Here is a 139,479-nt window from a genome sequence, read left to right as displayed (position 1 = left end):
GAACAATCACAATCACGGTCAACTGATTCTCAACAAGATGCCACAACTATGTAGTGAGGGAAAAAACAGTGTCTTTAACAAACTGTGCTGGTAGAAGTGGATATTACTATGCAAAAGAATATAGCTGGATCCCCCACCTCACATCATATGCAAAAACTAACTCAAAATGGATCAAAGACTTAAAAGTGAGAGCTAAAATTATAAACCTCTTAGAATAAAGCATAGGTATAAATCTTTGTGACCTTGGATCAGCCAGTGGTTTCTGGAATATGACACCAAAAGCACCAGGAACAAAAGAAAAAATTAGACAAACTGGATATCACCAGAATGAATAACATTTGTGCTTTCAAGGATGCCTTTAATAAGTAAAATGACAACCCACAGAATGAGAGAAAGTACTTGCAAATAATATTCTGATAAGGGACATATTCAAAGACAAATAACCCAAAGAAATGAGCAAAGGACTTAAATAGACATTTCTCAAAAAAAAAAACAAAAACAAAAAAAACCAAAACTATACAAAGAGCCAATAACACATGAAAAGACGCCCAGCATTGTTAACTACCAGGGAAAGGCAAATAAAAAAACACAGCCAGACACCACGTGTCGTCCGTGGGATGGCTATAATGAAAGAGACAGGTGCTCACCAGTGCTGATGAGAACTGGACCCTTCATACTTTGCTCATGGGATGTGAATCAGCACAGCCGCTCTGAAGCAGAGATTTGCTATACGCACCAGCAATTCCGCCTCAGGCGTGTGTCTGTACATGTCCAGGAAAACGGATGCATGTCCATGCAAAAACTTGCATGTGAATGCTCACAGCAGCATTACGCGGCATTATTCACAATAGCCAGAAAGTGAAACCAACACCAAGGCCCATGAAGTGAGGATAAATCAAAACGAACAAGCTATTATTTGGCAATAATAAGAAAGGAAGTACTGCCCGGTGCTACAATGGGAGTAAACTTTGAAAACAGGATACCACATGAACGGAGCCAGGTACAAAGAGTGCACGACTCCTCTGGCGTGAGGTGTCCAAGCAGACAAACCCATGGGGTGGAGCACAGATTAGTGATGGATGCAGGTAGGGGTGCTGGTAATGGGCAGTGGGTTTCCTTAGGGTAAGGAAAAATGCTCTCACATTGATTGTGGCGTTGGAGGTACAACTCTGTGAGTACATGAAGAGCCTTTGATGTGCACCCTTTAAAAGAGTGAACTGTATGGTAGTGAACTGGAGAGGGAGCCGGGGGGCTGCTGAGCCTGGATGCCGTCTGGGTGTGGGGAGAAGGCAGAAGTGCAAGGCTGGGCACGGGAGTGGGCACAGGCCAAGAAAGGCCAGCAGCCTCCCTGGACGCCCCAGCTCGGCCCCCCTAGGAGGAGAAAGACTGGTCCCTGAGGCAGTAGCAGAGCCCCCACCTCCTGCTCACCTCCCTGGGAGGTGTTCCCAACAGGGAAAAAGTGCCGGATTCAGGCGGCGGCATGCTAGACCAAGCAGGAGGTGGGTTTGGGCGTGTGCAGCTTTCATGCCTAAGGCTTGCTGCTGGCAAGTTTCCCGCCTGTGGTGTCAGGGGATGATGTTTAGGGACTGCTGGATGCAGAGGTGGGAGGACACCTGCAGATGGCCCCTCTTGGCTCTCTGTCCCTTCTTCAGAAATAGTGGGGCCTCCAGGAAAAGGAAGTCCAGGCTGGAGTTGGAGCCTTCCCAGTCCAGCAGTATCTCTACTGAGGCAGGACACCCCACCCCAAGGGGAAAGGGGGCCAGGTGAGAGCTGAGTGAGAGCCATGTGACTTGATGGCCTTCACAATAACTTTTGAACTTCACAATAACAAGGAAAGTGCCAACAGGCCCTGGTGGCCAAATGGACACGGTGCCTCCTGCCCATGTTAGCCTGTAAAGAGGGGACACTTCTGAAATAATACTGAAGTTTTGGATGGTGTCTGTGGCTCAGTGAGTAGGGCGCTGTCCCCATATACAGAGGGTGGCGGGTTCAAACTCGGCCCAGCCAAACTGCAACAACAACAACAAAAATAGCTAGGTGTTGTGGTGGGCGCCTGTAGTCTCAGCTACTCAGGAGGCTGAGGCAAGAGAATCACCTAAGCCCAAGAACTGGAAGTCGCTGTGAGCTGTGATGCCACAGCACTCTACCAAGGGTGACAAAGTGAGACTCCGTCTAAAAAGAAAATAATACTGGGGCAGTGCCTGTGCCTCAAAGGGGTAGGGTGCTGGCCCCATATGCTGGAGGTGGTGGGTTCAAACCCAGCCCCAGCCAAAAACTGGGAAAAAAAAAATAAAGAAAGAAAGAAAGAAAAAAGAAAGTAATACTGAAGCTTTGTATAAAATGAAAATTTTCTAGAAAAATGAAAATTACCAAACATTAAGTAGAAATAGAAAACCGAACTTTTCATATAGTTATTGAAGAAATCGAATGAGTATCCACAATTTTTGCACCAAGAAAACTCTAGGTCCATATGGGATTACCAGTGAGTTCTATTAAACATTCAAGAAATAATTCCAGAGGTATGTAGACAGTTCTAAATAGAATAATTCATTCTATAAGGCTAGCAAAACCTTGATTCTAATTTTGTTTTTGAGACAGAATCTGACTCTGGCTAGAGTACCATGGTGTCAGCCTAGCTCACAGCAACCTCAAACTCCTGGGTTCAAGTGATCCTCCTCCTGCCTCAGACTCCCGATTAGCTGGGATCACAGGTGCCCACCACAACACCCGGGTATTTTTAGAGACAAGGTCTTGCTCTTGCTGAGGCTGGTCTCAAACTTCTGAGCTTAAGTGATCCTCTCACCTCAGCTTCCCAGGGTGCTGGGATTACAGGAGTGAGCTACCACGCTTGGTCCTTGATAGTAAAATTTAACAGAGACAGTACATGAATGGACAACTAGTGGCCATCCTCACTTATTTAAAGTTGCTAAAACCTTAAATAAATTATTAGAAAACTGAATTCAGTGATGTATAAACAGGCTAAATAATTTATTATCATTACCAAGTTGGGCTTTTGTTAGGAATACAAGCTATGATTTACATTAGAAAACTGATCAATTTAATTTGGCATTAAATTAATTGTATTAATTCAAGTGGCCCATTTTAACAGATTAAAGGAGAAAATCATATAATCATTTAGTATAGAGGCAGCATTTAATAAAAGTCGACATCCATTTGTGATGAAAATTCTCAGAATACTGGGAATAGAAGGGAACATTCTTAATCTGAGAAAGGTTGTCTTCAAAACAGGAATAAGCACTGTATTCCATGGTGAAACGAGGAGCACTTTCTTCCTGAGGTTAGGAGCAAGTCAGGGGTTCTGCTGACTCCATTTGCATGAGACAGCATATTGGAGGTCTCAGCCAATGCAGTGCAGCAAGAAAATGAGTCAAAAAAGTAAAATTATTAGAAAGGGAGAATGGCAACCCGCTGAGCACATACGGATGTGGATGCAGAAATCCAAAAGAATCTGCAGACAGGGAATTTGTTAAAATAAACGAGAGATTTTGTTAGTTTGTTACACATACCATCAGAAAATGCAAAAAAATCAACTCTAATTCTGTGTCCCACCAATAAATGGAAAATGCAATTAAAGAAAAGACTTCTTTATAGTAGTATAAAAAACCAAGTATCTAAGACTAAATCTATCAAAAGATATGCAAGATCTCTGCAATAAACCCTAAATCATGATTGGAAATGTTATGGCCAGACTAAAGCAAACAGAAATGCAGTGTGCTCCCCCACCGTGTGGCTCAGCATTGTAAAGATACCTTTGTCCTCACATGACCTGTATATTCAATGCAACTGCGATAAACATCCCAATAGGGTTATGTGTGTGTGTCACCGATAAGCCATGTTTGAATTTTTACATGAAAATTTAAAGCCTAGAATAACCATGATTGTTTTGAGACAAACAAGGAGATGAGACTTGCTCTAACAGTCACCAAGTTTTCTCCTGGGCCATGCAACCTGGTCAGTGGTGGCAGTGTGGAGCGGCGGCCTTTCCAGCGGGGGGCTGGTGCAGTTTTACTATCCTTCAAGTGGGGGACACATGGCTCTGACCTTGCGCCACACTTGGAGACCAGCTCCCGGTATACTGGGGACTTACACGAGGACAATGGAACAGCCACAAAACTGCTGGAAAGTAGTATGGAGATGGAACACGTGGCTTTTGAGTGGCATTTGAAAAAGAAGGCACAAAAACCATAAAATGAAGACAGATATATTTCACTACAGCAAAATTAAGGACTTCTATTAACCCCAAGATGCCACTGAAGAGAATGAGGCAAGGCTCAGAAGGAGAGATGGTGTAACACAGCTGGAGTTTATGAAGAACCCCCACAAATCAACAAGAAAAAAGATGTCTCAGTAGGAAAAGGGAAAGACCTGAGCAGTCACTTCATGAAAGAGGAAATCCAGTGGTGAACAAGACTTGCTCAGCCTTGTTAATATCATAGAAAAGAAACGAAACCACGCTGCCATCCCACCATGTAGCTGCTGTATGTGTTGGCTGGGCGGCAGCCCTGTGGGAGTGTCCACGCATTGGCACAAGGGTCCTCAAATTATGGCCCATGGGCAACATGCGGCCAGCCAAGGACATTTATCTGGCCCGCTGGGTGTTTTTGCCGCCGCTGCCTGTCCTGTTTAGCAGCCGACTCGTCCCAGGCCCACAGTGCGCATGTGTGGAATGTGAGCCGAACTCTCCGACTCCCCTGCATTTATATTCTGATTGCTATTCAGTTGTGTATGATGTTATATGTTGTGTGCTGTGTAAGCCCCAGTTCACACTGTTGCCATCTCTGAGCAGTGCGAGTTCAGCCATATGCTTGTATGGCTGAACTTGTGTTAGATTCGGAAGAAAGAAGGCATATGTGTCTTCTTACTTCCTGCAGTGGAATCTGATCGCATGGGTCTTCTCACCCATGCGATCAGATTCCTGTGCGAGTTCACAGATCGCAGTGTGGCTTGCAGGGTAGTGTGAACTGGAAAGGTGGTGGAGGAACCGGCTCTGTAATTGTGCAGGTTCCCGCACCGCACCAGTGTGAGCCTGAGGTAAAGCAGACTTCCACCAATATGGGCACTGGTGAGGCTGAAATGATGTGGACTGGCAAGGCTGCATTGATGGGCACTGATCAGACTGCATTGATGGACACTGATCAGACTGCATTGATGGGCAGTGTAGTCTATTTTTCTCTGTGTGGGCAAAGTTATTGCTGGTATATTGTTTTTGTAGCGCTGTATATATATGTATTTTATGTATATATGTACATATGTATATATGTATTTTACTTATTTATTATTCTTTTTTTTTTGTAGAGACAGAGTCTCACTTTACCGCCTTCGGTAGAGTGCCATGATGTCACAGGACTCACAGCAACCTCTAGCTCTTTTTTTTTTTTCCTTGAGACAGAGCCTCAAGCTGTCGCCCTGGGTAGAGTGCTATAGCATCACAGCTCACAGCAACCTCCAACTCCTGGGCTCAAGCGAGTCTCCTGTCTCCAGCAACCTCTAGCTCTTGGGCTTCCGCAATTCTCCTGCCTCAGCCTCCTGAGCAGCTGGGACTACAGGCGCCCGCCACTACGCCCGGCTATTTTTTGGTTGCAGTTCAGCCGGGGCTGGGTTTGAACCCACCACCCACCGTATATGGGGCCCGGTGCCCTACTCACTGAGCCACAGGTGCCACCCCTATATATTGGTATTTTACTAATAGCAGTTTGGAATCCCTAGGAAACAATGATATCAAGAAAGAGAAAAATTGAGTCAGAGTGTAGGATATTAAAAAAACAGTGGACTTATGATTACTTTTTCATGCAGTACAAGGAAAGAGCTGTGTGTTTGATACGCCAGAATACAGTGAATATAGTTCAAAGAATACAATTTGCGTCGACACTATCAAACTCAACATAAAGATAAATATGATTGGTTGGAGAAGTGAGAAAAGATAAAATATTAAAACTGAAAAATACATTGACAACTCAGCAAAATACTTTTGTGAAGCAGAAGCAGCTAAATATTTCATCACCGCGAGCAAGTTTTCAAGTTGCCAAGCTAATAGCGTGCACTGGCAGACCATTCGTGGAGGGAGAATTTGTTAAAGAATGCCTTCTTTCTGTTGCCAAAGAGATGTGTCCAGAGAAGGCCAATTTATTTAGTACAGTGAGTCTTTCAGTACCCCCAATTACACGAAGGATTGAAGACATGGGAGACAATTTGCATCAGCATTTGCAAAACTCCACAAAAAAACTTTCCTATTTTTCCTTGGCACTCGACGAAAGTAATGATGTTCCTGATTCTGAACAACTTCTAATTTTTATTCGTGGGACGAATGACTATTTCAAAGTCACAGAAGAGCTTGCTGCACTGCAAAGCATCAAAGGAACAACTACAGGAGAGGATATCTATGAAAAGGTTTGCCAAACTGTGAATGGTTTGGAGCTGGACTGGGCTAAACTAGCCAGTGTGACAACTGATGGTGCTCCTAGCATGATGGGGTCTAAGAAAGGAGTAATTGCTCGCATTAACCAAGAGATGGACAAACATAACCATTCTCATCCAATAGCCATACACTGCCTCATCCACCAACAAGTGCTGTGTAGTAAATCACTGAAGTGGGACTCTGTTATGAAAACTGTGGTATCTTGTGTTAACTTCATTAGAGCTAATGCCCTAAACCACAGACAATTTCAGGAATTTCTGTCTGAGCTAAATGTTGCCTGTGAAGATGTTCCATAACACACAGAAGTCCGTTGGCTGAGTCAAGGGAGAGTTTTGAAACATTTCTATGACTTACTTCCACAGATTACAGCTTTCCTGCTTTCAAAAAACGAAGTACCAGAGCTCAATGATGTAGAATGGAAATGGTGCCTTGCCTTTCTGACAGAGGTAACAGAGCTACTCAACAGTTTCAATGTGCAACTTCAAGGAAAGGGGAAGCTCATCTGTGATATGCAATCACATGTGAAATCATTTGAAGTAAAATTAGGCCTCCTCATCAAACAAGTGAAGGAGGAAAATTTCTGCCGTCTCTTCACAACTCAAAATCTGTTAGTGGAAAAACCATTGGTTGCATTCCCAAATAAAACATGTATAGATTCACTGGAAAAGCTGCAAAACGAATTCCAATTTAAATTTAAAGAGCTTCATCTCCATGAACAGGACATACAGCTTTTCCATAACCCATTTTCTATTGACATTGAAAATGTGGATATGATTTACCAAATGGCTGAACTGCAGAATTGTGACTCTCTGAAAGACACATTCAAGTTAAGCAGCCTTCCTAATTTCTACGCATCTCTCCCCTCTGAGACAGATCCTAATCTCAGTAACCATGCCCTCAAAATGGCAACCATCTTTGGCAGCACTTATGTCTGTGAATAGACTTTTTCCAGAATGAAACATCTGAAATCTCCAACCAGATCTAGACTAACTGATGCACACACTTGCATACTTGTTACGACTAGCAGTGACAAATATGGAACCGGACATTGACTGTCTCATTAGCCAAAAGCAGGACAATAGTTCCCATTGAAATACTGGTAAGTTTGTTGATTTAACTTTACTTGTTCTTCATTTTAAATATTGCATTTGTTCCCATTTTATTTTTTTTCCTTCAAAATAAGATATGTGCAGTGTGCATAGGAATTTGTTCATAGTTTTTTTTTTTTTTAAGCTATAGTCCAGCCCTCCAACAGTCTAAGAGACAGTGAACTGGCCCCCTGTTTAAAAAGTTTGAGGACCCCGGAGGCGGAGCAAGATGGCAGCTGAGTAACAGCTTTCTTGCATCTGGGCAATGTGAGTCTGGGGAGATAGAACTCCAGGCATCTCTGGCTGGTGGGATCTGCCTATCATCACCCCTGTGCGGATACAGGGAGTCAGTGAGAGACTTCTGGACCCCAAGAGGAGGACTAAAACAGTGGAAAACCGGCAAGTGGTCGCGTGTGTTCAATGGGTCTAAACCCGCCCGCAACTGTAAGTTCAGTAGCAGCGAGACTGCAAACCAGAAAGGCCTTACCTGTGAACTGTTTTGGTATCTTTGGACTTGGCACTCAGTTGAACTGCCTTGGGGAGAGCCTGAGCGGGAGTGCGGAGAACTTTGGCTGTTGTCTAGGGCCCCAGTCTGAGCCACTGAGCCAGACGGAGCTAATGGTGTTTGGCGGTGGGTCACAGGGAGCCATTGTGAGTGATCTGCCCCAGCAAGCTCCGCCCTCAGGGTCGCAGAGCTAGAATTGGGTGGGAGCTGGTAACCCAGCGACCAAGTAGCCTAAGGGCGGGGTCCGAGCCGCCTTGCAGCCCTAACCCTCAGGGGCAGAGTGAGACCAGTTTTGGCACACTGGGTAAGTGGATAGCCACTTCAGCAGTGATTCCAGCGACAAGCACTTTCCTGGGAAAGCTTCTGCTCAGCAAGTGAACAAGTTCAAAGTGCCTTTTAAGTGGGCTGAAGAGAGATTTAGGGTGTTTACCTGCTGGGGTTTGAGAAATCAGCACCCTCCAGTCGTATCAGAACTGTGATTAACATCTCATACCCCAGAAGACCACGTGTTGCCCAGACAATATTCAATAACATATACATACTGCTTTGTTTTTGGTTGTGGTTTTTTTTTTTTTTTGGGGGGGGGGTTTGGTTGTGTTTTTTTTTTTTGTTTATTTTGATATTGTTGATGTTGTTTTGTTTTATAAGTTCAACCTTTTCCATACAGATCCTTTTTCTTTCTCAATTTTTCTAGTTTAATTATAATTTCCCATTGCTGTCTTTTTCAATAATTAGAACTTCATTTTTGCTAGTGTTTATACTGCTATTATTTGGTTTTTCACCCAATTTTATCCCATAAAGTTTTCTGTTTGCTTGTTTTGGTTTGATTTATAGCATTTTTGTCTTTCCTCTCTACTGGGTGGAGGTGGGGTACTGTGTCTGATCAGGTTAGCAAAGAGCTGCTGACCTCAAGGGAACCACCCAACTGGGCACCCCCAGAAGGTGGGTTTTTTTAAAGGTCATGTCAAAGTACCCTACTGTACACCTATATTGTTCTGTCTCCCTCTTTCTGTGCCTCTCTTCTTTTTGTCAATATTCCTTTTACCCACCCCCCTCTCCTTTCTCTATTTTTCTTTTTTTTCTTATCACTCGGTCCTCCTTTCTTTCATCCCTTTTTTGCTCTTCAACCTTCTCACCCCTCTGGTCCTGTAACCCTTAGTCCACAGGCATGAGAACTTAAAGAGCAAGAGGAAGTGAAAGGAAAATTAGAGCAAGGAAACAGATAAAAGAAACCACTCATGAGGAAGAATCAGCAGAAAACTCCAGGCAACATGAAGAACCAGTCCAGAACAACCCCGCCAAGGGACCATGAGGTAGCTACTGCAGATGATTCCACCTATGAAGAAATGTTAGGAATGACAGAAAGGGAATTTAGAATACACATGTTGAAAACGATGAAAGAAATGATGGAAACAATGAAGGAAACTGCTAATAAAGTGGAAAATAACCAAAAGGAAATCCAAAAACAGAATCAAATAAGAGATGAACGATATGAAGACTATAAAAAGGATATAGCAGAGCTGAAGGAACTGAAACAGTCAATTAGGGAACTTAAAGATGCAATGGAAAGTATCAGCAACAGGTTAGACCATGCAGAAGAAAGAATTTCAGAGGTAGAAGACAAAGTTTTTGAGATAACTCAGATAGTAAAAGAGGCAGAAAAGAAGAGAGAGAAAGCAGAACGTTCACTGTCAGAATTATGGGACTTTATGAAGCGTTCCAACATACGAGTTATAGGAATTCCAGAAGGGGAAGAAGAATGCCCCAGAGGAATGGAAGTCATACTAGAGAATATTATAAAAGAAAATTTCCCAAATATCACCAAAGATTCTGACACACTGCTTTCAGAGGGATATCGGACCCCAGGTCGCCTCAACTCTAACCGAGCTTCTCCAAGACACATTGTGATGAACCTGTCCAAAGTCAAGACAAAAGAAAAGATTCTGCAAGCTGTCAGGAGTAAGTGCCAGTTGACCTACAGGGGCAAATCCATCAGAGTGACCGCAGACTTCTCTAATGAAACTTTCTAAGCAAGAAGACAATGGTCATCTACCTTTAATCTACTTAAACAGAACAATTTCCAGCCCAGAATTCTGTACCTTGCTAAGCTAAGCTTAAAAATTGACAGAGAAATCAAATCATTTACGGATATACAAGCATTGAGGAAATTCGCCACAAGACCAGCTCTACAGGAAATACTTCAACCTGTTCTGCACACTGACCACCACAATGGATCAGCAGCAAAGTAAGAACTCAGAAATTAAAGGACAGAACCTAACCTCCACACTGATGCAAAAGATAAAACTAAGCAATGGACTCTCACCAAATAAGACGAATAGAATACTACCACACTTATCAATTATCTCAATAAATGTTAATGGCTTGAATTCCCCACTGAAGAGACATAGATTGGTTGACTGGATTAAAAAACACAAGTCATCTATTTGCTGTCTACAAGAAACACACCTGGCTTCAAAAGACAAATTAAAGCTCCAAGTCAAGGGTTGGAAGACAATTTTTCAGGCAAATGGAATTCAGAAGAAAAGAGGAGTTGCAATCTTATTTTCAGATACGTGTGGATTTAAAGCAACTAAAGTCAAAAACGACAAAGATGGTCACTTTATATTGGTCAAGGGAAAAATACAACAAGAAGACATTTCAATTCTAAATATCTATGCACCCAATTTAAATGCTCCCAGATTCTTGAAACAGACCTTACACAGTCTGAGCAATATGATATCTGATAATACCATAATAACAGGGGACTTTAACACTCCTCTTACAGAGCTGGACAGATCCTCTAAACAGAAATTAAACAAAGATATAAGAGATTTAAATGAGACCCTAGAACAACTGTGCTTGAGAGACACATATAGAACACTCCACCCCAAAGATAAAGAATATACATTCTTATCATCACCCCATGGAACATTCTCCAAAATTGGTCATATCCTGGGACACAAAACAAATATCAACAGAATCAAAAGAATTGAAATTTTACCTTGTATCTTCTCAGACCATAAGGCACTAAAGGTGGAACTCAACTCTAACAAAAATGCTCGACCCCACCCAAAGGCATGGAAATTAAACAATCTTCTGTTGAATAACAGATGGGTGAAGGAAGAAATAAAACAGGAAATCATTAACTTTCTTGACCATAACAACAGTGAAGACACAAGCTACCAAAACCTGTGGGATACTGCAAAAGCAGTTTTGAGAGGAAAATTCATCGCTTTAGATGCCTACATTTGAAAAACAGAAAGAGAGCACATCAACAATCTCACAAGAGATCTTATGGAATTGGAAAAAGAAGAACAATCTAAGCCTAAACTCAGTAGAAGAAAAGAAATATCCAAAATCAAATCAGAGATCAATGAAATTGAAAACAAAAGAATCATTCAGAAAATTAATGAAACAAGGAGTTGGTTTTTTGAAAAAATAAATAAAATAGATAAACCATTGGCCAGACTAACGAGGAATAGAAAAGTAAAATCTCTAGTAACCTCAATCAGAAATGATAAAGGGGAAATAACAACTGATCCCACAGAGATACAAGAGATCATCTCTGAATACTACCAGAAACTCTATGCCCAGAAATTTGACAATGTGAAGGAAATGGATCAATATTTGGAATCACACCCTCTCCCTAGACTTAGCCAGGAAGAAATAGAGCTCCTGAACAGACCAATTTCAAGCACCGAGATCAAAGAAACAATAAAAAATCTTCCAACCAAAAAATGCCCTGGTCTAGATGGCTTCACACCAGAATTCTATCAAACCTTCAAGGAAGAGCTTATTCCTGTACTGCAGAAATTATTCCAAAAAACTGAGGAAGAAGGAATCTTCCCCAACACATTCTATGAAGCAAACATCACCCTGATACCAAAACCAGGAAAAGACCCAAACAAAAAGGAGAATTTCAGACCAATCTCACTCATGAATATAGATGCAAAAATTCTCAACAAAATCCTAGCCAATAGATTACAGCTTATCATCAAAAAAGTCATTCATCATGATCAAGTAGGCTTCATCCCAGGGATGCAAGGCTGGTTTAACATACACAAGTCCATAAACGTTATCCACCATATTAACAGAGGCAAAAATAAAGATCACATGATCCTCTCAATAGATGCAGAAAAAGCATTTGATAAAATCCAGCATCCTTTTCTAATTAGAACACTGAAGAGTATAGGCATAGGTGGCACATTTCTAAAACTGATTGAAGCTATCTATGACAAACCCACAGCCAATATTTTACTGAATGGAGTAAAACTGAAAGTTTTTCCTCTTAGAACTGGAACCAGACAAGGTTGTCCTCTGTCACCTTTACTATTCAACATAGTGCTGGAAGTTCTAGCCAATACAATTAGGCAAGACAAGGAATAAAGGGAATCCAAATGGGAGCAGAAGAGGTCAATCTCTCCCTCTTTGCTGACGACATGATCTTATACTTAGAGAACCCCAAAGACTCAACCACAAGACTCCTAGAAGTCATCAAAAAATACAGTAATGTTTCAGGATATAAAATCGATGTCCACAAGTCAGTAGCCTTTGTATACACCAATAACAGTCAAGATGAGAAGCTAATTAAGGACACAACTCCCTTCACCATAGTCTCAAAGAAAATGAAATACCTAGGAATATACCTAACGAAGGAGGTGAAGGACCTCTATAAAGAAAACTATGAAACCCTCAGAAAGGAAATAGCAGGGGATATTAACAAATGGAAGAACATACCATGCTCATGAATGGGAAGAATCAACATTGTTAAAATGTCTATACTTCCGAAAGCAATCTACCTATTCAATGCCATTCCTATCAAAATACCAACATCGTACTTTCAAGATTTGGAAAAAATGATTCTGCGTTTTGTATGGAACCGGAAAAAACCCCGTATAGCTAAGGCAGTTCTTAGTAACAAAAATAAAGCTGGGGGGCATCAGCATACCAGATTTTAGTCTGTACTACAAAGCCATAGTGCTCAAGACAGCATGGTACTGGCACAAAAACAGAGACATAGACACTTGGAATCGAATTGAAAACCAAGAAATGAAACTAACATCTTACAACCACCTCATCTTCAATAAACCAAACAAGAACATACCTTGGGGGAAAGACTCCCTATTCAATAAATGGTGTTGGGAGAACTGGATGTCTACATGTAAAAGACTGAAACTGGACCCACACCTTTCCCCACTCACAAAAATTGATTCAAGATGGATAAAGGACTTACATTTAAGGCATGAAACAATAAAAATCCTCAAAGAAAGCATAGGAAAAACACTGGAAGATATTGGCCTGGGGAAAGACTTCATGAAGAAGACTGCCATGGCAATTGCAATAACAACAAAAATAAACAAATGGGACTTCATTAAACTGAAAAGCTTCTGTACAGCTAAGGAGACAATAACCAAAGCAAAGAGACAACCTACACAATGGGAAAGGATATTTGCATATTTTCAATCAGACAAAAGCTTGATAACTAGGATCTATAGAGAACTCAAATTAATCCACATGAAAAAAGCCAACAATCCCATAGATCAATGGGCAAGAGACATGAATAGAACTTTCTCTAAAGATGACAGACGAATGGCTAACAAACACATGAAAAAATGTTCATCATCTCTATATATTAGAGAAATGCAAATCAAAACAACCCTGAGATATCATCTAACCCCAGTGAGAATGGCCCACATCACAAAATCTCAAAACTGCAGATGCTGGCGTGGATGTGGAGAGAAGGGAACACTTTTACACTGCTGGTGGGACTGCAAACTAGTACAACCTTTCTGGAAGGAAGTATGGAGAAACCTCAAAGCACTCAAGCTAGACCTCCCATTTGATCCTGCAATCCCATTACTGGGCATCTACCCAGAAGGAAAAAAATCCTTTTATCATAAGGACACTTGTACTAGACTGTTTATTGCAGCTCAATTTACAATCACCAAAATGTGGAAACAGCCTAAATGCCCACCAACCCAGGAATGGATTAACAAGCTGTGGTATATGTATACCATGGAATACTATTCAGCCATTAAAAAAAATGGAGACTTTACATCCTTCGTATTAACCTGGATGGAAGTGGAAGACATTTTTCTTAGTAAAGCATCACAAGAATGGAGAAGCATGAATCCTATGTACTCAATTTTGATATGAGGACAATTAATGACAATTAAGGTTATGGGGGGGGAAGCAGAAAGAGGGACGGAGGGAGGGGGGTGGGGCCTTGGTGTGTGTCACACTTTATGGGGGCAAGACATGATTGCAAGAGGGACTTTACCTAACAATTGCAATCAGTGTAACCTGGCTTATTGTACCCTCAATGAATCCCCAACAATAAAAAAAAAAAAAAAAAAGTTTGAGGACCCCTGCACTGGCAGGTCCAACAAAGCCAAAGATGGGCGTGTCCACCGCCCAGATGTCCCACTGCTGGTGTAGACACCACACAAACATGTGCTCGTGTGCCCTGGGACAGGCCTTCAAGAATCTGGTAAGAGAAATCTAAAACTAAGAACAGCCCTACATCAAAAAATTAAAAATAGAATACACGACCCAGCAATCCTCTTCTGGGTATATGCCCAATGAGAATGAATCAGTTCCTCCTTGAAATCTGCACTGGCCAAGGCCCACATGGACCTAAGTGTCCTCTGACAGAGGGATGGACAGTCAGGTTGGCCTGTGGTGTGTGTGTGTGTACAGCAGGGTACTGCTCAGGTGCCACAAAGTGGGAGATGCTGCCATCTGCAACAACATGGATGAACCTGGAGGATGCTGTGCTCAGAGAAATAAGTCATCACAGAAAGGCGAAACTGTGTGGCCTCGCTCATGTGTGGGGTGTGAACACGCTGAACTCACAGAAGCAGAGAGTAGAAGGGTGACTCCAGGGTGGGGGAGAGGAGGGTGCTGCTCATCAGACAACTCCCAGGTGAGTTCTGAGGGTGCAGTGCACAGGGTGGGGACTACGGTCACCGCCACAGCACTGTTTACTTGCAAGCTGCTGAGAGAGATCATAGGTGTCATCACTGCCCCACACTCGGAGGCTCTGGCTGGTGCTGGGTGTGCTGATTAATCTGTGGCGATCATTTCAGTGTAGAGGTGTATCTAACTGTTACGCCATGGATATTAAATATATTCAAGTTTATGAATTATACTTTGATAAAGCTGGGAAAAGTTCTTCCAAATTTCTACCACCACCAAACAAACTGCCTGTGGTCTCGTTGTATGATTATGCTGCAATGATAATGGACAAATGCCACAGAAATGTGAATGAACCACCTTAAAAACAATTTTGAGGGAACAGTGGTGGGAGCGAGCAGGTGCTTTCACTGAGGCCAGGAGACCACGTGGTCTCATCAGGGATGGGCTGCCTGGGGGGTGGCAGCCTGGGCCTCACATGGCGGTGACCCCTGGGGTGGCCTTACATCTGCTCATCTTCACGCGCTGAGCACCTTCTCTGCATGTTAAGGTTTCGAAGCCACAGAGGGAAAAGGTGCCTCTGTGTGATGGGGACAGCGTTGGGGGGCAGAAGTCCCTGGGGCAGGGCTACCTGCCAGGGGTAGGGTGGGGCTCAAGTACTGGCTCTCCCCACACTTCCTGCTGTGGCGTTTTCCCTCCTGCCTTGGAGGCGTCAGCCCAGTGGGCAGGTGTGTGCGAGGCCCGGGCCTGCCCACCACCTGCCTGTGCCTAGCTCCCCTTCTGCCCCACCCCAGCATGCTGCTGCCCTCCCCCTGGGACAATTGGGTCCCAGACTAGGGTCCAGGAAGGAGGCAGAACAAGCCGGCCGTTTCGCATGTGAAGATGGGCAGCACGAGAGCTGTAGAGGAGCAGGCTGCCAGCCACACCTCACCTGGTAGCCCCCCTTGCACCTCCTTCTCCAGAGGAGACATCTGTGGGGAGGGCAAGGCCCAGGCCGGAGGGCTGGGGAGAGATTCCTCCCCTTCAGGGCTGGAAAAACACTTCTGGAACACTGACAATTTCTTTGTTTTGTAGTACCTTGTAAAACAGGTAGCACAGACATGGAAACAAGGAGAAAGAACTAGCCTGTCTCCCTACTGGGCGCTCTTCAGCAGCTGGGGGCAGGTGCCAGGCACTCCTAGAATGATGTGGGTTCAGTCCCTAGTTCTGACTCATGGGGGTGGGGCTGCCAGACATTGGCTTCTTAGAAACCTGGTAATGGGCCAGTGTTTGCGGTGGTCCTGGGCTGAACCAGCTGGCCATGAGGGCCTGCCTCCAGCCAGGTAGACCTCCCAATGCCAGTGGGACACTCGCAGAAACGCATCTGCTCTGAGTGCGGAGAGGTCCAAGAGACCTGCCACCTCTAGGCAGGGAGAGAGGGTGGTGGAGATGCTGCCCACAGGGCCCTGCCCGCCTCCCAGTCCCCCTTTCCCATGGTTCTCCTTGAGGCTGTGAGTCTCAAGGCCTGCTGCCCACCTCTGCTTGCTGCCCAGAGCCCAGGCCTCCAGGCCAGTTCTGGTGTCACTCTCCGACCAAGCCCCTACTGCTAAGACAGAGAAGGCTGCTACCTGCAAACACACGCCTGGTGGGCGGCATGGCCCTGGGGATGCTGCGCATGGGTACCCAGTGGTCTGGGCTGCACAGTGTGCCCAGCCATGCCCCTTATGCCCTCACACCTCCTCAACTCTGAGCAGGCCGATTTCTTTGGGGGGGGGCTGTTACTGGGCGGCTGCCTGGGCTGGTCCCCCGGGAAGGCCTGAGGCCACAGGTAACAGGAACCTCAGCCCATCTGCAAACCCAGAGGTTGCCTTGGGGTGGGACTCGGGCACCGTCCTCTGGCCAGTGACACCCAGGCCTCTCCCGCAGGGCAGTGCTGGCCCCTGCTGGGTTGGGGGAAGCACAGAGGCTGCTCTGGTGGCTTTTCTGACTTGGATGGAGCCAGGAAGGAGTGGATACACCTTGGGGTCCTCTGGGAGCAATGTCTGACTGAAAGTGTTATGACAGGCATGCACCTGCCGGGTCCCCTGAGTCTGGAGTGAGGGGCTGCTCTCTCCTGGGAGGGGTCAGCACTAGCGGCTCCCCAAACATCAGACCCAAAGGGCAACGTCCACTCTCTGCTTCTGCCAAAAATAAAATAATAAGGCCCCGGAGGCATTTTACAGCTTGTTTTGAAAAGTGCAGGCATGTCTTTATTCCCAGCAGCTTTCTGGGTCATCAGGATTTCCCCCGTGGGCACGGCTGGGGCTGGCATTCTGGGCAGGCCTGGGCAGGTCCCTGGTGGAGCCATGGCCTGAAAAGAGGGCAGGCTGGTCCCAGGCAGAGTACCCCTGTGCAGTGCTATGCGGCAGAAGGGACGTGGCAGTCACTGTCCTCCAAGGGAGTGTCCCATCCCCCTGGGTCAGCTAGGGCACTGCTCTGATCCCAAGATAGCCAAGGTGACTTCTTGGAGGAGGGGGTATCTGAGCTGCATCCAGCTTCTAGATGGGAGGCAGGGAAACCAGGGCAGGGTGGAGGCTAGTCCCCCTGTCCCTGTGTGGCATTCCTTCTCTGACACTGGCCACTTCTGGAGCTCCCAAGCACCTGCTGTGCCCCACATTGCGCTCCCTCCTGCCTCTTCCAAGTGTAGATGGCAGCCCCAGCCACCCCTTACTGGCAGAACAGCTTCTCTGCCCAGGGGCCCCCAACAAGTCTGTCCTGTGGGCAGTAGGTGTCCATATCCAGCCTGGGCTGCTGCCTCTTGGCCCCTCTTGAGACCTTGCTGTCCATAGCCTGTCCACATATCCTCAGATGGAGGGGCCTCCTCTCAGCCTCCCTCCACGTCTGCACCGTCACCTGGAGCCACCACAGCCAGAGACATAATCTCTAGGCACAATCCTGGGGTGTTCCCACCTCCCCCCAACCTGAGGACCTCATCCTGCCAGACTTACTCAGAGGGACAGTGGTCACTCCTCCAGAACCCAGCCCTGTCCCCACACACATCTCCAAAGCTGCCTGAGCCTGCTCCTCTTCCCCACCCCCACCCACTGTCCAGAGCAGAAGCAGGAAATGTTGTGAAGGGTGGGATAAAGCTTCAGAGGCTGTGCCTGACTCTGGACAAGTCCTGGACAAGCTCATAGGACAGTGTGGTCCTGGACTGCCCCACTGTGTGGAGGGCTTGGCGTCAGATGCCTGGACCTGGGCCCCATCCATCCCCACTCCTATGCCCCACATCACCCTGCAGAGCCCACAGGCAGCTTCTGCATGGGCTGAGTCCAAGGGCCAGGGCAGTGCACAGCAAGTCTGTAACCACTGAGACCTGGCTGGCTGTGTGAATGGCTTGTCCTACTCTGGAAAGGAAGAGTTTATGGGTGTGGAGGTTCCAAGGCTGGGCCTGTGGATGAGGAAGGGATGAAGCCAGGTTGGGGGCTGCCAGCTGCTTGTTTGCAGACATGCAGTGGCAGTGCCTGGGCTGGGCTGTCCCAGCCTGCTCTGTCCTCAGATCTGCCCACTGCCTGCACCCTCATCACCACTCTCTCCACAAAGAAACCCTGTCTGGCCTGGAAGCCCGGGAGGGAGAAGAATGCTCACAGCTGGGCTTTGTGGGAGCTGCTCATTGTGGCCACCCCTTTTCTACAAATGGGGACAGATGAGACTGGAGACTCAGAGTAGGCGAGGAGGGCCCAGGGTCACCCCGTGAGCAGGGGGCAGGCAAGCGCATGCCCTCCGGAGCAGCAGCACTTCTCAGGACGGGGGTCAGCCCCTCTGTGTGGTCTGCATTGGGGGTGCACATAGTCCTGGAGGCTGTGCTCAGCTGGGTGGAGGCTGCGTCCACTCAGGAGAGGGTTCTATCGAAGTCTTCAGGGCAGCAGAGAACAGAATAGAAGTACCCTGGGCAGCTATGCCTTGGACACAGTGAGCCCACTTGGAGAAATCTACTTCAAGGGAAGGAGGGCACACACAGGGCAGACAGACACCATAAACTCGGGAGATGCTGAGACCGCCCACACCGTCAGCAGCTAGCTGTAGGATGGAATATTACATTGTCATTGAGAAGCATATTTTTTTACTCCTTTTTTTTTTTTTTTTGGCAGTTTTTGGCTGGGGCTGGGTTTGAACCCACCACCTCCAGCACATGGGGTCAGCGCCCTACTCCTTTGAGCCACAGGTGCCGCACTGAGAAGCATATTTTCACAGCAAAGTTTAGGCACAAGTAAACACTCATGGTTTAACATAGAAAGAAATATGCAAAAGAGAAAGCCGTGTGAGATGGAAGCTCAAGTTTGTTTTGTAAAACTCTAAATGTGCTTGAAAACAGATAAGGAAGAAATTCACCAAAATGTGAAAAGTGCTTATATTTGGATGGTGGAATTATGGATGTGTCATTCCAATGATCAGAAGATAAACAACAAATACCTGCTACTGAGAAGCTTCTAGGAGCAAGCACTATCCAACAAAATAGACAAAAATTATTTTAATATGAAAAATAAAACACACTGCTGTTACTGAATGTTTACGCCATGACTCAGAGCAAGTGCTCAGTTAGGTTTTAGAATGAAAACTTGAATGAATGCACCGGTTTCCATGGTGAGTTGTCTGGAAAGCTGGTTACTTCCAAGCCAGGAAATTCTAGATTCACATTATCACCAGTAGCTGGACAGATGTCCCTGACTTTATCATCCCAGCAGGCCAGGTACGTGTGTGGGGTGCTCTGGGCAGCACAGACATAGGGTGTCCCCACCGGAAGGTATTCACTAGGGCCCTTCATTTTGGTGACTTCCTGTTATAATGTCAACCAGGAAAAACTGCAAGAAGCTCCCTTACACACTTAAGTTCACCAATTGCTAGCATTTTTGTCCCATTTGCTTTATCATTCTCTCCCAGTATAAACTTTTCCTGAACCATTTCAGAATAAGTTGCAGATACCACAGTCCTTTACCCCTGAACATCCTTGTGTGTTGTTTCCCACAAACAAGGATACAGTTGTCTCACGCAAACACATGCAAAAAATTTAACACTGGTACAATGCTATCAATACTGTTTCTCGGGCGGCGCCTGTGGCTCAGTGAGTAGGGCGCCGGATCCATATACCGAGGGTGGCGGGTTCAAACCCGGCCCCGGCCAAACTGCAACAACAAAAAAAATAGCCGGGTGTTGTGGCGGGCACCTGTAGTCCCAGCTGCTCGGGAGGCTGAGGCAAGAGAATCGCGTAAGCCCAAGAGTTAGAGGTTGCTGTGAGCCATGTGATGCCACGGCACTCTACCCGAGGGCGGTACAGTGAGACTCTGTCTCTACAAAAAAAAAAAAAAATACTGTTTCTCACCCATTTACAATGTCTATGTCTAATTGTTTATTTACTCACATCAGTGTGAACCCACAGATCCTTCCTTTATTTAATGGACTAAAATCCATTACTATCATTTTTTTTTTTGATGCCCAGTTATCCCAGACATGGCCCCTAGAAGCCCCTTCCAGGTGACCTCTGTGTCCTCCTGACACTTCTCTGTCCTTCTCTGAGCTCTTCCTCACTTTATGGCACAAGATGTTCCAGGCTTATACTTCTCCTGCCACAACCCTACTATCTGCAAGAAGCCCTGGTTCTATTTAGAGGAGGCAGGTTTTTAGCAAGTAAGATCTGAGGACCAGAAGAGCTCTTTGCTATTGGGCTACTATTGCTTTCATTTCTGTCAGTGGGAAGAGCCAGGAAATGTGTGTGCATGCAGTTACATACATACATACCTCTGTCTACATGCACCTCTCATAATATATATACACACCCAGAAACAGGTACCGTGAGTTTATACTGATATGTTCAATTCCAACCCAACATGAAACCATAAATTTCATTTGTGCTTTCTCCTTTCCATATCTGCAATTTCTGTCCTCAACAGCAAGCCTTACATTATTCTCAATATATTTACTCATTTGCATGATAGTTTTAAAATTGCTGACCTATACTGCTCTGAAAAACAAAGCTAGTCTTGGAGTTTATTATTTGTTTACTGTTATTTTTAATATGGTTTGAAGGCGTAAAGTATTATATTAAAATTATATGCTAAATTAATATATAATGTTAAAGAAAATATCGTAAAGAATAAACATATAAAAGAAAACATCGGGCAGCGCCTGTGGCTCAGTGAGTAGGGCGCCGGCCCCATATGCTGAGGGTGGCGGGTTCAAACCCAGCCCCGGCCAAACTGCAACCAAAAAATAGCCGGGCGTTGTGGTGGGCGCCTGTAGTCCCAGCTGCTCGGGAGGCTGAGGCAAGAGAATCGCGTAAGCCCAAGAGTTAGAGGTTGCTGTGAGCCGTGTGACACCACGGCACTCTACCCGAGGGCAGTACAGTGAGACTCTGTCTCTACAAAAAAAAAAAAGAAAACATCAACATAACGATGAGAAAAAGGAAAGATGCAGAAAAGACCCAAATAGAACTTTTTTTTTTTTGAGACAGAGTCTTATGATGTCGCCCTCGGTAGAGTGATATGGTATCACAGCTCACAGCAATCTCAAACTCCTGAGCTCAAGTGATTCTCTTGCCTCAGTCTTCCAAGTAGCTGGGACTACAGGCACCCCCCACAACACCCGGCTATTTTTTGTTGCAGTTGTCATTGTTGGTTAGCTGGCTGGGGCTGAGTTTGAACCCACCACCTTCAGTGTATGTGGCTGGTGCCACAACCTCTGTGCCACGGGTGCTGAGCCCCAAATAGAACTTATGCAAGTAAAAAATAAAATAGCTGAAATGAAAATACACTGAATGGGATTAATAATTAGACATTATAGAAAAAAATCATTGAATTTGAGGGCATAACAATAGAAATATCCAAAATGAAGGAAAGAGAGAGAAAAGATTTAAAAAATAACAAAGCCTCAATGAGTTCTGGGACAATAATAAGCAACTTAATATACATATAACTTGAGTCTTCAAATGAGAGGTGAGGAAGAATGGGAGAAAAATTATTTGAAGACAGCTGAGACTTTTTTTGAGATCTCATAACTACTATATACCTATAAATCATGTCTCAAGAGCTTCAAGCAGAAGAAATATTTTTTAAAAATCCTGCAATCCTAGCCAGGTGTTGTGGCGGGTGCCTGTAGTCCCAGCTGCTCAGGAGGCTGAGGCAAGAGAATCACATAAGCCCAAGAGCTGGAGGTTGCTGTGAGCCGTGTGACGCCACAGCACTCTACCAAGGGCAGTAAGTGAGACTCTGTCTCTACAAAAAAAAAAAAAAAAAAAAAAAAAAATCCTGCAATCCTCCTATCAGACAGAAAGCACTAGCCCCCAACACCAAGGCCAGTGACTGTTTGTTCCTTGCTCCTCTTGGCACCATAGCCTTGAAAGGAAGTGATCCGTCTTCATCTTTTGAAAGTAGATTAATTTCCAGAAGAGCTTTGCCTCACCTGAAGCTAAATTCAAATGAATAAAACACATTTTAATATAGCTGATAAAAAAATCCTACAATCCCATATCTAATACTTAAACTTCTTAATAGTAACGATAAAAAGAAAATCTTAAAAGCAACCAGAGAAAGACAACACAGAGGACCAAAACTGAGAATGACTGTAGACCTCTCATTAGGAACTATGCCAGTCAGAAGACAATGGAGTAGCATCTTCACAAAAACTAGGTGGGCAGATGTAGAGGTAGACCTAAACAAACAAAAACCCAAAGTTAGCCTAGAATTCTATACCCACCCAGAAGAAATATTTTTCAAATCTGAAATTAAATTAAAAAAATTTTCAGATTAAAAAAAAAAACTGACATAATTGATGCCTAGCAGGTTTGCACTACAAGAAAGCAGAAGGTAAATGACATAAAATGAAAATCTGGATCTAGACAAAGGAATGAAGACTGGAAATGTTAAATATGTGGATAAATATAGAAGACTTTCCAATTTATAATCTCTTTAAATGATAACTGTTCAAAGCAAAAACTTAACATTGTATTATTGGGTTTATAAGTTATGCAAAGTAAAATGTATGACAATAATAGCATGAAGGCCAGAGGGGGAAAATGGATATGCATGATTATAAGGTTACTGCATACCTACTGCATTGTACTTGATGTATGTTAGATGAAGGTAGAATAGTTAAGTTATATATTTTAGACCTGAAATAATCACTAAAAAATAATAAACAAAAAGGTTTAAACAAATGAGCCAATAGTGGAGATAATATGAAATCATTAATAAAATCCCAAAGAAGGAAACATACAGAACAGATTTAACAAATAGCAAGGTGATAGGTTAAAACTCAGCCATATTGACAATTACACTAAATGTAAATGGTCTAACACGCCAATTAAAAAAAAGAAATGTGTCAGACTGGATGAAAAAAGATCAATATTACTGTTTTCTCTTTTTTTTTTCTTTTTGTGTTTACCAGAAGGAAAATCAAGGCCATTCAAGAAGATAGTGAAAGTTTTGCTGAAGATCTAACAGGGTTTCCAAACAAGAAGCCAGAACAACTGCTCAGGCTGCAGTTTTATCAGTGCTGCACCCACTCCCTACACACATCACCTTTCTCCTGGGCCTCCCTGGGGGGAGGGAGTGAGGGGACTGTTTACCTTGTGTTTTTACCTGAGGCAGAGGCCAGTCTTACCCCTAAGCTCATCCTCACTCCAGGATCTTACTCTGCATACATGCCTTAGCCTTTCTCCTTCCTCAGACAGGGCAGCCTAGCCCTGTTCAGCCCAGGGGCTTCCAGCCCTACTCCACCTCACTCAGCCAAGAAAAATGGTGCACCAGAAACCAGAGACCTTAGAAGGCAGAGCACAGTATAAATGACAATGATTTTTGTTACCTTTACTGTTACTCCTGTGCATGGTCTTATAGCCTCTTGTGTCCTCTCTTCCTTATACACACAAGTGTCAGGGACAGTGCTCGCTTCGGCAGCACATATACTAAAAAAAGTGTCAGGGACACTTCTTAATGTCACTATCATACAACTAACCTATCTTCTTTGTTAGCCTCCTTTATAAGCAGGTCCACCTGTAGGGGTAGGGCTATGCAGACAGAGAGTGTCCTTATAGGGCCCACCACAAAGCCAAGACCCTTGCCATACTACCATGGTCCAACAGTCTAACACTACCATGCCAATGCCATGTCTCAGGCCAGTTCTGGGAGGGAGCGGGCCAGGCCTCAGGTGGAAACACGCAGGCCCTGTGACTCTGTGTGGAAGGGCTGACCCCAGCCCAAGACTCACTCTGTTGGGGGATGTGGAAAAAACAGGTACAGTGTGCTGGTGGCCGCCAACATGAGCCAACCATATGCATGTGACATGACGACATACTGGCTGTAAATGGCTTATGCATTTTGTTGCCTACATTCTCTGGCCTCAGTGGGGTGACAGAGAGAGTCTTGGACCTGGGCACCCCTGCTGCTATAGCCAATCAGGCTTTCATTTCACCAGGGTTTATGAGGCCTACTCTAAGCCCACTACCAGAATGGTGGCGCAAGGACAGACATGGTGGCTGCCCTTGAGGGCACAGACCAAGTAAGAAAATAAATGAGCAACCGAGGTGAAATCAGCACTGACAGGATACCCTGCAGCAGGCACAGAGGTAGGGCTGGGAATGTCTCAGCAGACAGGTTTCCACAAGGAGAGATGGTAGCACACTGGTGTCTGGTACAGCTTCCTCTGCATAAGGAGCATGGACCAGAGGGGAAGGCTGGGCAATGGAGGCCAGCAAGGAGGAACTGAAGGTTTCTGGGGTATTTCATGGAGCCTGTGCCAGGGAGGTGGCTGGTGAGAAAAGGCAGAGTTGCCAACAACACGAGGTGTGAGGGGGAGGGAGGGGCTCTCAGGGGTTTATTCACCATGACTGGCCAGGGCCAGGGAGGAAGCAGGACTTCCACCTGGGTCACACTGCATTTGGAGTGCACAGTAAGGAGGGAGCTGGACATAGAAGTCTGCAGGTCCCTACATGCATCTGAGCCTCAGTTTCCCCATGTGCAAAGGGGATGATAACCCAGAGGTCCAGGTAGCAGGTGCTAGGCCCTCTCACTCCAGTACCTCCTCAGCTCTAGCCTAAAGCCGCTTACTCCTCTGGGAGCCCCCAAGCACCAGCAGGAGGGTCTTGAGGAGGGGCTGACCCACCTTGGCCAAGCCCACAGTAGGGGGCAAAGCCCCAGAGCCATGGTGGGCAGGCCCAGATGAGCAGCCAGGACTGTGCTCCTAGCAATGGGCCCTACATTTTCTGGGGTGTTTCAAGAAGTCTGAAGGGAACAGAGTAGTCAATGATTTTTTCCCATGTGTCCAGGTTGACATCTACGTAGGCCTTGGTCTCAGTGGGGTTGTCTTTGTGGATCAGGGAGGATTTTTCAGATGACTGTGATAGTGATGGTGAGACACATGTCACAGGCATAACTGGATAGGAGAGCTCCACCCCAAAGTGGGGAAACTGAGGTTCATGGAGGAAATGATGAGACAAAGGTCACTGGCTGCCCACTGAGCTCAGAGGGCTGGGACTGTGCCTCCGGACAGGAATGTAGGTCTGGGTGGCAGACCTTGCACCAGGGTGGAGATGCTGGCCAGCTGGAGTCAAGGGCAGCCTGACCTCTGACATTCCCACTCCAATAAGGGCTCTGCCAGCCCACCCCCAACTGTCTCCCACTCAGGAACCCCAAGTTTTCCAAAATACAAGGAGGGTAAAGAATTTCTAAGACTAAGAGATCAGGGGATGTCACAGCACTGAGAGGCCAGTGGGGGCCGGAGGAGACTCTGGAGGGAGTGGGGATAAGACCCTTGACGGGGCCACCCTGTCTCCCCCAAGCTTAGACTTGGAGACACCTCTGGCAGACCTGTGCTCAGTCCATCCACTGTACCTCCGTAACAGACCCATGGGCCTTATAGCGTCCAGCACCTGCATGGACACTGTCCATCTGGCCGCCCCTTTCCCTGACAATGGAGGAACAGAAGCTGGGAGGAGATGTGCCACCAAGGCCACTTTGGGGATTCTGATGCCAGATTAATCAAGACCATACCCTGGGTGGGGCTGGGACAGTGGCTTCAGCTTCTAGGGGGAAACAGGGACTCATTCTCACTCTGTGCTTGCTCCAGGAGACCACTCTACCTCCACAGGTCCCATGGCCTCTGCATGTTCCATCTTTACCAGAAGCTGGCTGTAAAATCCCCACCCAACAGGGAGGCTGCAGCACCCCACCCCCATGGGCAGCAATATCTTTGTTTGTGTTTAGAGCCTCAGCAATAAAGTGAACTCTCAACACTTCTTGGAGCCTCATACCTTACCACATACAGCTACCACCGCGTGATAAAGCAGCACCCTCATGGGTGCCTTCTAAGAGGAGGGTCACCCCATGCGTGGCAGAGCTTTCTTGCTAGGGCTGTGACTATGTGCTGTTTCTGATGAACACTGAAGAAGCACTGATCTCACATAGGGGCACTTCTAATTTCCACTGTGACTTGTGGCAGTGTCACAAGCCTACTCTTGGCCAACAATGGGCTGGGCCAGAAGGAAGCAGAAGCTACAGCAGGAGGGGCTGCCCCTGAAGGATCCTCCTAGGGTCTGGCCTCAGGGCCCCTGTGGACTATGTGTAGCAGACCTGGGCCAGAGCTGGGGCATCCACAGAAGTGTCCTCTCATCCTGGGTGGGCACTTGCTTCAGAATAAATGCCTCCTTTCTTTCCATTTAGCTCCAATGCCAACCGGCCGCCATGCACCACTTCCTTTTCCCTCCCCAACCACAGGGCCCTCTTAGTTATTCCAGGCAAGTGTCCTGGGCACCACTCCCCCAAGAATTTCATTTTCTTTTCTCCTGAGCAAACAGAAAGGTGAAGTGCACTGCCTGCACTGTGTCCACACCAGCAAGTATTATTCAAATAATGTCTATGTTTCAGGAAAACGCTCTTATGGAGATACATGTTTTGTTAGCAGCCAGAAGTTTCATTTCTGATAAAACCATTTGTTTTCCTAGCAGATCTTAACACTTTAGAACATTTCTTCCAGTTGATTTGGCAAGAGTAGCTGTTGTGAGTGAGCCTGATAATATTTTCACCTGTGATTTAGGGTGGGAAAGTTGACTCTGGCCTGCATGCTTAGGGAACATTTTGACAGAGTTCTGTTAGGATGGTGCCAATCAGTTTTTCCATCCCTAAAGATGTAGGCTCCTCTGGCTCCAGCAGACCCAGAGTGGGCTCTATCCTGCCCACATCATACTCTGGACATCAGTCCTGCCCCTCTGCCCAAGTGCTGGCCCAGACAGACTTTCAGTGGGGTGGCTTCTACAGAGATGCCCCTTCCACCCTGTCACATTACCCAGTGCTGCCACCAAGGTGGGGAGCCTTCCTGAAGGCTTGGAGAAATGGGCCACCAGGTTATGGAGTGGTTATTGTGACGGACAGTGTGAGTGATGATGGTGTTGTGGGAGGAGCCTGAAGGTTGAGTTGGTGGTGAAGGTGGCAGGCCAGGGACAATATGGGTATGGAGGATGACACTTGAGCAAAGAACATGGTTGGCAACAGAGGGGATGTGGAAGATGATGGGAATGAAGAGTAGAGCTGATGGTAGAGTTGGCTGGACAGCAGTGCTGCTGTCACTGCTGACCGTGGAGCTGATGATGGAAGTGGTGGAGATAATGATGTGGCTGGTGGCCGAATTGATGGTAAAGGTGGCGGTGATGGTACTGGAGTAACTGCATATTGGAGTGGCCCAGCCGTTTTCTAGACATGATTTGGGGAGTTCAGGGAAGTGCTGGAAAGCGGCATGGTGCAGGTGGTCCACTTGCAGGATACACTCCATGAAGTTACCAGGTGCAACATTTCATCCCCTGGGCAAGGGCCTGCAGTGACTGGCCCAGAATCACACCCTGAGAGCCAGGGAGCCATGTCGTTTAGCCCACGGCTTTCTTGTACTCATGAGCTGGGGAAGCTGAGGCCCCAGGAAGCATGTGTGTGCCACATGCTGATGTCAGCTAAGGACCACTGCAGAAGCTCCCTCTGGGAGTGGGTTGGAGGGTGTAAGCCTGAGTGGCCATAAGCTCCCTCTGGGAGTGGGTTGGAGGGTGTAAGCCCGAGTGGCCAGAAGCTCCCTCTGGGAGTGGGTTGGAGGGTATAAGCCCGAGTGGCCATAAGCTCCCTCTGGGAGTGGGTTGGAGGGTGTAAGCCCGAGTGGCCAGAAGCTCCCTCTGGGAGTGGGTTGGAGGGTCTAAGCCTGAGTGGCCAGAAGCTCTCTCTGGGAGTGGTCTGGAGGGTCTAAGCCTTAGTGGCCAGCCCCCATACTCATGGAGGAGGGAGAGAAAGGCTCAGGGGAGGATAAGCCTGTTGAGCCTACACTACTCCTAGCTGCCAACACTGCCCAGTACAAGGGGTGCCTGTGATAACAGCCTCTAGGCACTGGGCCTCTGGTGTAAACGGGGACGGTCCTAGGAAGGACTGAGACACCCCGCTGGGGAGGCTGAGGCCCCAGGAAGCACGTGTGTGCCGCCGCGCTGTTGTCAGCGAGGGCACGGGGCAGGACCGGCGACCCCCGCTCCGCGCTGGGAACGGATCGCAGCTTCGCAGCTCCGCAGCCCCGGGGCAGTCTGGCCAGGGCAAGGGCGCGCCACGCTCCACGCGCCTTCGCCAAGGTGCCCGGCTGCTGCTCGCCCCCGCCCCGCCCGCGCGCGCGCCTCTCCCGCGGGCCGCTGTCCGGCCTTGGCCGCCGGAGGGAGGAAGCGCTGTCCTCATTCCACCTCTGGCCGCCGCGGTGCCAAGTTGCTGGCGGCGGCGGCGGGAGTCCCGGCCCGGCGGGCAGCAGCCGGGGCGCGGCGCCCTCCCTGGCGCCCCCAGCGAGCTCGGGTTTACTCACGTAGAGTCCGGAGTGTTCGACGCCGAAGAACGGAAAGGACACCGAGAGTGGCTGCAGCCCCGAGCCGCCGTCGTCCTGTTTTGGGGTGACGGCGTCGCCATGCTCCTCGCCGAAGGGGTAGAAGTCTGAGACGGCCACCGCGCCACGCACCCCGCGCGCCCCAAGCCCCAGGGCCACGGCCACCAGCAGCGCCCAGGCGGCACCCGGCTGCATCGCCGGGGGTCTGAGGGCAGCACGGGCCGGGGACGGAGCGGCCGCCGCCGGGCGCTGGGTCCCAGCGCGGGAGGACAAGGCCAGGGGGTGTGTGCCACGCGCGGACACGCGCGCCTAGGGGCCCGGGGCCGCGCCGTCGGAGCGGTGGGCTCAGCGTCCAGCTCCGCCCGGCCGCGCTCGCTCAGCTACTCCGCGGAGGAAGGCGCCGGGCGGGACCGCGCTCGGGGCCGGCCCCGCCCCTGGGGCCGCGATTTAAATAGCCAGCCGGGCGGCCACTCGGCCGGGGCGGTGCCGGGGTGGGGCGATGCTAATCAGGCGGCTCTTAAAGAGCCAGGGCCCGCGGGTGGGAGCAGGTGTGCGGGGAGGCCCGGCAGCCCCCGGGCCAGGGCGCGGGCGAGGTGAGCGCTTCGCGGGCGCGCCCAGCACGGGGCCGTACTCCTCCTGCCCAGGTCCCCAACCGTCTGCCCGACGAGGCGCCGCGTCGTGCAGACCTTTTTTCTAAGACCTGCGGGAGATGTCGGGCCACTGTTAGGCCAGGGAGCCGATCACAGCCCTGACGGAATGTGGTCAGTGCTTGGATAAACCTCTTTCCAAGTGGCCAGAGGCCAGTCCCATGCTACCCCCATTCCAGCCCTGAGCAGGGGTTCTGGCCAGGGTTTATGCTTCAAGGCATTAAACTGAAATGTTTTCACCCTGCATGGCCAAATCAGGGGACATTCCCAGGTAGGTTCAGGGGCCCGACGGAGCATCAAGCAAGAAAATACTTGGGCAGAACCCTGGGCAGGGCAGGCCCTCCCTGGGGAAGACTGGTCTGCTCAGGCCCCAGGGAGTGGACAGATGGAGCTGGGCCAGGCAAGTGGGGCTGGGATTCAGTGTCCCCAGCTGGTGGCTTTCCCAGTCCTTCTCCATACCTCTTGGGTATTGCTAAGTGTCCTTCTCGGGAGGCCCATTCTGCTCACCTCTGCAGGGCCTGACTCCTGGGGCTCCATCGTCCCACCCTCTGTTGTGTGAGGTGTGAGGAGTGCAGCCCCCAAAGAGAAGCAGAAAAGGTTGGGAGGGTAACAGCAGCCACCGCCGTTGCTGCTGAGGTTCTGGGTGTTTTCATGTTCAGTTTTGTGATTTTCTCCATTTTCTAAAATGACTTCGACGACGAGCTCCCATAGGTTTGAAGTTAGAGCGAAGCAGTGAGAGAGACGGACATTACATGTTATCTGAGGGGGGTTCTCCAAGCGAGTGAGACTGTGGGGGTTACTGGTTTACACAGGCTCAGTGCTTGGCATCTTCCCTTTGATGTTCACAGCCCTGTGGCCAAGAATTTGGAGAGGTGCCCACTGACCCGGGGACACAGTCCTTGCAGTTTGTGCCAGGTACCCACATACCTGGGAGCCCTGACCCACGGGGTCCTGGACAGCTCAGTATGGCCAGAAAGCCTGGAAAAGCCAAGGCAGCTGGCCAGGCTGGAAGGGCTGCACGTCTGCACCCACGTGCAACTCACACTCCCTACTTGCCACACACTCACTCACACCCCCACTAGTTTACACTCTAACTTGCATACTCACATTCATACACAGTCACATCCACACACTTACACTCAACACACTAGCACACTCATTTAAGCACACACTCCCACTCACACCTTGCTCACACTCAGCCACACATGTTAACTTGTGCACTTACATTGGCACACATACATGCATACTTTCAAACTCACTTGCTCACAGTCACAAACATGCTAATGTGCACACTCACACTTGTACACTCACTCATACATTCACTCACACTCTTGTATGGCCCTCGAATTGCTTTAACCCCTTCCTCATCACAGCTGTGCTGCCCCTCTTTGGGCAGGCAGGCGGCTCCCTGCGCCTTACTGGCAAAGGCCTAGTGGAGTCAGGACAAGACCCTCCAACCTGGCCCAGCCTGAAAGCAGAGCTGCAGGGAGGCCTGGACTCCAGGCCTCATAGCAGGCACCTCCTCAGCACAGCTAACGTTCCGAGCATGTGCCTTGGGGCCCTAGTCAGGACCTTTCTGGTATGGGTTTGGGTCTACCTGGGGCTTGCAGAAGCCAGAGCACCCCAGGGCCCAGCCCACCTCTGAACACAGGGGTACTCCATAGGTGCAGGGTGGCGGGCTTCTTCTCCAGGCATGCTGGAGTGGGCACAGACAGGGCTCCTGACTGGCTGCATAAAGGAGCTTTCTGGCTGTGGCACTAGGCAGGTGTCCTCAAACTTTTTAAACAGGGGGCCAGTTCACTGTCCCTCAGACCCTTGGAGGGCCGGACTATAGTTAAAAAAAAAAAACAAAAACTATGAACAAATTCCTATGCACACTGCACATATCTTATTTGGAAGTAAAAAAACAAAACGGGAATAAATACAATCACACCGCCTCATGTGGCCTGTGGGCCATAGTTTGAGGACCCCTGCATGTCTGTGCTGCCCACAGGCCTGTGTCCTGTGCAGGTTTTCAGCTGGGCCTGGGCAGCTGGGGGTTAACACAAGGCCCCACTGCTGCGGGGCATTGCCTGTTACAAAAAAAAAAAAAAAACCACACACAAGTCCCCAGGCAAAAAAGAGAAAAAAATGTTTTTTTTCAGGTGCTAAATATATTATCAGGAAATACTTTTCAGCAATGTGCTGTTTTAGGCTCCCCTCTGGACTCAAGGGCGCCTTTGTCTCTGCCACAGAAAATCCACATTTATCAAAACCAAAATTGTTTTATCAAGCAGGCTCATGTTCCGTGGCCAGGAAACCCGAGCCTCCCCAACAGGCCTGTGACATTTTAATTTAGGGCCTGAGTGTGTGTGCAATTTAGATGGGAGAGCCCCAGGAGCTGCCCTCAGGATGCCCCAGGACATGGGGCTCCATGTGGTCCAAGGTGGGGAGAGTCTTACCCCCCACCCCCAAGGTGGAGCTGGTCCTGCTCAGCTGGTCCTCGCAGGGCAAGGCTAGGGGCTCCAGGCGGGGGCTGCACCCAACTCTGTGACTTTCTCCTTTCCTTCCCAGAAGTGACTGGTGGAGCTCAGGCTCCTCTAGAGCAGCCGATCCTAACGTGGGCACAATCAGAAGCCCCAGCCCCAGGTAAACCTCCAGCCCCTCCAGGATGAGGTTGGAGAGGTCATAGGATCCAAAGGGCAGGAGGACCAGACTCCTGCGGAGGCAACCCACCTGTCGCTGCAGGCCTGGGTGAGGCCTTGGTGCAGCTGGCCCACCAAGGCAGGTGGGGGTCTGTTCAGCCCATCCTATGCCTCCTCCCTATACACACGGAGCCTGCATGCACGGGGACACTGTGATGCACCTCTGCTATTGATTTCAGGGGGAGGGTCTGGGTTTCACCACTGCTTTATTTAGGGAAAACAGGGAGGAACTGGAAAAGCTGTTGCAGGTGGGCTCAGGCATGAGCTCTCAGCATTCGGTGTGACCTGAGATCCCACCTTCTGCAGGCAGTCTTGTCCATCTCCCCAAGTTTCCAGGACAGAGCCCATTTTCTGTGTACCCCATGGCAGCCAGGGACACTCCAGAGACCAGATGTTCTTGTGTGACCAGAGCTTCACAGGCATTTTTAATGCTATAGAAAAGCCTAGCAGTATTATGGCAAGTAAAAGTCTTAAAAAGTTGTTAGGCTCTTCCAGTAGCATATGTGCTGTGGCACCAGCCGTCCTGAGCACACGTGCTGGAAGAAGGAGATGCTGGATTCACCTTGTCTGCACATTGCAGATTAGGGTGGTGGCTACCTTCTTTATGTGCTTCTCTGATAAACATATTTTGCAATCATTTGAAACATATTAATGTTTTGGAAGCCCAAATAAGCAGTGTGCCTGATTCCAGCAGGCCCATTGCCTGCCCCAGGTATGGCCAATGTGGATCCTGTGCCCCCCATTGAGCAGGAGGTGCTCCTGTGTTGCCAGGGGTGCCCCGCAGCGCTTTCTGGGGACCTTCCTCTTCTGTCTGCCCACTCCCCTCTGTGGCTTGCAGGCTGTCCTTGAACAGCTAGGAAGGTTGGTGCCTTCCTGCTCAAAGGCTGAATGGGACCCTCCAGCACTCCCAGCATGTCTGAAATTCCTCAATCTCAAGAGTCTGCAGGGTGGCAGGAATCTAAAGATATTTGGTGTTCTGTCTCAGACAGGAGCTGGGCCCCACCTGCTTCCCAGCCTTGTGCATGTGTGCATGTGTGCACATGTGTGAGTGCATGTGTGCCGAGTGCATGTGTGCTGTGTACACACGCACGTGTATGTGTGTGCATATGCACGAGCATGGGCATGCACAGGGGACAGTGTATCTCCTGGGATTCAGAAGTCCCAGGTGGATTTGTCCCCTCTACCCACTGGGGTGGTGGGGAGAGGCAGGGGTCAGTTTGTGGCATCCTCTGCCTGAGAAGCCATACAAGGGCTTAGGATCTCCTGACACAGATGCCTGTGTGACCTCATGCTCTGTGAGGTGGCTTTGGGTGTCCATCCCCTGCAGGGACCAGGCCTAAGGGCCACCATCGGGTTCTCATTGATATCCAGACTCCTTGTGGTTCTAGAAAGAGACCCCAAGCCTCATCCTCTCCCTGGAAGAGCCCCAGATCAGTGCTGCCCCCACCATGCCTCCCTGAGCACCCTGGGCCTCCTGGGCTGGGAATGAGGCTGCTCTGCAGGTCAGGGGATGGTAGTACGGGGACAAATGTGGCTATGTGGAAGCCTCAGCAGCTAGTGGGTAATAGGGCCGCCCATTTGCTGGGTGCTTTTGGCCTCTGGTCATGGAGAGGACACTCTGGGGCTGGGGTGACCCTGATTTATAGATGAGGAAACTAAAGCCCAGAGTGCATGTCCAGGACCTTGGGGCTGGGGAAGGGCAGAGCTGGGACCCACTGGGCCTCTCCTGGGCAGGGTCTCCCTGTGTGTGTTGAGGGGAAGAAGCAGCCACGCCTCCTGCTGAGCTCTGGCAGGAAGGACGGCTGGCAGGAAGGAAGACCAGCAGGAAATGGTCACTGTAGACCACCCAGGGGCCTTCACCTTCCAACTCTGGGGAGGGTGCAGGGTGGAGTCAGGCCCCCTTGCTTGGCTCTCTCAGCCCCCCAGGCCACTCCAGCTCTCTCCTCCCTTGGCTATCCTTCTATGGTGGTGGTGGTGGTAGGGGTCCAGCACTCCTGTGCCCACATGCTCCAGTTGGTAGGACCCTGTGCCTCCTGCCTCAATGGGGCTGGGCCCAGCCTAGCTGAGCAGCACTGATCTGGAAGCAAGGCTGTCCCTCACCTGCAGACCAGGTGCCCAAAAGGCTGCTGTGAGAACAAAGGGAGAGTCTTCCAAGCCCAGCCCATAGTCCTCAGTAATTGTTAGATTCTAAACCCAGTGACCACACACTGCTGGAAATGTTCAAGAAAATGCTAATTTATTTCCATTAGAGAAATCCTCTTTTCCTAAATACATCATTTTTTGCTGAATAAGCAAAACCACTATCTTCTATGCTGATTTACCTACTTGTTAAAAATACAAAAATCTCAGACAGCCCGTGGGCCGTTGGAAGATTCCCCATGAGCCACCAGGTGAGCAAGCTGGTTGTGCTGCATGAGGCCCTTGTCTTAATGCTAAAGCACCTGCACCCTCACAGCCGAAAGGGCGGTTGCCACTCATCTGCATGCTGCCAGGTGCTTCCTCTGTGCTGGGAGCTCCAGCTCCAGTGGATTCTGCAGGGATTTGGAGAGGGAGGCATGGCCACAGCAGCCTGAGGACACACTGGGGCTCCCCTACCAGGAACTTCTAACTTGGGGTCCCTTCCTTCCACCCCCACCCCTGAGGCCCCACAGGGAAACTGCAGTTTGGGGTAGGAGGATTGAAGGGTCCTGAGTGCCACACACTGCTCCTTGGGGGCCCCCTGCCCATCTGGCAGAACACTCTGCATCAGTGGTGCAAGCCTGCCTGCTACCCCCCACCAGTGCACTGTTTGCCTTTGATGGGCCACTGCAAGGGTGCTGTCATGGCACCTGTGTCCCCTAGGCCCCTCCTTCACTGGTGGGTCACTGTGTTCTTCCCCTCAGAGCCTGACTGAGCTGCAGAGCCCTCCTCGACACAGCTGCCAGGCCAAGTTACAGAGTGAAGCCTGTTGGCCCATCTCTTTCTGCCTGCTAGCTTCACAGGATTTAGGACGTACAGCGGCCCCATCAAGGGATCATAATCGATCTCATAAGATGATCTATCTAGTCTAAGTCCCCCAGTGTGATCTTGAAATAGACAATGGCTGTCACACAGCTGTAGTGATTGGACAGGGTGTGTTACCTGAGCTGGTGGTCCTTCCAGCACTGGCCAGTGTCCTTGGCTGGGAAGGAGGCTGAGAGGCAGCCAGTGCCTTGTGGCACACATGGGAATTCCCCAGATGACTGTGCCCCACAGACACTGTAAATGTACTACTCACAGAGAAAAAAAGGCCATTTGGAGAGAACAGCAGATCGCTCTGGCCAGTGTTAATGGGAGCAAAGAGTAAAAATGCTGACAGGTGACCCTTGGGCAGGCCCAAGATGGCCGCCTCAGTCTCCATGGCAACCAGGGTGGTTCCCACAGGGACTGCCCAGCGTCCCCAGGCTGGAAAGCAGGGGGCCCACAACAACATTAAATGTTATGCTCCACTGCCTCTCGCAGCCAGATAGTCACGGGAACTGGAATCTGAGTTATTTCCAGCCACCTGCCACTGAGATGGGCCGCGGTTCCTGGACACGGAGGTTCTACAGCCTCTGGCCGTGGGGCTGTGGTGGCTGTGCCTGCAGGACATTATGTTTTTGGCTCCAGTTGGTGGAAATGTCTCCCACGTGTTTTCCCATGTTTACAGAGCTGAGGGCACGGCATGCAGCTGAGGAGGCCGCCCTGACGGGGCCTGGTTGCAGGAGTCACACTAGATCAGCACATCCAATGCGGAAATGGAACACCAGGCCCAGGTGGGCTTTGGGGGGCTGAGCCCTGCTCCCCACAGCAGGAGTCATCAGAGATGAGTGGCTGCAGCACAGGCCAGTGCCAGCTGGAGGCTGAGTCTCCAGGTGGACAGCTCTGCAGTCAGTGGAATCAGTATACCCTGGGATGGGGACTGAGTGGTGGCTCTGGGAGGGCTACCTGCTCCCTGCACTCTCTGCCAGCCTCGCACCTGCCACATCTAAGCTCAACCTCTCTCGTGTGGAGAACAGGCCCAGCTTCCCCAGCAGCAGCTTGCTCTTCCGTGGCCTGGCCAGTCATGGCTGCTGGCAGTGAGTCCACCGGGGACGACTGCAGCAGGGCTCACTGCCTGGCCTGGGAGGCCTGGCCCAGGTGCACCGCTTGCTGCTGCTGCACTTCCTGGTCCAGCTGCTCCTTCAGGCTGGCCACCTGGGGACAGGGCAGGCGCTCAGGTTGAGGAGCAGGCCGCGTGGCCATGGCTCCCAAGACAAGGAGGTGTGGAAAGTTCCTGGCAGAGGTGGTGGGAGTAGGAGAGAGTCCTTAGGCAGGTGGGCAGACTGGCTAGTGGTCAGCGAGGGGTCATAGTCCGGCTCTTGTGAACACCTGCCTCTTGTGTTCAGACAGAGGGGGGTCCTAGGGACAGCAACTGCTCACATGTGGCCAATGGTCCCCTTCCATTCAGGCCACGAAAGCGCTCAGAATAAGGAAATAAATGTTTGTTTGCTTTTAAGTTTAGCAAACATGGTTTGATGGATCAGGGATACTGACTTGGGGACACCACTGGGCTGTCACTTTGCCTCTCTGGGCCTTGTTTTCCTCGTCTGTAAAACAAGGGTGTTGACCAGAGAGCACCAAGGCCCTGACAGCCCTGAGTGCCCGGACTCAGGGGTCCAGCCCCAGCAGGTGTGCTGTGAATGCATGTGTGTGTGCAGTGCAAGTACACACCCGTGTCCCAGCCATGCATCCTGGCCATGTGTCCTTACTTAACTGTGCCCACATGTGCCACTGTTCTCCCTTTGTGACTCTGAGGGCAGGTGCACAGCTATGCGTGCTGTCTCAGCACCTCACACAGCAACTCTGGCAGGACTGTCCTCACCACTGCTTTCTAGTCAGGGTGCAGAGGCACAGAGAATCCACGGACCACCTCCAAGTGAGGTGTGAGACAGACCACAGCCCTGTGCCCTTGAGGGGGCGTGTAGGGTGCCCAGAGCTGCCTGGGCCCATAGGCTCCATCACAGAGCACCTCATTACTGGAGACTCACACAGAGGCCAGGAGGTCCGCCTAGGCTGCTGCTGCAGAGATGCCAGTCCTCCCTCCCCTCTCTCTGCCCCCACCAGGGGTTGGCGGCCTGGACCTACCTGTCCCTCCAGCACCTTCACTCGCTGCTGGTGGACTTGCTTGTGGGACTCCAAGGCTGGTGTAGCCTGCAGCTGGGCCCTGTGCAGATGCTCTGCCTCTGTGGCCAGGTCCTGCTTGGGCTGGACAGTCAGCTCCTGGAGCTGCTGGGTCCAGGCCTGCTCCAGCCTTGCCGTTTGGGTCTGCAAAGGGAACAGATACTTCATTGTTGTTTGCTCACCAGAGGACCACACAGAGTTCTGGGATGGGAATGCCATGGGTGCCCCACCCCACCCTCAGGCCACTGTCCTTTGGTTGACTTCACTGCCCTCTGCTGGGTCCCTGGCCCAGGACTGGCCAGCAGACCTGGTGTTTAGACCCATGGGCCGTGGTGCCAGCTGCATGCTAGAGTTAGAGCCCAAGTCACGGCCTCCAGGTCGGAGGGACCCTAACCCTGACCTAACCCTGATGGCACCTGATTCCTTTTGGCCAAGCTGGGTGCCTGAGGGCACCAAAGTAGATGCCTGCCCATCACGCCCCTTGCAGTCTCCTTGTCTGGGGATGGGGATGTGCCCAGCAGTGGATGGAGAGACTGAGACCTCTATGGCCCTTTCTATGGGTATCAGGCCCTGGTTCTCAGGGGACCCCCCATACGGGTCTTTGACATCTCACCACTCCTACAGGGACTTCAATGTCTCAGGAAAGGCAGGGGCCCTGGAGAAAACACTGTGGGGACCCAGGGACCTCCAGGTCTGAGGTCCAGCTCTGCCTGGGTTCTCGGTGTGACTTGGGCGGGGAGTGGGGACCTTACTGCTGTCTAGGCTTTGTTTCTGCATCTGTCACATGCAGGAGCTGGTCCCAGACCAGCTACTGTGTGTGCATGTATGTCCACCCCTCTGGGACCTCCACACTTCGGAGTCCACCCCCTGTCTACCACAAAGCTAGGGTGCCACAGAGCTCCACCAGCCTAGCTGACCAGCAGCTGGTGGTTCTGCCTCAGGACTTGGTCCTCCTCCTGGTTTAGGCTACCCAGACACTGGTCCAGCTGCTCCTTCTCAGCCCCCAGCCTCACCATGTCTGGCATCTTCTGCTCTGTCTGCAGAGCCCAGGGTATGAGGTCAGGCAAGCCCTCCCTCCAGGGAGCACAGAAGTGTCTCTGAGAAAGGCTCTGAGCCCCCTTGAGAGCTGTGGGGGTCAGAAGGGCACTGCCCTGTGCCAGGACACCTGGACACACAGGTTTGTCCTTCCTCCCCTCTCACAGCGGAGGCATCTTCAGCCAGACTGTCAGCTTAAGGAGGAGCATGGGACCAAGTCCCCATCCTGCCTCATACCTGCCAGCAGAGGTCCCCATGGACACACACAGCAAGGGACTCTCTATTTCCTGGTGGAATGGCAGGCTACCGTGAGCCCGGGTCCAGTCCCCTCTGGCGCCTGCCTCTGCAGCCTGGACTCAGTGTCTGCTGAGCTCGTACAGGCACAGACACTTGCTGACTCAGCCTGACAGCCTGTGGCTTTGCCACCATTGTCCTCCTCATAGCTGCAAGTGGCTCCCCGAGAGTCCTCTTCTTTGTCACCCACCCACCCCCATCCTGGTTGGCACAGGGCAGCAGGAATGGGTCTTGTGTCAAGTATCAGGGAAGGTCACCCAGGAAACGAGCACTTTCTGTGACGTTGGCAGGGCTCCTCTCATCACCATGTGGATGGTCCCTCTGGGAGAAGGAATTGGGTCTAAGGATTTTCTCCCTGAGATAGCATTAGAGAAGGAACATCAGCTGGAGAGCCTACTTCTGGTGAGCCCAGACCTCTCCAGAGCATGTCTCTCAGGTGGGATCCCATGACCTCCCAGGCTGCTGTGGCCCAGGCCCTGCCCTCCAGTCAGGCTGCCTCCACCACCCCTGCCTGCCCCCTCCTGAGTCTTGTCTGCTGGGGCTGTGTACACAGGGGCAGTGGCCTTGGTCTGGAGTCCTTGGTTTGGTGCCAGACAAACCTGCCTCTGGCCTTGGGGCTGGAGCCGGCCGGGTCTCTTAGGGGCCCTGAGATACAATGGATCATTTGCCTGGGTAAAGTTATGGAATTAGTGGTCAGAACCTCATGAAAATAAGGATTTCATTCTTTCTCAGGACTGAGAAAAACAAAGAGTCCCCTTCCACTGAAAAAAGGAAGTCCTGTTTCTTTAAAAATCCAGTTATAGTCCTGGAAGTGCATATTATAAAGAGAAGAGAAAAGTGAAATCCAAAATAAATAAACGGCCACATCCGGGTTTCCCCTCCTGAGACACCAATAAAGGGTTTATGGATTTGTGGGCCCCTCACAGCTGACCTCCTGGAACTCATTAGCTGTTCCTTCCCTCCCCTACCCAGCCTCCAGGGACCCATAGTGGGCACTGTGCCCACAGCTGGCTTCCCTGCCCCCAGGCAGTGCCATTGTGGCCTGGAGTCCTGCCTCCAGCACCCCTGGGCAGTGTCCATGGAAGGCTGAAATGCCCCAACCCCACAGCTCAGCAAGCTCCTCATAGCAAGAACAGCAGCAGGGCCTAGAGACTGGCTCTGCCCTGCTGGCCAACCCTCCTTTGTGAGGGCAGGTGGCCCTTTGTGGATAGGCTGGCTAGCAGCTTTTGTGGTTGTCCTGGCCTGCTGGCCTCTGTCCCTTCTTGGGGTCGTGGGAAGGGCTACCCAGCTTTGGGGTCCAGCCCCAAAGACTTGGGTCTTTCCTGCCCTTCCCCTGCCCCAACGTCCCAGGGAGAACAAACCCCAGGACCCTGGGTGCTGAGAGGGGAATGGAGGCTTGTGCATGAATCTCCTCCACCCCTGCATGGTGCTGGCTGGACACCTGGCTTGGCTTTTCAGGCTAAGCCCTCCAGCTGGTTAACCACTCTCTTCTGGCTTCTCCTGGCTTTGGCAGCCAGTACATGGCTGTGTGGGGAGGTGTGGAAGACCTGGGAGGAGGTGGGTGTGGGACCATGAAGAAGATTGGACAGTGGCTGGAAGGCCCAGGGAGGCAGAGCTGGGGGCAGCCCCTCCAGAAAGGGGTCTGATCCAGAGGGGATCCTGGCTGGGATCATCTTGCACCTTGGACCCACAGGGTGAGGCCTGGCCCCTGGGAGATGCCGGCCCCTCCCACGCATCCCAATCTGTGGACCACACACTGTCACCTCTCAGAACCCTCACTCTAGAAAGACCAGTGGCCAGTCATGCCAGCCCTGGTTGGCCATCATCTCAGAGAAGCGCAACTGTGCAGATGGTGTGGAGGGTGCACAGAAAGCAGGTAGGGCTGGGGCCCTCACCACCATTTGGGGCTACCTGCATGTACCCACCCCTTGCCAAGGGGGAGTGAGGCCCCAGTGTGAGCGACTGGTGTAGGTGCGCACACAGGACAGGGTGCCTCTCAGACAGCAGGCAGATGGGTGGTCCTGTTCATAGCAGAGCCAGGGCCCTAGAGAGTTCCGCCTGGTTCTTAGCATGCCCTTACTTCTCTTTGGGCCCTGGTTTCCCCATCAGTCAGCCTGATGAACTCCCACTCCTGATTTCAACACAAATGACTCTGTTCCATCTGGTTTTATACTTGGGGACCAGGTCCACTAATACCTGGGGACAGAGTTCAGCCACCAGAATCACTGGTCAGCAGTACCTCAGGACAGCTCCCCCATCTGCTCTGTGCCTGCCTGGGCACATCCACTGTCCTGCCCACCCCTGGTGCAGTGGTCTATGTCCAGCTTCTGAGTTGGGGACACTGTATTATACCCAACTTCTGTTGGAAGGTCAGTGGGGTGTGTGTCAGCAATGGGCCGTGATGGCCACTTAGGACTTCACCTCTTGAGTGCATGAATTGCTCCTACCCTCTTGTATGGGCCAATCTGGTCCTCCCAGACCCTACCTGAATCCCTCAGCTTTGAGAGGGAAGTGGGCCAAGACACGAGGTGTGCCAGACACCCAAGTGGGCTGGTCCCATGCTCTCCACCTATTGCCTTGTTCTCAGGGTGGTTCCTGTGGCGGTGTCAGCACATGATGAGCAGGGAAGGGGCTCTGATGACGTGTGTGTCAGGCCATATAATGTGGGTAAAACGGGCTCAGACGCTGGTGACAAAGTGGGGATTGGCCATGACCCATCGTGCCTCCCTAAAGGCCAAGGCAGGAACACTGTGACACCTGGGGAGACTATGGCCATCACAGGACCTCTGCTCACTTCAGGACTAACCAGTGCTTGAGGCCACCCTCATGGACAGGTGGCTCACCCCGCAGCACTGGTCTGGACCCTGCAGACCCTGCCCCCCCCTGCTGCCACACCATCTGTGCCTGAGCCTGAGGGCAGCACCACGGGGTGCCCCCCCAATAAGGTCCTAGTCGGTGGGCTGGAGGGGGCAGAAGAGGCAGAGTGTGGTGTGGAACTTGGAATAGACTGGAGGGGCCAGTGTAGTATCGGGGAGCAGGTGACACCCTAAGAGCTCCCAGGCTTGGGCCGCTGGGTGGTGACAGAGATGAGGTGGGGTGGGGAGCGCATGTGGGGGGAAGGCTCAGAGGTCAGTCCTAAGGGGCTGCTCTGGAAGCTCCATGGCAGCCTTGGGCTCTGATGGCCAGGTGGAAGGCTGCCCTGGGAAGTGGTGAGCAGAGGAAGAAAAGGGACCCAGTGAGCAGATGTGAGAGGAGAGAATTAGGGCTAGGTGGCCCAGCGAGGACCAGGAGGGAGGGCAAGGCCCTTTCCCTATGCAGGATGCCCCAAGGGGTCGGTTGGACAAAGACCCCCAAAGGAACTTTTGGATAGGGCCAGATGGCTGATGACCTTTACAAGATAGTAGAAGGAGGGAGTCCCTGCCAGGAGTCTGGTAGGGGGGCAGCAGAGGGGTGGAGGCAGCGGGGTGTTTCCTTGGGAAGGAGGCCATGGAAAAGCCTGAGGTACAAGGGCCCGGAATGGCTTTGCTCCAGCAGATGAGAGCCATTCCCAGCAGCTGCAGCCCTTTCCTGGTGCCCTGTGTTTGAAGGGCCTTCCCCCTATCCCCTACCGGGGGTCACCTGGAAGCACAGACCTGGGGGTAGGATGGCCCCACTTCCAGGCCCTGTGGAGGAGGGGATGGACCCTACAGACATCTTTTTGGTCCAACACCAAAGGAAAAGGAGAATAATGCTTGTACCTAAAAGTGTGATGCTTGCCCTCCCATGCAGTGGTCTGTTGGTACACATTTTCCAGTAGAAAAGTGTAAGTTTCCCCCAACGTGGCTTAAACATTTCATGGCAGTTTTAAGAAGTCCTGAGCCAGTTATGAGAAGCATCACACTCCTCTTATCGTGACTCTACTTTCATGGAATTCACACTAACCATAGGAATGGGTGGTCTGCCCTTTGTGAGTGCCCCTTAGCCCTGCTGAGTTATTCCTGTCTCCGTGTGGCTGATACTGCGTGAGGAAGGCTGGCAAACCCAAGTTCAGTCTGAGGGGTTAGTGGCTGGGAAGATAAACTACAGCCCCTTGCCCAGAGCTGAGCTGCCCCCACCTGGGAACCGAATCAGGGCAGAGCTTGGGCTTGGGGCAGAAATTGGGGCTCCCGTCTCAGTTTCCCGTCTGTGGAATGAGTGTGATGCACAGCGTCCTCGTCAGGACCAGAGAAAGGACAGGAGGGTGGCTACAGGTTTGGGGGTGCTGTGCATCATATCTCCCACTCAGGGGTTATTATAAGTGCGGGGAGAGGGGCCTGAGGTCCCTCACAGACCATGTGTTGCAGGGTGGAGCACAGAACAGCCACTAGCACCCAAACCCGTCCTTTGGGCCCTTGGAGTACAGGTCCTCAGACCCATACCCTTTTATCCAGCGATGACAATGGGGAATTCAAATGTCCACTCCCAAGTACCCCCTGGACTCCCAGCATGGGTGAACCACCAGGTCCTGCCCTTAGGCCAGTCACGGAACAGAACTAGCTCTGGAGAGGCCTCGGACAGGAGGGGACTAAAGCTCCCACTTCATGCAGTGTGACTGTGTGGCCCAGACGAATCCGGGGTCTGGTGCAGACTCTGCCGGCAGGGCCACCTTTGCCCTGTCCTGTGCTGCTGTGCTTTGTCTGCTCTGCTGGGCCGTCTGGCTCATGGTGGGTTTACTATTCTGTCTCACGGCATTCTTGGAAACTCTCAAACATCTAGTCTTTCCTATAAACTTTTCGATTAGCTTGTCCGGTTTCTCTCTAAACACACCACAAACAAATAGACAAGGCCAAACCAATGGAAGGGAAACAACCAACAAGCAGCTGACAAACCAGGAACAGAAACAGATCCACACAGAAGTTGATCAAAAGAAAACCACCCCCACTGCCCCCACCGCACAGCCAGGGCCCCTCCAGCAAGGCTGAGCGTGAGCAGTGGGAGCAGGCACAGCACAGCCGTGCCTCCAAATAAACCTTGAACTAAAGAAAAAGTAAAAGTGGAAACTCCTAAAAAGTTGGTTAACAGGAAAAAAGTTCATATCAAAAAACTATGATATACATAGGGAACCACAGTAAGGGACCGTGGTAACATTGAATGCTTTTAATATTTGTAGGAGAAAGCAAAGACATAAAGAAGTCACTACTACATTTAATAAATCAGAAAAGTTACAACAAGGAATATAACAAAAGGCACGTTAATATGGATAAAAACTGAAATCTATAAACTAGGCAAAAATTGAAAGGATAAAAGTGGATTCCTTGAAAAGACCAACAAAACAGATGAACTATTAGCAAGTCAGATTAAGAAAAACAAAAATCTCCAACACCGAGGACAGAAACAGATGGGACTACCTATGTAAATAAAATATCAACTACACATACGAAGCAGAGAAAACGACCAAGAAAACCTGAGTATATACAAATAAGATGATGTTAAGTAAGCAAACTGCAAATCCTTGGCACTGCATTTAAGATACATTTAATATAAGATGAATCATTTAGTCCCAAATGACAAAAAACTGACCCAAGAAGGGATGAAAAAGTAAAACAGTACCGCACAGAAAAGATACCGGAGCAGGAGCTAAAGGGCATTGTCTCCGACATCGGGAGCTGCAGAGTGTTCACAGGGAGTTCAATTAACCTTTTCAATTACTATTTCAGGTAAAAGAAAAAGGTAGAAAGTTTACCAATCTATTTTATAACATAAAATGCTCTTAACACAAAGAAGTCTGCAACATACAGCACTGTTGTATAAAGGAACTACAGATGTAAACATTTTTGACAAAACATGAGTAATCAGCTCTACAGCATGGGCATCCCCAACCCCTGGGCTGCTTCACCAGCCCGTGACATGGGCCCTGGAGTTTGCCTCCAGAACCTGGGTCCTGATACTAGGAGCTGGTGGGTCAGGCATGGCATGCCCGGGCGTAGGGGAGGGAGGAGGCGTGGGCAAAAGTCTAAGGCTGCTGTGAGCCCCTTCGAGCCACCAAGCCTGGGATCAGGCGCCAGTGGGGGATAACATCGGTGGCCTCTGTACATGGTGTAAGGAGGTGTCTGTGGGTGATACTGGGCGGGCGCCGGGCTCCTGCCTGCCTGGAGGCCCCCTGCTGTGCCCCTGGGCGCCTGTCCTTAGCTGGGCTTGGGTCTGCACTGTTGTTCTACGGAGTTCCCAGGGTAGCCCTGGAAATGGGGAGGGATTTGCTCTCAAACAAGAATCTCACTGTTTGCACAGCATAGCCTACCATTTAATTAGAAAAATATGTTTTTAATTAACTTTCTCTTAGCAAACACATTGGCTTATGTGAAATGGGGAAAAAACCAATCTGTGCAAGTGAAAGGAGCTGTGTCAGATGCAGGGCTTACTTCAGAATGTGCTGGAGGCTGGGCAGAGCCTGGAGAGGCCAGGCCTGCCCTGTGGGGTCCCTGCAACCTGGCCTGGTGCACTGAGGGGGCACCAGGCCGTGGGGAGAGGCCACATGCCTAGCCCCCTGGCTGGCTGGAAGCACTGTGACCTTGCGCCATGGGCTGGAATTGCTGTTTGTGACAGTGAGGGCCTCCGGTCAGTGGTGACTTAGGTGAGTATGGCTCCTTCCCCCAGGCACAGAGCCTTGGTCACCACAATGACCAATAAAAGGCAAAAAAATTAGGAAAAATTTCCAGAGGTAGAGACTAGGGGCTTTGAGGGGGCCTAAGGGCAGATGGAGTCAACGTGGCCTAAAAACAGGATAAATGGTCATTTCCAGAATTACAATAAAAATTGACATAATACTGATAGATTTCAGCATACTTTGCCAAATAAGTAAGTAAATTCTAGATCAAGCCTATGCATTAGTATGGATACAACAGATCTGAACACCACCCAGGGGAGCCCTCTGTACATACCTGTGTGTGGAGACCTAAAGTGGAACCCCCAGCACCCAGACACCCTGACTCAGACAGATGAGGGTGGAAGGAGGCCGCAGGGCTGTGGGGGGCGAGGGGCATGAGGCTTACAGCAGTGAGGGATGTGGGGAATCCTTGATCTTTGGTAGACAAGTGGCCGGGGAGGCGAAGGCTACCACCAAGACTGTGCTATGGAGAGTGGGGCTGCTGGCACAGAAGGCTCTGGAGTGCGGGGACACCTCAGATGCTGGCCTCCCTGCAGCCTCCAGGGACACCAGAATGCAGGATCTTAGAACCTTTCTCTCCAGCTTGCCTTTGAGTCTAAGACAGCGGGGCAGGGATGCATGAAGTACCTGATGCATACCTCTCACTTCCAACTTTGAGCAAGACCAAAACTCCTTTCTTTAAAGATGTACAGGTGGGGAATCATAGAGAAGTAGCAATCTACTGTGCCTCAAAAGAACAGCATTGATGTGAGTGAGCAGATGTGAGGGCCTCCAACTAAAAAGAGAAGGGAGCTACTGCAAGAAACGGTGATATGTACCAGAAATGGTGACTGACATTCTCAAGGTGAGACCAACTAGTAGACAATCCCAGGAAAAAAACACAGGCAACAACAAAGGATGCTGGGAGGCAGGAAAATCAGAGAGCACACAGCAGACAACCAAGCCAGCTGAGTGGGGCCAGACCCCAAGTCCCATGGGACTCGGGGGAAGCATGGGCAGGCCCAGGAGTCGGGTGGGGTGCTGAGAGTTCCAGGACCAGAGAGAAGTGCAAGAGCCATGTTTTACAGTGGAAGGAGCATCTGTATGGAAGGTGAAACTGATTCTGTGAGTGGAGGGCTCAGCAAGAACCAGCAAAAACTGTGAAAGGGAATCAACATCAGAGCAGTGTTTTGGCCACGTTTTTGAATTTCAAAGACAAATGGATCGTCTGACTTGCACTCTGAAAAGAAAAATCTAAAGAACCTACAAAATCCTCACATTTCTTGAATCCATCTGAGATGGAGGTAAAAGGGCAAAGAACCTGAGAGCTAACAGGAAACGGGCCTCTCCTAGGATGGCCCCGTGACCTTTAGCCTCTGATGTCATCCTGGGATTATGTTAGATTACGTGGCAAAGGGATTCTGTGGACGTGATTAAGGCTGCCGGTCAGTTGACTTTGAGCTAACCACAGGGAGATCATCCAGCCTCGCCCAACTGTGTGCGCCCTTTAGGTGGTGGCCGAAGAGGAAGCAGAGAGGTGTGAGGGGATCTGGTATGCGGCCCCCAGAGGCCCAGGCTGGGGGGCAGTGGCCTCTGGGAGCTGAGTGACCCTGCAGACAGCCAGGGAATGGGACTTCAGCCTGAACACTGCAAGACTGGGGGCACTGGGAGGGGACGGGAAGTCACATGCCAGGCTGGACTTCCGACTCCTGGGGCTGTGGGTTTGAGTGGGGCTGTCTGCGGTTTAGTTTGAGTCCTCAGTAATCTTTAGTGAAAACTGTTGCATGCATGTGGGCTGCTGTGAGTGGACAGCCTGGGCCTGCAGATCCGAGGGAAGTGTGGACACATCGGCAGGCTCCCTATGCCCCGCAGGCAGGTGTGGGAGGGGAGCGCCCAGGGAAGAGATTTCACCAGGCCCCCAGGGCACAGGCAGATACAAAGCTGTAGGGTCACACAGGGCCCTCTCCCCTAGAGGGGAGCAGCTGCTCATGCCAAAGGGAAGGGGGAGTGACCCTTATAGCAGAAGAGATGGTGCAGGAGAGATCAGCCATCAGGGAGGATGTAGGGCACATCAGTCACCACAGCTAACCCCTGGGACAAATTCCCCCAGAGAGGCAACAACTGTGATTCGGGGTTGACACCAAAGCCAGGCCAACAAGACGGAGGCTAAAAACATACAGAGCAAAGATGCAGAGGCCAAGAGGGGAGAAGATGCCCGCAAGACTCCAGACAGACAGGCCAGCAGGCCACAGAGGCCACTCTGCTGGGAGAAGCCGCACAGCGCATCATGGCAATCTGCAGGTCACAGACCTTGAGAGATAAGAGGAGATGTTAACATAAATGCATGAGAAGGTTCACTTGTCACTCTGACAAATTTGGGAGTGGGATCAAATGTGGACTGTTTGGATCATGTGTTCGTAAAGGTTGATCTAAAATATCTGTTTCAAATCGTGTGAGCTGCAGACAGGAAGCTTTGTTTTCAGAGGCATACGGAATGCCCAGCCCAGCCAGGTCAGCCTTCGGGCCCCCACGTCTCCTTGGCATCTCTCAAGTCTGGCCACTTTCTCTGGCCAGGCCACCTGCAGCCTTTGGACCTCTCCGAGCCTCCTGCCAGAAGAGAAATTCCCTTTCATCTCACAACCCCACCCCCTAGCCAGCAACACTTGCTCCTGGCAGATAAAGAGGTAGCTCTCTTGGCAGCCTGGCCTCTGCCCCTAACCTCTCCTCTCTCTCCTGCAGGAGGCCAACTCCTCAGAGGCTTAGTGGACCAAGGCCCTTGACTGCCTGGCTTGAGTGCTGACAGCCCTGTGGTGGCCTCTGAGGGCTGCCAGGCCCCCAGGCCACAGGAAGCCAGCAAGGGGTGGGGGTAGAGGCCAGACCTGGCTTCTGCGTGCGGCCCTGAGGTGAGGCCTGGCCCACTGCCCCCAGGACCCTCTGTGGCTCCCTCCTTAGAGGGAGGAGACCTAGTTTGTGCTACCCCTGTGTCTTTGTGCCTAGTCCCATCTTTCCAATGTGGCTAGGGGGAGCCCTGGCTCCTTGCCACCAGGGGTGGCTACCCAGGGGCCTCACCCAGGCACCCTGTTCTCCAGGCTTCTGGGGTCTGTGAGGGAGCCCGCTGGAATGCCTCAGCTGGCCCTGGCCCAGTCTTGAGGGGGTCTCAGCCCACCACCAGCATGCATGGGCTTCCCACTAGCAGATGGGAGGGTGCCTGGGCCGGGCCCCCCATCCACCCAGGCCTGGCTGCCCCTTCTCCAGGCCCAGGCTCCTCACCCGAGAGCCATAGACCCAGTGGCCACCTCTGTTCACAAAGCCTGGAATGTAGAGACGTTACCTGAGTTTGTCCTGTGCAACCCCCTCCCATTTCTGAGGGCCACGGAAATGGGTCTTGGAGCAACAGGATGTGACCCCCACAAAGAGCCCTAAGCTAATAGCCAGTCGTTGTGACAGGCACCTGTAGCCCTAGCTACTTGGGAGGCAGAGGCAGGAGAATCGCTTAAGCCCAGGAGGTGGAGGTTGCTGTGAGCTGTGATGCCACAGCACTCTACCCAGGGCAATAGCTTGAGGCTCTGTCTCAAAAAAAAAACAACAAAAAACAAAAAACAAAGAGCCCTAAGGTCAGGTCAGTGCCCCCTCAGTGCCTGCTGCTGGAGGCCTCGGCTTTGCCCCTTGCTGGCTGGGCCACCAGGGCCAAGCCCCCATCTCCCCAGTCTGTAGAGTGAGGGCTAGGACCGAGTGAGGACAGCTCTGCCAGGACAGCCCCAGGCAGCAGTGCCCACGCTCTGATGATCTCGAGGCCACCACTGCAGCCCAGCCTGTCCTTTATCCACAGGGACCCACCCAGGTCACCCTCTGGCTCCTGCCCTGACCCCCTGGAAGCCCAGAGAGCACCCTCCCTTCTGCTTTCTGCCCTGTGGCCACCTCCTGGGATGTGAGGGTGACCGAGCAACCCTGTCCCTCAGTCCCTGGTCCTAGGTCCCCATCTGTTGCTTGTCCTACCTGGAGCCGCAGCTTCTCCTGGCTGGCTACCTGCACGCTGGCCAGGTGTTTAGTCTCCGGCCTGCGGAGCGCCTTCTTCTGCAGGGCCCGCAATGTCCGGGCTCTGCTTAGAGCACTCTCTGCCTGGCACCAGCCTGTGGGGCAAGCAGGATGGCTCGAGGGTCTCCGATACCCCTTACAGCCCACAGTCTGAGGCTGGGTGGGCTGGTGGGGAGAGGCTCCTCTGTTGGGCAGCTCAAGGGTCCTGGGCTTGGCCTGGGGTCCCCATCCCCCAGCTGGACTCCGGGTCCTCTGTCCCTGCCTGTCCTACACCCCACCTTCTTCCTTCCTCCACCAATGCCCTGCTGGGCCCTGGACCCACCCCCCTGGGCAGACCCTCAGATATGATGGGGGGACACGGGGAAGGGGTCTGAGCAGCGCCTGCCTGGGGAAGACAGTGCCAGGCAAGGGCCTTGAGTGGGAGCGAGGAGGCCAGTGTACTAGGAGGGGTTGGGGCCAATCCAGACAGGGCCTTTCATGGCCTCTGGATTTTATTTCCCCGTGATGGGGACGTTGCTACCACCAGTGCCAACTGCTGGGCCAGCCTCAGAGGGGTGCGCTGCTTTGGATGTTGCCCTAGATCCATCCCTGAGCAGTCTGAGGACCACCACATGGTCATGGTAGGCAATGAGCAAGGATTTGGTGGTGACCTCCACAGCTGCTCCTGTGGGGTCTAGGGTGGTGGGGAGGGAAATCACCTTCTTTTGCCTGGACCAGGGCTGTCTGCAGCTGCCCCATGTGGCCCTGGGTTTGGGCACACTGGCTCTTGGCCTTGCTCAGCTGTTGGCTCAGGCTGGCTGCCTGGGCACAGTAGTCATCCTGGGCAGAAGGAAGGAGGTCAGCGGGGCAGCTGGAGGGCAAGCAGGGGGCCAGGGTCCATTGGAGGGTTGGGTGTCAGGGGGAAGCTCATGGTCTAGCTTGGGGTCAGAGGGCAAGGCAGAGGCAGGGTGGCTGTGGGCTGCAGAGGGCCAGGCAGAACTGGGTGGCTGAGCTGACCTGTAGGCCTAGGGCAGGCAGGGGCTGAGTGGGCAGAGTCCAGGTTTCCAGTACAGATGTCATGGGGGAGCTGGCTGGTGGTAGCCACAGCCTGTGGGTTGGGGTACTCTGGCCAGGACTGGGATTGAGTGGGGCCCAAAGGGAACAGGTGTCCATGGAGGACCCTGGGACAGGACTTGCTGACTATTTTTCCTGCAGCCCCACCCACTTGAGTCCCTGGCTCACCCTGCCCTTGGAGAGTCAGGAGGGGACAGCCCACACGTAGGTTAGGGAGAAGCCCTGGGGCCAGGAGCACAAGCTAAGGGTGACCTTGCCCCTGGGGACAGTTCTTCAGGGCATGGCATGGAAAGGAGAATGCCCTGCCTCAGACCCCAGTGGGTGTCACAGCAGGGCCTGGGTCCAGGAGCTTTGCTGCCAGGCCTGAAGGAGGGGCAGTACCCAGCCACTACAGGTACTAGGGTTTCAATGGACAATAGTATTATTGGAATTTGTCGCAACAAATAAGGAGTGTCTGGACACTGACCCGCAGGGCCCTACTAGGATCTTTGCAGATCCAGGTCAAGTGGACAGGCAGAGAGTAGTCTGAGAGTGAATGCATCCAGCCCTGTGCCCTAAAGCCCCTCAGGGCAGTGCTGGGTGGGTGTGAAAGATCCAAGCCTCCTTACCCGGTCCCGCTGGGCATCCCAAAGCTTTTGGACAAGGTCCCGTAGGGCGTCACGCACAGATGCTGTGTCCATGACCTCTGGTCCAAGGTTTCCAGGTATAGGTGAGTGGGGCCTGGTGGGGATGCTGGCACCCTGCCACCCAGGGCAGGCCCTGGAGCTTTCAGAGCCTGCTGGGGTGGTATGGAAGGGAACTTAGCCGCAGGTGAACGCCTTCCCCTTTCTCTGTGCTGCCCCTGCCTGAAGGAGCTCAGGGGACGTAGCATAGGCTCCTAAAATTGCTGACTGGCCCAGCCCTGACTGTACACTGTGGGGCTCTGGTGGGCTTGGGGTGCTCCAGGCCAGGGACAGAGTTGGGACAGAAGCCCTCCTGCCACCACTGAGGACGCTGACCTCTCACAAGGGGTCCAGGTGGCTCAGGGGAGGCCGAAGGGCTCTGTCCCCGAAGCCCCAGGCCACGGCGGAGGGTAGAGCACATCCGGTCTAGCTGGGCCTCTGCATCCCTCCTTGCGCCCTGGGCCCAGGCCAGGTCCTGCTCCAGGCTGCGAATCCGGTGACAGGCCCCGTCCAGGCGAGTCTGGAGGCTATTGGCCATGCTGCTGGTCTGCTGCAGCCTCCTTGTGACACTGTGGAGTTTGGTCTGGAGGGTCTGCTGGGCCTCCTGGCTCTCTCGGATGTGTTCCTGAAACCGCTGTCCCCGGGCCTCCTCTGTGGTCTCCATCTCTGCCAACCTCTGCTGCAGCCTCAGGACCTATAGGAGGGACATCAGGGGCTCCTGCCAGCTGGGAGTGGATGACCAGGCTGAGAGGGAGGCCCTGACTGCTGCCTCAGAACCACCTGCCCTTTTAGGACTTGCCCCCAGGTCTCTTGGTCTCAAGCCCTAGGTAGGCCACAGGCAGAGGGACTCTGAGTCTGCCTCCCAGTTACGTGTCGGGCAGCAGAGGTGCAGGGCCACATCTCAGCTCCCTCCTTGGGTGGGTGGCCATGATATAATGAGCCCATCCATAGAGGTGTGGGGGTGTCCCATAGGCTGAGAGAGGCGAGCTCCTCTGCATGAGTGCCACTATATTCATGACTTTAGGTCTGAACTGAGCCTTGGCCCCTTTGGACTATGGGGAGTCTAAGGTCCCTGGCCACATGTGGCATAGACCCTGAGCAAACAGAGCCCCAGGCAATGGGAAGCTGAGCAGAGAGTCTCTGGAGCAGTATGGGGGCTGCACACAGGTGGGCGTGGAGGGGACATGCGTGCAGGAGTGGGTGTGTTGAGCAGGTGGAGGGTAGGGGACACGTGAGGAGTGCAAGCTGTGCGCACTTGTGGGTGGAGTTGAGCTCTGCATCTTGAGGCTGTCTGGGAACCAGCTGTTGGGGGCCACTCCACCTCTGCCCAGGTTGAGAACTCTGCCCTTTTCTAAAACACAGAAACCCCAGAGCTTGGGGTCATGGCTTTTGCTGGACTGATTCACTCAGAGTCCTTTCCCTGGTCCTGTGGCACATGGCTGCGTTAGGAAGCAAGAAGACCCCCAGGTGCCTCTGAGGAAATGGGCCTGGACCTCCCTCTGCTCCCCAGGCCGAGTGTGTCTGCCTCCCACAGGGTCCTTCCTGGCCATTCCCAGTGGGTAGTGCCCTCCCACCTCCTTCTGGGCACCCTCCAAGGCGGCCTCCGTGGTGGTTGCCCATCTCTGCAGCTCCAGGGCCTCCTGTGCACTCTGCTGCCACCGCTGCACTTCGTGGGCACACTGGGCCTGCAGCTGGCTCAGCTCTTGGGTCTTCCTCTGGTTCTCGGCCTCCAGGGTCCTCACCTGGGAATGTGTGGATGGCACTAGTGGGGTCGCTTGGCCACTATGCCAGACCAGGCCAGTTCCCCCAACCCACTGCTGCCCCTGCTCACTCGTTCTCCCTTGTGGCACTGCCACACTCAGGGAGGCCCAGTGTAAGCTCCCCCCTGGGCGAGGCCCCCGACACCTTTACATGCTCCCAACCAGAACTGTCCCCCTAACCCTTCCTCAGCCACATGCCTGGTATCTGCTCACTGGGGTGGGACACTGAGGACATGGGGCAAGGAGGAGGGCTCAGTTAGGAGGGCAGGTACCCCTAGGTCACACTGACAGGAAATCAGGCTCCCAGGGAGAACTGGGGCATCACCCACAGTAGCGAGTGAGCACGGCCACCTCCAGGGGATCCCAGCCCCGTAAGCCATTGAGTTTGGGGAGCTGTAGTGGCCAAGGCCTCCCTGCCTGCTTTCCTCTTCCTCTAGAAAATGTTTGCATTTTTCCCTCCTTGGGCTTACCACCTGAGGCCCTAAGTCTGGGGACAGAGTGTTGTGAAGGCAGCCGAGGCCAGGTCTAGGACTTTCATGTTGCAGTTCTGGGGGTGCCCTGGGTGGGTATGGGGGAGCTGGGACCCGTCTCTGCAGCAGGCAGCGTGTCAAAGCTCCCCACCACCCTACCTGTCTGCGGCGCTCCTGGAGCTCCCGGTGGGTGTTCCCCCGCGCCCGCTCCAGCTCCCACAGGCTGGCCCTCAGCATCCCAGCCTCCCGCTGCGCAGCCACTCTGGCCTCCTCCAGGACAAGCAGCCTCTGCTCCTTTTCCTCCAGGGACCGCTTAAAACTGAGGAGGTTCCCAGGCTGGGGCCAGGGACACAGCCAGGGACCCAGCCCCTTCCTGGGGTGGCTGTCCCAGTTGCCTGGCAGGTCTCTGCCCACTTAGGAAGACCCTACCCCACCTTCAGTCCCTACAGTGTCCCCAAGCCCAGCCTCTGCAGGGCTCTATTTGGACACACATCCACCCAAATCTGAGCACCTAAGTGGTCCCTTCCACTGTCCATCTTCTTGCCGCCTTCCCGCCAGCCACACTTCCAGATACCTGACACCTAGCCCAGCCTGGTGTCTATGCTGCCCCGTGCAGGCTGCAGTCCAGCCTGGCTGTTCTCCCCTACTCTACTGAGTAGGCCCTACTCTCAGCCTAGCCCTCCTGCCCATCTGGCCTGTTGACAGGAACTCCCTGCAGCAGGGATAGGTCTGTCTATGTACCTGGCCCCCTGCACAGACCAGCACTGTGCTGCCTGGGCTGGGCAGCAGGAGGCCTGCTTGGCTTGTCTGCCCTGCTGCTGTCCACCGGGCCCAGCTGCTCCACAGGACACCCTCACCCCCCTCCTCAGCTCCTCCTCTCCAAGGCCCAGTGGAGTAAGTGGCAGGCCACCAGTGCTCCCTGGGGCTGCCTTATACCTGGCCTTCTCCTGCTCCACCCTGCGGAGGGCTGCCCGCAGCTCACTGTTGGAGTGCCACAGCACATCCTGCTCCCGGGCCTCATCACCCAGCGCCTGGCGGGCCTCCTCGGCCTCCCTGCGCAGCCCCTCGCGGCTCTTCTGGGCACCCTGCAGCTCCTGGCGCAGCACGGCCACCCCTTCCTGGGCCACATCCAGTTGTGCCCGCAGCTTCTCAGCCTGGAAAGGTGTAGGCAAGTGGAGGGGCCGTCTGGGGGCGGGGGCAGGGGACACAGAGCCTGATGCTCCTGGGACAACCACTGGGACACAGGGCCTCTGACCTTGGTCTGGCAGGCACCAGTGTCCCAACAAGTCCTCAGTCTCCAAGCACTTTGTCCCCCTCGCCCCACCCCTCCCCACACTACCTCTCCCTAATGGTGCAGAGGCTGCAGGGTAGCTTGAGAGGGCTGTGGCAGAGAGTCAGCCCCAGAGCCATGCAGACCCTGCCTTGACTCTGCCTGCACTCCTTCCCTGGACCCTGGGATGCTGACCATTGCTCAGAAGGGCCTGCCTGGGACATGGTTCTGCCCACATGTGGGCACTGTCCCCTCTCATATTCAGCTGACACTGCCCTTTGGCCATTCCTATCTAGTACCTACTCCTCTCCTTAGGTAACAGGGTGGCCCCAGGGCCACTGTTTGCTCTGGTGTGGACAGCATGTCAGCAGGTGATTTGGCACTGACCCCGGTACAGCTATGGGCTAGCCTATACCTTGGACTTCCTTTGTCCATTGCTATGAGAGGCAGCAGGGAGGGAGAGTCTCTGGGCTCTCCTGAAATCTTCCTGCAGGCCTAGGGGCCACTTAAGCTGGGCTGTCTAGCTGCTTGGGCAGGGGGCTGGTGCAGTCGCAGGAGCGTCCTGTAAGGCTCAGTCCACAGAAGTGTGGGCCTCTCAATCCTGAGGGAAGCGAGACTTCACATGTCCCTAGACTCTGGACTTGCAGCCCAACTGCTGGCCTCAAGCTGCTCTGTACCCCTATGAGCTAACCCATGGAGGACAGGGGCCACAGGTTGTGACCCTTATCCCCTCAGGCTTCTCTGGGCCCAGAGTGTGACCACCCAGCCCCTGCCATGTGCCCTCCCCATCACCCAGGTGGGGGCCTACTAACTCTGTGGGTCAGGTCGGGGTCCCCCTGTCAGTTCCCTGCCCTGGGATACCAGGCATCTCAAAGCACCCATGAGAGCCATGCGGGGGGTTGTCTGGAGCAGAGCCTCAGCCCTGGGCTAGGGGCTATCCAGTCCTCAGTACCCAGGCTGTGGGGGCCTTGCCAGGTACAGCTCTGGCCCTGGTCCCTGCCTCCCAGGCCTGCACTCTGGCCTTGACCAGAAATCTTGGAGAAGGCTCCATTCTGGCTCTTGTGTGTCCCTGGGGAGAAGTGGGGAGCCAGCGGGGGCATGGGCGAGAGGGAAGCCGCAAAACTCAGCGGCGCCAATTCGCCCGTTTGCCAAAAGCAAACCCCTCTCCTCTGGCTGCTTTCACGGGGTGTTGTCCAGGCCCCTGGCCGGCCTGGCTCCTAAGTCTGACCACTGTTATTGTTGTTCTGTTTTTGGGAAGGGCCTGAGCCTCCCCCCCCCAACCCCCACATGTGGGAGCCACAACTGTGCTGAGCTTTTTCCGCCGAGCTCAGCAGAAATCCGCCTAGAAGGTCAAGGACCAGCGAAGCGGCGGCGATCAGTCATAAAAGAAACTGTTTTCATTTCCCAGGGCAGAGGAGATGAAAACAAGCAAAACAAACGGGCAAGGGCCCCCCACCCGCCTCTCTCTGCCTCATGAGAACAACCATCCCTTTTACAGGAATTTAACAGCCAAATCACTTAATGTGATTATAATAATTATTTCTTTACTAGAAATTGTATAAACAGCCTCTTTTGAAATCTCCTGCAGGAAGGCGGCTCCAGAGCTTTGCAGGGAGGAGGGCAGGAGAAAGCAGAGAGGGGGCTACAGTGAGGACTGGCCCCCTGGTGTGTGTGTGTGTGTGTGTATGTGTATGCATGTGCAAGACACACTCCAGTGTGCTTGGCATGCATGTGTGTGAATGCCTGTTCACATGCATGAGTGATGTGTGTGCATGCATGTGTGTGGTGCACATTCTTGTGTGTACACATGTGCACTTCTTGGTACCCAGATGTGTTTACATGTCTAAGCACTGTGTGCACATGTGTGTGGGGTGTGCATACTCATTGTGCACTTATCACTTTGTGTGTAATGGTATACGTAGGTGTATGTGATCTCAAGGTGTGCATGGTGTGTCCACAAGTGGTTCACGAACGTGTAAGCAGAAGCGTTTAAAGACTGTTGAACTGCAGGGGTTCCTGACGCCCCTGGGCAGCTAGGCGCCTGGGGGCTCTGCCTGCTTCCCTCTGCCAACGCTCACGGCGACTCCTCACCACTCCAGCCTCTGCAGCCGCCTGTTGCCTCCCCTTCCTCTCCAGTTTCCCCTCTCTCCCTTCTGGGCGTCCCTCGTTCCTTTCTAGGTTCCCCTATTCCTTCTGGGGACCCCTCCTCCCTTTCTAGGCTCTCTCCGAGAACCCAGACTTTCCACAACGGCTGTACCTTTCTCTTCATCCCGGAGAACGAACCCCCACCCCCACCCACAGCCCCCGCTCCACCTCCGGCCTCCCCGCCCCGCCTCAGCCCCGCCCCTCAGCTACCACACCCCTCCCCCTGCCTTCCCTCTCCGCCCCGCCCCCGCCCCCATGCCCCGCCCCTGCCATTCCTCCCCGTCCCCTTACCACCCCTAGTCTTGAAACCTCATTTTGCTTCCCCGTGTGGTCTCTGACAGTTCCTGACTTTGAAATCTGTTGAAAGGAGACCTTTCTTTTCGGGGCCAATGTAAACAGCCCGTCAAGTTAAATCATGCTCTCTTCCTCTCTCTCCTGCCCTGGGGGCGCTAGGGGGCCCAGGCTCCTCCTCACTCTGCCCCCACTGGCCGACCTGGCCTCTGGGGTCTGGTGTGTGCTGGCAGCTCGTGCCAGGGCCCGGCCAGGTCAGTGCCTGGCCCGCCTCCTCTGGAGTACAGCCCAGGGAATGTGCGAGGCCTCCTTGTTCCTGAGGGCCTCACTGGGGCTCCAGCTGACTCTCCACCTCCAGCCCAGAGCTGCATGGGCCTCCAGCTCTCGCCACTCACAGGCGTCCCCAAGTCCTGTGAATCTCCTCAGAACCCCTCTGCAGTCTGCCTGCCTGCGGAGCCCAGCTGGCCTATCCAGCCTCACCCAAAACTGTCCCACACCACACATCACTGTCCTGACTCCTATGGGCCTGTGTCAACCTCTTTCAGGCCGCCCCTGAAAACCCACTAAAATCCCCACTTCTACTACTGACCTTATCCCAAATCCAGCCCCACCCACCTGGTGCCCAGACCCAGTGGGGTACCTGATCGTGCTGTGTGTGGGAGCCTGGCACAGCTCTGCCTTGTCCAGGCACTTGCTGGACGGAGGGTCTTTGGGCTGAGGGTAGGGCACCCTGCCCCAGGTCACACCTGTCTCTCAGGAAGGCCTTGGGTGGGAGCCATACAAGGGCCACTGCCTTGCTGGGGGGCACAGGTGCCTCCCTGAGTCCATTTTCTCAGCTATGTGTGGATCTAGAGGGCTGAACTGGCTGAGTGGGTCTGGCTTTCTCAGAGGTGCTGCGTCCCACAGTGCAGGGAGAAGGCCACGTGTGCTGCACACTCTTCCAGGACACAGCAGGCCAGCAGGAACCATGTCCCGGACCTGCCCCTACCCCACCAGAGCCCCATAGCCCACTTGGCAGGTCCCTTCCCTCTCAACCCACTAAACCAGGACTCTGAATCAGGTCCAGCCCACTTTCTCCTCAAAGCCAAATTCAACACTTTAGAAGGTTAGACAAGATCTTTCTTTTCACTAAAAGGAAGTGCCAGCAGCTGGCGGCAGGAGCTGGCCCCATCTCCCAGGTCTGTGGCTAGTGTGTCAGGTGCCCCAGGCCTCTATTACGGTTTGCCTCTCCCCAGCCCAGGCACCCCCTCTCCTGCAGGGGCCTCTCCCTCCTTTGGGCACCCCACACTTTTCTCCCTTCCAGGTGCCCGCACTGGCCTAGTGGGCCTGGGTACTCCCAACCTCTCCTGCCCGGAGCCTTGTCCCCCTCACCTCTCTCCCCACGTGGCTTCTCTCAGCCGCCATGTCTTGGAGACTCTGGGTTAGAGCCGTGGCCTCCCTCTGATGGGTGCAGATGGCGGCCTCGAACTCAGCCTGCAGGGCCTTTAGCTCCTCCGTGGTGCTGCTGATGGTGGCCTGGGGGGAGCAGAGAGCCCACAGTGGTAACGAGGAGGCTGGCCTGAAGCACAGTCTGCTGTAGCGGGGCTGGAGTTGGGGGCTTGTACCTGGGACTTGGTGGAGCAGAGGCCTGAGGTGCACTCCTGTGAGGGCCCTTGTCCACCCCCTAGTGCCTTTCCTCTGGGGTCCCCAAGCTGCCAGGCCTGGGCAGTGGGCAGCAAGGGCTGGGGACTCAGGCACTGATCCCTTTCTGATGGGCAATGAGGGAATAGGAACAGTCACCTGGCAAACAATAAATAGTAGGCTCTGAAGGAACTAAGGACATTTCACCCCAAAATATGATTCCTTGGTATAAAGCAGCAGTTCTCAACCTGTGGGTGGCAAACCCTTTGTAATAATGAAAATACATCCTGCATATCAGATATTTACATTATGATTCATAACAGTAGCAAAATTACAGTTATGAAGTAGCAACGAAAATAATTTTATGGTTGGGGGGTCACCACAACATGAGTAACTGTATTAAAGGGTCGCGGCATTAGGAAGCTAGGAAGGTTGAGAACCACTGGATAAAGAATATTTTGAATTAAAGGCCATTCATATTCAGAAAGCATTGGAAGAGGCCTTTCCCCTAAAACCTGAGTAACCTGACTGGGGATCAAAAGAGGCTACTGACTTCCTCTTTTACACGCTAAGAGACCTGGCCCCAAATCATTTAAAACACAATACCTTTCCCTCAGAGTAACTTACAAGTCAATTTGTTTCTCCCCATCTATACTTCCCTCCCTAGCAACTGTCTGCTGCACTATACTCCATTTTCTCCCCTTCCCACTTCCAAAAGGCATCTATAAAGGTCTAGGACCATCACTGAGACTTTGGGTGATCATTCTCGTGGTTACCCCCATGAGCATGGTATTTGGAAATAAACCTTTATCTTACTAATCTACTGTAATTATGAGTTGATCTTTCAGCAAACCAACCAAGGGAAAAGGGCAGGTGTCACTGTCCTTGAATGAGGCTAGCACTTGGGACTACCTTGACTGGAGAGTGGGGCTCTGCCCTCTGCAGGCTCACTGGCCATACAAACCTTGCTGGCATGAGAGGAGCACCCTAAGTCCTGTGGCCTGGGGCACCCACTGCAGTCGGCAAGGAGGCCTGCCCCCAGCCCTGTGGCCTAAGCCCAACCCCTGCAAGGCCAGGAGGCCAGGGCTTGAGAGCAAGAGGCAGGGCATGGCCAGGGTGGAGGGAGCTGGGCCCTGTCTGTCAATTGGCTTTCGATTTCCCAAACTGCCAAACAGGCAGGGGTATTGGGGGATGTCCACTACTGTCCCCCCAGCTTTAAACCTGTGCATGGTCACAGACATGCCTGGGAGGCAGCCACTCCCTCAGCCCGCACACAGAGAGGGACGCTGCCTCCTGGGTCGGGCAGCTCTGATATCCATTTAGGACTCAGCTCAACCCAGATCTGCTCCCCTGTTGGCCACACCATCTAAGATGCTCTTCTCTGGAAGACTGCTGTCCGCAGGCCCCCTGCAGGGTCTGCTCACCGACTGGCCAGGCTTGGCCCCTGGCAGTGCTCTGAGTGTCTCCTTTTCTGCTAGAAGATGCCACCCTGCTTACCCTGGGCTGAGGCCCTGTGGAGGCCCAAACCAGCCTCCTTGCAAGGACCCTTCCCAGCTCCCTCTGCCCCTGGCCTGGGGCAGCAGGGCTGTCTGGACCCAGGATGGTCTCGGCTCCCCAGACCTCAGTGTCCACAGTAGGAAAGGTTTGGAACTCTCCCTCTTAGGGCACCAGGCGGGTGGGCTCGGGTGATGTACCAAGCTGCTGGGTAGTGCAGGTGGGCAGCTGCGGGGGCTGGGCCCTCTGGACCTGGCTTTGTGCTCCAGTGGGGACAGGTGCCCACATGACTACCCTTGTCCTGATCTTTGGGAGTCCCCAGATATACTCTGTGGCTACCTGCGCTGGAGGCTCTGCTAAGGTGGAGGTCCTGCTGGGCTCTGCCTCCTCCTGGCAGAGGAGCCATCATTGCACCCCTTCTGAAACTGTCCTGCTGTCTCTCTGGACAGGCCAGTGTCATCTTGGGTTGTGGCTCTGGGGTCTCAGCATGGCCCAGAACTGCCCATGGTGGGTGCTCAGCAAGGCTGGGCTGTAGGACACCCTATGTGGGCCTCGGGGACAAGGCACCAGCTGGGAGTCCTGGTGGCAGTAGCAACTCTGCTGGGAGGACCCTCTGCCCATCCGGCGGGGTGGCTCTTTTTCACATCATCTCCCGACTGGTGTTCTTTGGGTGGCATTTCTCTCCTGCTCCTCTCATCGGTTTTATTTTTTTAATTTATTTTTATTTATTTAGAGACAGAGCCTCAAGCTATAGCCCTGGGTAGAGTGCTGTGGTATGACAGCTCACAGCAACCTCAAACTCTTGGGCTTAAGCAATCCTCTGGCCTCAGCCTCCCAAGTAGCTGGGACTACAGGCGCCCGCCACAGTGCCCGGCTACTTTTTGGTTGCAGCCATCATTGTTGTTTGGCAGGCCTGGGCCGGATTTGAACCCGCCAGCTCTGGAGTATGTGGCTGGTGCGTTAGCCGCTTGAGCTACAGGCACCACCCTCTCATCGGTTTTAATTTCCATTTTCTGAGCTGAGGTGGCAAAAGAACCCTGATGAGCTCCCCATAGAGCCCAGCTGGCTGGTGGATCTGGTCCTGAGTCCAGGGGCAGACTCAGGGCCAGCACAAAAGAAGGCTCCAGAAGCCAGTGCTGGCTCCGAGGAGATCCCTCTGCAAGCTGCAGGCTCAGCTGCCAAGTCTCTGTGGGCTTTCCTGGTTCCCTGCCTACAGGGTGGGGCTGAGGGAACAGCTGGACAGGGGTTGGGAGGCAGGAGGGGTGCAGTATCCATTCTGATGCCAAGTTCTGTCCCTGGGGCCCCTCAGACCCCTCCTGGCCTGTGCCCAGGGCAGGCCATCCAGGCCTTGGGCAGGAAGAGAGAGAGCAAGGGTGGGGGCTCCCAGGAGTGAGCAGGAAGTTTTTGGCAAGACTTTCCTAGGGCATCAGGAGTTCCTTTGGGCTCCCTGCTCAGGTGACCAAGAATTGATTTGTGGTGTCAGGTAGGAGTGGCTGAAGACACACCCTGGTAGCCAACTTCTCATTGCAAGACCCTTCTGGCTGCATGAGACCCTGGGTATTCCCCACAAACCCCAGTCCTGGCCATCAGAGCAACTGAGCAGTTTCACAAGGCCCCAGCCAGGCGGCCTGCTCACACCTCCCCAGCAGTCAGCAACAAACAAAACTTCTGCAGCCCAGGCCTGCAGTGAGCCGGCATTCTGGTGCTGACAAACTGAGTCACTCATTCCACACTACTGGAACATCTGACCTTGTGTCCCTAGGGCTGGGAACACCCTAGAGACCAGGGCGGAAAGGGGTCTCTTGGGCTAAAAATGAGCAAACAAGTACCACAGTGGGGAGCACCTCCCTGCAGTTGTCATGGCCAGGAAGGACGACAGGTGTGGGTCCAGCAAGCAAGCTGTGTGTGGTCAGAGAGGGCCTGGGTCCAGCCTCACCCCTGGGCCCACCTGCTCCCCAGGAAGGGCTGTGTCCCCTGTGCCTCAAGGGTGTCCCTCCATGCCCAGTGCCCATCCCCACCTGTGTCCTTTCAGGCCCAGTCCACCACCAGCCACGGAGGACAGCAGTCCTGATTCCAGCTGCAAACAGCCCTCCTCAGACTCCCTAAGCCCATGGTGGCCCCTCCTGAGCTCTCGGGCCACCTCCTCCCTATGATGAGCCCTTGTCTCTTCATCACCCACCTGGGGCTTGGCACCACTTCACATGTGGACTGAAGCCTTTGTGCTCTGGAGGTCAGAAGCTACCCTGCCGGCAACAGCAGTGGGTGCCTGGCCTTGCCCGTGGTGTCACAGGTCCCAGCGTCCCCTCTATAGAGCCCTCCCAAACATGGGCTCTGGATGAGGAATCAGGGGACCCTGGTGACCCTAGCTGACCACCCGCAGCAGCCCTGTGAATGTGAGGACCTCCATTCACTGGCTGGGGGTGGCTACTTGCTAGGGGGTTTCCTGGCCCTGCTCAGGACTCTGTGGCTGTCCTTTCCAGCTGAGGGTTATTCTGGGTGCAGCTAGTCCTCTCCACTTCAGTTCTCTTTTGGAAAGGACCTCCCTGGGGGGAGGGAGTCGGGCTGAAGAGGCTGAAGAGGCTGTGCTCACCATTCCCCGCTGAGTTCTTCTGTGAGCAGCTGAGAGCACAGACAGGTAGGGCTGGGCTGGTATGGTCAGGGGTCACAGGCCTGGGTTCTACCCCTACCCCACTCGCTGCCACTACACTGTGTGCAGCCCCAGGCCGAGTCAAGCCATCCCCTCTTTGGTTTCTGACCAACCCTGAGTCTGAGGGACAAATGGGCCAGGTGGAGTCCTGGTGCTCAGGGCTGTGGGCAGGAACCAGGACAGAGCTCTGGTTCACTCTAGGCTTTCCTGTCCATTGAAACAGTGTGCCCCTCAGCAGGAGACCTGGAGAGACCAGGGGAAATTGAGGTTCCAGCTGGTGGGGATGGAGGGAGACATGCTACTAGGACTGGCAGCAGGGTTGTGCCTGTGGGGTCTGCCAGCACCTACAGGGCTGTGCCTGCAGCTAGTGGTGTGGGGGCTCACCTCAGCTAGCTGCTGCCGGCTCTGGGCCTCCTCCCGCACCTGCTTCAGCTCCTGGGAGGTCCTGGAGAGCTCCTTGCTCAGCAGGCTGAGCTCAGCTTCTTTCAGAGACAGAGCCTGGATGTGAGAGAGTCGGGGAGGCTCAGGGGAGGAGGCCACAGCAGAATGTGGACTGCTAAAGCCCCTGCCCCAACACAGCAGCTCGTTTCCACATCCCTACCTCTGGGGAGCAGAGGTGGGGCCCTGAGTCCTGGGCCCACTCTGTCAAAGAGTGTCCTGCCTCCATGTCTGTGCTTGGGCAGCCCCTCACAGTGTACTTCTGCTTCCTGCCCCCGTCCAAAACCCTGCTCCTCCCAGTGCAGGTTAAGAGGCACTATTTTTTTATTTATTAGAGACAGGATCTCAGTCACCCAGGCTGGAGTGCATGATCATGATAACAGCTCACTGCAGCCTCAAACTCCTGGGCTCAAGTTATCCTCCTGCCTCAGCCTCCCAACTAGCTGGGACTATAGGTGCTGACCACAATGTCTGGCTAATTTTTCTGTTTTTAGTAGAGATGAGATCTTATTTTTGTTCAGGCTGGTCTCAAACTCCTGAGCTCAGGCGATCCACCTGCCTCAGCCTCCCAGAATGCTGCAATTACAGGCCTAAGCCACAGAGCTTGGCTGGTATTCTGTTTTAAACAATATTTAAAAGCAATGCTCCCCCTTGTCCCCTCCCTCCCTCAAGCCTGAGCTTGTTTGTTCTGCCTGAGGCACCTCTAGCACTTTGTGAACCTGCCCCTCACTGGCCTTGCCTCTTCCCCATGTGGCTCTCACTCCTAGATATAGCAAGAAAGTCTTTGTTAAAATTTTAGAGAAAACTTCATCAAATATGGAAGTTTGGCAATCTCTGGGGGTGAAGGCTTCACTTTGCAAATAGAACCAAGCAAGTCAAACTCATACTTAGTAGGTAATAAATGGAGAATCAAAGTAAAAATGGTACCCCTGGGCTGGCTATTCTATTTCTTTGAGTCTTGCTTCACATAGAATTCTCTTCTTTGCTATGGAAATAAGATCTTCTGAGGACTGGTCTGTGACTGAAGACATCACAGTTTCCTCAGAAGGCATATGGAATTTACCTAGCGGGCCATCGGATCCCTGGCTCTACTTCTCTGCTCTGCCTATTCTCTGCACAGGCCCTGTGAAATGAAGGAAAGTCAGCTGGGAAGAGATCCCAGGAAAGCCCCACTAGCTGCCCTGGCAACAACTGCCCACCGACCTGGCCTTCTGTGTCATGACCCAGGGGATGACTTACCATGGTCATGCTAGTGTGTGGCGTATATTCATCTTCCTAGCCTGATCTCCTTTTTGACTGAGCTCCCCTCTCTCTGCTGTGTGTGACATTGGGAAGTTGCAATTGTAGTCACATAGAACAGGCAATTTAGCCAAGTAGTTGGACTTGGAGGGAAATGAGGGTCTGCATGGGTCTGTGAATGACCATGCCATGTCCCCAGGTGTGTTGCTTCCCCCAAGTCCATTTTCTCATCTATCCAGTGAGAATAATGACTTTACATCCCAAGAGTCTTTGACCCACCCATCACCTCCTCTGCCTGGGTCTGCTCAACCTCAGCCTCTCCTCATCCTCCCTGGCCCCAGCCTCTTATGTCCAATCCCAGTTAGATCACCCCTGCTCAAGAACGTCCTGTGGCTCCCTATCACCTGAACTTGGCATTTGAGGCACACTGGAAAAGCCTGGACACTGAGGGTAGCTTTTATAGGACCAGTGTCTGAGTCTCAACAGCTGGTTGGATACAAGGATGATTAGGGTGATTGATAGTTGTATGCTTGAACTGGTGTCAGGTGAGTTGGACACATTGGATGTGTGGATGACTGGACTACTGGCTGGCTGATCCAGTGGAGGGATGTATTGTCAGATACATGGGTGAATGACAGCTGAGTGTGTGGACAAATGGAAGGGTGAATAGATGGATGAATGGTCAGATGAGTGAGGAGTAGTCATGTGGATGGATGGTTGGATGCATGAATAGTTGGATGGATGTTCAAGTGAACTGATGGATGAAAAGACTGATGGTTAGCTGTGTGCATGGAGAATTGTGTGTGTGTGTGTGTGTGTGTGTGTATGGCCATATATGTGGGTGGATAGCTGGATGTGTGGAAAGCAGAATGGCTACTCCAGCAAGTGATGGATAATAGACAAGTGAATGGAAGGACAGGGAAATGCACAGATGGCTGGATGGATGGAGATATGGGTGGATGGACAGATGGATGGATAGATGGATGTGTGGGTATATGGATAGATGGATGTGTGGGTGGATGGATGGATGGATGGAGAGGTGGGTGGATGGATAGTGGATGGATGGATGAATGAATGAGTGGATGTGTGGATGGGCAGATAGATGGGTGGGTGTATGGTTGGATAAGCAGGTAGGTGGAGGGATGGATGGATGGGTAGGTGGATAAATGGATAGATGAATGGGTAGGTAGATTAATGGATAGGTAGGTAGGTGGGTGAATGGATGGATATATGGATAAATGGATGGATGGATGGATGGGTAGGTGAATGGACAGATGGACAGATGAATAGATGCATGGGTAGGTGGGTGGATGAGATAGGTAGGTAGGTGGGGGGATGGATGGATGGATGGGTAGATAAATGGACAGATGGATGTGTGGGTGGGTGAATGGATAGATGGATTGATGGATAAATTGGTGGATGGATGAGTAGGTAGATGGATAGAAGGATAGATATATGGGTGGGTGGATGGATGGATGCGTGGGTAGGTGGGTAGATGATGGATGGATAGTTGAGTTGCTGCATGGATAGGTAGGTAGGTGGATGAATGGATGCATGGGTAGATTGGTAGGTGAGTGGATGGATAGTTGAGTGGGTGAGTGGATGGATGAATTGATGGATAAATGGATGGACAAATGAGCAGGTGGGTAGATGAATGGATGGATGGATAGGGGGTGTATGGATGGATGGATAGACAGATGTGTGGGTGGATAAATGGATGGATGAAAGGGGTAGGTAGTTATGTGGGTGGATGGATGGATGGGTAGTTGGGTAGCTGGGTAGGTAGGTGGGTGTCTTTCCATGAGGGTTGCTATGGAAGACCAAAGCTGCATAGCACTGATGGAGGAAGGCTGTGCCTGCCTGGGCTGTGGTCCCATGCTGCCCTGGGCTGGTCCAGACAGCACAGGTGTGGTGGGTGTGAGCAACCTGCCTCCCAGCGCCCCCGGCACCTGTTGCATCTCATGCTCCCGTTGGAGGCTCCTGTCCTGCTTCTGCCTCATTTTCTGAATTTCCCCTTTCAGAGCCTCCCTCTCAGATGTACTTCTTTCCACCAGCTCCTTCTCCTGCTCCAGCCGGCATGCGGCCACCTCCTTCTCCTCTGCCAGGGTTAGACTCAGGGTTTCCTGGACAAAGGGAAAGGGGCGGGCTTGAGGTCAAGGAACGTGCGACCACTGGCACCTGCAGCCCTGAGGGATACCTGGCCCAGGCATTCTGGGGCTGTCTGGTCCACTTCACCTCCTTGTCTTCCCCACAGAGACGTGGGAGCAAGGAGAGTCTCTCTGGGCCTCAGCAGCCACCATCCCATGTGTATCTGTCTGTGAGCTGTTCCTGTCTCTACAGTGCTACTGATGTGCAGGGACCCATGGGAGGGCTCCAGAGGGTTCAAGGCCCCTTCCAGCCCTAGCCTCAGACTGTAGCCAGGTCAACCAACACCGTCTGGTCCTTTCAAGGCCCCCTTGAACTGTGAAGGGTGAGCACATCCTTGCCCAGTCTCCCCTGGTACAGGCTCCTCCACCTCTGAGCATTGTCTCCTAGAGCCCCTCCTGCCAAAGCTCTGCCATTCTTTGGGACCTGGTAGACTCCCAGCAAGCAGCACGGGCTTCTGGGGAGCAGACCTTCTCCCTCTGGAGCTGTGCCATGTCCTTGTGGTGGGCCAGTGCCTGGCTCTCCAGGGCCATCTGTGCATCCTGCTTCTGCTGTGCCACCTGCCGTAGAAGCCGAACCACATCTTGCTGCAGCTGCTCCTCCTGGACCTCCCGGTCGCTTCTCAGCTGCTCCATTTCCTCTGTGGGGTGAAATGTGTATTGGGGCCTAGCTTGTGCACACAGACCCCTATGTCCTTTGTAGCACCCCATGCAGTGACAGAGGCCAGGCTCAGGGACTGGTGAGCTGAGCAGGGGTGGGGCACAGGGAATGGGGCAGAGCCTCGGGCCAATGCCAGAAGCAGCCTGGTTAGGGCACCTGCTTACTCCTCATAGCCTGGGGTGGCCAACTCGTTCAGTCATGCAAGCTCTAGGCCCCCTGCGTAGCTGACTGTAGGGTTGTGAAGCAGAGGAACCCGCCTGGGGGAGCACCTTGCAAGGCCTGCTGAGCGAGCTGAGCTCTCTGGGCTTCTCCCACCAGCTGTTCCTGCCGAGCCTGCAGTTGCATTGCCTTCTGTTGGGCCTCAAAGAGGCTGGTCTCCAGGGAGTCCCTCTCGGCCCTGCAGAGAGCACCCAACAATAGGTGAGTTGTTGGCCCTGTGGCGAGGAACAGCATAGAGCCCCGGCCAGGCTAGTGAACAGCATGTCAGGAGGGCATCTCATTCAGCTGAATCTCTAAGAATGAATTAAATTCCATATAAAAATGCATTTCAGATGGAATAAAAAGGTGAATTAAAAAAGCAAGTAACAGTGTGGTGCCTGTGGATCAGTTGGTAAGGCGCCGGCCCCATATACTGAGGGTGGCAGGTTCAAACCCGGCCTGGACTGAACTGCACAACAACAACAACAACAAAAATAGCTGGGCGTTTTGGTGGGCGTCTGTAGTCCCAGCTACTCAGGAGGCTGAAGCAAGAGACTTGCTTAAGCCCAGGAGTTGGAGTTGGTGTGAGCTGTGTGACGCCACGGCACTCTACCAAGAGGGACATAAAGTGAGAGTCTGTCTCTAAAAAAAAAAAAAAAAAAGGCACATAACAAAACAATGCAGAACTATAAAGATGGTAGAAAAAATATAAAAGAATATTTTAAAATTTGTAAACCAGACACAAAAGCCTAAAGACAAAAATAAAGAGATCAACAGATCTGAATACATTTGAACAGAGGCCTGGCAGCCCATAGGGTGCTCCAGCCAGAGGTGAGGCTGCATGAGGTGGGGGCTGGCAGGAACCCCCACTGCCTGGCTGCCTGATGGGTGGGCCACACTCTACCCCAAGAGAAGGGCTCATGTGCTGCTGCCTTGCTAGGGCCCGGGAGTGGGGGCTCGAGGACCTGGAGAGCTGTGTCCCCTTTGTAAGCGGAGGTGTGGGAGCCTCAGGAGATGTGGAGCCAGTGGGGCCTCACACACACCCAAAAGCTCTTTACACTGCAGTGTTTATACCCTCCGCCCCATGCAGCCGGGCAGACAGACACCTAGAATGTGTGCCAGGCAGATGTGGCTCCGGGACATGTTTCCCAGCAGCCTTGTCACCCAGAAGCCTGGCTGGCTATCTTGGTCAGCCAGCTGTGACTCTGGGGGCTGCAGGGCTTCTGTGTGTAGGGCCCTGGGTCCATGGTCAGGGCTGAGCCCAGGGAGCTGCAGGGACAGGTCTAGGCTGCTGAGGGCTCTGGCCAGGCCAGTGTTCTGGGCAGCAGATGCTGCAAGAGGAAAGGGGCTGCCAAACCATGGCCCTCTGAGTACCTGGGACTCGGGAGAGAGCATGGGCAGGGTTCAACCCAGGGGTCCAACCCAGAGAAGCCGGCTTTAGATCTTGTATTTGGAAGAGAGGTTTGGCCCGCAAAGAAGTTCAAGCAATCTGGGACTCAGATTTCTCACACCCCTGGATTCTGTAATTCCCGAAGGAAATCTTTTCTACAAAAATACTTAGATGTTCCTGAGTAGGGCCACTGAGGCGCAGAAAACCTCTAGCGTTGGGATTTCCACAGACGCCACAGCACCAGTTCAGTTCACCAGGCAACAGCCCACAGGCACCTATTGTCCTCCTGGCCTGTGAGCACCACATTCAACCCTCAGAAGTTGCCCCTTATGGTCCTGGGCTCACTCTGCTCCCACTCGTGGCCTCATGGTTCCCTGGGGCTGACCTTGCCCTGGCTTCAGGGATGGGCAAGCAACCCAGAGCTCTGCAGCTTCTGGCTCCCAGAACCTGCTCAGGGATGTCAAGCAGCTCAAGGTGGACGATGGCAGCACCTCTGGGGCCTTGTGGGGAAAACGATGCACGGTGCCTGTTGGCAGAGGCAGCCAAGTGGCCACTGTCATCTAGCCACCTCTCTTGGCAAGCCTGCCTGGGAACGAAATCCCCTCAGGGTCAGGCAGCAGTGAGGAAGGGGAGGCAGGGTCTTGAGGGCACCGTGGGCGTACCTGGATCCAGCATACCCGAAGCTGGCTCACCTTGAGGGCCTCAGATCTCTGAGAAAGACCTTCGACATCTGCCTCCCACTGGCTGCAACTAGCCTCCAACCTCCGAGAGGTCAACCCAGGGCTCCCCCTGGATTAGCCTCTTCTAGATGCTCTGCCCCACCCTTGTCACATGTGCTAACATGATGCCCAGTCCCACATCGCTGTACGAGTGTCACCCTCACCACACTGTGGGCTCTCCAAGGGCGAGGCCACATGGATACACCCGAGTCAGCAGGCCTTGGGGGTACCTCAGATTAGCTGCTTCCTCAGCCACGATCTGGCGCTGCCGCTCCAGGGCCTCCTGTGTGGCCAGCAGCTGGGCCCGCTCCTCAGACAGAGCATCCTTTTCCCGCAGCACTTGCTGTAGAGTGTCCACCTGGGCATCCTGGTCCTGCAGGCTCTGCGCCAGCTGTTCCTCCAGGGCCTGCTTCCCACGTGTGACCTGAGGGAAGTAGGAGGGGAGGTCCAGCGAAGAGAAACTGAGCAGGAGGGCATGGAGGGGCCAGCTGAGGGACAAGAAGGGCTTCAGAAGAAGTGATTTCATGCAGAACGGCATTGGGTGGACACAAGGCACATCAGACATCAGAAGTGTATGTGTGTTTTTACAAAAGAGAGGACGTCCACTCCTGTACCCATGATGGAGATGTTGCTGCACTGGGCATTGCCAGGTAGGAGCCAACTGCCAATCTAAATGGTATCATCTGCTGGACCTCAAGTGTCCAGGGGACAGGAAACATTGCACAGAAATGACAATGAAGGTGACTCTTCCATTAAAAAAATCACAAAAATGTCACTGGAATATGTAGGAAGCCTCAGAGAGCTGCACAGGGAACTGTGACTGAAGGAGCCAAGGTCTTGGAGAGAGGGGGACCAGGAGGAGGGAGCCCAGCGGCTGGGGTCTCTTTTCTCCTCCATGCTCTGCTGATTTAAGAGTTTGGAGGAGAAGCTGAGATGCTAAGGAGAGCTTCTCAAGTGCTGTGGCCTTTAGGAGTATAAAAATGGGAGTTCAGAGCCACCAAAGCAGAGAGCTCTGATAAACATCCCAAGTTTTGAGTTTTATTCAGAGAAAGGCTTGGCTCCAGTAGTAGGGATGAGTCAGAAATAGATAACCTCTCATAAAAATCTAAGCTTCAGTACAAATCACCCCAATCACTGGATTATAGGGATCATTCCTACCTTCATTGCCTCCCAGAGTCAAAAGTAAATCCTGTCTAGAAGAAGAATGGCATCAGGATGACTCTCAAATTATTTCTACAACGTTTCATATGTGACACTCAGCATTTATACAGCATGACTGGGGCTATCAAGGGACGAACCCACCTGACCAGAAAATCACATACAAGCATAGAAAATGACATAGAAAAAAAAAAGACATAGATTTCCCACTGTCAGCTATCCAGATATTGGAGTTATCAGACACAGACTTTAAAATAGCTGATTGGTACGTTCAAGAAGATGGATGGCAAGAAGTGGAATTTAACAACAGAAGTGGATACTGAATGTAAATAATACAACAACCAAAATTAATAAATTAATAGATGGGCTCAGTAGCAGGGCAGACAGGATAAAAGAGAGGACTGCTGATCTGGAAGGCTCACAGAAGGATATTCATACTGAATTATAAAGGAAAAAGTCAGGAAAGCGCAGGAAAGAACTTTATAGACACACAGGACAAGGTAAAAAGGTGCATCACGTATGTAAGTTGAGTCTCAGAAGGAGGGAGCAGGCACTTGCCAAGAATCTACCAAATCTAATGAAATACCTAAAGTTATAGATTTTAATTATCCCAGGGTATAATTAAAAAAGAAAATGTCATTTACATACATCTTAGTAAAGTCTCTGGACACCAAAGCTAAAGAAAAATATTTCTAAAGATCAGGGGGAAAATCATAACCTTGAAATGAGTAACAATAACACGGACATTTGATTTCTGAACAGCAGCACTAGAAGCCAGAAGGTAATGGACTGACTTTGTTGAATTCTTGAAAGAAAATAATGACCATCCTAGTTTTCTGTACCCCGTGAAAATATTCTTCAAAAGTGAATACTGGGACTTTCTGCTTTGCATAACAGCACAGGTGACAGTTGAAGACCAACCCTCCTACTCAGAGCAACTAGGAAGCCACACCACAAGCTGCCCCATAATCTGCTTCACAGCATCAGGACGATGTCAAGGCAGTGGGTTCGGGGTCTGGATTATTGAGAGGAATGTATCACAGTGAGCCTGAAATCCTACCGCAGATTTCCCCCCCAAAAGTATGTGCCAAATCCTAAGTGGCACAGGGCCTGGGTTCTAGGAGCCAGGATGACGCTTTTGCTGAAAGGCTGGGAACCTGGTCTAAGGTCTCAGCAGGAATTTGGGACGGATGGCACAGGGCCTGGGTTCCAGGAGCCAGGATGACACTTTTGCTAAAAGGCTGGGAACCTGGTCTAAGGTCTTGGCGGGAATATAGGACTGAGGAGACCCAACTTGGAGTTCAGGGGCCTGAGATGCTAAGCTATGAGAGGGGAGGAAACACCCAGAGGTAAGCCTGAGATTCTATCCTATCTTGTTTTTTTTAATGGTATTGCTTTTTTACATACATATTTGCAATTCATGAGCAGTATCCGGTTGAGGGATTAAGAATATGAACAAAAATTGGCAGCTAAGGCTCGGCACCCATAGTTCAGTGGTTAGGGCACCTGCCACATATGCGGGGGCGCTGGTGGGTTTGAACCTGGCCTGGGGGCCTGCTAAATAACAATGACAACTATAACAAAAAAATAGCTGGGCGTTTTGGCGGGTTCCTGTAGTCCCACCTACTTGGGAAGCTAAGGCAAGAGAATCACTTAAGCCCAAGAGTTTGAAGATGCTGTGAGCTGTGACGCCACAGCACTGTACTGAGGGTGACAAAGTGTGACTGTCTCAAAAAAAAAAAAGTTGGCAAAAGACTTGAACAGATACTTGACATAAGGCACACATATATCCAATGACACATAAAAATGTGTGCTTACCACATTGAGGAAGGAAATCTAGAAATGCAAATAAAATCTCAGTAACATACAGCTTAACACATACAGAAAAGGCAAAAAATAAAAACAGATAATACCAACTGTTCAGAAGGCCAAGGAGCAACTAGAACTCTCCTACACTGTCGGCAGCAAGAAAAAAATGATTCAACCACTCTGGAAACTGCCATGCAGTTTTTTATAAAGATCAACATACACTTACCTACACTATTTTGCTCCACATGTTAGGTGAGGGGCCTGCAGCAGGCCTGAGTCCACAATTTTGCTCTAATGTATTTACTCAAGAAGAGTGAGTGCATATGAATATAATAACTTGTACAGAAAGGATCATACCAGGCTTGTCCATCACAGTCCTAAACCCCAAACAGCCAGATGTCCAACAACAAGTGAATGAGTAAGCAAATGTGCTTTATTCACATGGAATATGACTACTGGTATGTTTCACAGAATGGCTGAATCTCACAGACAGTCGAGAGAGAGTTGGATGCAAAAGAGTCCGTACAGCATGACTCCATTTACAAGAAACTTCTAAACAGGTGTAAACAGTCCCTAGTGCTACACACTGAGGCAGAGGCTGCTTGGGCTGGGGGCAGGGAGTTCAGGGGGTGCCTGGACGGGCACAAGGGGACCTTCTGGGCTGAAGGATGCGTTCCATGTCTTGATCTTGGTGTGGCTGAAAGTAGATTACAGTGCAATAAAAAGAGTCTCAAAATGGAAGAGGCTGTGCTGTCCCAGGTGTGACATGGGCATGAATCTGAATGGCACTGGGGGCTTGTGACTCAGCAGGCCTCACATACACAGATAAGGCCAGACTGGAAAAGACCCAAACGACTTCAGTTTAATTCTCCACTGAGACAAACCTCAACAATAGGTAGCTGGATTGGGAATGTGTGAACACAGGAATGTGGCTGGGCAACAAGGTGCAATCCCAGCACCTTGTTGGGAGGTGAGGCCTCACCTCTGGGAGGCTGAGGCTGGAAGATCCCTGAGCTCAGGAGTCCAAGACCAGCCTGAGCAAGAGCGAGACCCCCATCTCTACTAAAAATAGAAAAGCTAGCCAGGTGTAATGTTAGATGCCTTGTAGTCCCAGCTACTTGGGAGGCTGAGACAGAAGGACTGCTTGAGCTATGATGCCAGGGCACTCTAGCCTGGGGCAACACAGCAAGACCCTGTCTCAAGAAAAAAAAAGAGGGGTGAATGCATGGTTGGAGAGCTCAGCTTTGTGGATGTGGGACAAGGAGAGACAAGAAGGAAAGGGCAGACCCTGGCCTTAAGTGGGGAGGACAGGACTGATGTAAATCTTTTCTCTTCCTACCTCTCCCCTGCCCCACTCAGGACAGACCAGTCAGCAGGGCAGTCAGAAAGTGGGAGAGATGGCATTGCAGCCCACAGGACTCTGAGCAGTGGCAGGACCCGGGACAGCCACTGCCTTGCTTGGCTATAGCCCTGCTGTGTGGAAGATGCTCTCACCTGGTCCACTCGCTCCTGGAGCTGGGCCTTCTCACGGCTAAGCAGGGCCACCCGCCCCTCTAGTTGCTCCAGCCGCTGCTCCAGGTGCCTGTGGGCCTGCTGCAGGCCCCTGAGCTCAGCCCGCTCCTGTGCCAGCTGCTGCTCGGCCTGCGCTAGCTGCTCCTGGGCACTGGCCCCCTCCTGCTCTAGCACCGTCTGCTGTTCCTGCAGCTGGTCCCGCTGCTGCTCCACCTGCCGGGGGGTGGGGGGGAGAACCCTTAGCTCCATGGGCTGGGCAGCCCTGCCCAGACCTACCCTCCTTCAGGCCCCCTCACCCCCCCTCCAAAATCTGCTCCTAGGGAGTAGCCTCAGTCCAGGAATGGGAAAGTCTGGGCCAGGAGAACCAGCACTTTCCTGTGGGAGAAACTGGGCCCAGGGCAGAGCTGCCCACCTGGCCATCATCTCACCTGGAGGACCAGCTGGTTCAAGGTAGCTTTGTCTTGAGCGAACCCTTCCATCAGGGTGGCCATCTGGGCCAGGGAGTCCCTCTGCTCCACACCCTCTGACTTCAGCCGCCTCACAAGCAGTTCTAGGTCAGTGTTGCTGGACTCGGCCTGGGGTGGTGGACACCAGGGAAGGACCTTCAGGCCCCTGGCAGAGCTGCTGGTGCCAGGGAAGGAGTGAGCCATGTTGTGGAGGCCAGGGCTGGGACAATGAGGTGGCCTCTGAGTATTGGGGCTCCAGCCAGGAGAGGGGGTGGGCGGCCCAGGCAGAGACCCCGAGAAGCAGGCATGGCCATAGGTTTAAGAGCAACAAGTGGTCAGGGGTGAGGCTGGAGCCCACTGGCTGAGGACAGGAGACTGTTGGTGACTTTGGGAGCTCTGGTGACAGTGGAGGGCCCAGGCATACATGAGAGAGGGAAGTGGAAGGTCAGTGCATCCAGGGCAGGCTGGGGTGGTCAGGGAAAGGGGCACAGGGCGTACCCTGGCTAAGGCCCCACGCAGGCCCTCCCTCTCGCTCTCCACGACATCCCTCTGCATCTGGGCTGTGCTCAGCGCCTCCCGGGCCCATGCCAGCTTCCTCCTGAGTGCTGAGACCTTCTCCTCCAGTTGCTGCAGACGCTCCTGACTGAGGCCCAAGACCAGAAGGCAGAGGGCATGAGGTTGCCTCAGCATGAGCTGCGGCTGCCCCACGAGCAGGGCAGGGTGGCCAGAAGAAATGTGGAGTCCTCTGCAGGGCTGGGCAGTTGTGAGGGCCTGGGTGATGTCCTCAGGCCACATGTGCTGGGGTGCTCACCCTTGCAGGGCTCACAAGGTGGCCAACTGGTATCAGGGCAGGGCACCAAGCAGGAGCGGGAATCTGCGTCTGGGTGTCAGTACAGCCTGGGAAGGGCCTGGAGAGCCCTTGGCCCCCTGCCTCATAAGTGACAGCCTGACTCTCTGAGATGAAGCTGGTGGGGAAACCCTATTCCATGGGTGGACACTGAGGCCTGGCAGGTGGTGACGGCCCATGAGCAGGCAGCCCACTGGTAGCAGAGCTGCACTGTCAGCCGATCTGCTTGGCAGCAGGAGGCTGGTCTGCAGCTCGGCTTCTCTGCACCCCCAGCCTCTCTATTGCTGTCTCCAGAGGTGCCCTATCCCTGGGAGCCAGGGAAGAGAGTTTGGAAGGAGCGCAGGGTGGCCACACACATTCAGGGTGCAGAGGGAGCCCAGAGGCACACAGGGTCCCCCTCAAGCAATCTCTGCAGAGCTCTGCTGGGAGGAGGGGACAGGCCCTGACTGTAGCCCTCCCGAGCTCCAGCCCCAACCCTCAGGGCGCCACACACCCCATGCCAAGTTGTGCTCAGTGTCTGGCCTACTCCTGGGGCCTCCTCACTAGCTACCCATGGCAGCGTCTGAATAGGAGGGCTCCCCTCCCACCCTGGCCCCCATGTCCAAGGCTCCTGAGGATGGCCCCTGCCCCTTCAGACACCACCTACCTGCCTCTCCCCAGCAGCCTCCTGATGCCATTCCCACTGTGCTCTCTCACCCATGGCAGCTCCTGTGGCCCTGCCACTTCCTGCTCCCCAGAGGGCAGCCCCCTCTGTGTTATGGGCTCTGCCGCTCACCCTGGGGCCCTGGGACCCCAGCTCACCCTGTACACTGCCTGGTCCATTCTGGGAAGGCCCTTCCCGACCCTCTAGGCTTCTGGCCTCCCAGGATCCCTGCACTTGGCTTGGATCCCCACACCCCTGTGCAAGGCTGGTCCATCCACCCACATCTCTGTGCCCACCTGTGCCTCTTAGGAGGGGACTAGGGGTCAGCACCCAGCACCCCTGTGTGGTTCAGAGGTGTGGCTTCAAAGGATGTCACAGTCTGTTTTCTGCCACAGGGAGGAGTGAGTGCTCAGAGGTGGGGGCCAGCTCTGCTCGGCTCTGGTCGGCCCATGGGGTGGGGCACCCCTGTCCCTCTCTGGGTGTCCTGCAGGAAGCCCTCCTGACCCACTGGCTCACCCTACCTCATGCTCAGCCTGTCCTCTCATCCCGTGAAGATCCGGGAAGCCTTGCAGAGCCTCTTACTCTGAACTCAGGCCCCTCATCCCAACAACCCCAGGGCAATGAGACCTGCACAGAGGCATCCAGAGAGCCTCTCGGCTGAATGCACCTGGAGCCATTAGATCTACTGGACAGGGAGGGCACAGGCGCCACCCAACAGATGGGGGAGGGGAGTTGGGGTTTTCATTGTTGAAGGATGGATGAGACCCAGGGAGGAGGAGGGATGAATCCCCCAGAGGGATAGGTGGAAGGATTAACAAAGGGATCTGGAAGCCAGGCAGGAGGTGGGAGGCAGAGCATGGCCTGAGGGATGTGTGGGGGCTGCAGGGGCCGTGGGGCCCTGAATGGAGACAGAGGGCAGTGGGTGTCCTCAGTCTGAGCCATGGGAAGGGGAGTCCAGGACTGGTGCAGCCCAGGGGGACCCAGATGAGGGAGTGGGGTGCCCCCAGTGCATCTAGGAGTGAAGGAGGTCTGGACGGGGCAGGTTTCATTGGTGGATGGCCCTTTCTCTCTTCTGGCAGAAGGCCTCATCATGGGAGGGCACCTGGGCTAGGCTGTTCTGGCCCTATCACCCCCACCCCTTCCCAGACCTCTCACCTTCCTGGTAGCATGGGGGACGCCTGGCAGTGCTGCACCTCGAGCCCGTGGGCCTCTCGATCCCCGGCCCACTCCTGCAGGAGCCGCTGTGAGGCCTGCAGCCTCCACTGGCTCTCTGACAGCTGCTTGCGGAGCCTGGCCACCACGGCCCGGGATGACTCCAGCTTTAGCTGCAGCTCCTGCCCAGTGGTGCCACGGTGTGAGCCCCTCTGGCCTGGGCACCCTGTGCCCACAGAGCCCAGCCAAGGCTCCTACCTCCCCAGGCTGTGGGCAAGCCTTTTTTTTTTTTTTGTGATTTTTGGCCGGGGCTGGGTTTGAACCCACCACCTCCGGCATATGGGACCGGCGCCCTACTCCTTGAGCCACAGGCGCCGCCCGCAGGGGCAAGCTTTGTAAGGGTGCCTAGCTGGGAGAGTGTCATGGTCCTGCCTCTGGTGGCCCCTGGGCTGCAGCTGCCCACCTGCTCCCGCTGCTGCCGCCTCTTGATGGCTGCCCGCACAGACTGCATTGTGGGGTCCAGGGTAGCTGAGGGGTGGGCCCATGATGGGGACACCTCCTTGGGGGAAGACGTGGTGCGTGGGGGGCTCCTCCATGGGCTCTGTGGCTCCTCCCCTTCAGTGCTGCTGCTCCAGGCCAGCTCCAGGTCTGCCTGGGCCTCCTTCCAGGCAGAGAGGAAGGTTGGGCAGGGGGAGAGCATAAAGCCTTGACTCAGGGGGGTGCCCCACAATCTCCACCGTCCCAGGGTCCCTGCGAGTCAGCTCTGACTTTCTCTTGGGAAGGACGGCAGACAGGCTGCACCTTGATGATGCTCGCCAAAATGCATCGCAGAGACTGGACTTCATCCCTCAAGCTGTCCTCTGCTGCCTGGCCTCCAGTGCGCTGGGATTCCTGTGGCCAGTGGGGTGGGGACTCCTCAGCAAGGTAGACAGATACCCTCAGCTCAGCCACCCTGTTTCCCAGCCCCACGAACCAGCCTCTGAACATCTGTATTGAGGGAAGCGATGGTCCTCTCCTTCTGCCTGCTCTGCTCCATAAGCTTCTCCACCAGCAGTGTTTGCTCTGAGAGTCTGGGGAGAGGTTGGTGGGGCATGTGGGGTAGGGCAGAGAGCAAAGTCCAGAACTTCGGGCACAGGCCCTGAAGGCACCCTGGCATCGTCCAGATTTCTGCTGGCATCGACTTCTTTGCTGGTGCTGGGGCTACCCTCTGTGTGAGCCTTGGTGCCAGGTTGGATCACATGCCTGTCCTGCTATAGAACCTTCAATGGCTCCCACTGTCTCAGGAGTAGAGTGCAGCCCCCGAGTTCAGCATTCAAGGCCCACATCCTGACCCAACTCTCCAGCCTCACATCCAGTAGCTACCTAGGCTCTCTGTGCCCTGCCTTGCAGCACAGCAGATGGTGTGCTCACCTCTGGGCCAGGCCTTTGCCCTCTGCCTATATTTCTATCACCATCAGTCTAACAATGAATGAATGGCTCTCCCATAGCACCTGGTCTCCCTTCCTTCCTGTGGCTCCAGATCACTTGGCCCAGGCCCTGCGGCGCTGCCCTGCAGGCTGCAGAAGGCTGGCTGGCACTCTCTGGGCTCCTCTGTGGCTGGGATGGGTAACGTTTGACTCAGTTGGTCCCCAAGAGTAGAGCAGGGTGTTGTGCCTGTCAGCCAGCAGGGTGTTTGTGGCCAAACCAGCCCCAGACCCCATGCAGCCCATGGCCAGCAGTTTGGGCCCTCACGGGGGACTGCCTCCCTGCTTTCTGCTTAAGCTGCCCTCAAGAGACAGGTATAGGTTGCTTGTCCAGAACCTTCTGTGCTGAGAGGCTCACAGATTTGAGGTAGGAGGGTGCTTGGCCCCTCTGCCTGCCTTAGATTCTTAAATGCTTTACCTAAGACAAGTCCCCACCCCTGGAAGAATGTTTCTGCTTGTGGACCTGAAAATTCCACTCCTGGAAACCAACTCCAAGAAAATCCTTGAAAACCTGGAAGTTAGGGAGATGCTAACTTCTCCCTCCAGGGGGATTGGTTCAGGAGATGCCCCTTGCCCACAAGTGAAAGTCTCCAGTGTCAGAACGTCAGGTGGACATCAGGGACCCAACTGCATGCGGTGCTGGGGTGCCCCTGCCCCTCTGGCCTTCCCTGTGTGAGCCGCTGCTGGGCACGCACCTGGCCTGGAGTGCCACCTTCTCTGCATCCCAGCAGCTCTGCAACTGCAGCATCTCCCCAACCTTGTCCCGCAGCTGCTGCCCCAGGATGCTGGTGGTGCTGCTGGCTGACAGCTGCAGGTTGGAGTCAAGGTTCAGGCAGGCCATGTGCAGACACTGTGCTGTCCTGGCCACATCTGCCTGCATGTCGGTGAGACCCCTGGGAGACAAGGGCAGCACCCACTGCTGAGACTCAGGACCCATTTTTGGGCTCCGCCTGGGAGAGGCTGGCCCATGGCCCCCCTTCCTGACAGGGAGCCCCTACCCTTGAGGCATTGACTGGCTGTTGAACGCCAGGGGACAGCGGGGAAGGGGTGGGCAGGGATGTGGCCAGCCCAGGCAGGAGTCTCAGTCTCCTCGTGTGCACATGGGGTGCTATGTGCCTCGACAGCTATCGAGGCAACCCCGGGACAGGCCCATGTGAGGCACTCATGGAGCTGGACTGACTCCAGGACCACCATCCAGGCAAGTGCCCCTGTGGTGCCCCATCACTGCTCTGAGGTCCACTTCCCGCCCCTGGCATCCCATGATGTTTGCAACTGCTGCTTCTCCCTCCGCTGCCCCATCACCATGCCTTCCTGCCATCTGGAGGCCATGACAGAGCCTGGGAAGGGGCCCAGAGCCAGCCCTGCTGCACTGTAGAGGTCCCTCACTGAGAGTGCAAAGCTTCTTCTCTCCACACACGGAGCAATGACCGCCAGGTGGGGTGGCTGGCACTCACCTCTCAGTGGCTGTGCGCAGCTCAGCCAGGTGCGTCCGGAGTGCCATGGCCTGTTTCCATAGGAGGAGGAAGTCCTGGGGCCTCCTTGGGGCCCTTGCCCAGGTCTGAAAGGAAGAGGCCCATGTCTACCTGAAGCTGGGGCCCATTCAGCCTCCCCCAAACCCTATCTTTTCCAGATACCATGCTGGGTTGGCTCCATGGAGAGGGGAAGTGGACTGGGTATCACCTGTCGGGTCTTAAAGCCCCATGCCCTAGAGACAAGTGAGCCCACCTCCCCCAACTCCCCGTAGGAGGACACTGTTGTGTCCCTCCCTAGGAGAGTCCCATACCTGTTTCCTACCAGGGCTGCCCATGAGAATAGTGGTGGATGCCCCACAGCATTTGCCTAATGCTGGTGGGGGCGGGGGCAGTAGCTCTAGGGTCTAGGACCTACCCAGGGACAGAACTCCCCTGAAGCAGGACCTGGTCCCTGCTGGGGCACTCGAAGGGAGGAGGACAGTTCTTTCTGTCTTTCTCCAGAACACAGAGCCATTCTTACTCAGAGGGCTGTGATGTCCAGGTGGAGGCCTGGCACCTTCAAGGTGCTGTGGGGACAGAAGCCAGCAGGAAGGCTCTGCCAATGGGTTATCCTGCAGTTTAGCAAGGAGGGCAGATGGGGAAGCTACCTGCTGATTAAAGGCAGGATGAATTAGGCTGCCTAATGGAGTGGGGACCCTGTGTGGAAGAAGCGGGGGTGGGGGCAGGAATGGGGGGTTTGTGGGTGCTCAGTGGTTCCAGCCTTGCAGGAAACTAGGTGAGATCCATGGTACTCAGAGCCCCACACCACCTTCCCGGTCCCCACACTGCAGTCTCCTGCATGCTGACCTCTGGGAGCTCAGAAGCTTTCCAGTGTCCCCCACCTCTCCCTGCCTATCCCAGCCCCACCCACAGCTCCCACACTACCTTCAGAGGGCGTGCACTCACCTTCCACCCGGGCACGACCCCCACAGCCACCTCTCCTTCATGAAGCCTTCACTGACCCCTGCACCTGACCCCACCTCTGAGGTCACCCCACTGAGCCCAGTGACACTTTGCTGTACCCCTTCTTCAGGGCGCGCTACTTGGTGCCTGGAGTACAGAGGTGCGTGCTGGCTTTAGCCATGCTGCTTCCCACTGTCTGGTCATGAGCATCGGAAGAGCAGGATGAGACACAGAGGAGAGGACGCCTGAACCAATCTTCTGCATAATACATTAGATTTCTGACTTAACAACTTGTGGAATGCAAGGTTGGACTGGTCAGAGCAGTGAAAAATACCCAGGGCAGGAGCTGGTGAAGTCAGAGGACAGAGATGAAGGGAGGCAATTTCTCACCAAACTGAGTAACCTGAAGGTCATTTTCCTTGACCAAAGGGGCTCAGGACAGACAGCTGAGTTTGGGGCCACTCAAAGTGGTGAATCCTCTTGGATTCAGGTAGTTTCAGGCAAAAAATAAAAAAAACAAATCACCACAGACAGAACGAAGCAAAGTACCATGATCCGGAGCCAGCAGAAACAGAATTAGGCCTTGAAAAATGTCAGATATTTGAACATCTGACACAGATTACAAAATCACAGTTTTTAAGATGCACGAAAATAGACAAGAGGCTTGAACATATGAGTTAAGAGGAAGACATCTGGGAAAAAATCAAACTGAACTCTTAAAGATGGAAAATACAATACTTGGAATTTTAACCCAGTAGGCAGTTTTAACAGAGATTAGACATAAGAGAATATAATAAATGGAAAGCAGATTTAAATAAATATATAGAATGTAGTCCAGGATAACAGAAAGAACAAACTATGAACATTCATGAGCCTGGGAGATAAGATAAGGATGCTGGAGCTCAGAGGAGGGATATTTGGAGAAATAACGGCTGCTCTCCAAAGATAATGAAGACACAGAGGCTTTATGACCCTAAACAGGATAAACAAACAAAAAACTCACACACAGACTCATCTTAGTAAAGCTGCAGGACACCAGAGTTGAAGCAGAGACCCTAACAGCAGCCAGAGTGAGAAGACAAATCTCCTCATCAGGAGTCAGAGTCAGAGGAGCAGGAAGCTGACTTCTCAGCAGCAACAGCAAAGCCAGAAGACAGAGAGAGGGCATCTTTAAGGCACAGAGAGAAAATGGGATTGCCCTGAAGCCAGCACATCCTTTCCTGGTCCCTGCTACCCAGCCACAGGTCCTGAGCAGTTGGCTGCCCAGTGGGTGAGACGGGGGTGCACCTCTCTCTGGGCCCAGGGTCTCAGGTCCAGCTGGCGGCGCAGGTGGAGCACACTGCCTGTGGTCCGGGCCAGCTCTCGGGTCAGTGTGTCGTTGGCCTTCTTCATGTGCTCCAGCTGTTCCCGCAGGAGGGCATTCACCTGGGAGAGGCCAGTGCTCCTGGACAGACAGAACCCATAGCTGTGTGACGGGGGGTGGGTGGCCTCTCCTTAGGTGCTTGGAGTTCCAGTCTCCAAACTGGGAGGCTCAAATGGAGCCCCGAGCCCCTGGGCCAGCTGACCCCAGCTCAGGTGAACATTCCTGCTTTGCTCCTAGGCAGCATTGACCCCCTGCAGTGGGCCCCACAGTAGTCCCTCAGACTGAGGGCTAATATCAGAGTGGCTCTCCCAGGTGCCAGCCCAGTGCCCTCCATCCCCGCACCCTACCCCTGTTTCTCCTGGCTCTGCCCCAACAGCCCTGGCTGGTCCTCAATGCCCAGACAAGGTACAGAGGTCTGGGGGGTGAGGGGTGGAAGGGGAGTGGGGCATGTCCTTGGGAGGGGACAGCCTCTCCTGACCCTTGCTCAGGACCCTTCTCCACTAACAATAGGCCTGCACATGCTACAGGCAGGGACCCTCTGTGAGCCCAGCTCCTCACAGGCCACAGCAGGTCACTTTTGGCTACTCTTTCATTCTTGCAAGGCCTCCACTTGGGTTGCTCTTCTCCCATCAAAACAAGTTTCCAAAATGTTTCTCAGCACTTTATTACTTTTCCTGGGCACCGAAGGATGAAGAGCTATGACCCCAGCTGCTAACCCTGCCCGGCAGCCTGAGCTGCCCTGCATGGATCCTTCCTTCATGTGGAGCCACTGCTGGGAGTGCTGGGGATACTTCTGAGAGGGCACGAGTACAGTTGGGGGGCTGAGTTGGTGTTGGGGTACAGGATTAGTGTTGAGGAACTAAGTTGGTGCCAGGGGAACAAGATTAGTGTTGGGGGTTTGGTTGGTGTTGGGATGCAGGGTTTGTGTTCAGGGCTGAGTCAATGTTGGGGTGTTGGGTGACAGGACTATTACTGGGGTGCAGGGTTAGTGTTGGGGGCTGAGTTGGTGAGAGGAGCTGGGTTGATGCTGGGAGATGGTTGTATGACATGCTTGCCAACAGTGAACAAAGGTGTCCCAAACTGATGTCAGAGAGACTTGAAGCCAGAAGGACCTGGGTATTAGACCTGGTATGATGGAGGGCGGGGGAGGGGGGGGGTCGGTGTGAGGTGAGGGCAGCCTGGGGCTGGCAGGGCCAAGTGGGGGCCACAGTCAGGTTGGGCTGACCCCAGTAATGGCCTGAGCACCTGCTGCAGCCTATTTCAGGGTCTTGTTGGTGGCATCTCAGGAGATCAGGGCCAGGGAGCCCCGAGGGCAACACCAGCACTGGTGAGGCCACTCACCTGCCTGCAAACCTCCCCTCCCCTCAGCAGGCACAAGCAGGACATAGTTGTTTCCATTTCTAGGGTGTGAGAACATCCTGGGAGAGAGGGTGGGAGTGACCTAGACACTGAATGAGGGTCCTAATGTCAGTGCACATGCATGGAGAGTGGGGTCTCTCCCTCCTGCATTCATGATGCAGTGTGAGATGCCGCCCTGGACAAGCGGGCAGAGTCCCTTATCTGTGGTCAGAGCTGTCTTGCTCTGGGAGAGGGAGGTAGTGCAATATCAGTGCCAGGCCAGGCTGACCATTTCCTTGTCTGTGCCCTGGCTCTGAGAGATGGGGAAACTGTGTCCCCTCATGGTAAGTGGGAGAGGAGCGGGGGACTCATCTCTGCCTGAGGCCACCACCGGTGGTCCTAACTCTCAGCCCCTCCCTCCCTAGACCCCTTCCCCACCCCTTCTCCCCACCTGGGGAGACCTGAAACTCCCACAGGCAAGTTGACCTGGAGCCATGTTGGGAAGAGTTGGCCAATAGCCCCACAGCATCTTGGGGTGATGGCTGTGTTTCCTGCAGCCCCGATTGCCCCCCACTTGGCCTCACCTCTCCTCGGCAGCCTCCAGACGGCCAAGGGCCTCCTCCAAGTCCACGCTGTGCTCTAGCTCCGACCTTCGCAGCTGAGCCTCGGTGGTCTTCAGCCGGGCCTGCAGCTGGAGAGGAGCTTCAGCCCACCTGGCCTGGCCACTCCCAAACCTGCCAGGTGCAAGGCCTGTCCCAGGGTGGAAGAGAGGGCTTCCCTGGGGGCCCCGCAGCAGAGGCAGGGTGGGGTCCAGTGGGGCTCAGGCCCCTCCAAATGATGGGCCCAATGCCCTGGACACAGTGTGAGTGTGGCTGACCCAGTGGGAGGCAGGCTTTGGGGTTGCTGGAGCACACCCATGCTTTGTTCACAGACAGGTAAACTGAGGCCCCAGGGCCAACTACTGGTGGCCCAGCTGTAGGACAGGGGAGCACTGTGCTCTCCCAGTCCTGTGCTCACACGTCTGTTCCCAACACCTTCCAGCAGGGGACCATATCTACTGCCACATGCACCCAATAGCCCCAAGGTCAATGACCCCAGGCAGTGCCCTGGGGTGTCCGGCCAGGGGGATCCAGGCCCAGCAGCTCACAGCCCTAGCCCAGGAAGTTATGCCCAGGGCCCACTGCCCTAGGCCATGCCACCATCCCTGGGGCTGAAACCCAGGGCAGCGTGTGGGGCTCAGCTGTGGCTGTGCCCAGCTGGTCATGTGGGAGCCACCAGAGGGAAGAGAAGGAAGGGGCCAGACGGCCCCAATGAAGCTGGGTGGGCTAGGTGCTGGTAGTGCTGCTGCAGGATGGAGGTGCCCAAGGTCAGGCACACTGGCATCCAAGACCCCTCCCTGCCTGTCTTGGGACGAGGTCCTGTCTCTCCTGGCACTCCATACCTAGTGAGGGCTGATGATGCCAGGAGCAGGCTGGCCCAAGCTGCTGGCGTCTTCTAGTCCAGGTCTGACTCATGGGCTTACTAATGTGTTGGGAGGGTTTCTGTGGCTTCTGTTCCCACCAGTCTGTTCCCAACATCTCCAGCCCGTGCTAGGAAGATTTCCCGCCCAGACCTGGCCCCAGCTGTAGAAGGCTCCCAGGAGGAGCAGCCCACTGGGTGCCACGGCATCAGGATGGGGTAGACCCTCACAGTCCTGCCCTGAGGGGTTCCTGGGGAGTGAGGGTGACCATGAAAACAGGTGTTTCCTGTGTGGGGCTCAGGATATGGCAGAATGGGGTGGGGCAGCAGAGGGCAGGGCCCACAGAGGGTGAGAGCCCCTCCGGCCCCGGAAGTCTCCCATGACCCCTGTCAGAGGCAAGCTACCAGGGACCCCTTAGGCTCTTAGCACTGGTCACATGGTCAAGATAGCACCGGACAGGAATGGCCTACCCTGTTCCTCTGTTTCCTCATCTGTCCTGCCACAGAGCATGGTGGGGAACACTGTGAAGACGGCAGGGATGGGGACTGCACCAGGGCAGGCAGACACCCTGGGCCCCCCACATGGGGCTGGCACCCCTCACCCTGCAGTTGCTCCTCGCCCAGTCCTGCCTCAGAAGCTGTCATAGGAGACAGGCTCTGGCCTAGCAAGTTTCTTGCCCTTTCTGCCTTGGTTTCCCCACCTACACAACAGGAGGCCCTCCCTGGCTTCACACTATATGCTGAGTATGCCTGTCACTGCCGCTTACAGGTCACCCTGGAAGGTCCTGTGGTCACTGGGGGCAGAGGCTTGCAGCCCCACCACTGCCGGGCCTGTCCCCGAGGTCTGAATTCTGAGCCTTGGTTGTCAGGGAGGGCCTGGGGATGGTGGCTTCTCTCCAGCTCTGTCTGGTGGGGTGGGGGTTGGCCCCTCTGGCTTGCTCTCCTCCTCCCCCTGGCAGATGCCGGCTCTGTGCTGATATTGAGCTAGGCACCAGAAACCTGTGGGTCAGCAGCTGGGGGACAGAGACCCAGGGGACATGCGAAGAGCAGGGAAAGGCCTGACCTGTCCTGCTCTGACTGCCCCCCACCCCTCACGTCCCCGTCTTTTGCCCACAGTTTGGAAGTGAGGGATTGACACAGTCCTTCCTGGTCTTAGGCCTTGCCATAGGTGGTGAGGGGCCCTGCTGTCTACCACATACCAGCGGCACACACTCACTCGTTCACTGATCACATGGTACTTGCTGGCCAGCTCATCCCGCTCAGCACCGGTCTGGGCCAGTAGGTCCTCCAGTCGGGTCAGCTCCTGCTGTAGAAGCCCATGTTCTTCCTGCATCTGGGCCTGAGAGGCTGGCAGCTCCCGCACCCCTAGGGCACAGCATTCCACGTCAGCGGGGGTGGGGGTGGTGGAGGGGCTACATATTGTCTGCATGGGAGGCCAATGCGGGCCTGCCATCCTCTGTTGGGAGGGCCCTAGCTCTGACCCAAGGACCCTAGGTGGGGCAGCAGAGTTCACCCTCTGGGCCCCCTGCCTCTCATGTTAATGGACAACCTACCACTTCCCTGCCTTTGTCAACATCTTTAACCCAAATATGTGCCCATGCTGAGTCCCAGGGCAATCACAGCTGAGCATGTGGGGGTGGCCTGGACTCTAGGCACCCACCCTTCTTTTTTTTTTTTTTTTTTGTGGTTTTTGGCCGGGGCTGGGTTTGAACCCACCACCTCCGGCATATGGGACCGGCGCCCTACTCCTTGAGCCACAGGCACCGCCCGCACCCACCCTTCTTATGAAGCAGTGAGACCTGGGGCTTCAGGGCAACAAGGTCCCAGGTAAGACAGCATGTTTGTCCTTCCTCACCACACAGTAGGTTAGCTGGGCATAGAAGAAAGCTGGACAGACCTTCAGGGTGGAAAAGGGCTCCAGGCCCAGGCACAGGGAGTCCCGAGCACACGCTGGGGCTAGATAGCCTGACCTCAGGGCAGGGTCTGAGTACCTGGAGCCATTCCTCAGCTGGAAAATGTGACAATTAGAGGCAGCTCTTGGGGGCCTGTGGGGCCCAGGAAGTGACAAAGCTTGGCTCAGGGTAGGGGGGTTGTGGCTGTGTTCCCTGGGTGACCACCTTTAGGATTTTCACTCTTGTGAAAAATTGAATCCGATGAAATTGAGACTCAGGTGTCACAAATGTGTCACAAACACAAAGGCAGCCCTGGCTCAATTCATGCCCCAGGGTGTCCAGGCAGTACCCCAGAGGATGACCATGGGAGGGCGTGGATCTGTTCCTTCTGCACTGAGAGCCTACAGGCCAGGAGGGCCCAGCCTGGCCACAGAACAGTCCAGCAGTTGTCCCTACTCCTTCACCTTGAGGTGGCTCCTTGCCCAGGCTGCTGGCTACGATCTCACGGATGCGGGCAGGCAGGGGGGATGGTGAGGCCTGCTGGCCTTCCCCACGCATGGTCAGTGCTCGGTCTTCTCTGCTTGCCATGGGGCTCAAAATGGTATTCTCCAGCCTCTGCAAAACACCGCAGAAACACCTGGGCTGGCAGCCCCCAAGACAGCTGCCAGGGACCCCTACATGAGCCCACTGGAGTTAGTGGGGGCTGCCACTGAAGAAGATGGTGCCTTAGTTTTCCCACCTGTAAAGTGGGATTTCACTAACCCCCTGGCTCTGAGAGAGGCCAGCGCTGCACTCCACCTTGCGCTTGGCCCCTTCTCTGTGCAGATGCCAAGCACTGGGCTGAGTGGACAACAGGGACCTCTCAGGGTGTGGGGGTAGAGGCCTCTGCCTCGGGTCCACAGGGAAGAGATCCAACCTCCTGCCCGCTGACACAGGTGGTCTCATGGCCTCTCTGTACAGTGGGGTCAGGGAGGGGCCTGAAGCTCATCTAGCAGTCACAGAGCCTGGGGGTGGAGGGGGTGGAGGGCAGAAGGTTGCAGCTGCCAACCTCACTCTAGAAGGCCTCTCCCACCAGGGGGCATGTATGGGCCCTGCAGGAGGGCAGGGAAGGCCCAGGACTGCACACACAGGGCGCAGCAGAGCCCTCTCCTTCCACCCCTGCCAGGCTCTGACAGAAGGAGCCTCTGGGGCACTTCTCCCTTAGGCTTCCCTTGGAGGGCTGCTGAGGGAAGGACAGCGAGGGCAGTGGCATGGCAGGGACAGTAAGGGGCAGCCTTCCTTCCCAGGCGGGTCCTGAGCAGCTGAGCTGCCAAAGATAAGACTTGAATAGGCTGGGAAGTGGGCAAGAAATTCTAGGGCCCTACATTCCTGAGATTGGCCTTGGGGGTCTTGGGCTCCAAGTGGCGTTTTGCCCAGGAGGACCCGGTGGGCCCTCTAGAGAATGACCCCGTGGTAGGTCCCTCTTGCCGACTGTGGGAGGACACTCAGGGCCCTGCTGGCTCTCAGAGGCTGGCCCATCCCAGACCAGTCGGAACCCAGACAAGACCCTGCAGGAATAAGCTCGTCATAGCCACCTGAAGGGCATGTGAATTTAGGGCAGTGAATTAAATAGCAAGTGTGACCAATGCCTGAAGGGGACCCTGGGAGAGGATGCCCACTCCCAAAGGCTCTTGAAGGCAGCAAAACAGACTCCTCTTCTGTGAGGACCCCCAGAGATACAGCTACTTCCCTGCCCTGGCCTCCCCAGATCTCCCTCTGACCCAGGGTCCTAGTGGGTGACCATGTTGTGGCCTCCTACTGCTCACCTTCTCCCAGCCCTCCCTGAGATTCCTTCTATGATCCCCTGGCTCTGGTTCTCGGCCCAGCCTGGTGAGTGGCTGGCTTCCTGGGCATGTCCTGCCCCCCCACTCCCCCCCCACTCTCACCTGGTCCTCCTGAACCCAGCCAGCACCCCCAGATCCTTCATGTCCTGCTCCCTGTCCAAGTGTCCCCCAGACAAGTGTCTCCTCCATCGAGACCTTCCCAAACACAGAGAATCCCCTCCTGGTTGGCAACAGACAGCTGAGAGTCAAGGCAAGACCCAGACTCCGAGTGGCACCTGGAGAAGCCCCTTGACTCTGGAAGCAGTGGCAATCACTCCCAGGTCCTCTGGGGGGGAGGGGAGGGCCCTTCCTCCAGGGCTCTGAGTGTCATCCCTGGGAGGAGGTGGGCCGCACTCTCTCTCACCACTTCTCCAGATGACCCCTTGGTCTGGGCAGTAGTGACTGGTCTCCTGGGAGTAGAAGTCCAGAGGGAGAAGGGGAAGGTGCGTCTGCGACCCCGTTGGGGCCAAGCAAGGACCCAGCTGCCAGAACCCCACCTTCACGGAGGAAAGACGGCTACAAGGGGCTCAGCCGTCCATTGTGCCCTGAATTCCTTTTTTGTACAGGGGAAACTGAGGCCCTGCAGGGGGACAGGAAGCCCCCCAGGCAGGCCGGGCTCTGCCGGCGGCCCCTCCCAGGCCGGGAAGGCCTCTGCCCGCCGCTGCTCGGCAGCTCCCGCCCCTCCTCGCTCCCTCGGGCATCCGCGGCGCCACCCTCTAACGGGAAGGCAGCGGCGCGGCGTAAACTTGACTCATTCCTAACATTTACAGAGGGTCACTTATTAGCCGAGACGTCCCGAGAGGCGCTGGGGCGTAATGGGTTCCAGCTGTGGCCGAGCGCCTGCGAAGGCCGCGGCCTCGCCGGAGCCACAGGGGCGTGGAGGGGGCGGCGGGGGGCGCGTCCTGGGCGGGCTCCGCCCCGCCCCGCCCCTCAGGCCCCGCCCCCGCCCCGCCTTCCCGCACACCTCTCTCTTCTGCCCCCCACCAGCCCCACACACCCCCGGAGACTGGAAGTTGAGGGGTGAGGGCAGCCCCGCCCCACGAAACCAACCCGAGGGAGGAGGTGGAGCGCTGCGGCGGGGCGGGGCGGGGCGGGTCTCCACCGAGGCGGGGCTCCGGGCCCGACGGACACCGCCCCTTCCGGCCGGGCTGCAGTCCGGAGACGCTGACCACCTCTCCGTCCCGCACCCCTGCCGGTCCAGGGCTCTGCACAGCCACCTGCGGCCCAGGGGGTGGGTGGGGGGGTCAGGGGCGCTTCCTCTGGGGGCGGCGCCGGCTGTGGCTGGGCAATTCTTGAGTAGACTTCTAGAAGGCCTCCTGGGGAGCCCCCGCGGGTCCAAGGTACACCAGGGCTAGAGGTCACTTTCCCCCAAAGCCCCAAACTCACAGTTGAGCGCGGCCTTGTCCCTGCTTTCTGTCCCAACACCCTTCTGAGCTCGGCTGTGAACCCCCACGGGAGGTCACAGTCCGTCGTGGGGCCACTGCTGGCCCTGCAGGGGACCCGTGTGTGAGACCCCGTAGAGACAGCCAACCCATCATCACTGCTGTGCTTACCCCATGTGGTTGTGTGAGGACAGCCCCCACCTTGGAGAAAGAAGATGGGCTACCTGAACCTTCTAAGAGAACAGGGCTGGGGCCCCCGCTCAGCTGTGACCCCAGGTGTGGCATCCTCCCCACCTCCTGTCCCCTTCTATGGAAGTGGGGGTGGGTTGGCAATCCAAGCCCTCCTGGATCCCAGAGCGTCCTGGGGGTGAGCTCCAGCTCTGCAGAGGATGGAGCACACAGTGTGAGGGGTGGGGTGTGGCTACTGCAGCTGAGGTTGAAAGGGGTCTGGGCAGCTCTGGTACAGAAGACCCCACCCACAGAGGGAGAGGAAGCTGCTTGAATCTCACGGGGAGGCAAACCCCTCCCCCACCGCTGGAATCAGGGTCTTCTGGTGGGCCCCAGTCAGGGCCTGCACTTTTGGACTTGCTTGGGAGCTTGGGCTGAGTGGAGCCCTCTCCTCTTGCTGCCCCAATCTTGGCCCACAGATCCTCTGAGGCCACTTTATCCAACTCCAACCTGTGCATAGGAAACTGAGGCCAGGGAGACAAACCAGTTCTGGAGGGGTAGGGGGATAGAGACAGCGCCCAACCTACTGGTCTATAGTCCACACAAAAGGACCAGCCATGTGGAAAGATTCCACCTTCAAGGAAGGTACAGGGGTTGGGAGGGGAGCCTCAGGCTTGCACAGACCTGCCTATTTATAGGCCACACCCTAGAACCCCAATTTCTGTTCCTGGGGTGTGACCCTTCTGGGTCCCTCTATCAGACAAAGCAGAGTCAGCTGTGGAGAGGCAGCCCCCCAACCTGGCAAAGCCACCTAAGTTGGAGAATGTTAGGGGCCCACTGGAGCCCAGATCCCAAGAGGCACCAGCCCCTCATAGTCCTCAGCTCCACCAACACCTCTGCTGGGGCAGCTGCCTGAACTGGGAATGGGGTTGGTGGGGGGAGCGTGTCCAGTGTGGCCCTACCCACCCACATCAGGGCTGGCACTTCGGGCAGAGCCTGGATAGTCTTGTCACCCTGATACCCAGTGCCTGGGAGCTGGGCTCAGCCAGTGTCTGAGGTGTGAAGGAGTACAGGGTGCTCTTATCCAGGAGTAGGGTTTCACCTGGGGACTGGAGGAAGAGAAGCAGGACCCGACAGGTGTGGAGGTGAGAAAGGCTGTCTGGCCGGTGAAACACAAGAGTTGTCCCCAGGATGCTCACGTAATAGGGAAGAGTGGGCTGGTCTTCCCTGTGGGCACTGTGCAGAATAAAGGCACAGCCAAAACAAAATGGGCCCAGGCCGCCATCCGCGTTTCAGAAAACCCAGACTAGGGACTGCAAAGGCCTAGAGTGCAAAGTCTAGATTCCTGGGGGGCAGGAATCCCCTGGGACCCTCTCAAAGCCCCAGCAGTGGTCTGGTTTTTTGAAGACCCACGGGGGTCTTTGTGTGGCAGGGATTGGATGGACACAGAGACAGAAAGGGCCCCTGGTGAGTCAGAGCGTGAAAATCACACAGTAAGGGCAGTTTCACTATTTCCCCTTTCCTCAGGTCAGAAACCAAAGTGGCTCCTCCCAATCTCTGGGCGGCTGCTCAGGGCAGGGGAGACCGACAGCCCATGCCCTGGTCCCCAGGGGAAAGGAGGATGGGTTTGCAAAAGGAACCTAGCAACTTCTGGCATGGAAGGAGACGCTCTCCTACACCTGATTCCAAGTGAGTCCAGGTGAGTCTAGCCAAGCCCAGTGACCAGCAGGGAAGAGCACCAAAGCCTCCATTTAAATCACCACAGGGACGGGGCATAGTGGGCAATACCAGGCTAACCGGACACAACCTCAGGCCTCAACCTCTGGTGGCAGGAGCAGGGCTGTCCTGGGCCCTTGCTGGCTGGAGCGGGAATTGGCCAGCTGAGGGGTCTGAGGCAGCCGAGCTCCGACAGTGCCACCGTGTGTCTGTGAGGGGCACTGCCGGAGGGTGGCCCTGTCTCGTTCCTGGAGAGTTGAGGCTGGTGAGGAGGAAGGCCTAGGGCACAGAGGCCCCCTGGGGAGGGGGCAGGGCAGGTGGGTCCTACCCACAGTTTGCTACTGGAGGTTCCTTGGTACTCTCCGTTAGCAAAAATTTCCAATCCATTATCACGACCTGGATCAGAGGCTTCTGGCCTCTACCTCATGGGAGGAAGGTAAGGTTTGGCATACTTGGGTCTTGCTCAGGGTTGCCCACTCCCAAGAGGCAGTGTTAGGACTGGGCCCTTTTCTTGGGCCTGCTCACCCACCATGGTGGCTCCTGACAAACCCACCCAGTGCCAGGGCCTGGGTTTAGCTTGGGAGCAACCCTGGCCCACCCCCAGGCTAAGGAGATGGCAAAGAGCAGGGCATGTCTGGGTGGGCATCCACGCTGCACTCTCTTTTCTCCCTGTCTCCTAGCTCAGCCTTGCTGTGACTGCTGCCATTTCTGTCCCAGGCACTGCTGTGAGCCTTCCCTGTGGTTCCAGGACCCATCTTGAGACAGGGCCTCCAACCAAGCCTAGCCACCAGATGTCTGCCTGCTGTCCCTCATGGCTTGGCCTGCTGTAGGGAGGGCCCTGTGCTGGGGCGGGGGGTCGGGGGGTGTGTGGGAGGGCTCCTGCCAGGCTCCATTTCCTTGGGAAAAAGAGCTTCTCTGTGGTGGGGTAACACCTGGCCTCCAAAATGCTGCATTTCTGTCACTGCTCAGTTTAAACCTCTGTGTGTTCGCTGAGTGCACTCTGTGGTTCTGGGCATCACCCAGGAGCAGGACATGCTTCCTGTGGGTGGTGGTTTATTCCTCAACTAATAATAAATATAGGGTGATCCTAAAGGCAAGACGTGGGCTAGGCATCGAGGCAGAGACTGTGGATAAGGGACACAACCTCTCATTCACTCTGTGCCCCCAGCGTGACTCTTGGGCCACAAACAGGCTCAGACACAGCTCACTATGCAGATGACTGAACTTGCGGCTGGGAACGCCTCAGGTATGAGTCACTGCCTACAAAATGACTCACACAGAGAATGCTCCGGAGGGCTAGGGCCCTGTCCATCTGGTTTGTCTCTGTGTCCCTGGTGCCCACACAGGTGTCCCGGGGGAGGTGGCGTTCAGGATAAGCAAGAGCCCACCAGCTGGAGAACACAGCACAGCAATCCCCATGGCAGAGGCAGAGAAAGCTCAGTGGGGACCTGGGGGATGAGAGCGCGGCTGTGGGGTGGACCAGGCAGGGAGGAGTGGAGTGGATTTAGGAGGCCTTGAATGTGCTATTGAGGAATGTGGGGCCCTATCCTTGGACCCAGGGCTGCCGGGAGGGTGTGGCCCATTTGGTCAGCACAGTAACCCTGTCTGATTCAGGACAAGTGACCTAAGAGACTCGAAGGTGAGCAGTGACTGGCTCCATGGCCCGGCTACTCTCCAAGTGTCCACTGCTCCCGTCCAGTACTGGCGCCATGCACGCACGCCCCTCAGAATCTCTGGAGTGATGAATGTCATGCTATTTGTATGCTGATGAGATGGCTGATGGCTGGAGCCCCTAGCCAGCTTCATAGTATGTGTGTGTGGGGTGTCACCTGAAAGACCACTGCATGATTAGAGCCCAACCCTTGGACCTCAGGGCCGGGAGAGGAGCTCTGGGGCCCAGCCAGTCACCAATGAACAGTGACTAATTTATTCTGTCTCCTTAACAAAGCCTCCATAAAACTCCTAACTGCCAAGGTGGGAGAGTTTTGGGGCTGTTCGGGGTGATACCAGAGGGGCACGGAAACTCCGTCCCGTCCTGCTGCTGTGCCCCCGTGCACCTCTTCATCTGCTGCGCTGGGTCTTGTCCTTTATAATAACCCAGCCACTAAGTCCATCACGCAACCGCTTGGGTTCTGTGAGCTATTCTTGCAAATTACTGAACTTGGGGAAAGGGTTGTGAGACTCTCCAGTGTGCAGCTGGTCAGAGGTGTGGGTTTTAGAACTCGTGTTTGGCGTCTGAAGTGGGGCAGTGCTGTGGCACTAGCCCTTGACCTATGGGGTCTGCACTGGCTCTGGGCAGTGAGGGTCAGAAATGAGCTGAACGGTAGGACATCTCGTCAGTTTCAGAGAGCTGGAGAAGTAGTGGGTGTCAAGAAGATCCCATACCAGGGTCAGAGGTGATGCAGGTAAGAACAGGGTGAGCTGATTAAGTCTTGCTTAAAGGGGAATGCATACATCAACAAGAAGAAAGAGGGGGTGTAAAATGGGGCAGCCACTGTGGAAAACAGCACAAAAATTAAACATGAAGCAGTCCCACTCTGGGCATGTCCCCAAAGGAGCTGAAGCTGAGCCTCATGGAGATGTTTGTACACTCACACTCACAGCGACAGCTAGCAGTGAGAGTGACCCTGATATCCAAGACAGAGGAACATATGGACAGAATGCGGTTTACCCAAATGTGGGATGTTCCATAGCCTTAGAAAGTAAGGCAGTCCTGACACAGCTACCGAAACTTGAGGACGCTAAACTCAGTGAAATAAGCCAGGCATGAAAGGACATATACCATCCGATCTCTCTTACGTGAGGTCCCCAGAAGAGACTCATCCCAGAGACAGAAAGAAGAATGGCGGGTGCCAGGAGCTGGGGTGGCACAGGGTCAGTGTTTAGTGGGAACAGAATCTCAGTTTTGGAAGATGTAAATTCTGGAGACAAATGGTGGTGATGGTTGTACAATGATGTGAATGTACTTGATGCTACTGAACGTACTTAAAAATCATTGAAATGGTAAATTTTATGTTATATATAATTTTCTACAATTTAAAGGAAAACATAAATATAAAAAAAGGTTGAAAAATCAATGAGCTAAACATATCACCCAAAACATTAGGTGAACAACAAACCCAAAGAAATTAAAATAGAGGAGATAATAAATACATAAATTAATGAAATAGAAATAAAAAATAATATGAAAAGGATCAATAAATGACTCATATCATAGATAAAGAGAGGGTGTCACTTCCAGGTAACCAGTTCATCCTGTTTGCCCAGGATGCTCTCAGGCTTAGCAGCAAAAATCCTGAGTCCTAAGAACCCCTGTCTCAAATCCCCCAGCAAACTGGGACAGCCAGTTGCCCTCATCGGATTCTGCAGGCATTCAAAAGACTATAGGAAGATATTACACACAACTTCTGCCAAAACATTAGAAAACTGAGATATAGTGGACAAATTCCTAGGAAAATATACTGTTAATCAAAAGTTAACCTAAATGAGTAGAGTCCAAAAAGTCCCCTGGTGTTACAGTCACTGCAGAGATCCTCCCAGTCAGCACCCCTGGTCCAGGCCTCAGCACATCATCCCCTCACATACATAATCCGCAACTCATGTCACTTCAGGGGTCTTTGCACTCCTCAAGCCCACCTTGCTCACCCCAGGGGCCTGAGTTAAAGAGCTGTTTCCAAACCTGCCTCCCAAGTCCAGTTCCAGCCCAGGAGGCCGAGCCGGCTGTTCTGGGACATTTCCCAGAGGTTGCCGAGGGTGTAGAGAGGGAGTGGCCAGAGAAGGTGGGGTGTCAGGAGGGCTTCCCTAGGCTGGGCTGGCACTACCCATCATGTGGAGGCTCCCCATCCTCAAGCCACACCCCTCCCAGGCCCAGTCTGTGGCTGCGGGGGCTGGAGGGTCCCTCTGGTTCTGGCGCCCAGTCTGGCCAGGCCTATCTGGGCATCTTGTGGCGCCTGCTGCCTGCTCACCCTGGGTAATTGCACCAAGATCTCAATCACTGCGGTGCAAATCAGAGTGTTGGCAGGGGCAGGCAGGCACAGCTGGCCTCACCAGGGCTCTGTGTGCCTTTCGGGCTAGTTTCCCAGGGACAGTGGGGAAGACGCATCCCTGAGCTATGTATACCGAGCACCCATCTCCCCGCCAGATGTTGGCCCACCCTGGGTTCCTCCCTCAAAGCAGCTGTAGCCACCAGCAGCCTGTTCAGCCAAAAGCACCTGACACTGCAGTGTGGTCACCTCCCCCTGCCTGGTTCACCCAGTTGGAGCCCAAGAACTGGCTGAGCTCCAGGGGATAGTCACTCTGGTTGCCCCACTAGCCATCTCTTCCCTCCCTCCCTCCCTTCCTTCCTTCCCTCTCTCCCTCCCTCCCTCCTTTCTCTCTCTCTCTCTCTCTCTCTCTCTCTCTCTCTCTCTCTCTCTCTCATCTCACTTTGACACCCTCGGTAGAGTGCCATGGAGTCATAGCTCACAGTAACCTCAAACTCCTGGGCTCAAGTGATTCTCTTGCCTCAGCCTCTCTAGCAGCTGGGACTGCAGGTGCCTGCCACAATGCCCAGCTATTGTTTTTTTTTTGTTTGTTTAGCAGGCCCAGGCTGGGTTTGAACCCACCAGCCCCGGAGCATGTGGCCGGTACCCTAACCACTGAGCTGTGGGCGCCCCTGGCCATCTCTTTCATCTTGTTGCATCCCTGATCCAAATATCTAGCCTTTGTCATGACTTGTCCTTGTGTGTGTGTGCAATGGCTCTACAGTGTCATGTCACCTGGCACCAGCTGTGGCCAGCTCTTTATGGTGACCTTTACTGTTTAGACAGGGCTGTATCACTCCCCCCTGGCACAGCTTAGCTGGACTCATAAACAGCTCTGAGCTAGCCAGTCTACCTGGGGTTCACTGGCATCCCTGAGGCAGCACTGCCTGGCAGGACTGGGCAGTGGGCTGGCCCTGCCAGGTGGGGCACAACAGGGAGGGCATCAGGAGGGTTCCCGGCTTTACTGTTGCTGCTGTCAGCAGGTGTGTGTGTGAAGACAGAGCTAGAGCACATGGACAGATGTTGGGGATAAGCAATACCTGCCACCTCCCCTTGGGAGCCCTGTCACCCCACACCCTGCCTCTAGAGCTGAGAGAGCTGACTGAACATCAGTGCTGGAGGGTGGTCTGTCCCTCCCCACCCCTAGGGTTTGGGCTGCAAACCTGGGGCTGTGAGAGGGGGGCTGAACACTTGAGCCCCTGCAGTGAGATGGGAGTGGGGTTGAGGGGAAGGCTGTGTCCCCAGCTCTGTCTCTGCTTACACTCCTTTCCCAAGTAGAGAGGAGTGTACATGTCTGCGCACGTGCCAATGCGTGTGTACCTGTTGGTGTGTGCATACCTGTGTGTGCATGAGTGCTGTGTGTGTGTGTGCATGAGTGCCGTGTGTGTGTGTGTGTGTGTGTGTGTGTGTGCGTGCATGAGTGCTGTGTGTGTGCACGTGCTGGTGTGTGCATACCTGTGTGTGCATGAGTGCTGTGTGGGTGCACGTGCCAGTGTGTGTGTAGCTGTGTGAGTGCCATGTGTGTGCACATGCCCATGTGTACCTGTGTGTGTGAACATGTGCTGTGTGTGTGCATGCACATTCTTGCTGAATACATAAGCAGGTGGAAAGTGCCCCTGGGAGTTGGCAAGGTGTAGCCTGCACCTTCTCTGTGCAGTGTCCCTCCTGAAGTGCCCTTGGGACCTGTTCGTGGAGGCTCAGGGAGAGTGGCCACCCCACTGACCTGGATCACGGCGTCCAGCCCCAGCTGGGACTTCTGGGGGGTGACCTCTTCCCCAGGCTCGCTGGAGGCAGAGCTCATCGTGGGTCAGAGAAAGCCCGGGCTTGGCTCCCAGGTGAATCTCCTACTCCAATCCTGTCCCTGCCAGGACCTTCCTCAATGTGTGGCCCCGCACCTGCGTGGCACCTGGCTCTGCAACCTTGAGTCCTCCCAAGCTAGGACGCGCAGCCGGCCTGTTCAGTTGGTGACCGCGTGGTCAACCCAGCCCATGGGTGTTGCTCTGGCAACCTAGACGCTGAGGGCTGGGTTTCCCTGGAAACAGGAGTGCAGGACCCTGTTGCTATGGGCACTAAGGAGTACTGTTGGCTGGAAGCAATTTCCCCTCCCCCCTGCAACCTAGAGACGCCCTGGGTGAAGCTGAGCACCTGAGCCATGACACCTGGGGACGCTCTGGCCTCTCCTCATGCCCCCTCCCCACCTGCTCTAGGAGACATCATGGGCTTGCTGGTCACCAGCAGAGGCAGTGGGAAGATAGTGTGGGTCCCTTGTCTGGAATCATAAACTATGACTTTCTAAAGTATTTATCAAAGAACTTAGAGGTCCAGTAGTGGGAGGGCCTGTTGCTGATAGTGAACCGAGGCCTGGAGAGGGAGCACTTGCCTGGGGAGCACAGGAGGCCCCATCATTCTCAGCTTGCACCTGGGTGAGCCCTTCTGGAATCTGACGTCGCCCCAGGGCACTACAGGGTCTCCTGCCCATGAGTCCTTCTTGCTGTGTGAAGTTGCATTCCTTCCCCTCCTTGAACCATGAAGAACCATCAGCTGTCTCACTCAGGGGGTAGTGGGGGGTCTGCAGAGCTCATACACAGCTTATCTGCCAGGTTCTGTCTGGATGCCAGGGGAAGACGGCCCGCTAGGGGAGGTGACAGGAGAGAAGTGGAGGCCACTCCTGCCACTTAGGCTGGTTGTGCCTGCAGACTCAGTCTCTTGCTCTTAGCCTGGGCCTCCTGGGGCCTCAGCACGGAGTCAGGCACCCAACATGCAGTCACACCAGCCTCCCCTCAACTCTGCCCCACTCAGGACAGCTGTTAGAGGTGGGCCCTGCAGCCAGAAGCATATTCCCAAGGCTCTCAGAGACCTGGGCTCTAGTAGTCCCAGAGACTGGGAAGTGGCCTGCTGAGCAAAGGTGGGAGGGACTAGGCAGTGAAGGTGAACACTCAGTGGTCAGCTCGTGGCCCTGGTACTGTGAAGGGAGGACCTGACCTTCAGAGAGGGAGGTGTCTGTGCTCACTGGCAACTGTCCCAGGGGAACTCCTGAGCTCTGTTCTCACCCCCACTCCTGAGAAGACAAGTGTCCCATGCAGGGACAGGCCAGGCTCTTTGGCCAAACACAGCTCCACTAGGCACCCAGGGCTGGGGTTCACTGGAGAGTCCCTGCAGGGACAGGAACCTGGTTGTTCCCTTTTACACTGGGGCCTCTAGGCCAGCAACGACCTGTGGCTCCAGGTCTAGACCCTGGGGTATCCATGCATGGCCTAGGAACCTCCCTACTCAGCCTCCAGGTCCTCCCTGTCACCCAAGGTGGCCTATAGCACCCCCAGAGTCCTGGGAGCCCCTGTGGACTTGGAAGGTCCTTCTTGTGGAGGTCTTGGCCTAAGAGACTGAGCCCAGGAGCTAGGGGGTGGTGGGCAGGTCAGTGTTATCTGCTAGGCCATCTCTAACTCCAGTGGGAGGCTCAGAGGCTTAGAGTGTGGGCTCTGCCCTACAGCAGACTTCCTGCCAGGGCTGAGGGTCAGGTTGAGTAGGAATGGACCCCTAGGGTAGTGGGGGGAGGGTGAGCAGGATATAGGGGCTGGTGCACCCATCCTGAGGGCCTCACCCACCAGAATAAGCTTCTGATGCAGAAGCCAATGTTTGGGGTGACCTGGTGGTCTGAGTATGGGGTGGCAAGGGGACAGGTACATAGGGCTGGAGTCATGTGCAGGCTAAAGGCGACGTTCACAGGGCCTCAGCCAGGTGGAGATCCCCATACAGACCACTACAGCCAGTGGGCCCTCTGAAGGGCCAGCAGGAAGGGGCGTGAACTCCGATCTGAGCTTCAGAAAGAGTTGCGCTGGGACAGGAGCAAAGGCAAGGGTGGCGTGGCAGTGGGATCAGCCCCATCTGGCTGGGCGTGGGATGGGTGTGGCAGCTCCCTTCCTCTCCTTGTGACCTTGGTTACTTCTTTCTCAGGCGGGAGGGACTTTGCCTGGGGAAGAGGGATTTCCTGAGAACCAGGAAGTTTGGTCCTCAGTGGTGGGGTCATCCTGCCTCCACCTGAGGCCAGCCCTCCTTCCTCCCCCAACTCCAGCCTCGAGATCCCTGGTGCTCTCTGCTTCCCCACACACACTTAGCCTGTTGGCCCCCACCGGTCTGTCTGGAAGCCCCCCGACAAGCTGCCTGCTCCACTCACTCCTCAGTGGCTGCTGGCTGCGCGGAGAAGCCCGTGTGCTCTGGCCTGTCCCCCAGACCCTCCTCCAGAACGTCCTCCCTGGTCTCGCCATCCAGCATCTGTGCACAGGGCCATAGACAGGCTAGAAGGAGCACCTTCAGCTCTGGGCCTGGCACTGCCTCCCTGGAATGTTCTAGAATGAGAGGAGGATGTGACCAAGGTCTTTACCAGGTGTGATGCCTCTGTGGGACAGGACATTGGGGATGGTAGGGCTGGTGGGGGTCTGGGCCAGTACTGCCCTCATCCTAACAGGGCTGAATGCTCGAGCCCTGGCCCTGCGGCCCCTCCTAGGGCTTGGGGAAAGTCCACTGCTTGTCCACATTCATCCTCACACTCTGGTTTGCCCTGCACCCCCCCCCCCAGTTCAGGGCCACCCCCCTCATCTGCCCAGCAGGTGTGTGAAGTTGATGCTTCTGTGCTCAGAAGACAATGACTTGACAGCCACACTGTGACAGGTGCCGTCATGATTCTCCACTTGAAGCAGGTGTCCCCTCCCCCGCCCCGGGTTTACAGCCTCAGGACATGTCACCTAAAGCCTGGGACTCCTGCTCCTATGGGACAGTTCACAGTCCTGGCAGTCTTGGTCCCATGTAGGACACAGGGACGTGGTCACTGGCCTCAGGTGTGGAGAGATGATGGGGCAGACTGACTGCCTGGGGTGGCCACCCAGCAGGCCACAGGGCAGCTGGACTGGCACCCGCCCACACTTCTGGGCGGTGCTCAAGCCAGTCCACAGAACGGGGCTGGAATTTGGTACAATCACAGAGTACACGGTCCACTTCTTGTCCGGCATCCTCAGGGGACACGGCTGGATCAGCACCCGAAGGGGTTGTGACCTGGGTCAACCGCGCCTCCGCCACGTGCGAGAGCCACACCTCTATGAGTGGTCACCGCTTCAGACCATCTGCTGTGCCAGGAGTAGCCAGCTCTGAGGTGGAAGCCTGGTCCCTGGGGGCAGGGAGTTGCCGAATGAGCTGAGACAGTGACAGAAGGCAGGTCAGAGCCCAGTGTGACTGCATCAGGAGGGGCCGGCTCCCCTTTGGGTGGAGGTGGTGGTGCTGGGTTCCCTCCTGGCCCCATCCTCCTCTGGGGATTGCCCCGCACACCAGCCATCTTCCGAGGACATGTCAGCATCACCTGTCTTGCACGCGGCAGTAAGGCTTGTCAGCATTCTTGTATGTCTGGGAGGTCAAGAGGCTGGCCGAGGGCAGGGTGCTGTCCAATGAGGCAGGTGGCCTGACACAGGAGAACATGCATTTCACGTGACTTTCAAGGTCCTGTCCACTCTCTGGACTCCCGAGTCTGGAGAGTCTGGGTTAGGGGTGTGGAACAAGGGTGCCCATGGGTTTAGCAAAGGATGTAAAGAGGAGAGGCCAGCTGGGCACATGTGCTGGGTTTTCAGGGGGTGGGTGAAGAGGGAAGTCTCCAGAGGTTCCCTGGGTGGGAGAGGGGACTTTGCCCTTCACGCCCACACATTTATCTGTTTGAGGGGTTTTGGGATAATGCTGCCATAGCACAGTCCTGGGGGGAGGGCAGGGTGGCTGAGGAACACTGCCCTTGGTCACCTGTCCTTGAGGAGTGACCAAGCCTAAGCGCACAAACAAGAGGAAGAGGGGGCTGGGGAGCCGGCTGCTATCTGCTGGACAGGAGGAGGCTTGGGGCTGCTGGGCATTAAACCTGCCCAGGGCCTGAACCTGAGAGCAAGAACGGTAAAGCTCTGAGAAGGAAATATGCAAGAAAAGCTTTGTGACATTGGACCTGGCAGTGACTTCTTACTATGACATCAAAACATAGACAACAGAAGAAAAAACAATAAATTGAGCTTCATCAAAATTAAAAACTTGTGTATCAAAAGACATTATCAAGAAAGTGAAAAGACAACGGAGGGTATTTACAAATCACATCTCTGATAGAGGATTAATATCCAGAACATATACAAAATTCCTGCAATTTAGTAAGAAAAAAATCCAGTTGAAAATGAGCAAAGTGCTTGAGTAGACATTTCTCCAAAGAAGAGATACAAATGGCAAATATGTACATGAAAAGATGCTCAACATATCTAATTAGTAGGGAAATCCAATTCAAAAAACTGTAATGACACAGCATTTCACACCCATTAGGATGATTACTTTCTTTCTTTCTTTTTTTTTTTTGTAGAGACAGAGTTTCACTTTATGGCCCTCAGTAGAGTGCCGTGGCATCACACAGCTCACAGCAACCTCCAACTCCTGGGCTTAAGCCATTCTCTTGCCTCAGCCTCCCAAGTAGCTGGGACTACAGGTGCCCGCCACAACGCCTGGCTATTTTTTTGTTGCAGTTCGGCCAGGGCCGGGTTTGAACCCGCCACCCTTGGTATATGGGGCCGGCGCCTTACCGACTGAGCCACAGGTGCCACCTAGGATGATTACTTTCTAAAAACAGAAAATAAGCGCTAGTGAGGATGTGGAGAAATAAACCCTCCTGATCGGCTGGTGGGAAGGTAAAATGGTACAGCTACTGCTCTACACAATGGATGTCACCTGCCACAGCCTGGGGGAACCTGGAGGACGTCTTGCTGGGTGGAATAAACCAGACCCAGAAGGACAGAGCCTGTGTGATCCCACTTGTGTGAGGCCCCAGAGGAGTCAGACTTGCCAAGACAGGCAGGAAGGAGAGCGCCGGGGCCTGGGCAGGGGTGGGGACAGCATTTAGTGTGGACAGAGTCTCCGTTTGGGAAGATGAAAGAATCTGAAGGGGACGGTGGTGATGGCTGCACAACAGCCTGACCGTCCCTGTTGCTGCACATTTGAGGCAGTCCTTCATGTTGTGTTTACTTACCACAACAAAAAAACTGAACTCTAAAAGACAAACAGAAAACACTCATTTGGAGCAACGCTCAAGGGAGATGTAGTCGACCCTCCTGCCAATCTGGCAGTAGATTCTGCATCCCTGGTGACATGTATCCTGGTGTCACTGGCTGTGTGTTACCCCAGTTGTCAAAGAGAACCAATTCCCTTCACTCTGTGTCAGTATGGGGTGTCAATCGCGTGAGGTTTGTGGCACCATGGTGCGCACTGTTCTGTGCTGAGCCCTTATCTCTGTTTTATGGGAGATCATTCATGGGCTAGAGGATATGGGTCACAGGCTAGAAGTTACATTTTGCAGGAACAGCACATACTTGGTTAACTAGGTCACATCCACCCAAAAGTCCTTGTTTCACTTCTGGGCCCTTCCCAACTTGCTTGTCCAGAGCTCCCAACTCTCTCTCACCTCCCTGTAGCCCCTTCAACCTCCTTCAGTCTCTAATCACCAGCCCCCTACCTCCTTCCCTCCTTGAGGGACCTCCATGGGTCTGTTTCCACATCTGCCTGACATTTGCTTCTACCCAGCATGGGAGGGATCCTCACCACCTCTGGGGGCCACAAGGCCCCCATCAGACAGATTGAGCATCAGGACCCCCTCCACATGAGTATTTATGCTCAGGAAGGGTCAGTCTGCTCCCTGTCTGAGCACATCCCAGGCGGCTCTATTGACTTTGGGCTTGACCCTCCTCCCCACCTGCTCCCTCACACAGTCCAGTGCAGTTCCTGCCCAAAGAAGCACAGAGTGGGTGGGGAGGCACCAGCATGCAGCAGGGTGTTTGGCCAGAGCAGGTGCCCTGGGGCCCTAGAGCCAGGGGTGGGGGCTCTAGCGCCTCCCTGACGCCCTGCCTCCCCTCTACAAACAAATGTCGATAACCCCTACATGCTTCTATAATCCTCCCTTAACTGCTTGACCTTTGAGCTGTTTTCAGAAATAGTGGATATTCTGCCAGGCAAAGGGCTGAGATTCTGAAGGCCCCTGGGCAGACTCCCTTAAGGCCCAGACCACAGCCCCCACAAGCTGCCCCGAGGCATGTGGCCCTCTTTAAAAGCCCTAGGTCTGTCCTGCACAGTGGCTCACACTTGTAATCCTAGCTCTCTGGGAGGCGGAAGTGGGTGGATTGCTTGAGCTCATAAGTTTGAGACCAGACTGAGCAAGAGCAAGACGCTGTCTCTACTAAAGACAGAAAAATTAGTCGGCACCTGTAATCCGGCTACTCGGGTGGCTGAGGCAGGAGGATCACTTGAGCCCAAGAGTTTGAGCTTGCTGTGAGCTGTGACTCCAAGAGCAGTGGAGTGAGATTCAAAAAAAAAAAGCCCTGATCCCCCTTAGCCGTGGAGATGGATCTGAGGCAACTTTCCCATTCCTGGACAAGAGGAAGAAAAAGCCTTTTTTTTTTTTTTTTTTTAGACAGAGTCTCACTTTGTCGCCCTTGATAGAGTGCTATGGCATCACAGCTCACAGCTACCTCAAACTCTTGGGCTTAAGCGATTCTCTTGCCTCAGCCTCCAAAGTAGCTGGGACTACAGGCGCCCGCCACAACACCCAGCTATTTTTATTTTTATTTATTTATTTTTTTTGTGTGTGTTTTTTTTATTTTTGTCCGGGGCTGGGTTTGAACCCACCACCTCCGGCATATGGGACCAGCACCCTACTCCTTGAGCCACAGGCGCCGCCCCACCCGGCTATTTTTAGAGATGAGGTCTCACTCCAGTTCAGGCTGGTCTCAAACTCGTGAGCTCAGGCAATCCACCTGCCTTGGCCTCCCAGAGGGCTGGGATTACAGGCGTGAACCACTGTGCCTGGCCCCAGAAAAAGTCTTGTGTTAACCAGCTCCTTTCTTCCCTGGCAGTCCTCACTGTCTTTGTGGGATGTCACTCCCCTTAGCAGGCTTGGGACACAGAGGAGAGAGAACAGCTCTGCTTGCAGAGGCCCCTTGCTGAGAAGCAGGTGGTGGTGGTGGGGTCTGCAGTGTCCCTCTTTGGGGAGGGATGGAAAGGACAGCCCTGGGCCACAGGCTGATGGGCAGGGACTTAACTCCTGTCCCCTGCAAAACACACATGTCCTACAACCCAGTGGGAAATGCTGTCAGAAACAACTGAAGTCAGGAGCTTTGCACCCTAAGGGTTCTGGCTCAAGCATCCTGGGTGCCACAGGCCGTGGGACGGTGTGGTGTCCAGCAACATGGATGGTGTGTGACTTGGGTGACATGCTGTGAATTGCAGGGGCAGGAAGAGGAGGTGGGTTCCCGAGAGAGGAATGTGGTGTGTGGGGTAGATGGTCTCTTATGTGATCTCAATCAGGCAGAATCCTGCTAGTGATTCCCTCCCAGGTGAAGGAGTTGGCCATGGTCCTGCGGGGTGGGGACAGGGTTCTTGCTCCCAGACCTGGCCCTTCTCTGCAAATCCCATGCCACTTTGGGAACATCATCCCAACCAGCCTCTCCCCAGATGAGGTGAGGGTCCCAGGCGAGCCTCTGGGAATGGTGAGGCACTGGTCCTTCCTACGGCCGAGCATTGTGTTGGTCCTGCAGTAATGTCCTGGCCATGTGACATAGGGAGATGGCTGGGAGGCCGCTGGCCCTGGGCCCTGCTTGAACCATGTCTAAGATTTGGCTGGTGGAGCCAGCTGCCTCCCCTGACCTCACTCTTTCTGCTCTGTCAGTTTCACATCTTGCCTCAGGCTCCACAATTGCAGCATTCTGGCAGCAGAATGGCTGGCTGTGGTCAGTTGGTCACATGTCTCACAGGGGCCGCCTGGTGGACCTGGACTGACTTCAACCAGGTTTTGCTTCTCTTTCTAAATGTGATTTGTAACTTTTTCACTCCTTCCTCATCCCGGGGACAGCCTTCCTGGGTGATGATGACACCTGGATTCCCTGGACAGGCTGGCTCAGTGGACAGGGCATGGAGGAGTGGGCCAGCCCTCGGGTGGACAGCCACTGCCCAGCAGCCAGCCAAGCCTGGGCCTCCCTGCAGGAGCATGGGCCTCATCTCCTGCAGCCAGCCAGACCCATTTCCTCCCAAGGCCTGCCAGCTCCTCAGTCCCAGTGTTTGGGTTTCCCGGGAGCTTCCACCCAAAACATCTGCCTATCACATAGACAACAGGTATTGAGGCCCAGAGCAGCCCTGGTACCCTTGCACCACTACTGGGTGAGGGCTGTGGGGGCCAGAGCAGGAAAGGAAGCCCAGGGACTTCTCACCAAGGGACTTCTACGGCAATAATTTCTCTTTTGTTTTGTCCTTTCTGGGTGGGGTTCGTTCCACCATTCTAGAAATGCTCCCAGTGTAGGATGCCAGAGTTAACAAGATAAAAATGGAGGCCTCTGTTGGATTAGAGGTGCAGCTAAAATAACAGGCACTTTAAATTATGTCTCATTCAAGTTAAACTTGAATTTCAGATGGATTCTAACTTAACTGGGTGTCCTGTGTCCTATCTGCCCCCCAGCAGTTAGGTTCTGAGGGAGAGGAGCAGGGACCTTGCTGTGGTAGCGCCTGCACCACACCAGTCTTCTCCTCAACTGTGGCTTTGTGGTGTTGGTGCCTGCTCCCAAGCCTGAGCAGACTGAGTCAGACCACACTGCCCTGGGGAGCAAGGCCCAGGGCCCCGCTGGCATTGGTGGCTGGTGTGGACCTTGGTCAACTCTTCTCAGGGGTCTAGCTGGGTCTGCTTTCTTGTCCATCCCATTGTGGTTGCTTTTGCATCCCAGAGGCCCCTGAAGGGCTGTGCCTGGAGGGGCCTGGACAGCAGCTGGCTTGGGAGGCTGGCTGTGGGCAGCATCCTGGCGAGGTCCAGGCATCTTCCTAGTCCTGAGGACCTGTGCTGAGCCCCTTACAAGCCAAAAAGAGCATGTGGCCTTCTGTGCCTAAAATGGTAAGGGATTGAGTTGAGATTGAATTGAGGATTGCGAGGCCAGGAGATTATCCGCATTGTCTGGGTGGCCCCAAACTCTGTCCTGAGTGTCCTTGTAAGAGAGGGAGAGGAGATGTTAGGGATACAGGTGGGAGAGGCCCATGCCAGGACAGAAGCAGAGATGGAGTGAAGTGGCCTGGAGTGCCACAGTCACCGGGGTTGGAACAAGCACGAGGGAGGCTTTGCTGGAGGGAGCTCAGCCGTGTGACACCCTGAGCTTGGGCTTCTGGCCTCTGGATCAGCAAGAAAATAGTCCTGTCACTTAGAGCTTCCCATTCTATGGTGGCCACTTACAGCAGCCCCAGGAAACACCCAGGACAACTGCCAGGTTTGGTCACTAGCGGACAATGCACGTGACCTCCCAGATGGCGCGAGCTTGTGGTTCCCCGAGACTTATTTCACGGACTCTGCTCAGGCCAAATGTCCTCTCTCTGCCCTGACTTTCCCAGTACATCTGGGAATTCCAGAAATACAGGATCCAGGGCAGGGCCCTCAGGTACACTGAGAGATGGAATCCACACTGACACGGACATTGTAGTTGGCAAGAGTGCCGAAAAACCCCTCTCGTCCCTAAGGCCCCGATGAGACATCTATTCTCCCCATTCCTGCCCCTCTTGGGGTCCTGAGAGCACTATGGCCAGGGGCTGCCTGTAGGCCTTCTAGAGTATATGGCTCCTTCCTGGTCAAGCACCACCTTGTCCTCCAGGGTTGTGCCTGTGTCCCCTGGGCCAACACCCCCATCCTCCTCTCTCCTCCTGGGTCTTCCTGCTCTGTCTTTGAGGGTCCTGGTGGAGCACAGGTCCAGCTTCCCAGGACCTTCCCTAGTCCATGATTCCCCGGTGTGGTCCCCTTGCCTTCTGTGTGCTTGGCTAGTTTTGTGCCCGGCTCCAGGATATGTCAAGGAGTCTGACACTGTCCCAGGTGAGGGATCTCACACAGCATTTGACACACCGGTCAGAGGGGCCAAGGAGAAGGACATGGGCAGGCCACCAGAGGCTCTTCTGTGATCTGGGTACAGGTTGGGGACCCTCAGGGCAATCAGCTCGGTCCAGCTCAGGAGCTGGCGGGAGCCCAGGGAGAGACCCCAAAACCTGTGTCCAAGCTGAGGCCACAGAAAAGGGTCATCGGTCATCCAAGCTGAGCCTACTGTGAGGCCAAGGGCAGAAGAGGAGTCTCTCATCCCAAGATGGAAGTTGTGAGAGGTTGAAGCTGAGGTGTGGCGTGGCCTCCAGCCCCATGGAGATTCGTGTGGAGTCCAAGTCAGGCAGGAAGTGGGGGTGCCTCAGGCCAGAGAGGTGGCACGTGTGCTAGAAGGGGGCAGAGAGGCACGGCCATGGGGGGTTTGCAGGGAGGGACAGATGGGTCTAAATGGGCACAGGCAGCTGAGTGGGAGCTCTGCTTTGGGTGGGAGGTTAGAGATGCCTGTGGAACTTGGTGAGTTTGAGGTGCTGGAGAGATGCTGAGGGGAGCCTGGCCCAGGCACAAGGGTTGGGAGAGGGTGCACCAAGGGGCTTGTGGCAACACCACCAGTGAGGGAGTGGATCAGGGCTGGGGAGGAGCGCTTCCAGGTGGCAGGAGGGTGGGGTGCTTGACAAAGGGCTGCCCCCAGGGCAAGGCCCCCAGCCCCATGGCACTGGGGGGCAGATGCTGGAGGAGGCAGCTTGCTTGAGCCTTCTTCATGGCTCAAAGATCCTGGAACCCTCCTGGGTGAATGTGGGAGAACATGAGAGGTTCCTGGGAGACACAGCTGACAAACTTGGGATGTGAGCTGCCAAGGGCGAATGGGTCCTCAGACCTGAAAAGCTGCCCTGGGGGAGGGGAAACCCCAGAGGACAGGACTGCACTGGGCCAGGTTGCAGGAGAGAAATCTCTCTTTTGCTATCTTGTGAGGTGGTGAGCTTCCCATCCTGGGAAGCATGGGAGCAGACACCTGTTCACCAGCCCACAGAAGGGTTTCCCAACACCAGGCAGTGAGTTGCTGCTGCCCCAACTCAGCCCTCCTAGGGTGCCAGCTCTGCCTGGAGGGCCCAGGGTCTGCAGCCATGGCCACAAAGGGACTGCAGGGGCCGTGTATCCAGGATGCTGGTGTGGGGCTGTCTCCACGTTCACTGTTTGCAGACACTGCCATGGGAGGCAGAGGCAGGGCCAAGGGTTGGTGGGGCAGTTCCCTGACTGCTAGTTGGGACTTGCTCCACCCTGAGCAAGGGGCGGGTAGAGTGGGTGGAGCAGGTGGGAGCCCAGGAGCCTGGCAGGTGCCGAAGGGGCTGGCAGGGTGGGGCTTTCCAGCAGGCCAGGCGAAGCCACAGAGACTACTTCTCGAGAACTAGGGAAGTTCCAACTGCCTGGCCAGGTGGGTGCTGGCTCCCCGGATGCTGCAGAACGAGTGGGGAGGGGTGGGCAGACAGGGGTCCTGGGCCCTGTGGGCACATGGCCAGGGCAGAGTCAGGATTCACAACTGGGCTATGGCCTGTGCCTGGTTTGAGGCACCTGCCCTTAAGCCCAGCACAGGTGTCTGAGGGGAATGTCAGGAGATGCAGCCCTAGTTCTGGGCTGGCCTGTCTTGGAGAAGGTGCAGAGCTGGGCTGGTCACCACATGCCTTGCCTTCCTTACCTGAAGCATGGGGTGCCTCATGTCCCTTGCAGCCTGGTGGGGAAGCTGGGCAGGGAAGCCCAGTTTGGCTATAGGGATAAGAGGAGGAGGAGGAGCAGGGACACTGCCTTCCAGGGACAGCACAGGCCAGAGTGCCAGGTCCTGAGTGATGCTTCTTCAGGAATACCTCAGCCTGACTATGAGGGTCTGTGTCTTGGGCCTGAGATGAGGGAGGTGTTCTGATGGGAGGACAGGGGGTGGGAACTGGGCTGCCTGCCCTGGGACATTCCTGATTGCCAGTGACTGACTCACACCCACTTCAAAGGCCTTGGCCCCGCTCAGCTATTTAACCTGCTGGCTGTGCCCTCGCTCTGGAACTCTGCTCTTCAGGGAGCTGGAGCCCCACCCTAGACCTGGTCCTCACCTGGGCAGGTGCCTCCTCCTCTTGCCTGTTCATTCAGCCGGCTGCAGAGTGATCTCAGGGCCTTGGCCCTTGCCTGCGGCCACCATGCCTGCCCCCTCTGCCCCTGCGCCAGCCCCAGCCGCACAGGTGTCCCAGTGGCACCACTACCTGCAGGCCATCAAGTCACGGGAGGCACCCCGAGCCCAGGACTACCAGCGAGCAGAGAATGTGCTTCTCACGGTGCTGGAGCGCGTTCACACCCTGGACCCCCGCTTCGTAGTGGACTACTCCCATGACCTAGAGGCCTTCCAGTTCGCTTTGCGCTCCTCGGAGGACCCGCTGGACATAGAGGTGCCCCTGGGGGTGGATGCCGAAGCTCTCCTGCTTGAGGAGCCAGGGCCCACGGAGCCAGGGGACGGCCCTGCGTCCTGCCGCCTGGGCATCCTCAGGGAAGGGGCTGGCCTAGAGCGCTGGACCACTGATGATGTCTTCAGCACCTCCTCAGAGGGCAGCACCCAGTGCCTGGGCCACATAGAGCCCAGCAAGGTCTTGCACGTCCTCAAGGACTTACTGGTGGCGGCCATCGTCCACTGCAAGCACCACAGCCTCATCACACCAGGTAGTGGGCACAAGCCCCACGTGGGTCTGCGTGAACGTGAGTGATCACTGCGCATGTGCGCTGCAGAGTGATCATGTGCTAGCAGAGGTGACCTACCCATTGCATGGGCAAGCGTGTATAAGAGTCACGGGTGTGATCCCTGCATGTGTGCGTGTGTGTTGTCAGTGTGCATGTCGGGGTCACATGAGTTGGGGTCATTACTCTGAGGCCCTCCTTGCCCCCACACTGCTAAGAGGACGGGGCATGTCTTTCCTGTCATGCAGTGTTTGCCTGGAGACATTGGTGGTGACATTTTCAAGGGTGTTATGACCAGGGTGCTTTTTTCTTGTTGACTTGCCTGCTGAGGGTCCCCAGCAGGTTCTGGGCATTGGCTCTGTTGTTGTCAGCCCAGCATAATGGTCCTCACAGCCACCCCCACTTCCAGAGTCTGGCTACACTGTGCAGGGTGGGAGAGGTGTAGTGTGCACAAGTGTGGGTGCACCATGGGATTGTAGGTGCAAGTGTGCTCCTGTCTCCATCAATTTATGGCTGAGTTACGAACTGGTGTTTTGGGCCCTAGATGGGGCTCTGAGGCTGTCACTTTGCTTGAGCCCATGGTCTGGCCTCAGTCTGTGGGGTCTTGTTGTTGCCACCAGGGTCACATCTGAGCTGGGGGGGACAAGGCGCCTGCAGGGCTGGACTCGGGGCTGGACACAGGGCTCTGTTCCACAGAGCTGTTTGCTGAGGGGGTGCTGGGAGCCTGGGACAGCTTGTGCAGGGGCCAGGATGGGGGCTAAGTGACAGAGTCCATCCTGGGGGTCAGGGAGAGACCTCAGTTTTTCCTGGCAGGGAACTAGGGACCAAATAGACTGTCCTGCTTCCCTTGGGAGGGGACAGGCATGTCACATGTGAATCACGGGGATTTGTTGCCCCAAATCACCTCCCTGGTATTTGACTGACCCTTACATTGGCAGGTGGGGAGGTCAACTCACCTGACAAGGGGCAGTGCCCTGCTCATGTCTGGCTGCACATCCAGGTTGGGTACCTCCTAAGGGCAGCAGGACCTCAGCCACACGCACTGGTGGGACTTCCCTTTCCCTTTTGCTTCCCACGGACACTGGGAAGGGAGGGCCAGCAAAGCACACAGCTGGGCCTCCAGGCTGTAAGTGGCAGTGGGAGACCCAGAAAGTTTTCAGGCCCCTGGAAATGCTTCCAACATGTTCCACATCCCCAGCCCCTCCCCAGACCTACCTGGTGTCTGGGGGCAAGTGACCAATCTGACCTCTTGGCAGCCACAGCCTGTCATCTGGTGTCTGGCTCCCGGCCTCCCACGGTCAGCCCTCACCCTGCCCTCTGGCCCCACAGCACCTTACCTGGTCATCTTCTGAGCCTTCTAATTACCACAGGTGGCTGGGAAGACTGCTTCTGTCTTCTTGCCTGACCTAACATGGCCATTCCCACCTGGCCCTGTCACTTACAAGCGTCCCTCCCACCTGGGATTTAGACCCACCTATTAGGGTGGGCAGGAGGCTCTGCCAGGCCTTCAGGGGTCATTCAGGTCCAATCTAAGCTGCAAGGAGACCCCTTCCTGCCACCCCACTGGGCTTCTGTGCTAGGTGTGCAGGGAAATTCCAGACATTGTTTCCTGACACTTACCTTAAAAGGGAACCCGCGTGACAGGGTTTAGGCTGCCGAAACCCTGGGAACTGGTGTGACCAGCTGGGGCTGTGAAGTGGTGGCTGGGACCCGTGCGGGTGTGGCTGGCTGCCTTCTAAACTGCCACTGCATGAACAGCATGTGTGACCAAGCATGTGGGCCTTGGATGGGCACCTCAAATGCTGCGGGAGAGGGGCCCAACCCCCCTCTTATGGAAGGGAATGAGGCCCACGTGGGAATGGAGTGGTCCAGGTGGCAGGTTCTGGACTGTCCCGGGGTGGGTCATGGGAGGTGGCCCAGAGCTGACCTGCAGAAGATGGGGGGTGCACACCCGCTGGCACAGCGGTGCCAGACTCCTTGTCCTGGGCTGGGGGACAGTGGGGATACAGCCCCCATGCTCACGTGGAGACCTTTCTCTAAGGGGCGAGTGGGGGACATGCCGATGTGCTTTCTGGACCCTCCTCATAGCGGGTCTGCTACCCTGACCTCTAACCTGCATGCTCAGCGTGGATCGCACAGCTGCATCCCCTTGTCCACTGTTGGTCGGACATATTGTTTGTGCAATGGCAGCTTGGAAGGGAGCAGCCACCCCTGCACCCACCCCAGCCACCGCTCCATGGCCCAGCTGGTGACACCTGCTCCGCCTGGCTGGGCAAGGCTGGTGGGGGAGGAGAGGGAAACTGCTGCTCATGCGGCCAGTGCTAGGCAGGGCGAGGTGCTGGTGACCACTGGCCCGGGAGGCAGCTGACTTGCTTTGTTCCTAGGCTGCTGCCCTCTCTCTGCAGGGCTGGCACAGCTTAGGGAGGTGGGGGGCCCTGGGCCACAGCTCCACCAGCCTGAACGTCCCCTCCTGGGCCATTTGGGCTCCACCTCAAGCAAGTGACTCTGGGCTAGGCTGGGTGGGGCCTGAGTGGAGAGCAATGTGCGACCCTAGGGTAATACCCTATGGGGCTTCCTGTGATTTGGGAGCCTTTGAGAGGCTTCCAAGGAATAAGAGGAGCAGGTTCTGATTACAGAGGTCCAGCCATAGCGTGGTCCATAGCCTGGCCCTCTCTGGCCCTGGGGTGGGATCCCTCCTGGCCCCAGCTGGCTTCTGCCACCAGTAGAGAGGCTGGATAGTCGTGGGGGGTGAGCGCAGTCTCCGGGGGAACATCAGGGGGGCCTCAGCACCAGGCAATATGGGGAAGGCCTGGGGAGGTGTGGTCAGCAAGCTGGGCCAAAGGGTGTGGGGCACAGAGAAACCATAGCCTGAGGCCTCCAGGCCAATGCTGACTATAGTGTAGATGAAGGGCTTTGATGGGTGGCTGAGGGTCAGGATGGACACAGGTGTCCCAGTGGGGGAGCTGCAGCCCACAGAGGGCGGACAGAGGGGGCTGCAAGTGAGAAGTGATGAAGAGGCAAGGACCAAGTAGGAAGCGAGAGGGACGGGGAGTGCCCCTCGAGGCTGGGTTGGGACTGAAGAGGGAGCCAGCATGACCTTGGGCCATTGCAGGTTCACTAAATGCGGCCAGCCTGAGGGAGGAGCAGCTCCACCTGGCCCTGTTGGTGTCCAGTGGCTGGAGGACCATCCGCTTCAATGTTGTGCCCGTGGTGAGGAGGAAGCAGAGGCTGCCTACCCTGGAGGGGGCCCAGCTGACACCCGGATTCCCCGAGGGCAGCTTGACAAGGATCATTAGCCAAGGGGTGAACTTGGTGCCAGCAAGCGCCAGCCACTGGAGGTAAACACGTCTGGGGATAGGCAAAAAGGGGCTATGGGCTTTGTGCTCCCCAGCCCCAGGCAGGAGGGCGGGCCCCATGGCTATCTGTGTCCTGCTGAGGTTACTGGGGGCCTTCCAGGAGCCCGGGGGTCCAGCCAGCTGTCAGAGCTGCTGGGGGGAGGTGTGTCCTCCCCCAGGCTGTGTCTGGGAGACTGGATGTGTTGGAGTTTGCACTGGAGTCCCAGGCACCTGGCTGCTGACTTCTTTGGGGGGACAGCAGCCAAGAGGGGCCCCACCCAGTGGGTTCTGGGTCTGGGGAAGCTGGCTACCACTGTGGCTTGCTGGCAACTGTCATCCAGGGGCTGCACTCCTCAGATTACTGTGCCTCCACCCAAGGTGCTCCCACCCCAGGTGGTTAGCGACAGATGCCCCTTCACCCCCCATACCAGACCTGGAGTTTTGTCAACCCCTTTGGGTCCCTCGGCCTCTGTCCATAGCAGACTGTGAGCTCAGTGTCTGGGAGAGGGAAGAAGGAGGGGCTTGGGGGAGGCTGAGCACCTGAGACCCAAACCGAGCCCTGGGGCCTGAGACTGCCCAGAGCTGACACGGCTGACACAGCATCTCGCAGGCCAGGTTGTCACGAGCTGGCTGGGTGACTTGCACCGCCAGCCCACGTGCCTGAGGGATGCCCCTGGGACAGTTGAGCGTATGTGTGGTTGGCACTTGTCCAGCAAGTCATTCATATGCTGTCTGGAGGGTCCTGCTTAAGGAAGGGCTCTGTGGAGCACCAGGGAGCCTCAGCCCAGCCCCTGCGTCCCAGCTAACTCCTTGGCACAGGGCAGGGGCTGTGACAAACTGAACCAATGCCTGCCTGCCAGGGAAGGGCAGGGCCTGAGCTGAGCCGTCATTTTTGGCAAGGGAATGGGAAAATGGCTTTTCTGAGGCCTGTCCCCTACATGGAAGGCGGTGGTGGGGGGGGGGATTGGGAATATGACTGCTCAGGAGTGAGGCTCTGCAAAGAGGGGGGCCCATGGAGGTGTCCACCCCTTCACTCTGTTCAGCAAGCATGTAGTGAGTGCCTCTGGTGTGCAGTGCCCTGAGCCACAGGCACGGTGGGGCACAGGGGCAGAGATTCTGTCCTGTCCTGCGCCTACCCCCAGAGTCTGGCTCAGGATGCCCAAATGGGTCGTGGGGAGCTGACACACCCTGGGAGGGCTGCACTGACACCTGCCCTGGGACCAAGTGGGGCTGCTACAACCCCTTTCCTTAGGGCTCTCTATGTTCCTCTATGTTCTGGGCTGGTGATGGTGGGGTTTCTGTAGAAACTGAATAGCCAGTGAGTGCAGCTCCTGAGGTGTGTGCAGGGCCAGGCTGGTCCCACCAGACAGGATATAGCATGGCACAACCTCTGCCATGACCCAGCCCTCCTGGGCCCAGGAACTTCTGACATCAGGCAGGCAACAGCAGCTGGGGCTGACGGGGTGTCTGTGGGTTCCAGGACCTCCACGGACTACCTGCTCACCAGGCTGCTCAGTGCACTGGGCTCCCTCCGAGGCCACCGCCTGGACAGCCTCTCCATACTCGACCGGGTGAACCATGAGAATTGGCGAGAGGGTGGCCACAGTGCGGGCCTGACCTTCGATCACCTGAAGGTATGGGGGAGGGCTTAGTGGCAGCCCAGGCCCGCCCTGACCCGCTGGCCCACATCCGTGACCTGAGGCTGAGGGCAGGGATGCCCAGGCTTGTCCCTGTGCCAACCCTGAGTGGTTGGGGAGATTCTCAGGTCTGTCCAGGTCTCGAGGAAGCAAGGCCGCACCTCACAGGGGCGTCTGGCAGGACATGGCTGTAGGCCACTGTGCATGTCAGGCAATACTTGCTACTTGCAGGAATTGCTTCTCCTGTCCTTTTCTAGCAAACCACTAGCCTTGGCCTTGGTGGGGTTCCCAGCCCTGGGCACCTGTTTGGTAGGACTTTGGGGTTGGTCTTCCCAGTGCCAGTGTCTCCACTCAGTGAGTGTCTGCCTTGAGAGACTCCAGCTGTCCTCCCTGGTGTCTGTGAGCCTTACCTGGCTGGAATGCCCCCTCTGAGTAGAGCCAGCCCCTGCTGCTCCCTGGCTGCTGTGATGCCCTGGCAGAACGGTGCCCTTCCAGGGATTGTAACCTCACATGCCAAGGGCAAAGAAGAGGCAGGGACCAGGGGCTCCGACCCAGCCCCTGCCCACTAGAAGGGGAGACGGTGGCTGGGGGCAGGGTGGGGGTGGCAGGTGTGGGAGGGAGAGCGGGAAGGCTGACCCTGCTGTCCCCCAGACGGCGCTGCTGTGGGCCTGCGTACTGTTCCCGGCGCCTGAGGACTGGGCGGAGCTGCAGGGCGCTGTGTACCGTGTGCTGGTCGTGCTGCTCAGCTGCCTGGCTACCAGGAATCTGCCCCACTTCCTCTATCCTGAGCACAACTTGCTGCAGGGTGGCAGCCTGGACCTCAGCACCATCTACCAGCGCATGGAGGGCTTTGCCAGTCAGCCTGAGGCGTTCCTGCGCATCCACGCCACCCACCTGGGCCCTAGCCCTCCCCCACGCATCAGCACGGGGATCAAGGCGCTCCTGCAGCTGCCTGCCAGCGACCCCGCCTACTGGGCCACTGCCTACTTTGACGTTCTGCTGGACAAGGTGGGTGTGGAGCCTGGTGGGGCCAGGAGCTCAAGCCAAGTGTCCACATGGGTTGCCTGGGGCCAGGCGGGCCAGGGCTGCTCTCCGGGGGTCAGGCAGCCAGTCTCAGGTGCCCCACACCTCTGCCCATCCTGGGACTCTGCTCCTCATGGAAGGGGGTGGCCCTTCTTGGGTCTCATGGGGACAGGCTCCTGCCTTACCCCTGGGCCCCGTGGTTCTTGCATCCTCCCATGTGCTGCTCTGCCAGCTGCCCCTCCTAGAGCCTCCAGGTTCTGCTGGCTTGAGTTGGCCCTTCCCCACCTCTGGCACACCTGTCATTTCTCAGCCACCCTCTCCTTTGTCATCGTGGCAACAGGGCCCTGTGGCTGTGTGTTGCTTCTCCTGTCCTTTTCTAGCAAACCACTGCCTGCTGAGATGCTGATAGCCTCCTGGGGTCACCTCCCCACCCACCACTTAAGAATGAGGCTCCAAGTCTGCAGGCTAGGGAGAGAGGCCCTGCTCTGTCCTGTGGGGCTGGGTGGGATAGGAGGGGGTGCACAGTCAGTGTTAAGCCAGTACCTAGTGGGGCCTCCTCTGTGCTTGGGAAACCTGTGTGTGAGGAAGCCCAGGTAGGGGGAGGATGCCAGGGTGACTGGCCAGGCAGATACCCTGAGGCAGTGAGGTTGGTGGGGCAGGGAGGGTGAGTTGTTCCATGCGTGTTCTTGCCCTGGGATGCCTGTGACCGGCTCCGGCTGTGTCTGCAACCTTCTGCTCCTGCCGCACCTGTAGTTCCAGGTCTTCAACATCCAGGACAAGGACCGGATCTCTGCCATGGAGAGCATCTTCCGGAAGACCAGGACTCTGGTTGGCGAACAGAGCTGAGCTGGGCCGTGGGGTCGCAGCCTCACAGCCTCTCTGTGCTGTACCACGGGAGCTTCCTGGCCATTTAGAAAGGGACTGGGCTTCTCCTGGAGGTAGGGGCAGAGGAGCTTCATCCCCCAGGACACCCTGAGACTGCCGGGGAGACAGCCTTGGAGAGCCTAGAAGTGCTGGCCCGGCCAGGCCTCCCACCGCAGCCTGAGGGCCAGGGTGAGGGTGCAGCCCTTTGTGTGCTTCACGTGGGTCCATCTGTGTGACGTGGTCAGGAGAGCCGCCTTTCTACAAGAGACCCGCGGCCAGAGGGGTGGTCCATGCCCACACTCACACTTACACCACTCCTTGGTGATGAAAGACTCTATATTTGGTCTTAAATAAATGAATTGGCTGGATATACACACAGAGACAGTTCCCTCTGCTTTTTGTATATCCATGGTGGAAAATATTTCCCCTAAAAACACAGAAGTAGAAGAAGCTCATGTACAGGGGGACAATGTCAAGCCTTCCCATCTCTCTGAAAATGTCCCCCTCCTGCAGGCGTCCCCACATCCTAGTTTATAGTGGAAACAGAAGTTGCACCCACAAGCCTATGAGCCACCTGCCGGGACCCGTCCCACCTGCTCCCCCGTCAGTGCCCCATCTGATGTGACGGGACCTCTCCTGGTACCTGATGGCATCCCTCTCTGTCCTCACCACTTGTCCCCACCTCACCTCCTCTTGTCATCCCTCTGCTTGCTTGCAGCCCAGCGACCCCCTGGGCCAGGCCAGTGGACATTACTGCTGTCCACTTTCTGTCAGGTCCCCAAGTCCCCTGGTTCTTGGTTCCCAGTAGTAAAAATGTTACTGGTACCGAGTTGGTGGAATAAATGAGCAGAGCAGGCAGGTGCAGGCAGGCAAAGTGCCAAAGTTTACTGAAGGATAGAACATTCCAGAGAAGGAGTGGTCAGCCCTCGAGAGCGGAGGAGACCTTGAGTTTAACAAGATTTTTTCTTTCATGCTGATTCCCGAATTTTATGTTAAGCTGGGTTGGAATAGTCATGATTTTTCTTGAAAATGGATGGGAATTTTCATGATTGGGAACCCTCCCCTTTTTTATCCTTGCAAGGCAATTTCAGAGGGGGGGAGGTTGCCATGGCGTTTGTAAATGTCACGGCCCTGGCGCACGTGACCTATACTGTGTTAAGGAGGGTAGTTTATTTAGGGACACTGCTGCCTCCACTGCGCACATGCTCCAAAGACCTTCTTTTGTGCCTTGATCATATCTTTACTTTGTGGTTTTGCTACTTCTTTCTGTTGCCCGGTCCTTGGAGACCCTGTATAGAAGACGGAGCATCTGTTCAGTCCCCGGGGATACCTTAACATATCATCTGTTCTTTTATGGGAGCCCCTCTGGTCAATTTGCTCTTCCCACAAGGCATCTCCTAGGGTCATCTGTTTTCAATGGACACCCCTCAGACAAAGCATCTGTTCCCATCCTGGCCTGAGCTGACACCAGCGAAGGGAACACAAAATGCCATCACGCCTCCCTCATTACAGCAGTTGTGTGCAGAATATAGAATCTTGGTCCAAATCTGATTTGTAATGGATCCAGAAGGTCCAGGGCCCACTGTGTGGTCATTTCCTTGGTGTCTGAGCACCGATCAGAGTGGTGGTACTTAGGGGAGGTAGGAGCTGTAGAAGCAGGAAAGGCCAAGAGGAAGATTTTGAAACCATTCCCACTTCCATAGCCAGCATAACCCAGCTTGCCTGCAGCCAGACACACCATACCCTGGGTGCAATAACAGAATTTATTGGCAGCTACAAAGACTTTAACTCACCAGCATGGCACCAGCAAAAACAAGACAGATTATGGTGGAAGATAGCTGAATTCATAAATCTAACCAGGTTGTAGCCTGCAAGTCCTGGTACTGCACTAAATGTTCTGTCTTCAGTAGAACAGGATGGCAGGACCTCTGGAATTTGCTAGATGGACTCTGGTCTGGGGGACACATTCTTTCCAACAGCCATTGAGGTGGGGGGAGCAGAAATAGTCTGCATTCACTGGGGAGAGACAGCAGTATGTGCTCATGGTCTGGCCCAGGCTGGCGTTCACGCCCTGGCTCTGAGATGCAATGTGGGCCTGATGGGCCCTCGTCCTCTGGACGTTGTCTATGCTGATGACACTGCACTACTCAGACCTTGGAGCTGTCACAGGCTCCCAGTGATGGGTTCCTTCCAAAGGATGGGAGACAGACCTCACAGAGTCCCAGGGGCTGACTCATAGGTAGAGAATTTAGAGGCCCAGTAGTCTGCACTGTGCCCAGACATTGCTCCTAATGGAAAGGAGGAGATTTTGTACCCTGCCCTACCCTACCACGAGAAGCAGTCCTGTGCTTGGTGGGCCTGACTGGGGTTTGGAGGCGGCATGCACTTCACTGAGGGATGTCCACTTACTAGGCGACTCAGAAGGCTATCAGCTCTGAGCCAGGAGCAGCACAGTGGGCTTCTCAGGAGGAGACTGGACACCACCATGGAGCTGGTGGCACCCACAGTAAAAAGGGGCATCTTGGGCAAGCCCCAACATGGGAGCTGAAGTTTTGTAGCAGAGAACTAGCCACTGTTCAGAAAGCAGCATTTGTTTTTTTGTTTTTGTTTTGAGACTTAAGTTGTCGCCCTTGGTAGAGTGCTGTAGTGTCACAGCTCTCAGCAACCTCAAACTCTTGGGCTTAAGCGATTGTTTTGCGTCAGCCTCCCAAGTAGCTGGGACTACAGGCACCCACCATAACACCTGGGTATTTGTTGTTGTTGTTGGGTTATTTTGCCATTGTTGTTTAAGCTGGCCCTGGCTGGGTTAGAACCCGCCAGCCTCGTTGTAGGTGGCCGGCACTCTACACACTGAGTTACAGGCGCTGCCCAGAAAGCAGCATGTGGAATGATACTGGGCCCCCATACAGAAGAAGCCCCTGGCCAGTGGACACCAAGTAAACTGTGTGGCTGAGCTGCTCACCATGAGCTGAGGGTTGTAGGGTCATACGTTTGGGGATAGCAGTGGTGAGGCAGCAGCAAGCTGCTGTACGTGGACCTGGTCCATGCAAAGTTAGGCCAAACAGGGGAGGAGGAAGCAAGCCAGCTACATGGACAGTGGCTGAGCCATCCTCATGTATGGGACACCCACGCCTCTCCCTCACTGCACATGCATGGCCCTGAGAGGGTTCCCGAGGATCAGCCAACGAAACAAGAAAACCCTAGTCTGGCTCATGGATACAATGCCTTGCTCTGCGGGTGCAAAGCAAAATGGACTTTCCCATCTTGAGGTTATTAGGAGACAGTGGTGTAAAAATCCTCCTGGTGGGTAGAGCATCAAGAAATATAAATTGTTCACACATTGTGTAGAGAGTTGAGTGGCCCCAGGAAAGGAAGCATAGACTTTAAGACAAAGAATATTACCAGAGGTAAAGTGGACTATTTCACAATGGTAGGAAAAAACCTCTCTTCCTTAAGGAGATATAACAATCTTAACAATAGACCTTCAAAATTCATGAAGACAAATGGACAGAGTTAAAAAGAGAAACAGACAAAATCACACTCTTACTTGGAGATTTGAACACCCCCTTGCCAATGCTCGATAGAAACAGCAGCCACCACGAGCAGTGAGTACGCGGAAGACTCGAGCAACATAACCACCCGCTGACTGACCTCCAGCTGACAAGGGCAGAAGACACCCAAGTGACCATGGGATGGTCACAAGGGCTACGGCCAGCAATTTACAAAAGAATTACCATGTGCAGTGTGGTCTCTGACCTCCAAAGATATAAATTGGAAATAAAGAACAATAAAATATTTAGAAATACCCACCCCCCAGTATTTGGATTCTGGGGTCACCTCCCAAATAAGCTGCTTGGACTTGAATTCTGGTCTCAGTATCTGCTTTTGGGCTGCTTTCTGGACAAAGACCAAAGTCTCAGACCACATGTTCCAGTTCCCAGACTTTCCAGCCTCCTTGCTAAGTGGTGTTCCCCACTCTGCATTCTGGGCTCCAGCCCCTCTGGGTCCTATGCTGGTCACAGCTGTGAGGTTAGGGTCTGTGTGGCCCCATCAGCATGACCACAAAGGCCTACTCAGGGCCCTGTCCCAGCACATGCCACCGTGCTGGCTGAATGAGGAGGACAGAGCCAGGTCAGCCCTCACTCAACACCGGGTTCCTCAACCTTCCTCCTGGGGCTTCTCAAGCCGGGGAGGACCTGGAAAGGCAGAGTGGCCGGGGCTGCCCGGGGAGGCTCTAGGGGTATGGGGGTGCTGGTCAGGCCCTTCCCAGGAATTAAGGAAACTAAGCAGTCAGGAGTGTGGCTCAGGGTAGGCTTAGCTGCGCGTTTGAGGGCTTCAGGGACAATCAGCCATGGGGACTGTGTGAGGATGCTTTGGAAAGGTGTGACATCTGGAGCCAGGGTGTGGTGACAGCATCCCCCACCCCGAGGGAGACCCCAAAAGAGGATCTGCCTTGTAGCCTCCTGGGACGAGGTCTGCCCCCCAGGTATGCACAACAGGGTAGTACAGGGGGCAGGTGTTCCCTGTCAGATGTCAGATGCACAGGCCACTCCACACAGCAAGGAGAGACTACCAGTCACTCTTTATTGAATGTACCCAGAAGGCCAGTGGCCAGTGAGACCTGCAGTTCATGTAGAGAGCAGCAGGGGTTCTGAGCCAGTGGACCTGTTTCCAGTAGGACCCACTTGGAGGGAGAAGGGCTGCCTGGGCCAAAGGGCGCCGCCAAGGTTCTGTCCCTGCCACCTGACCTTGGCTGGCCCCATAGCTTTCCTATACCCAGCACCACTGATCAGGAAGATCTATTTGCTGCTGGGTCCTCCTGAGTCCCGCTGGATGGGCATGGGCCAGTGGGTGGTCATAGCTTCTTCTTAGGGCAGCGCTGTAGGGCCTCCCTCAGGGCCTTGATCACACGGTCCACACTCTCCCGGGTGGCATTGCAGCCTAGCAGGCCGATCCGCAGCACCTGCAGGGCACAGGCCAGGTGCAAATGTCAGCTTCTAACAGGGGCCCACCTGGTCCTGACTGAGGGCTAGCCAGAGCCAGGGTGGGCTCAGCTCTTGTGGGGATCACCCACCCAGCATACATGAGGGGACCCAAGAGCCTCATCTAGGTCACATGGGGACAGGGAGGTTTCTGTAGACCCTAGTGGAGCTGGCTGTCCCCGTCTGACCCATGGAGCTTGCAGAGAGAGTCTAGAGTGGCCAGTGACAATTACTTAGCACAGCTGACCCAGGTGTGGGGTTTCTAGCCAGAAGGAGATTCTGAGTGGAGCTGTAAAGGCTGATCCCAGTGTTCTCACATAGCTGTGGGGGAAGCAGGACACCAGAGTATATAGTTCCCATCCCCCAGGAGAGCGGTGCCCCTTTCTAGATGTCCCTGCTGTCCTGGACATGGGGCATTGTCGTGCACAATGTGGGAGTGGTGAGCATCTGTGGAAGGTGTGGGCGGGCTGCCCTGCTCTTGTAGGGGTCTCTCTTACCTTCCCCACTGAGGGCCCGAGGCCACCCGTGATCTCGATGTTGAAGTGGTCCATGATGTAGTTAACAATGTCTCTCCAGTCATAGCCAGCAGGAACGGCCACAGTGGTGACCGTGGGCAGCCGGAGTGCCTGCAGGAGGGGTCCAGCTCAGCATGGGGCCAGATGCCCTGCAGGAGCCCTTGGGATGGCTCTTGGCCCAGGTTCCCTCCCCAGCCTGAGCTGCCCTAGCCTGGGGCTCCAAAGGAGGCTTCAGAGAAGGGGTGGGAGGGGGACAGGGAGATCTTGGGCTCCTGGCCCTGTGGGTGCAGGGCCTCCCCCCTGGGTGCATGGGCTCCCTGTGGGTGCAGAGCCTCCCCCCCGGTGCACAGCCTTCCCCCTGGGTGCGGGCTTCCCCTCGGGGTGAGGGCCCTCTCACCGAGTCCCTCACAAAGAGCTGCAGCCCCAGTCCCTGTAGCCGGCCGTGCAGATAGGCTGTGGCTTCCCGGTGCTGCTGCCAGCTGTTCTCCAGGCCCTGCAGGGGAGAGAGGGCCTGGGTGGGCACTGATGGGGGCTGGCAGGGAGAGCCCATCTGTGGTAAATGAGGGAGAAACTGGCTCCGCAGGCGTGGATGTGGGGAGCCCTGGTAACCCCTAGTTTGGGGCCCTGGTTGGCCTGAGGAGAGGCAGTGAGAGCACCTGCTGGATGGAGGAGGGGGCTGCGGGCCACCCTGGCTGGGCAGATCAGAACCAGGATTGTGGCATCAGAACCCAGGCCCTCCATCCTCTCAGGTCGGCTCCCACCCACCCTGGCACCCTCCCCAAAACTGCTCCTGCCTTAGCACTGGGCAGGTGAAGGGTGGTCTTTCCAACCCTGGGCCTCTTAGGGCTAGTGGTCCTGCCACTATCCAGCTACTGTTCCCACGGTCACCCAGGCTGTCACCCTGAGCAGCAGCTGCTCTCCACTCTGAGCACAGCTCCTGATTGCCCTGAATCTTCTCACAGTCCACATCCCACCAGGGTCCTGGGGCCCCCTCAGGGGGATCTTCCTGGCCTCTGGGCTGGCGGCTGGCAGTGGGCCCTCAGGGACATCAGAACCCAGATCAGAGTGGACGTCGCTGCCTTCTGTTTACAGTCCTGTGTGCTGAGCACGTGCACTTTGCACTGGGGGAAACCGCCCCCCCCCCCGCCACAGCCAGCTGCCCCTGCCAGGACCCTGCCCTGCCCTGGGAATTGCTGGAGCCCGCAGGACAGGACAGGACACTTTATGTCAAGGACCATGTCCCACCCACATGGCCTCACAGGCTGGTGACCGCCCCTCCAGGAATCTCCCCTCTTGCAGCACCTCCTGTGCACTGCACTGGACCTCACCCGAGGGGTCCAGGAGAGCCCACACCTGCCCCCACCACTCCCTGCAGCACATCTGTTCGTGGGGCCCTGTTCTCCCTGCCTGCTCAGCCAGCTCTGAGCACACCCAGCCAGTCCCTTCCACTCTCTCTGGACACCATGGACTTTCCCTCTCAACCGCCAGGGTGGTTGGCAAACCAACTTCCCGGGCTACTCGTTGTCGTAGGACCCTCCTGTCTCACTCCCCTGAAGGGGTTTGAGGGATCTTGGAAGGGCAGCCTGAGAAACAAGCCAGCCTCAGCATGGAGGCTCCAGGGGGCTGGCCGCTGCTCTCCACTCCCTCTCCCGTGCACCTGTTCTGCTATGAGGGCCAGGCTCTCTCTCAGGCTGTACAGGCTGATGACAGGGGTTGTGTGATGGTACCTGGAAGATAGGACCAGGCTTGATTTAGTATCCCTGGGGTGGGTGGGGCAGGAGCTGGCTGGCTGTCCCCATCAGCACAGGCTCATTGAGGACAGGATGGGCTAGCTACCTCCTCCAGAAATCCTGTCTAGGCTAGTTCTGCTGGGGAGGGCAAGTCCTGGGGAGGGCAAGTCCTGGGCAGGGGCTCTGGCCAGCACAAAATGGGAGGCTGATAAGACAGAGACTTGTACTGTCACCTCCCACCATGGTCCTCGAGGCTCCAGTGTCCCTGACAAGCAGTTACTGGGCTCTTTGTGCCACTGGGCTAGGGCACAACTCCTGGTGCCTTGGCCCCACGTGTAACCTAAGGGGACTTGCGTTTATGGCCAAGGTAGCCCCACGGAGCCCCTGGCTCAGCCTTGTCTTTGAGGGAGGGATAATACTAAGGCCCAGGGACAGGAAGTTGAGGCAGGACCAGGTCCCAGTGGCTGAGGGTATGCTGGGTTTCTGGGGAGGACAGGGCTTGTGCAGGAGCCAGTGGGGGCTGTGCCGCTGGGCCTGGCCTCTAGGCCAAGTGATGAAGGGGGACCTCCAGGTGGGGGCATTTCATGGCCTGGCACAGGTGAATCCTGGCTTCTAGCTAGGGTGTGGGAGCATGAAGAGGAGCTCAGGGCCCCAGGTGTTGAGAGAGTGTCAGCCCTGTCCCAGCCCGCACTCACATCCTGGGCTTGTCGTCACAGCCCCAGATGTTGGCCAACCACTTGAGGTCCAGGTAGAAGGAGAAGGGCTTTGTCTTCCGAGCATAGACCTTGTTCCTGGGAAGGAAGGGCCCACCTGAGCCTGGCCCTGCAGCATGCGGGGTTATCCCAGGTGACTCCCTATACTCTATGGGTCTCCCTCTACCCCAGGATCTCCCACAGGGTCAGCCAGCCTCATTCTCAGATCACCCAAAGGCTGACATGAACTTAAAGACAGGATGGTTTGCTGTGTCAGACTCCACCCCACCAAAATGACAGAGAGAAACTGAGGCTCAGGGCCTAGGGTTGAGGCCTCACCTCTCCTGGAGACTTGCTGCACCCTGGAGGCTTTAGCTGTGAAGCTGGGGTGTGTGACCAAAGGGGCTCTCGGCTGGACCCAGCACTGGCTCACTGCTTTCCAAGGCTGGGGACCCACCCTCCCTCCTGCCTTCCTGTCTCCCTGCCCTTTCACCTTCCTGCAGTCTCTACCCCGTACCCTAAGAGGCCTGAGGCTCTCTCTGTCCCTAGGCCCAGGGGACTGGCCTGCTGGGAACTTTCAGTACATCTGTTCTCCATAACTCCAGCCTGGGCCTCTCCTCAGGCTTCAGACTCAGATCCAGCGGCTTCCCCAGTCCTCCCGTTTGGTCCAACCTGCTTCTCAAACTTCCTGTGTCTAACATAGAATTACAGGCTCACCCCCAAATCCTCTGTGTTCTAGTAGACGGTACCACCAGCCATCTGTTTACAGCTGGATGGAATGGGCGGGCGGGGTGGGTGGGGCTGTTCCCCACCCCTGCCCATAGCCCCAGCCCCTCCCTCCTTGGGGCCACCTGGCTCTTTTTGTGCAACCTGCATCAGGGCCAGGGCCTCGGGTCACTCACTTGGCCTTCTCACTGAAGGAGATGGGGGAGGTGCCTGGAGGGGCGTTCAGGACCTTCTGGGCGCCAGAATATAAAACATCGATGCCTGTGGCCAGGGTACGGGGCACACTCAGTCCAGGGAGCCCCACCCCAGGTGGGATCCTGCAGTAGGGGTGCCTGCCCAGCCCATCCCACCTACAGCTGCTGGGCTCAGACTCTGTTAGGGACACATGGTGCCTGGGGAGGTTGCCAGGGCCTCGCTGGGCTGTTGGGTCGCTCTTACCTTGCTGGTCCATGTAGAGAGGAGCCCCGCCCAGGGATGCCACTGAGTCCACCAGGAGCAGGCACTTGTACCTGGAGGAGGAGAGGGGCAGAGGGCAGCAGGGATGCAGGAGGGGCCCCAGAGGTCCTAGGCCCTAGCCCAGATGGGGCAAGGAGGGGGCCACAAGAGCCTGAGGCCAGCAAGGAAGCAGGTGCATCCACCTCCCAGTGTTACCTTCCCCCCACTCTGTCAAGGTCCCAGGACCCACAGCTCTGCCTCTCTCTGGCACCAAGTGTCAGAGCCACAGATAGCCACAGGGCAGGTGTGCATGAGGGTCAGTGTATTGGCTTCAGGGATTAGGGTGGCCGTCAGGCCTGTGCCTCCCTCTGCCAAGAGCTGCTAAGCCCAGCTGGGCCCTGCTGGTGGCCAGAAGTCCAGAGCCCAGAAATTGCCTGGGCAGCAGTACTGAAAGTTTTGTCTTGTCTACCTCCAGCTTTCCTAGTAATAAAAAGGCAGAAGTATGTCACACTAGCCTTGGAAGAGGACACTTTGGATCCTGTTGATGTCAACATGGATTATGTGTGGGGACAGGCTCACTTATGGGGGGGCAGGCTCACTTATGGGGGGAACAGGCTCACCTGTGGGAGGGCAGGCTCACCTGTGGGGGACAGGCTCACTTATGGGGGGACAGGCTTACCTGTGGGGATAGGCTTCCCTGTGGGAGGGTAGGCTCACCTGTGGCAGAGGTCCCCGAAGCCATCGAGGGGCTGCAGCACTCCAGTGGATGACTCCCCATGAGTCAAGAACAGCAGCACAGGCTTGTGCTGGGCCAGAGCCTGGTGGGAGCAATAGTGGCTGTGGCAGAGCTGTGGGATCAGCCAGCCCTCCCAGGTGGACTTCTGCTGGTCTCACAGGGCCAGGGCTCACAAACACAGCCTCCTGTGGACAGTGTCTCAACCCTCCCAGTCAGCGTGTGCAGGGCAAGGGACTAGGGGCACCTAGTTTAATAGAGGACTTTGGCTCAGGGTGGAAGGAGAGACCCCGGCCTCCTGCCCCCACACCCTCACGAAGGCCATTGCAAGGTCTGCTGAGGCCCCATGGTCTGGCAGGTTGGACCTGACTTTGCCCGATAGGGAGGGGCTGGCACCCTGAGTGTCATGGACATATCCTGCATCTGTGACCCCAGGGCCCAGACCCAGCCTCTTCTCTCTGCCCAGTAGCCCACGGGACTGGGCTCCTGACTCAGTTTCCCTCTCAGACAGAAGCTGTCCACCTGGTCCCAGGGACTGGACTATTTCTCTGTGACTGATCACCTCATGCTAGGACAGGCTGAGGGCCAGACACAGGCCCAGCATCTGGTTGTGGTCCTGGCCTGCCGGCAGGCCCCTAAACACCATCCTAGGCCAGTGTGCCCACCCATACCTCCTCCACGTCCTGCAGTGTGTAGTGGCCTCCAGGGTCCTTGGTCATCGAGTGCACGCGGGCTCCTGGAGGTAGGGTGAAGTGGCCGTGAGTGGCTGCAAGGGCCAGTGTTGGGGACCTGTAGCTGCACTGGGCAGGTGGGCCCTGCAAAGGCTGGTCCCCAGACATGCTGGCACCTGGGCCACAGGCCTGAAGAGAAGGGTGGGAATGTCCAGTGAAGGTGGCTTTTTGAGTAGGGTCAGTGCCATCCTGGTCCCTGGGCTGTTGGAATTGAGGCTTGGGGCAGGGAGGGTCTACAGATGAGGGCAGCTCTGGACTCAGATCAAAGGTCCCTTCCTTAGGCTGCCTTCTCTGGGCCTAACAGGGTGGAGGCCACCCCAGTTCTGAGGCAGACTCGGCACCAGCCAGTGTTTGTACGAGCCCCCAGCAGTGTATGTGAGGAGTCCCTGGGGGCCACTCCTGGCCGTAGGCAGGTGCACAGAACACACGACTGAAGGAAGGACGGAGGATGGATGACAGCTGCAGACAGGGAGGGACTGAGGGCAAGGCTGTGTCATCAGGGGCAGAGACCAGGTCACACACCTGGTCACCTGAGCCTGTGTACCCAGTGTCCACTTGAGGTCCTGGCCTCTGCCCCACCCTGGGTCACTTGGAAAACAGTGTGTGGACTGAGGGTCAGGACCCTCTTAGACCGTTGGGGTTGTCCATTAACCAGCTCAGCCACTGCTGAACTAACCAGGCAAATGTTCCCACCGTCAATCATTAAACTCTGTGCACACAGTGGTTCCGACTTCTGTCTCTTTTAGAGAGCTTTACTCTGGAGATGGAAACTCTGTCCACACCTCCGTGTTCTGTGGATCCCCCAAGGCCCCAGAAGGAAGGCTGTTTCTGAGATTGGGACAAGTTTAGTTCTAAAATCCCACGCTGCCACAGAGCAGGGCTAATGTCCGGGGAACCCAGAGAGCAGCTGGTGCCTCGGGTCTTAACTCTCACCAGGACTTCCCTACCATACTGTCTCCCCTATGCTCTAGTGACAGCTCTCCCTAAATCCGGGGGACTGGGGGATCCAGACAGATGCTGTGTCCAGGCCTGTCAGGGTCCAGGCCCAAGAGAGCCCTGACCCTTGCATGGAGGAGGCAGCAAGCTAGTGGGAGTTGACGGGAGCCAGCGCGTGTGGGTAGAGGGAGCCGCCAGGCTTTGTGTAGCAGGGAGGCCCAGCTTGGCACAGAGGTCTCAGGAAGGACGGAGCTAGACCCCTTACCGATGCGCTCCCCAATGTCCACAGCTCGCTGTCCCCACATGCCATTGACTCCGACCAGGAAGGAGTCACCTGGCTCCAGGAGATTGAACAGGGCGGCCTCCAGGGCACAGTGTCCCGAGCCACTGATGGCCAGGGTGAGGGGGTTCTGGGTCTGAAACACGTACTGGATGCCTTGCTTGATCTCGTCCATTATCTGGGGCGGAGGGCAAACAGGTTAGACCCCACTCCCTGCCCTGCCCTGCATGAGGGGTCAGCTCCAGGACTGCCCTCCCCCCACTAGCATGCGACCAGCCACAGGGCCTACCTGGAACATCTCCTTGTGCATGTGCCCGATCATCTGCAGCCCCCCGGCCGCCAGGACGCGAGGGCCCATGTTGGAGGGGCCAGGCCCCAGCAGCAGCCGGCTGGGGACACACAGCGGCTTGAGCAGGGCCTGGGGGGGTTCTACCAGCAGCTGGTGGGAGGCCATGGTCCGCACCCAGGCTGCCACTCGGGGCGCCAGGGCCGCACTGTTAGTGGCCAGAGTGCGCCGCAGCATTTCCCAGTTGGCTTGCGCTGCAGTGGAGGTAGGGACCGGTCGATGGCTCCTGCTACGCCCTGTACCTTTTGCTGTTCTTCTTGAGCCCTTTTATCGGTGCTTTTCCTGCAGGTCAGGGCCAGATAGCAGGGGTGTTGAACCCTCAGGCAGGGGTGGTCCTGGCAGCTATCCTGCCCCCAGCCTCCCCCCAACCCCCGCCCTGCTCCCCTCCCAGGCCCCACACCCAGCCCAGCCCAGCTGCATAGCCGGGGTCTGGATGTTTTCCTTAAAGGGTCAGGGTCATAGAGCGAGTATCTCAGCTCTACCGGCCACTGAGTTGCAGCCATTCAACTCTGAGAGCAGCACCATGGGGGTGGCTGTGTCCCGAAAAACCTCATTTTCGGCAAACAGGTGGTGGCCAGCTCTGGCCGAGGGACTGCAGTTTGCTGACAGGAAGGCTCAATTTAGCACAGACACTCACACACTCACACCACACATGTCTCTCACAGACTCACGTGATCACTCACACTCATGTGATCATTCACACACTACACATGTGCTCACACTCACACTGCACATGTTATTACACACTCACGTGATCACTCTTACACATACACTGAGGGCATGTTCATTTTCTGTCTTTTGTTTTTATTTTGAAACAGAGTCTCACTACATCACCCTCAGTAGAGTGCGGTGGCATCACAGCTCACAGTAACCTCACACTCTTGGGCTTAAGCAATTCTCTTGCCTCAGCCTCCCAAGTAGCTGGGACTACAGGTGCACAGTGCCTGGCTATTTTTTGGTTGTAGTTGGCCAGGGCTGGATTCAAAGCCCCGTCTCCGGTGTATGTGGCTGGTGCTTTAGCTGCTGAGCTACAGGTGCCAAACCCATTTCCTGTCTTTTGGAAAGTAGTTCCTTCTTTCTATGTGGAGGGCCTTGAGGCTTGGCGTTCACACCTGTATAACCAATGGGGCGTTGGCTGCTGTGTGGACAAGCAGGTGTCATAACTTAAACTCAAGGCTCCCAGAAAGAAAGGGGCCAGATCGAGCTGTGGAGTGGCCTAGTGAAGCCATTAGTGTCCTAAGAAGTAAGAAAGGCTGTGTTTGCCCCCAACCCAGTAGGGCCCTGCTCTTCCCAGCAACCCTCCCAGTGGAGGTGGCAGCCCCTCTGCCCTCTGAAGCCCAGGTGCCCCTGGCAGTACAATTATTTCTTAACAGTTCTCAAGCAGCCCAGCTTGACAGGACCTCCTGTCTTCTGTTTGAGAGCTGACCCTCCTCTGAAGGGGCAACCCCGAGCTTTAGTAACCAAGGAAGGGCCAGGGCTTCTCACATCCCCAAAAGCAGCAGAAGCCTTACAGCAGCCGGGGAGCAGCGCCCTCCTGCCAGGGTCCAGAGCCCCGATCCTCTCCAGTGGGGACTCTCTCCACAGCTCCACAGAGTACTCATTGATGGAGCTTGTCAGGCTTCTTGGGGGACTGGGGCCCCCACAGGTTTTAGCCAGGTTGGGCAGTCGTGGCCTGAGCACCAGCACAGCCGGGTCCATCTGATGGCTGCCTTCCCCATCCCCGACTCCTCCCTGCACTGGCCCCCTCTCCACCCACCCCAGTTGTACTTCCTCTGTGCGTCCAGGCACACTTGGTGGAACAGACCTCGTGGTCCCCTCAGCATGTGCAGGGCAGAGAGCATCACAAGTCCTAGGCCCTGGGAAACTGATCACAATGGGGTCCAGTCCAGTCTAGGCAGGCCTGCCAAGACCTCCCCAGCCTGGGGAAGCTGGTTCCCTCCCCTGCCTTTTCTCCTAGCTGAGTCTTCAGGGCCAGGACCTCCTCTGTACCTGGATGGGTGGGTGTGGGGTAGGTCTGTGACAGCACTTGGAGCCCTAGAAGTGCCAGGGGAAAGGGACCCAGAACCCAGGGGAACGAGAGTGCCCAGGGGCCCCAGGAGAGGGTACATTGGGGCGCCTGGGGAACTGTGGAGAATGGAGAGCCTGAGTCTACCCTGTGGGGGACCTGGGTGGCCCTGCCAGGGAGAGAGGACTGATGGCCTGTGTGAAGACGGCTGGCACAGACCCAGAGAGAGCCAGTGGCTCCGGCCTGCCAGGCCCCAGGCCTGGGGTTGGGAGCCTGGTGCCATCTGTGTGCTGTGGGCTTTTGGAGTCACAATATAGTGTCAGCCTGGCCCAAAGCCCTGCCCAGCCCTGGTGAGCCCCTTCTCTGCTCTGAGGTGATCTCAGACCTTGGCGATGCCACCAAGGTCAGGTGACACACTCACCTTGGGGACCATCTATGTGCTGTGAGCAGGGAGCCCACACTCCTCCAGCCACAGCACCTAGCCTGGGCTCAGCGCCTGCTCTGGCCTCCTTGCCTGCAGCCCTTGAGCCTGGCTTCCTCCCAGAGACCCCTGCCCTTCCCATTTGAGGCCCACCCTCCACCGGGGGAGCAGTGCCACTTCCATGCTGGAATCCCAGGGCTCCCAGAGCTCTTTGGGGCATCTCTAGCTCATCTCCTGCTCTACCCCAAGCACTGCCTATGCTTTTGCCTGTGCTGTTCCTGCTCCCTGAAATGCTTGTTCCATTTTTGTTCAGCTCCCTCTCAGACCCCAGGGAGCCATCCTGATTGTCCTGTATCATTGATGCCATAAGGCCATGTGCCACATGAGTCACACTATCTGTTTACCACCTCTATCCCCTGGGCAAGACCCCCTTCGTGCAGCTCTGCGTGCCCTGTATGTCCTGTGGGAGGGCACAGTAGGCCTGGGAACAGCGTTAACTGAGGCTCTGGAGGGCGGGCATAGCCTCGGAAAGCCAGGTGTGAGCGTGTGGTTCTAGCACTGGAAGGTGTTCTCTCCTCTCGTGTCACTGTAACTCGAAGGGGAGCTGTCGCAACTGCCAGTTTGGAGGGAGGGTGTTTCCTCAGGCAGAAAGCCTATTGGGAGCTTCTGAGTTATTGACGTAGCAAACACAGGGCTGGAACTCTGTTTCCTTGGAGTCCTGAAGATAAGGCCACCTAACCAGGTAGGCCAGGCAGACCGGGTCTTCATGCCAAGGCTGGTGTTTGCACCTGCCAGGGGAGCAGCGCCATGTGGCTGTATAAAAATGGGAGCTGAGAGGGCCAGGAGGTTCATCTCGCTTGCCAATTCCAGGCCCTGGGATAGGCTGGGCCAGCAGCCATGGGGGCCAGGTCAAGACCTGGGGGACACCCTACCTTGCCCTCCTGTGAGGTGGACCCAGGCATGTCTTAGTTCTCTCGATGGAGTCCCTGGTAGAAACAGCTGGCTGGGCCGGGCATGATGGCTCACGTCTGTAATCCTAACACGCGGGAGGCCAAGGCAGGTGGATTGCCTGAGCTCACAGGTTCAAGAAGGGCCAGGGCTTCTCACAGCCTGAGCCAGAGCAAGACCCCATCTCTAAAAAATATCCTAGTGTTGTGGCGGGTGCCTGTAGTCCCAGCTACTTGGGAGGCTGAGGCAAGAGAATTGCTTAAGCCCAATAGTTTGAGGTTGCTGTGATCTGTGATGCCATGGCACTCTGCCAAGGGCGACAAAGAAAGACTCTGTCTCAAAAAAAAAAAAAAAGAACCAGTTGGCTGTTACCTGCCATGCCAGACCATGAATTGAATCTCTTTCTAAAACATAACTTGTTTTGTCATAACTTATAAAAAACAATGAAAACAATTACTTTGGTCTGTGGGTCTGGTGGGTGTCTCACTAAGGCAGGCGAACCCCTGGGTGTCCCAGGCAGACAACCGTGCGTTAGCTAGTCATACAGGGCCTCTCTCCACTCCTGCTGGCTGCTGGTGCTTGCTGGGATCTGCTGGGGTCTCTGCAATGCGCCATCCCAGACCCTTAGTGGACTCGGAGTGTCATGACATCTAGAACCCAGCCAGGTCTCAGGGAAAAGGGCTGTGGCCTAAACAACTACAGTGGGAGGAACCCCTGGGGCTGTGGAGCCTGGGGGGTGTCTCACCCAAGATACCCCTCTAGGCCATGATCCGAAGTGCAGGGGTTAGTCTCCACTGGGTGAGAGTCATGTGGGCCTTGTCCTACTGAGAAGCTACCTGCTCATGGGAAATTGTGTCCCAGGTATGAGTTTTGGTGTGCCTGGACGATTGTCACAAGCTGTGATATCATCTACTGAACCCCATAGGTGTGAAAGGCCTATGTGTGCACACCCACACCAACATGGAGGGCCAGCCAGCCGCTGCCGTGCTAGGAGTCTGGCCGGATGTAGGTAGGACAGCACCTGGCCTCTTATCTGTGAAGTCCTGACCCAGGGGTCTCAGGGCAGTTGTCAGAGGCAAGCAGACACACACTGGCTCACATGATCCATCACAGGAATGATAATGGTATTGAGAAATTCAGCAGTAGGGCGGCGCCTGTGGCTCAGTGAGTAGGGCGCTGGCCCCATATGCCAAGGGTGGCGGGTTCAAACCCAGTCCCGGCCAAACTGCAACAAAAAAAATAGCCGGGTGTTGTGGCCGGCGCCTGTAGTCCTACCTGCTCGGGAGGCTGAGGCAAGAGAATCGCGTAAGCCCAAGAGCTGGAGGTTGCTATGAGCCGTGTGACGCCACGGCATCTACCCGAGGGCGGTATAGTGAGACTCTGTCTCTACAAAAAAAAAAAAAAAAAGTGGAGAAATTCAGCAGCAGTGCTCCCCTCTGCACACCTGAGCCCAGCTGTGTGTGCGGCCTTTGCAGTCACAATGAATGACTAATGGGCCACAATGATGACCAGACTCAGTGTCCCTCTTGGTAAAGCAGGGATGAGCACTGGAATGTCAAGGGCTGTGGTGACGCAGGAGGACGTCGATACCTGCCACTTCAATCCCTGAATCATAGCCCCACCTCCCTGGCCCCTGCCAGCTCGGGGAAACCTCCACTCCCTATGCCAGGGCAAATTGCTGATAAGGAAGCTTTTCAAGAGGTGTAGCCCCAGGCTCTGCCTGGTGGTTACCGCACCCATCCCTGGCTGCAGGGGGCCATTGTTCCAGGAGAACAGGCACCATCCACACAGATCTCAGGGTGATGGGCTGCTAGGGGTTGGATTGTAGGCCCCTAGAACAAGTTCTTGTCCAAACCCTTGGTCCTGTAAATTTGAACTCAAACTGTGGTCTTTGCAGACCTAATCAAGTCATAAGGCCATATTGGATTAGGGTGGGCCATAACTAGTGACTGGAGTCCCGAGGGAAAAAGAAAGTTGGACCTGGGCGGCTGCTGTGGCTCAGTAGGGCGCCAGCCCCATATACTGAGGGTGACGGGTTTGAACCTGGCCCAGCCAAATTGCAACAAAAAGAATAACCGGGCATTGTGGTGGGCACCTGTAGTCCCAGCTACTCGGGAGGCTGAGGCAAGAGAAAGAGATGGAGGTTGCTGTGAGCTGTGACGCCACTGCACTCTACAGAGGGTGACAAAGTGAGACTCTGTCTCTTAAAAAAAAGAAAGTTGGACCCAGATGCTGAGACGGACGCACATGGGGAAACACCTCAGGGAAATGTGAGGACAGAGAGTGAGACTGAGGGAGGTAGACACAGCCAAGGGCTGCTGGGATCCCTGCAGCCTCCTGATGGGAGAGGGAGGGAGGACCTTCCCCTGGAGGCTTCTGAGAGGGCGTGGCCCTGCCCACACCTTAACTTTGGACTCTGGATTCCAGAACTGTGAGAGGATGAGTTTCTGTTGCTGTAGCCTGGCCCGTGGTCATTTGCTAGCGTCCTGTCCCAGGACGCTAAGTCTGTTGAGTTCCTGAACCCTGGAACTTACTTATAGGTATTGTCATTGACAGCCACCGTGCACTCGCTGTGGGGCTTGCAGCCAAGGGGTACAGTCCTGTTGTCTCCTCTGCCAGGTCTCCTCTCCTCAGGGCGCACCAGCTTCCCTCTGGCTCCAGGTCCAGCCCCTCTGAAGGTCCCCAGGTCTCTTTCGCACCTCTCGCTGCTCTCACACCTTCAACAAAGACTGTTGAAACTGACTCAGCAAAGACACATGATTGGAAATATTCTTTGTTACTCAGGAGAACATGCAGTTCTGGCAGACAACTGGATGCTGTATCAAGATCAAACCACAGCAGAAATGATCAGGCTGTGTGGCTCCCTGGGAAGTGTGCCCAGCCTCAGGTGCTACAGAAAAGTCTGGAAATGCCCTTGTGGTCCTGCTCAGTGGCCTCCATTGCTGACCCAGAGGACTTTAGCTACCTGAGAAGGTGCATCCCAGACAGAGAGCCTGGGCCGCCTACTGAGGCTCCAGGACTGGCATCTTCCCAGTGGGACGGGGAAGTCCCTGACACCCTCACCTGCCTCTCAGGGATTTTGCGGGGACAACAGACATAACGTTCTGGAAGACACTTGGGAAACCAGGGCTGGGAACCTGCTGGGTCTCAGGCTAACGAGCACCCTGTGGGCTCCACCATTTGCTAGAGTTTCCCCCAAAAAACAGGTTCATTGCTGACTTGAGATTCACTTTCTAAATTGAATTCTTTATATATATATATTTTTATATATATATATTTTTTTGCAGTCTTTGGCCAGGGCTGGGTTTGAACCCGCCACCTCCAGCATATGGGACCAGTGCCCTACTTTTGAGCCACAGGCACCACCCCTTTTTATATATATTTTTTTTAATTAATTTTTTTTTTTTGTAGAGACACAGTCTCACTGTACCGCCCTCGGGTAGAGTGCCGTGGCGTCACATGGCTCACAGCAACCTCTAACTCTTGGGCTTACGCGATTCTCTTGCCTCAGCCTCCAGAGCAGCTGGGACTACAGGCGCCCGCCACAACGCCCGGCTATTTTTTGGTTGCAGTTTGGCCGGGGCTGGGTCTGAACCCGCCACCCTCGGCATATGGGGCCGGCGCCCTTCTCACTGAGCCACAGGCGCCGCTCCTTTTTATATTTTTAAAAATAATTTTTACAAAAGCCAAAATGCATTTAAATAAAATTGTCTTAAAACCCTCGGTTTACATGAGCCCACTTTTCCAATGTGGGGATCACAATCTCCTATTTATTTTGCCACGTTTTCATCTCTATCACTGAGGTCATTGACTATTTACGGAGTACTGACACGTGAGCAGAGCTAGCCCTGGAACTCTCGGCACCCCCACCGTGGAAGGTGATGGGACAGATTGGTGTCATGCTGAGCCGCTGGTGGTTCTATCAGCCTCCCCCATGCTAGAACACTTTTCAATGAACAGGAAAAGAATCGATTTAAGTCAGCTGGACATTTAAAGATGCACAGAGGCCACCTGAATGTATCAGAGTGATTTAGCTGTAGCTTGACAGTTTGAATGGAACCCTTTGCAGAGCTTTTTCTGGTGTGACTGTTTTCCATTGCTCCACCTGAAGCAATGGAAAAGAGCTCTGTTTCTCATCTGCTGTGTGGAAATGACAACAGGGGCTGGGGGCCCCGTGGGAAAGGCCTATGGCAAGGGTGACCCTGGGCTGGCCTCGGGGAACTGGGATTTTGGAGGGTTCCCCCACCCTAGCACTTGTGCAAACTGTGGTTGCCCGGCGCCTGCTTCCCTCCTGGAGTCTGGAACACTCACACACACAGTCAGAAGTTGCTGGGTGACAGTCCCCAGAATAGCCCTAGGTGTTGACTTTCCGAAGTGCTCCCCCCACCCCAGTCTGTAGCATTCCCATGTCATCACACTTGTTGCTGGGGACAGAACATGTACTGTGGCACTCCCCAGAGAGGACTCTGTCCCTGGCAGTGGCTTTATGTCCTTTCTCTGGGATAATCACAGCCATGGGTCAGGGCAACACTTCCCGGAGTCCTGCCAATCCTCCTGGTGAATCGTCGACCAGCAGTCCTGACAAACATGCACTACCAACATTTTATAAACTCCGGAAATTGTGTTTTCCCTCCGCCCAATGATTCTCAGTTTGCCACCCGCTGGGCTGACAACCTTAGATTTTATTTATTTCCCATCCTGGGAGAGGTTCTGAGGTTTTGCTTCATTGATTCATGTTTTTGTTTATTTACCATCCTTTATTGGTTATCTTCTCTGGGCCAACCATATAACAATAAGTGGTTATGGATAAAATGGCGAGAAAACATTCTGACTCCCTGCTCCAACGTGCTGGTCCCGGAGAGGGATGATGTGGTCACACAATATGGCCTGAGAAGAGAGGTGCATCCCTGAGGCTGGGGGCAGGCAGATCAGGATGCCTTCCTGGTAGAAGCCACATCTGAGCCAAGATCTGACAGAGAGAAGGGTTAAGCAGGAGCCTGCAGGAGCAGTCCAGAGTGGGCCAGGCCTGACAAACAGCGGCAGCAAGACGCGAGGCAGCAGGGAGCAAGGCCGGTAGGCCCAGGGGAAGGTCGGTGCAGCCAGAGGGTGGTTGCAGGTGGCTGGAGGGTGTGTGGGAGAGGCCAAAGATGGTGCAGGGCCTGGAGGCCCGGGGGAAGATTCAGGTTTATGCTGAGAGCCGAGAGACCCGTAGGATAGTGGCAGGATGGACTTAATCTGCAGCAGGGATGGGTCAGCAGGGGGCCTTTGAGGGTCTGCAGGGGAGGCAGGTGCCAGTTGAGGGTGGGTGGTATCACCAGCTGAATGGTATCATCTAAATTTAGGTGTTGGAGTCCCAGCACCCCATCTCTCAGGGTGTGACTATATTCTGAGAAAGGTTAAACAAGGCAGTTGAGTCCTTATGTAAAGGAAGATGTGGACACAGAGAGAAGGAGGCCGTCTATGCTTTGGGAAGGGCCTCAGAAGGAACTCACCCTGCAGGCCTTGATCTTCGACTTTCAGCCTAGGAATGAGACCATGAATGCCCATAGTGCAAGCTGCCTGGTCTGCAGTGTTTGGCCACAGCTGCCTGAGCTGACTTGCAGGGCAGGTGTGGGGGAGAGAAGCTGTGTCCAGGCTGCACTCAGGAGGCAAAGAGGTGGTATGGGCCATGGCCAGCACCTGTGGGAAGGGCAGTGCCCTTCACTGCTGTGGCCCAGGGCCCAGTTTCATGCTCAGGGCTCACAACGTACCCACCTGCTTCACTTCCAGGTCCACAATACTGCCTCTTCTCACCAGCAGCAGGTGCCCACTCCGCCCCCTACTCCCCAGCATGCACACCCCAAACAGAACAATTCAACCCTCACTTGCTCTGGAAAATGGGTGGGCCTGTTGCTCAGCTCCTATGCAAACAGAGGAGGTGGCGTGAGTAGAATGTGCCAGAATGCACCAAGTACTGAGCACACATAAGCTGTTACTAGCATGTCCTCTGTGAAAAAAAAAAGGGGGGGGTTTTCCAAAACACTCTGGCTGTGCCCTGAACCTGCCCAGCCCAGCAGGAGGACCCAAGAGATGGCTTCAGGCTACCCACTGTGGAGAGGAAAGTGGGGATACCCAGGGCAGGGACTCATCCTGGGCTTCACACCCAGCCCTTGCCCTGCTCTTACTGGACATGTATGGTCACTGGGTGGGGGCCACCACTGGCCACACATGCTGCCCTAACATCCCAAGTCCTTGGAGTCCTGGGACATCCAGAGCAGTGTCCCCAAGGCCCTGCTCTACCTACCAGCTGATCTTCTTATATGGGGATATGGTTGCCCCATCTTCCATGTGCAGGCAGGTGCCTCCAGGTTTATGTGGCCTCCATCCCATCTGGCCTACCTGCTCACCCCAGGTGGCCTCTGTGTCTGGTCCCTGGAAAGTGGTGGTCCCAAGCATGACTGAAGGTCAGAATCACCAGCTCATGCTGGG

At 54.9% G+C, this 139,479-nt stretch overlaps 4 protein-coding genes across 32 annotated transcripts in view; 1 reads left to right on the top strand and 3 right to left on the bottom strand.

Annotated features, from left to right (window-relative positions):
• SNED1 (sushi, nidogen and EGF like domains 1) overlaps positions 1-29,189 on the bottom strand; it is a 94,642-nt gene extending 65,453 nt beyond the window's left edge. For all 27 annotated transcript variants that reach the window (XR_008381206.1, XR_008381209.1, XR_008381216.1 and 24 more), the window contains exon 1: positions 28,763-29,189. Coding sequence is in view for 12 of the 27 variants with exons in the window: in XM_053597203.1 (XP_053453178.1) it covers positions 28,763-28,975 (213 nt within the window). In the remaining 15 variants the exon portion in view is untranslated. The remainder of the gene's footprint in view (positions 1-28,762) is intronic.
• Positions 29,190-34,404: 5,215 nt separating this feature from the next.
• CROCC2 (ciliary rootlet coiled-coil, rootletin family member 2) lies at positions 34,405-97,962 on the bottom strand. Of its 3 annotated transcripts, none has more exons than XM_053597775.1 (29): positions 97,806-97,962; positions 87,397-87,547; positions 86,257-86,405; positions 84,167-84,273; positions 82,169-82,325; positions 79,922-80,025; positions 79,163-79,360; positions 77,978-78,074; positions 77,806-77,895; positions 77,468-77,665; positions 77,008-77,186; positions 74,861-75,005; positions 74,345-74,491; positions 73,899-74,129; positions 69,668-69,861; positions 67,400-67,527; positions 66,941-67,110; positions 66,275-66,448; positions 63,033-63,146; positions 58,259-58,402; positions 54,118-54,335; positions 53,341-53,500; positions 52,526-52,693; positions 51,288-51,645; positions 50,898-51,064; positions 49,935-50,055; positions 49,198-49,331; positions 37,236-37,415; positions 34,405-36,305 (listed from the first exon to the last, which is right to left on the bottom strand). In XM_053597775.1, the coding sequence occupies exons 1-29, from the start codon at positions 97,881-97,883 to the stop codon at positions 36,219-36,221; spliced, it is 4,548 nt and encodes a 1,515-aa protein (XP_053453750.1). In that variant the 5' UTR covers positions 97,884-97,962; the 3' UTR covers positions 34,405-36,218. The 3 variants fall into 3 exon arrangements, with proteins under 3 accessions (XP_053453750.1, XP_053453751.1, XP_053453752.1); XM_053597776.1 differs by having other exon boundaries at positions 50,898-51,067; positions 84,167-84,267; XM_053597777.1 differs by lacking the exons at positions 34,405-36,305; positions 37,236-37,415 and adding an exon at positions 47,394-47,808 and having other exon boundaries at positions 50,898-51,067.
• An 11,338-nt stretch (positions 97,963-109,300) lies between these two features.
• MAB21L4 (mab-21 like 4) lies at positions 109,301-117,904 on the top strand. The gene is made up of 6 exons (XM_053598237.1): positions 109,301-109,395; positions 109,961-110,657; positions 113,785-114,010; positions 115,488-115,641; positions 116,296-116,652; positions 117,421-117,904. The coding sequence occupies exons 2-6, from the start codon at positions 110,144-110,146 to the stop codon at positions 117,511-117,513; spliced, it is 1,344 nt and encodes a 447-aa protein (XP_053454212.1). The 5' UTR covers positions 109,301-109,395; positions 109,961-110,143; the 3' UTR covers positions 117,514-117,904.
• A 4,192-nt stretch (positions 117,905-122,096) lies between these two features.
• AGXT (alanine--glyoxylate aminotransferase) lies at positions 122,097-129,919 on the bottom strand. Its single transcript, XM_053598073.1, has 11 exons — positions 129,581-129,919; positions 129,277-129,469; positions 128,016-128,080; positions 127,329-127,429; positions 126,615-126,685; positions 126,353-126,437; positions 125,454-125,549; positions 124,686-124,755; positions 123,426-123,521; positions 123,011-123,139; positions 122,097-122,494 (listed from the first exon to the last, which is right to left on the bottom strand). The coding sequence occupies exons 1-11, from the start codon at positions 129,812-129,814 to the stop codon at positions 122,387-122,389; spliced, it is 1,248 nt and encodes a 415-aa protein (XP_053454048.1). The 5' UTR covers positions 129,815-129,919; the 3' UTR covers positions 122,097-122,386.
• Between the last annotated feature and the right edge of the window lie 9,560 nt (positions 129,920-139,479).

Source organism: Nycticebus coucang, chromosome 7, assembly GCF_027406575.1.
Source record: "Nycticebus coucang isolate mNycCou1 chromosome 7, mNycCou1.pri, whole genome shotgun sequence".
NCBI lineage: Eukaryota > Metazoa > Chordata > Mammalia > Primates > Lorisidae > Nycticebus > Nycticebus coucang.
This window is presented reverse-complemented; position numbering and strand designations above follow the sequence as displayed.

Excerpts from the sequence above, each read along its gene's own strand:
- CROCC2 (XM_053597775.1), bottom strand. The coding sequence starts at position 97,883 with ATGAGCTCTGCCTCCAGCGAGCCTGGGGAAGAGGTCACCCCCCAGAAG. Across the intron at positions 78,075-79,162 it reads AAGGTGGCACTCCAGGCCAG|ACTCTCAGAGCAAACACTGC; the intron begins GTGCGTGCCCAG and ends ACCTCTCCCCAG. Across the intron at positions 54,336-58,258 it reads GAAGCCACGTGGGGAGAGAG|GCTGAGAAGCTGCGGGCACA; the intron begins GTGAGGGGGACA and ends ACACCTTTCCAG.
- MAB21L4 (XM_053598237.1), top strand. The coding sequence starts at position 110,144 with ATGCCTGCCCCCTCTGCCCCTGCGCCAGCCCCAGCCGCACAGGTGTCC. Across the intron at positions 110,658-113,784 it reads CCACAGCCTCATCACACCAG|GTTCACTAAATGCGGCCAGC; the intron begins GTAGTGGGCACA and ends GGGCCATTGCAG. Across the intron at positions 114,011-115,487 it reads GCAAGCGCCAGCCACTGGAG|GACCTCCACGGACTACCTGC; the intron begins GTAAACACGTCT and ends TGTGGGTTCCAG.
- AGXT (XM_053598073.1), bottom strand. The coding sequence starts at position 129,814 with ATGCTGCGGCGCACTCTGGCCACTAACAGTGCGGCCCTGGCGCCCCGA. Across the intron at positions 126,686-127,328 it reads TTCGGGGACCTCTGCCACAG|GTACAAGTGCCTGCTCCTGG; the intron begins GTGAGCCTACCC and ends CTCCTCCTCCAG. Across the intron at positions 126,438-126,614 it reads TCTCTACATGGACCAGCAAG|GCATCGATGTTTTATATTCT; the intron begins GTAAGAGCGACC and ends CCCTGGCCACAG.